This window comes from Miniopterus natalensis, chromosome 10, assembly GCF_054644295.1.
Source record: "Miniopterus natalensis isolate mMinNat1 chromosome 10, mMinNat1.hap1, whole genome shotgun sequence".
NCBI classification, from domain to species: Eukaryota; Metazoa; Chordata; class Mammalia; order Chiroptera; family Miniopteridae; genus Miniopterus; species Miniopterus natalensis.
The window spans coordinates 42876116-43020294 of NC_142090.1; the positions used below are offsets into that span (position 1 = coordinate 42876116).

Below are 144179 nucleotides of genomic sequence, written 5' to 3' on the forward strand. Positions count from 1 at the left end.
TGATAGCTTTGCTGGGTACAGTAATCTTAATTGTAGGTTCTTGCTTTTTATCACTTTGAATATTTCTTGCCACTCCCTTCTGGCCTTCAAAGTTTCTGTTGAGAAATCAGCTGACAGTCATATGAGTGTTCCCTAGTAGGCAACTAGCTGATTTTCTCTTGCTCTTTTAAAGATTCTCTCTTTGTGTTTAACCTTAGGCATTTTAATTATGATGTGTCTTGCTGTGGGCCTCTTTGGGTTCTTTTTTTTGGGACTCTCTGTGGTTCCTGGACTTGTAAGTCTATTTCTTTCCCCAGGTGGGGGAAGTTTTCTGTAATTATTTTTTCCAAATGATTTTCAATTACTTGCTCTCTTTCTTCTCCTTCTGGCATCCCCATAATGCAAATGTTGGGCCCCTTGAAGTTGTTCCAGAGACTCCTTACACTATCTTCATATTTTCGGATTCTTTTTTCTTTTTGCTCTTCTGGTTGCGTGTTTTTTGCTTCCTTATATTCCAAATTGCTGATTTGATTCTCAGCATCCTCTACTCTATGGTTGATTCCCTGTAAATTATTCATTTCAGTTCATGTAGCCTTCATTTCTGATTGATACTTTATTATGTCATAGATGATCTCTCTAGTTTCCTTAATAGTCTTACTAAGATCCTTGAGCAGGCTTATTATCATTATTTTGAACTCTGTATCTAGTAGTTTGCTTAGCTCCATTTCATTTAGTTCTTTTTCTGTAGATTTGTTTTGTTTTTTTCATTTGTGACATGCTTCTTTGCCTCCACATTTTGGCTGCTTCCTAGTGTTTGTTTCTATGTATTAGGAAGAGCTGCCATGTCTCCTGAAATTGGTAAAGTGTCTTTGTGTGGAAGGTGACCTGTAGGGTCGAGTGGCTCAGCCTCCCTGGTCACCTGAACTGGGCCTTCTAGGTGCTCCCCTGTGTGGGCTGTGTGCACTGTCTTATTGTGGTTGAGCTTTGGTTGCTATTGGCATCACTAGGAGGAATTGACCTCCAGGCCCATTGGCTGTGAGATCCAGCTGCAACTACAGGTGAAGAGCTGCTGTGCTCGAGCCACCCCCATGGAGTAAGATTTACTTCAGTGGAGCTTTGGTTTTCACAGTGTGTGCCCCTTGAGTTTGTCACTCATGGATGTGGTAGGTTTGTAATCCAGCATGGTTGAGTCTGACCACCAGGTGCACTGTCTCTGGGGCCTACTGGTAGGTACAAAGTCAATATCTGCATGTGCCTTGCCCAGGGCCACCCAGCATGAGCTACATAGCAAACAGTAGTTGACTTCTACTTGTGTTGGGCTTGGAGATGCCCAGGAGAGTCCAAACTATGAATCAATTCAGGCTTCCACTAGTGCCAGGCCTGGGTGCCACTTATTGATAGGTATGGGGCATTCTGACACCAGCTGCTGCTTGTTTGAGAGATTTTAGAAAAGCCCTAAGCATGAGGCTAGAGAGGCCACTTGCACAGAAAAGCCACTGGAAATGGCTTGGATGAAATTGCAAGTATGGAGGGGCAAGGCCTCCAGGAATCACCAGGGCAGGGCCAAAGGTGTGGGTCAGGTGCTGGCGATTCAAATATGGCACTTGCCTGCCAACTCTGTGGGGGGAGGGCTCATCAAAGGAGCAATGGCCTCTGCCAGCTCTTCTGTCTGGGAGAAAGCTGCTCCTTCAGCTCTGGCCCTGATCCCAGGCAGGTCAGTTACCCTCCAAATGTCCCAGTTTCCTTTCAAGCTGCTATCCAGAGCTGGAGCTCAGAGGGAATGAGTCTGAATAAGTTCATTTGCTGCCCTTTAAGAGGACCTGCCTGGGACTCCTGCAGCCTTTGTATCCCTTAGCCACAATCCACTGTTTTTCACAACCTGAAGTTGTGGGACTTCTCTTCCTGCATTGTAACCTTGGGCTAGGAAGCCTGATGTGAGGTTGGGACCCCTCAATCTTCCAGGGAACCTCCACTGCTGAGATATTCCTCCTCGTTTTAATCCATGGCACCAGGTGTGGGACCATGACTGTTTCTCCACAATTCAGCCCCAATCCACCCTGCATCTCTGCCCCTCCTACCATTCTCCATGTGCTTCTACATTTCCCTTGTTGTAGGAATGCTGTTCAGCTCAATTTCAGGAGATTCTGAGTAATGTTTGTTCTGTATTTTAATTGTAATTTTGATGTTGTTGTGGGAGGCAGCAGGTACCATGGTCACTTACACTGCCATCTTGTTATCTCTCTCTGCAGGCACCCTCTTAAAGAGCCAATGCACAAAGTTTCCTGTGCTGCCACTCACCTTGGGCTCCAGCAGAGGAAGGGCAGAGTGGACTGGAGCTGTTTGAGGAGAACCTAAGGTTGTGGGCTCTGGAGATTGAAATCAGAATTCACCCATCTGGATTCCTGTGCCAAGTCATTCCCTCATACTTCAGAGGACATCTTTCTCAAGCAGACAATTTGCTGCTTTTGCCTGGGGATGGAAGGGGGAAGGAATTGCCCTGCCATGCTTGAAAACCTCTCCCCCTACCCCATGGAGTTTCTACAGCCTGAGGCTCATTAAGAGAATCAGATTAATCAGCCTGTAGGCAGAAGCAGACATCAGAGTGCTTTAAGTCTTTGCCTGATCTGCTTCAGGACCCAGGCTTTGGAAAAGCCAACTGAGGTGTGCATCTTGGTCATGTCCAACCACAGGAGACCTCAAGCTGAGTGTTGTTGATAGCTCCAATTAGGGTACTCAGGGCCAGTCACAAACTGCATTTGACATCAGCCCACACCAGAGACCTTACAAAAAGACTGAGAGTCTTAGCAGATCTACCTAATACACAGAAACAAATACAAATAGGCAGCCAAGATGGGGAGACAAAAAACAAGCCCCAAATGAAATAACAAGAGAAGTCTTCAGAAAAAGAGCTAAACAAAATGGAAATAAGCAACCTATAAGATACAAAGTTCACAATACTGATTATTAAGGTGCTCAACAGCATGAAAAAACATGGAAACTATAAAGAAAATAAAGAATGACATAGCAGAAATAAAGAATACATTGGAAGGAATAAATAGCATATTAGAGGAAGCTGAGGATTGGATCAGTGAATTAGAAGACAGGGTAGAATAAAATCACTCAATCAGAGACCCAAAAAGAAAAAAACAATTAAAAAAACAGCATGGTTCAAGGAGCTCTGGAACAACATGAAATGTAATAGTATTAGCATTATAGGAGTACCAGAAGAGGTTGAAAGTAAGGAAGATTTAGAAAACCTGTTTGAAGAAATAGTGACAGAAAACTTCCCTCACCCGGTGAAGACAAAAGTCACACAAGTTCAAGAAGCACAGAGGGTCCCAAGCAAGAAGAATCCAAAAAGGCCCACACCCAGACACATCATAATTACAATGCCAAGAATTCAAGACAAAGAGAGAATCTTAAAGGCAGCTAGAGAAAAGCAATCTGTTACTTACAGAGGAGCTCCCATAAGGCTGTCAGCTGACTTCTCATCAGAAATTCTACAGGCCAGAAGGGAATGGCATGAAGTATTCAAGGTAATGCAAAACAAGGATCTGAAACCACTACACTATCCAGCAAGACTATCATTTAAGATAGATGTGAATTCAATAGCTTCCCAGACAAAAAAGGCTAAAGTAGTTTATGACCACCAAACCAGCATTGCAGGAAATGTTAAAGGAACTGCTGTAATTAGAAGTAGAAATAGAGAGAAAGAGAAGTAGAGGCATAAAGAATTAAAATGGCAACAGATAAGTACCTATCAATAATGACCTTAAATGTAAATGAATTAAATACTCCAGTAAAAGACATAGGGTGTCTCAATGGATAAGAAACATGACCCCAGGTATATGCTGCCTACAAGAGACCCACCTCAAAACAAAAACTCACACAAGATGAGAGTGAAGGGATGGAAAAAAGTTTTCCATGCAAATGGAAATGAAAAAAAAAAAAAAGCTGGGGTAGCAATACTCATATCTGACAAAATAGACTTCAAAATGAAGACCATAATGAGAGATAAGAAAGGTCACTACATAATACTAAAGGGATTGATCCAACAAGAGGATATAACCCTGATAAACATATATGCACCCAATATAAAAGCACCTAAATTTATAAAATAAAACTTCTAGAGGACTTTAAGGAAAGATCGACAGCAAGACAGTCATACTAGGGGACTTTAGCACCCCACTGATTTCTCTGGATATGTCTTCCAGATAAAAAATCATCAAGGAAACAGTGACCCTAAATGACACACTAGATGAGATGGAATTATATGTACATTTACAGAATATTCCACCCCAAAGGTGCAGAATATACATTCTTCTCAAGTGCACATCAGTAGATGAGTGGATAAAAAAGCTGTGGTACATTTACACCATGGAATACTATGCAGCTGTAAAAAGGGATAACTTATCCTTTGGGATAGCCTGAAGGGAACTGGAGAGTATTATGCTTAGCAAAATAAGCCAGTCAAATAAATACTACATGATCTTGCTCATATGTGGAATGTAATAAACAAAATAAACTGATGAACAAAATAGATCCAGAGACACAGAAGCACGGAACAGACTGAAGGATCTCAGCGGGAAAGTGGGGGTGGGGGATTGGGTGGGGAAAAATTAATCAAAGAATTTATATGTCTATAAGCATAATCCATGGACACAGACATTGTTATGGGGAAGGCCTGGGAGTGGAGTGGATGCAGGGAAGAGGGGATCAATGGGGGAAAAAGGGGGACATCTGAATACTTTCAATAAAGACAAATAAAAATAAATAAACTGAAGTCTACTCGTCTGCTATAACTATTTCCATTTGCATGAAATATCTCTTTTCAATCTTTACTTTTAGTCTGTTTCATTCTGAGGTGGGTCTGTAGCGGGCAGCACATATACGGACCTGGTTTTCTTATCCATTTGGCTACCCTATGCCTTTTGATTGGAACATTTAAGCCATTTACCTTTCAAGTGATTATTGATAGGTATGTATTTATTGCCATTTTATTCTTTTAATTATGTTCCTCTTTTTCCTCCTCTTCCTCCTCCTCCTTCTTTTAGAAGGCCATTTAACGTAATACTGGTCTGGTGGTATCACACCCCTTTAGCTTATTCTTGTCTGGGAAACTCTTCATTTCTCCTTCAATTTTAAATGATAGCCTTGCTGGGTAAAGTAGTCCTGGTCGTAGGTCCTTGCTTTTTATTACTTTGAATATTTTATGCCAATCCCTTTTCACCTAAATGTTTCTGCTGAGAAATCAACTGACAGTCTTATGGGAGCTCCCTTGTAGGAAACTAACTGTTTTTCTTTTGTGGCTTTTAAGAGTCTCTCTTATCTTTAACTTTTTCCATTTTAATTATGATGTGTCTTGGTGAGGGCCTTTTTGGGTCCATCTTGTTTGGGACTCTCTGCACTTCCAGGACTTGTGTGTCTTTTCCCTTCATCATGTTAGGGAAGTTTTTGGTCATTATTCCTTCAAATACATTCTTGATCCCTTGCTCTCTCTTTTCCTCTGGAACCTCTCTGATGTAGATGTTGTTACACTTCATGTTGTCCCAAAGGTCCCTTAAACTCTCCTCATTTCTTAAAATTCTTTTTTCTTTTTAATGTTCTGACTGGGTGTGTTTTTTCTACCTTGTGTTCCAAATTGCTAATTCGATTCTTTTCTTTATCCAACCTACTGTTTATTTCTTCCAGTGTAGTTTTCATTTCAGATATTGTATTCTTTATTTCTGACTGGTTCTTTTGTATGGCTTTTATGTCCTTTTTCATGCTGTTGGACATCCTTATAACCATTACTTTGAACTTTATATCTGATATATTTCTTGCCTTTATTTCACTTAACATTTCTTATGAATATTTCTCCTGTTCTTTCATCTTGGGCCTGTTTCTTTGTTTCCCCATTTTTGCTGCCTTTTTGTGTTTGTGTCTATATATTAGAAAGAGCTGCTATGACTCCCAATCTTCATAGGGTGTCCTTATTAATAAATATCCTGTGGGGTCCAGCGGTGTAGTCTCTTTGATCACCTCAGCTGGCTGCTCCAGGAATGTTCCTGTGTGGGTTATGTAGACCCTCTTGTTGTAATCGAGTCTTGATTGCTATTCACCTGTTTTTATATGGGATTGACCCTGAGGCTGGCTGACTGTGAGGCTCAACCCAAACCACAGTGGGCTTGCTGCTGTGCAGATGCTGACAACATGAATCAGATTTCAACTCAGCAGGGTTTGGTGCCTGCTGAGATCTTCCTTTGGATATGCTGTTTGTGAAATTTATTGGGACCTGCTCTGATGTTGTATGAAGCTGGTCACTGGGTGTGCTGGTTCTGGGTTTCTTAGGAGGGACTCTTGTGCAGGCCAGTGTTAGGCACTTCCTGTAACTCATCCTGGATAACTTGTTTGGAGCTATAAGCAATTCACAGCTTGTGGCTTCCTCTCCTGGCGCTAAGTGCATGTAGGAAGTAGCAAGCTGGTCTCCAAGGCCAGATTTTACCAGCACATGGCCCAGGGGCAGATCAGCAAAAATCCCTTGGAACCCCAAGATCTGCCCCAGCCTACCTCTGCCTGCTGGGTGCCATTTAGGCTCAGTTACTGAAGCCTCTGTTTGTACTTCTCAGCAGGGCAGAGAGGGAGCTCCACCAGGTGGGATGAAAAGGAGTCCAGAGTGTGGGGCTATTGCCTTCCCCAGGCTGATGCTACATGGAGGAGAGTGTTTCACTCAAGAAAGATGGCTTCTGTGGTATGGGCAATGACTCAACAGAGGTATCCTGGTGGCTGTCCCTTCAACTACCTCCCCAGAGCCACAGACCCCTGTCTCTCTTCTGCTCCTACTACTCTGTGCTTCTACTCTGCTCCACCCTCCCTTCCTTGGAGCCCAGGGCAAGTGGCTATGAATGAAATTTTGTGCATTGGTCCTTTAAGAAAGTGCCTATGTCTTCAACAGACTCCCATCTCTTTCTGGGGGACAAAAATCCCTCTGCTTTTCACAGTCAGATGTTATGTGGGCTCCTCTCTCTGGCTCTGGTGCTCTGGGCTATGGAGCTTGGCTTGGAGTTTAGACCTGATGCTTCTCAGGGAAATTCCCCCACACCTGAGATATCCCTCTAGAACCTCAGCCACTGCCTGTGGGAGCAAGGCCAGCCCCTTTTGCATCTTTGCTCTTCTTATCAATCTTGACGTGGCTTCTCCTGTAAGTCCTTGGTTGTAAGCCTTCTCTTCAGCTAGTCTTCAGTTGGTTATTCAGGATGATTGTTCTATAATTTAGTTGTAATTCCAGTTTAGTCCTGGGAGGAGGTGAGTTTAGCTTTCACCTACTCCATATCCATCTTGGATCTCTGCTTAATAATTTTTTTTTTTTATATGAAGTAATATGTTTATCTAAATGCGTTTCATTAACTCAATTTCTGGTTAAAATAGTACAGAGGGAAAAATAAGGGAAATGTACAGAATGTTTGCTGCTGTGAGGATGCAGATAAATGACTATAGGCATCACCCAGCTTCCTTTCCGGGTCACAACAGAGGTCCCTGGGCTTCACTGTGGTCAGGCAGTGCTATGACAGGCTAGGATGAAATATTGCATGGACATGTCCTCATGGAGTGGGTCAAAGTGAACCATCTTGTGACTCATGACATTACACATGGACTTTGTGGGGTTTGCTTGTTGTCAAGAAACTGCAGCAACTTCTGGAAGTGCACTTAGACATCATGATGCTCAATAATTATTAATGTACTTTTTGTAAGGCTGTCCTTCCTTGTGACTGAGTTCTTTCTCTTGTGAATTTACATAAAGTATTTAAACTATACTCTTTTTTTTTTTATGTTTCAGTGACACTTTTCTTTGCTTTAATATTTTTTGTCTTTTTCTGCTTTTGAAATGAGCTCTCAATTACAAAATATCAACCTATGCTCAAAATTGCCAGCCATTGGCCCAGTATGGAGAAACCCACAGGTAAGGACAAACAGCAGTAGCAGGTGGCAAGAGGTGGGAAGTGATTGAAGCAGTGGTTACAAACGTTCACAGGAAGTTAACACTATCCAACAGGTTGTGCCCTAATTTAGCACAGGTTAGACTAGTCACTACCTTGGCAGGTGGCCTCAGTGTATTTAGGTTCAGATTCTACACGAAAACACAATTTCTTTCAGTTAAGAGTTCTTGGCTTGCACTGATCACAGGATAGCCGGAGGGCACAGGAGCAGTCTATTAGTTTTTAAAAATGCTGTCATAGACCTGATAGATGTACTGAGAGACTTCAGGGGCTTTACACTTCAGTGACAGTATTCTCTCTTAGGCGACTAAGGGACCATCAATCTTCATGCACCCGTATTGGCCCAACCAGATTTTTTTCCTCCTTAATACCATGGATACATAGCTCAACCAAGATCCAAATGCCATTAGTGAGCTTCAGAGACTGGTACAGAATGTCCTGCCCTTCCACATTCCTCTTGGCAATAGTATAAACCTTGTTGTTTTGCAACTTGCTGGAAACAGTGTCAGCATTTAAATGGCATTCCTTAATCTGAAACTGAAGTTCATTTTCATTGAGAATATCCTTCCATGTTGCAAGGAAGAACTGACACTCCATTTTGCTATCTTCTACAAAAAGCACATTGAGTGGGATGAGGCAGCTGAAGTAGAAGACATCAATATTGTTTTTCACAGCCACCTGTAGGTTATTCAGAGGCTCCATCTTCATGACTGGGCCCAAGGTGTTGAGAGGGAGGGAGACATCGATGCTCTGATTTGGCATCAGTGGTGTATGGATGGCCAGAGGAGTGCTGGGGATGACACCAAAGCTATTCTTGTTAAACTGGATTGCAGAGTCTGTCATGTGCTGCAGAGCTTTGTTGGTGAAGTTCATTTCCATATATATGTGCCCCTGATGATGAGTAAATGTTCCAGAAATCTCCAAGACTTTAGCCTTTACTGCAGGCAGCCAGGCAGCCTTAGGAGCCACATAACCACCATGTGCCATGCCTATCCCTGTAGAGAGTTCAAACAGATCATTCAGACCACTGCTGACCACAGCAGGAGTAGGTGAAGGAGCAAAGGTTGCAGGCACTGATGACAGAATGAAGGATTGTCCCACTGCCGGGCTTCCTCCAATGCCCCCAGCAAGGTCACTGCCAAGCAGACTATCTAGCCCTCCTCTCAAGAGATCCACTGCTCCCACCTGCATGGAGGATACCTGTGGCACTTTGACTGGGGGACTGAGGTCAAGGTTTAAAATGTTCCCTAGAAGATCACCTTGAGAGGGAATAACCTGAGTCTGTTCCAGTTTGGTGGCAGTGGTGGTGCCAACAGGACTGTCACCTGCATCAGTGCTCTCATGATGTACTAGCAAGTATTTGTGATGGATTCTGTGTCTTCCTTCCACAAAAGCATTGGGAGGCTTGTGGTACACAGAGGCCAAAGAACCAATGTGGCAGATTAGATTATCCAAGAGTTGGCTCAATAAAATCTGTCTTCTCAGAGATCAGTGGCTTCTCAGACAAGACTACTTCTTTGGCTGTAACAGGGTCCATTGAGAGAAGCCACCAATAAATATAACCCCTATCTTGAAGATCAGGATTATCAGAATCCTGTGTTGCCAGACTCAAGACCTGCTGTACCAGCTCCTGAGTTTCTAATGGCTTCTTGAGAAACAGCTTCACTATGGCAGTAAGCAGAGTGAGCTGCACCTGGGTGCTCTCATCATGAAAACCCTCCAGGAAGCTCTCTAGTAACTCATCTGCATTGTCAGTTTGTTTAGCATATACTCCCACAATCCAAATCATAGCTACTTGTGTGTCTGGCTCATTCAGGGAGTCTAAGTTCTCACACAGAGTGGCAATGATACTTTCATACTTGTTTTGGTACTTGCTGAAGATGTCCCTGATGACAACAGTCACCTCTTGGACCACATAGTTTTGTCTGGACAAGATCAAGCAATGTGCTTACACAACGTTCTGCAGATTTCTCCACCTTGATGGCACACCATCCAATGGCCCGCACAGCTTTGTGAATAAAGTCAACATCCACCTCTGTGGCATATTCCTTCAGCTCTGCCAGAACCTGAGCAATATTGACTTAGGATGCCAAATGAATCATGATGTCCAACTTCTCCAGTTTAACGTAGATGGGATCATTATACTTCACAAAGAAGACTTTGATTTCCTGCTTTAAGGTTTCAAGTCTTTTCTGGACAATTAGGTTGATGTTCGTCAGGGCGACGTACTGCACCTCTGGCTCCCCAGACAGCAAAGTGACAAGTGGAGGTGCCAGCTTCTTCAGCAGCATATTCTAGCAGTCAGAGTCCTTGGGTAACAACTCTAGAAATTTCATTAAGACTTTTACTGCCGAAAGCACCACTGCTGAGTTGGCATGTTATAGCCGGGAAGTTACCTGCTCATAGATGCTCTGAGCCTCCTGGTCATCTTTAGGGTTGTAATTGGACAGGCAGTTGAGGATGAAAATCTGGCCCCATTCAATGCACTCATTCAGGGCTGTCAGCAGCTTATTAATGTTCTGTGGGTTCAGATCAAGTAAGTTGCTGTTTGGGTGAGATTCACTGATTTCAGATAATACTGCTACAGCATTAGCCACCACCACTGGATTTGAATCTGCTATGAGATCCCACAGAGAATCCAGAAATCCTTGAACTTACACCATTTGGGCATTGATATTATGGAGTTTTGCCATGCAGACTGCTGCTGTTTTCTGAATGTAGGGATCTTCATCCTTCAAGCACTTTGCAGAGGGGCTCGGAGAGATAGTCTGTAATCTTGTCCACCCAGATGCACCCATGGTTCTGACTGCCAAGGCCCAAATCAGAGGATTGGGATCTTCACAGTCCTTCACAAAGCTGTTGACAGCCATGATAGCCATGTCTGGCTGACTCTTGGCATAGTTCATCAAGTAGAGATACACACTTCTTTAGCTCTAGGTTGTCAGTCTGCATACAGTTCACTACATCTGGAAAGAGAGAGCTAACATCCTTCCCCAGCAATCACTTTCTTCACGGCCTCCTTTCTCTTTTCCTTCTTTTCATTGTCGAGTTCAGCCTTTAATCCAAAGATTTCTCCTTTTTTATTGGTTGTGAAGTACTTGGAGTTGGAGTCAGTGGTGGTGCTGGTTCTTTTTTTTTTTTCTTTTTAAATATATCTTTATTGATTTCAGAGAGAGGAAGGGAGAGGGATAGAGAGATAGAAACATCAATGATGAGAGAGTCATTTATCAGCTGCCTCCTGCATGCCCTTGACTGGAGATCGAGCCCGCAACCCCGGGCATGTGCCCTGACCGGGAATAGAACCCCAGTTGCCTGGATCCTAGGTCGATGCTCAACCACTGAGCTACGCCCAGTCAGGCGGTGCTGGTTCTTTAACGTGCACCTAGCCACAGCCATGGAGTCCCTTCCTTCAACCCTCTTCCTCACAACGGTCACACCCGATGCCTCACTCCATCCTCAATGGGCATGCTCCTAGGATTTTCTCTCCTCTGCCTGTCTCCAGCCCAAACTTGGATCACTGCCCATCCAGAGCATCAATGAGGGACACACCCCAAAGTTAGTCTCCTTGAACTCACCCTAAATTATACTCTTAAAAGTAGAACATCTACTTAGGTTCAAAAGCAAATAAAATTTTCCCATACACAAATCTATTATAAAATGATCTAAGAAAATCAACTTTATTTAATTAGTATTAATTTCTCCTTTTCAAATATTGATATATTGACTCCAATTTTATGAAATATATAATTATATAAACATAATTGGCTTCAACCATGAGAAGGAATCACTAAATAAAAATGAATATCTTCCAGTGTCTTTGTCTGTCTTTCTCTCATATCTTTACTATGCATTTTGAGATGTCTCTAAAAAATGAAATGTGACATTAATGTATAAGTCTTTGTTCGCAAAAAGAAAGCATTAAAATGAACAATTTATAATTTTGTTTTTAACTCCAGTTTTATCTATTTTAGCTCCATAAGCAAAATGCCTCTGAGTAAAAATGAACAGTGTAATTGATACTCATGTGATAAGTCTTGATTAAACCTTTTTGGGTCATTCTTCCTAGAAACTGAGAAAGTAAAGAACTCTAGTTACTGGGTAACAATTTTTTTTTTTTTTTTTGTAAATTAAATGATTTTCAATTCTTTGCTTTCAATAAAATTAAAGTTGTCAACAGATAAGGTCTATTTTTTGATAATAGATCACTATGCACTTTTAACTTATAATCAAATAATAGAGTGATATTTGCATGAGAAAATATCTAGAAGTCTCATTACTTATTTAACTGAACAAATTTTCTCAGGGTTTATGTCTATAAAAATGAAAAATAAGAGTAGAATTGATGCAAAATCCTGTCTCATTCAAACAGTAATTAACAGCCAAAGATACATGAACTTATTTAAAAAGTTCCACCTATTCACTTAGATTAATTTTTATATAAAACTTTAGTTGGTATGTTTGATAATTATTTCTCAAAATATATTATACATTTATGTTCCTTTTGTCAATTGTGTACTAAAAATCATTGTAAAGATAACTCAATCCAGAAATTTTAAAAAATATTTAGAACCTTATAGTCATGCAAAATTACAATGTTTAAATTTCAATTTATAGATAATTATTTTTGTTATTGTAGAGAAATTAGTAGGGTGACCAAATAAAATCTTTTAAATAAAAAATATATTAAATTAATAACATAGCTTTTAGGAAATATGAGATTGAGGAGAAAAGGAAATGATAAATATTTTCTAGTTGTCAGAAAGACCTTGTCTTGCCCGGCTGGGAGTGGCTCAGTGGTTGAGTTTCGACCCAGGATCTAGGCAATCAGGGTTTGTTTCCTGGTCAGGGCACATACCCGGGTTGCGGGCTTAATCCTTAGTCGGGGTGCGTAGGAGGTAGCCAATCAATGACTCTCTCATCATTGATGTTTCTATCTCTCTATCCCTCTCCTTCTCTATGAAATCAATAAAGATATATATATTATATATATATAAAGATATATATATATAAAGACCTTGTCTATAGGTTTTTAATTGAGAATGGGTATCAAATTGCTTAGGCATTGTATACAGAATATGATATATGTTTCATTTAAAAATCAATATTTACAATATGCTAGAAAATTATATTTTGAAGCTATTCCAATTTGTGATGAAAATTTTAGGTGTCTACTTGAAAATGTGTAGGGGGATACATAGGTTTTCAAAATTCTTTTAGAAAGTAGGAGTGAAAAAGTTTGAAGATCACTGATTTAATGTGTCAAATTTTTACCATTTTAACAGTTGATAATGCTGTACATCATGGGAAAAGGTGGACAGAAAAATTTTGAGCACAAAATGACAAACATAAGTGTGCTGTTGATATAAGCTGTTAAAAAGTAGAGGTGGAAAAATAACACCCCCCTAATTGCAGACAGTTCTCAAAGTTCTGAATTTTTAGCTAGCATGTTTGAGACATGGCCTCATCTATTATTTATAAACTTTTGCAAAACAGATTTATGTCAAAGTTAGTTCTCTCTTCTGATGGGTTTAATTATGTTGGAGACCAAGATGCCATTATCAAACCCATGATTGCTATGTGACTGGCATAGTGCTGGTTGCCAGAGATAGAAAGCTGAACATGAAAAGATCCTTCAAGGAGTTTACACCATAGAGAAAACTGAAAATTAATGTAATAGTAAGTTGGAAGTCAACAATTATGTACTTTGATTATTTTTCAGCTTACATCCCATTTTTCTCTGGATTAAGTTGATATAATTTGAGTTAAAGAAGGTGGTGATGGATTTGTGATAAACATAACAGTGTCTTATGTATATAGTGTTTTATAGTCAATAATGTGATTTCACAAAAAGTAGCTCATTTGGTCTTAATAGCAACCCTTGTGGTGGGCAAGACCTGTATTATTACTTTCATTTTAGAGATGAGAACAGGTTTTGACCATATCACATGGCCACCACATGGCAGAATAAGATGGAGCCCAGCTCCTTTAGGCTTTTGGTTTGGCACTTTGCCCATAATACCATGTTTTAGCCTGAATCACTAAGTTTCCTCTCCTGCACATTGGGAAGACAGTTCTCTTTGGGCCTCTTCTATTCCTACACATCATGCTGGATGTATTAACCCTGCAAAGTCCTTACCACTCTTACCTGGGTCACTTCTCAGGGTTGTTTATGCAGTTGATAACCTAGCAAGACTGGGTAACATGCTCCCCCAAACAATAAGTCTTGCTTAAGGTTTGCTATAAAAATATGGATTCTTCAAACTCAGTTGTTACACAAACCCACTGTGAGTTTATTATCCATCTGGGCCAATGATGATGGCCCTGTGGGTCCTGAGGTCAAATATACTGATACTCATGCTTCTTATTATGCTGTAAGGAATAAAGTCCTTTGTCTTTGACCCAGGAGCCTTGAAATACTAACAGGGTAACTTATTACCTTGTATGCAGGATAAAATCAAATCTCAGACTTGGCATAGCAATGACACATACTTGCAAGATATTTGAGGACAATGTGTAAAGATGTGTTAAGTTATGACAGGCCTCAAGCACGGCTTCAAATTTAAATTCAGCAATCTCAAACAGGAAATAGTTCTCTCAAGAAGAAGGTGGTAAAAATTAACACATACTTGTTTTGAAAAGCCATATACAGAACAGACTTGGTTCAAGGGATTTGTTGCTTAGTTTCAGGTTTGATATTTTACATATATGACAGTGTCAGGCTATGTACCCAGGTATGAAAAAATGTAATATTATTTCTCTGAAATAAAATTTAACTTTACTTTTTAGTTCTAATCTCTGCCAATGGTAGATAATAAGGTGCTTCAGTTGCCTCAAGTTTGAAATTCAGATTCCCTCCATCATGTTCCTCATGTCCTCTCAGCTATAACATGGTGTAGGGTGGGATGAGGTAAAGCTAAGCTAAGGTATTTTCTGTCTGTGCTGGCCTCTGCTGAGGTGTGACTGTCCCACTGGTCTTGGACATCTCAGCTCTTCCTGCTGCATGGACAGTGATGACTCTGGCTTTATCATGGCTTTCAGTTGTCATATTCATATACTTTGCTGTCTTCTATCGATCAGACTCTTCTGGTCTGACTGCACTTTACAGGCATGTAGTACCTCTTCGTTCCAGTTTTGGTACCCTACTGGGGTATGCGGGGTTCTCTGAGGCCCATCTACTAATTGCCTCGGCGGTTGTTCTTCTATTACTCGGGTGCCATGTTGGACATAGTCTTCTCTAAAGCTTGCAGTCTCTCAGGAAGTTAGCATCTCACCAGGAAGCCAGGCTCTGGCCCTTATCTTTTAGAGACCCCCATCAGCTTTTTCTGGGGTTTCTATCTGGATATCTAACTTGGTGCTCCCCATGTTCCCTTCAGAAGCTGGTATTGGGGTTGGAGATCTGGGCATCATATCAGGGACTTATCCGTGTCTGAATCCCAGTTGTATTCTCTATGACTTTTATTTTTTCTTATTTATTAAAATTTTATATGCTTTTAGTCTACATTTAAATTCTTCTCTCATCAATGGTTTATAAGATTTCTGAATTCCAGGGGTTTGGATCTTGATATTCAAAGTAAAGCCTCTGATACTTAAAAGAAAAAAAAAAAAATGGAGAAACCCTCTTTTATTCTCTCAAACACCTGCCACTTACAACAGGAAGCCATGGCCTGCAGACCATGGTCTCTGTGTAGATCTACCGGTGTTCTTGGTAGCTCCTAACCCGTAGCTTTTGTTCTGCCTGGATGATCCTGCCCTGAGGGTAATGTATAAAGAGAGTATCCACCGATTGCTAAGTGGTGGGTGAGAGGAAAGGATAATAGAAATTAAAAAGCACATAGTAATAATAATAATAATAATAATAATAATAATAATAATAGCAGTTGATTGGCCCACTACAATTGGGAAAGCATGCTTGTTTCTAGGATCTTCATTAAGAGATCATGGTGTTCCCAGGAAGTTGGCTAACAGCAGCTGTATAAAGAAGCTGCAACTTACTCAATTACACTGAAACTTGCCAGGAATTAAGTAATGGTGTTCTTGGAATTGGAGAATATGATGTGAACAGTATTTATCTAACACTGTGCTGAAGAGTCTAGCCTTAGCTTCTGGGAATCTAACAGGTTTATCCAGATGATAATATCTTTAAAATGGAGAACATTTCATCAGTTAGTTCAGGGGCCCAGCTTTTGAGGATAGAGTTGATGGATTCCATGTGAAAGGCAGAGCCTTTTGCTCCAACCCCTAGCTGTTTGATAGCAGATCTCAATGTTTAGTGTGGATAAGAGTCATTTAGGAAGATTGTTTAAAAATGTAGATTCCTGGAAATTCCCCCCATATAATCTGATTCATAGGTCTGGGTTAAGGCTCAGGAATTTACATTTTAATAAGCTTTTCCTGGACCGCATTTTAAGATGATTAGACCCATAATTGAAGTGGCTAGGGTAAAAATTAAATAATTTTTACAGTGACAGTATCACCCTTAGGTCCAGGCCAGTGGGGCTCCTGCTTTGGAGTGTGTGGTTGAGAGGGCCTTGCTCTGGCTGTGACACTCCCCATGAGATGGAGAAATCTGTGGGCTCAAAGATTAAGCCAGCCTGGAGCCTGGAACCCACCTTCTGGACCATGATCTTAGTCCTTGGAATGTTCACCAAAATGGCGCTGAGCTGATTCCCAGGTGTTGCATGGGCTTCTTCCCTTGTCTGACCTCCAGAGGGTGGACCCTGCTGCAGACAGCCTTCAGCTTCAGCCAGTGGTGAAGGGGTGTGGAAAAATGTGGACGGAGTTTGGCTGTGTGAGCTGTAGTATCTACTAGTGGCAAGAAGAAACCTCAGATAGAGGGCTGGCTCTGGGAAAAGCAGGAGTGTGGGCCAGGAGCTGGCTCTCTCTGTACCACTACATCCTTACACCTGGTGTTTCAGCTCCTTTTGGAGGTATATTTATCAGTTAAAAGAACAGAACATGTATTATTCAGTAGCTTGTTAGCTTTGATTTATAATTTCTAAATATGCAGACATATGGGTTGTGGGTCTTCATTGTATTCTTGCCTTAGGTCACACAAATGATAGGGGCAGACCTGATCAATGTTTTCAAATTATTATTGTCCTAGAATTGATTTATTCTGATTAAGAAATAGGCCCCAGGGATGGAAAAGTAAAGACTGGAAAGTAAATGTTACCTTCAGACTTGGCCATTCTGCGGCCCCAGTGAGGGAGCCAATCAAACCCGTGTAGCAGGTCCAAACTTGGTGCAATCTTTCCAAGCCTGCCTGCTGCCCTCTCACCTAAAGGGTGGGAGATAGATAGGGCATGATTCTGTTTTGCTGACCTGGCAGATTTCAGCTATTTTGGGAGGAGCCAAAGCCCAGGATGTCTAATCTCATTCTCAAGCAGGATTCCAACTTCTCCAGCATTACTCTAGTTTCCCTAACTTTTTCTTGGAGTCAGATAGAGTCTAGAAATGTGAACAGTTTTCAGAATGACTTTAAAATATTTTCAACTTCAGTTGCATGTAAGAAAAAAAAAGATTTGTTCAGAGTTGGATCAATTATTTTATAAGTGGATTAACATAGGATACTTTTATTTTTTACATATTTCACATACACTGCAAGATGTAAAAGGCATCATTACATGACACTCACTTTACTTGATTCCACATGCCACATACCTTAAAGGCAACATCCCTTAAAACACCCAATAACTTTTGTTTTAATTCTTTGCTTCCATTAGGTCTGTTATATACAGTTATCCAGGTTGTTCACTACATAAGAGCACCTACGCTGAGAAATGAGTTAGAACTGAAATCTCGTCTTCCTTCCCCTTGTGAAGCTGTTTGTCCTAACATTGGCCTGCATTCACCAGGAGGAAGGGTGATTTTTCTAATCACACAAAGTCACAGTCTGCTCCTCAAATCACATACCTCCAAGCCTAGGTCCATGCAAGAGTTACCATGGTAGCCAAACATTTAAATATGGCAAAATATTTATTTCTAAGGGTCTTCCTTTCCAGAAGGACATGCCTGAGCAAAGAGCAGAGTGTGGCTGTCTGGTCAGATATGGCTCCTATTATAAATCAAGAAATTAACATTCTGGTTTATAAAAGGATCTCCTTAGTATGATTAGCTGGAGTTGGTTCTAGAGTCTGATCATTCCTCTATGGGTGAACAGATGAAATCAGATTTGTAGATCAACAAAGCTGAAGATGCTACACTTGTGGTGAACTTTATAGCCTCATATGTCCCCTGCATAACAACAAACCAGCTGCAGGAAATCCTTTGAAACTGTTTGAAATTCATTGCAATGCGCTAGGGGGGGTTTACTTCAGTAGATATGAAGAAAAGAAAACTGATTGGTACTAACATATCACCCCCTGCTTACATTTTCTGCATTTGCCTCTTACTTATTTTTTCCTCCCATATTATTTATCATTACTGGATCTAATGTTTCGTATCAATTTATTTACTATACAGGGTTGGGGAAAACTAGGTTTACAGTTGTTCATATGGAAAATAATACAATAATTAATAAATAATAATGCAAGAATAAACTCTGAATCTCACATACTCACAACTGTAAACCTACTTTTGCCCCACCAGTATGCTTGATGAGTTCCTGCCACTGTCTTGGAGTACTCAATGAATATTTACTGAATGAGTAAATGAGTGTTCTGTAAGGATGCAACCTCAGCTTTTGTAAGGTTGCTGTAAGGTATTGTAAGTGTACTGTTAGGAATAAAGACTGTTCTTTCATGGGCCACCCTAAGTGGGTATGAAATCGATCAACTCTGGGCTGTTGTGAGAAAGGCATGTCTACTGGAGTAACCAGAGTAGATGACACTAGGATGATGCTATATGATGAAGGATGGTGGGAGCCTCTTAGGAGATGCTTAGAGGTAACTTAGCATAATACTCTCCTGGTCCCTCCATGTTGTCTCAAAGGGAAAGGGATTCTTTTTATAGCTGCATAGTATTCCATGGTATAAATATCCAAGAATATGTTTGATATGATTTCAATCTTCTTGAACTTGTAGAGACTTGTTTTGTGTCCTAACATGTGGTCTATCTTTGAGAATGTACCATGTGCACTTGAGGAGAATGTATATTCTACAGCTTGAGGGTGAAATGTTCTGTAAATGCCAATTAAATCCATCTGATCTAGTGTGTCATTTAGAGTCACTGTTACCTTGTTGATTTTTTGTCTGGAAGATCTATCCAGTGAAGTCATTGTGGTGTTAGAGTCCCCTACTATGACTCTATTGCTTTTGATCTCTCCCTTAAAGTCCTCCAGAAGTTTTTCTTTCTTTCTTTCTTTCTTTTCTTTCTTTCTTTTCTTTCTTTCTTTCTTTCTTTCTTTCTTTCTTTCTTTCTTTCTTTCTTTCTTTCTTTCTTTCTTTCTTTCTTTCTTTCTTTCTTTCTTTCTTTCTTTCTTTCTTTCTTTCTTTTCTTTCTTTCTTTCTTTCTTTCTTTCTTTCTTTCTTTCTTTCTTTCTTTCTTTCTTTCTTTCTTTCTTTCTTTTCTTTCTTTCTTTCTTTTCTTTCTTTCTTTCTTTCTTTCTTTCTTTCTTTCTCTTTCTTTCTTTCTTTCTTTCTTTCTTTCTTTCTTTCTTTCTTTCTTTCTTTCTTTCTTTCTTTCTTTCTTTCTTTCTTTCTTTCTTTCTTTCTTTCTTTCTTTCTTTCTTTCTTTCTTTCTTTCTTTTTCTTTCTTTCTTTCTTTCTTTCTTTCTTTCTTTCTTTCTTTCTTTCTTTCTTTCTTTCTTTCTTTCTTTCTTTCTTTCTTTCTTTCTTTCTTTCTTTCTTTCTTTCTTTCTTTCTTTCTTTCTTTCTTTCTTTCTTTCTTTCTTTCTCTTTCTTTCTCTCTTTCTCTCTTTCTTTCTTTCTTTCTTTCTTTCTTTCTTTCTTTCTTTCTTTCTTTCTTTCTTTCTTTCTTTCTTTCTTTCTTTCTTTCTTTCTTTCTTTCTTTCTTTCTTTCTTTCTTTCTTTCTTTCTTTCTTTCTTTCTTTCTTCTTTCTTCTTTCTTTCTTCTTTCCTGTGTGTGTCTTTTATTCTGAGGTGGGTCTGCTGTAGACAGCATATATTTGGGTCTTGTTTTCTTATCCATTCAGCTACCCTGTGTCTTTTGGAGCATTTAATCCATTTATATTTTAGGTTATTATTGATAGGTACTTATCTTTTGCCATTTTATTTTTTATGCCTGTTTCTCTCCTCTATTTCAACTTCTTATTATAGCAGTTCCCATTCACATTTCTTGCAATTCTGGTTTGGTAGTGATAAACTCCTTTAGCCTTTTTTTCCTCTGGAAAGCTCTTTATTTCACCATCTATTTTGAATGATAGCCTTACTGGATAGAGCAGTCTTGGTTTCAGATCCTTGTTTTGCATTATCTTGAATACTTCATGCCATTCCCTTCTGGCCTGTAGAGTTTTTGATGAGAAATCAGCTGACAGCCTTATGGGACCTCCTCTGTAGATAACAGATTGCTTTTCTCTTGCTGCCTTTAAGGTTCTCTGTCTTGAATTTTTGGCATTTTAATTATGATGTGTCTGGATATGGGCCTTTTGGGTTCTTCTTGCTTGGGACTCTATATGCCTCCTAAACTTATGTGACTTTTCCCTTGACCCTGTTAGGGAAGTTTTCTGTCATTATTTCTTCAAACAGGTTCTCTAACTCTTGCTTACTTTCTAGATCTTCTGGCACTCCTATGATGTGAATATTGTTACATTTCAAATCCCACAGCTCCCTTAAACTGTCCTGCTTTTTAATTATTTTTCCTTTTTTGATCTCTTATTGAGTGATTTTTTTTTTCTACCCTGTTTTCTAGTTTGCTGATCCAATCCTCAGTTTCCCCTAATCTGCTGTTTATTTCTTTCAATGTGTTTTTTTTTTCTATGATGTCATTCTTAATTTCCCTCATAGTTTTCATATCTTTTATCATGCTGTTGAGCATCCTTATGATCAGCATTTTAAACTCTATATCTGAAAGATTGCTTATCTCCATTTAATTTAGCTCTTCTTCTAGAGAATCATTTTGTTCTTTCACTTGGGGCTTGTTTTTGACTGCCTATTTGGATTTGTTTCTATATATTAGATAGATCTAGGACTCCCAGTCTTTTGGATGGTCTCTGGTGCAGGCCAATGTTAGATGCTGTTTGTGGATGGCCTTGAGTGCCCTGTTTGGAGCTATTAACAATCCACAGCATGTGTTTCTCTCTGCTGGGGCTGGATAAGTTTCAAAAAGACCAAGATGCACTTGAAGGTATACTTTTCCAAGCCCCAGGTCCAGAAGCAGATAAGGCAAAGACTGAAAGCACCCAGAGGCTGATTGTTATTCTGTCTCTTAATGAGCCTCAGGCTGTACAAACTCCACAGGGTGGGGTGAGAGATTTTCCAACAGTGTGGGGCAACTGCCCCCCCCCCCCCACTTCAAGAAAAAGCTGCTTGGATGGTAAATGTCTGCCTGAGAAAGATGTCCTCTGTCATGTGGGGGAATGATTCAGCACAGGAATCCAGATGGCCACCCTCTGAGCTCCAATCCCCAAGCCAGCACCCTCAGACTCTCCTCACATAGCTCTGGTCTACCCCACCCTCCCTGTGCAGAGCCCAAGGTGAGTGGCTGTACACAAAACTTTTGTGTGTTCACCCTTTAAGAGGGTGCCTGCCTGCATTTCAGCCTTTTCTTCCTGGCAGACAGAAACTCTGCTGCTTTTCACAACTAGATGTTATGTAGGCACCATTCTCAGTTCTGGTACTATGGGCTGGGGAGCTCAGCTTGGGGTTTAGACCCCAGAGTTCTCAGTGGGAGCCCCCCACAGCTGATATATCCCTCAGAAACTTCAGCTGCTCCCTGTGGGAGCCCAGGTAGCCCTCTCACACTTTCTCACTTCCTACCAGTCTCAATGGGGTCTTCACTTTAGGTCCTTGGTTATGAAGGAGCTCACCAGCTTGTCATCAGTTGATTATTCAGGATGGTTTTCTATAATTTAGTTGTAATTCCAGTTTGGTCCTGAGGGAGTGTCAACATAGCTTCCACTCAATCAGCCGCCATTTGGAATTTTTGGTGTCTGTGGTTTTCTCTGTCACAGTTTTGTGTCATGAAGCTTGGAGGTGGGCTGCATTTTCTTTTTGTTTCTCACTTCCTCTGGATTATTCTCTTTCCCCCCTAAAAGTATCTTTGATTGAATCTCAGGCCATCAGGTTTTGTCAGCCATTCTCCTATTTTGCTGACATCTATTGTCTCAAAGTCATTCTTCAGTACTCGTCTCATGTCATAGTCCTATTCCAGTCTTGATTCTTGGCAATATCAACATACAAGTAGATTGTCCCTCCATTCCCCTGGCTTCTCAGTTCCCTGTTTACCTCTCTTCTCACAATGTTTTTATTACTGCCATGGTCGTGCCAGACCTCATCATTACCCATCGCTGTAGGCCCTCCATGATCACAATGTGTGCACTCTCCTCTCTGGCACACTCACTCTTTCTAGCTCCCTGTTTGCTAGGGATGCATAATAAAGTACCACAGATTGGGTGGCTTAAACAACAGGCATTTATTCTCACACAGTTCTAGAGGCTGGAAGTCCAAGATCAAGGTGTCAGAGGTTTGTTCCTTCTGAGGGTTTTCAGGGAGAATATGTTTCATGCCTCTCCTCTGGCTTTGGGTGCTTTTCTGGCAATCTTCTGGTTTTCATTGGTTTGTAGACACGTTACACAAATCTCTGCCTTCATATTCAGGTGGCATTATCTTTGTATGTGTGTGTGTCTATGTCCAACTTTTCCATTTCTATAATGACATCAGTCATATTGGATTTAGGGGCCCTCCATACTCCGATATGACCTTGTCTTAACACAACTAATTACATCTGCAATGACTCTACTTTAGATCTCTCGTCTTCTCCATCTATACTCACTTCCCAGGTGATTTCAACCAGTCTCATAAATTAAAGTAGGATCCAAACCTCAAGTTTATCACTCCAGTCTATAGGCTGATATCCACTTGCTTCCTCATTTCCTCTACTTGGATGTCTAATATGTCTCAACTCAATATATCCAAACCAGAGCTCTTTATCTTATCCCTACACCCATTCCTCTGTCCTTCCACTTGCTCCAGCCAATACCCTGGAGTTAGCTTCTTTCTCTCACAGCCCATAGGGACTTGTGTTGAATCTCTCTTCAGAGTGTATCTGGAGTTTGATCCCTTCTTACCACTCCCACTGTGTCCATCTGGTCCACACCACCATCACCTGATGATGGCCAAGTCTCTGACTAGTTTCCCATCCCTGTAGTCTGAGGCAGCAGCCAGTGATCTATGTGACACTTCAGTCAGATTAGGTCCCTCTGTTTCATTTGGAGTAAAAGTCAAAGGCCTTCCAGGCCTTTCATTTGTAGTGAAAGTCAAAAATCCCTACTGGATCTGAGAACCTTGACTTTCCTGGTGGTCCCTCTTATTTCCTGTCTTCCCAGGCTGGTCTCCCTCCTCTTCCTTGAGCACATCAAGAATACATCTTGCCTTATAGCCCCAGTCTTGGGTCCTCCCTCTGCCTTCATTCCTCTTTCCTTAAGTAACCTTATGTCTTCTTTCCATATTGCCTTCAAATCTTTGTTCAATTTCAGCTTTTCAATGAAGCCTCCTTGAGCACTCTGTTTAAAGTTCCAGACCCTGCTTAGCATCCCAGATTCCCTCGCTCTATTATTTATTATGTTTATTGGTTATTCTGTGTCTCACCTCACTAGAATGCCAGTTCCATGACTTTTATTCAAGCTCCTTTTCTTCCCTAGTCCTAGAACAATGTTGACATCTAGAACAGTGTTGACACCTCAATGAATACTTGGTAAATGAATGAATGGAGGGTTACCAAGAGCTAGGCAACAAGAAAAAATGGATTTGCAAAAGAAGGAAGACACTCTTGGTTAGGAGTGTTGTGAAGAAAGATAGCTAATTAACCTTAGAATCAATCTGCAATTTCATTTGAAAACTTGTGGTATAGCCCAGCCGGGTGTGGCTCAGTGGTTGAGCATTGACCTAGGATCCAGGAGATCAGGGTTTGATTCCCAGTCAGGGCACATGCCCAGGTTGTGGGCTGCAGCCGATCAATGACTCTCTCATCATTGATGTTTCTATCTCTCTCTCTCCCTCTCTTTTCCTCTCTCTGAAAACAATAAAGATATATATATATAAAGAAAACTTGTGGTATAAAGGTTGATGTATAATTTAATTGTTAATTGAACTAAGCATGATTTATTCCTAAACATAATTTAGTGAATAATCCTTTGTTGCTTTTATAAAGTACTGAATGATAGAAGCTACCTCCTCCCCCATGAAACCCTGTTACAGAGAGGAACTGGGGGACATTAAAGTGAGGAGGCTGCAGGCAGGCAGATATGATTATTTCCCCCTGTGAGTCAGTGTGTGATCTGGGTTTATCTGTGTTGAAATGTGCTTTTAAAAAATGCCTTTTAAAACATATGTGGCCTTGTCCCTTGATGGAAACAATGTGCTGCTGTAAGCTGAAGTTACTGTGGTGACAGGTTTACCTATGATATTCTAGTGTCCCAACTGGCTTGTTAATTGAACACTCTCCTACAGAATAATTAGCCACAATTTAGGGTGAGAGAGGAGTAAAACCTGCTTATTTCATTTACTTGTTATAGAAACACTTCTTGAGAAGTATGAGCTGTTAAGAAAAAAGTGTTGCTGAATTTTATATTTATAAATCATGATTTACATATATGCATATTAAAGTTTTATAAAAGTCCACACTAGGCCCTGGCTGGTGTGGCTTAGTTGTTGAAACATTGGCCTGCTCACCAAAGGGTTGCAAATTTGATTCCTAATCACAGGTATGTACCTGTGTTGCAGGTTTAATCCCTGGCCCCAGTCAGGGAGTGTGCAAGAGGCAACCAATTGATGTGTCTGTCTCACATCAATATTTCTCTATCCTCTCTCTTTCTCTCCCTCCCTCCCTGCCTCCTTCTTACTCTCTCTAAAATCAATGGAAAAAATATCCTTGGGTGAGGATTAACAAAAAAAAAAAAAAAGAAAGAAAAAGAAAGTCCACACTGGTATCAACTAATTTCTAAAACATGGACATATACATTAGCAATAAAGAGGAACAAGGCCCTTACACTGGGCAGTTGATTCACAGAGTCTGACTTTCTAATTGCTGAATCTAACTTCTGGAAGGTTGCTTTGGTTTTCTGTCTAATGAGTAGTGTACTCTTTAAGGTTGGTTTCCTAGTGTTAGTCAATTCTTCTTTATCTTGCTTATCCTCAGCAAATACGAAAATGAGCATTTGAACTACTCCAATTTATTGGATGTGGTAAATGATAAGGTTTGTCCAAAGCTCAGGGAGATAACAATGGAAAGATGTAATCATGAACAATGGAAAGACTGACAGGACAAATAAGGAATGAACAAATTGTTGAGAAGAAGGTAATTTTATTTTACAGAATTGACTGCTTCACAGAGACTTGATTTTAACATTTTACATTTACACCTATTAGCCAATTACCTTACCTATTTGGAACACATGGATGGATTTACTGTACTAGTCTGTCCTTCCAGGTTCCCCATGTAAGTCTTTCCTAATCCACCTAAACTTGAAATATGACCCTGGATTTCCAACACAGAGCTTCTTTGTTATACCATGCCATGCCAGCACCAAATTCTAGGACTGCCTTTGCAAAATTACATTTAAACATGGCTCTTATTTATTAGCTATTAATGAATTTCTACAGGATCATGTGGATGGAGAACCAAATCACATGATCACGTATTGGACAAAGTGATGTTAATATGACTGAAAACCTTAAATAAATATTGATGTACAGGCTTTTTGGAGTTGTAACTCCCTGTCAGTTTTTCTTGAATGTGTTTCTTATAAATATTATATACATACACTATATATTTTAAAGAGAAAATTAATTTGTGTTTTATTTGATTTTTTAAAAATCTTGGCAAATCTGTTAAGATAATTGGCACTGGGAAAACAGTAATGTCCTAGAAAGATTACCAGATGCCTGCAGGAACTGACTTTCCATCCTACCTGGCCACGCATTAGCTGTGGAATCGCTTCCATTTTCAGGTCAACAGAACAGGGATATTAATGGCTGTTTTACCTCTAAGAAACATGCTAAAAATAAGTGGAACAAAATAAGTAAAGTGCTCCATGTATTTCTTACCTTCCTAATAGAATTAGAGTAAGAGAATTTGGCTTTGGACTACAACTTCTTTAACTTAGAGTGCTGATGGTTTCAAGTTTTATTGTAGCTTTGAATCTGATCCTCAAGAATTCCTCTTCACACTGTTTAATCATTAAACCATTTTCTTTGTTGAATCTTAGATTCAGAAGATTCTGAGAAGTCACTTAGTGATTTCTCCTCCAAGTTCAAGCATCCCCGTCTTAGATAGTCCTGAGAAACGCTGATAAGGGGTATTTTTTTATGCTGGGACTGCTCAGCCAGGTGGTTTGTTCCATGGCCAAGCAGACCCAACATAGAAAAATATTAATCTTATTGAACAAAAGTCTGTCTCAGTGTAAATTTGCTTTTAATCATCACCCAAAGATATTTTTTCCATTGCTTTTCAGAGAGAGTGGAAGGGAGAGAAAGAGAGAGAGAGAAAGGGGGGGAGAAACAGAGAAGGAGAAACATCGATGTGAGAGAGACACATCAATTGGTTTCCCCCTGCAACCAGGACCTGGAATTGAGCCTGCAGCAGAGGTATATGCCCTTGGCCAGAATTGAACCTGGGACCCTTCAGTCCATGGGCCAACACTCTAACCACTGAGCTAAACTGGCCAGGGGTGTCTCAGTGTAATTTTTATCTACAGTCCTAGTTTTTCATTTTGAACTACATAGATTTCATCAATTCTTAAAAATATTTTAAATCGACCATCACATATCTCCTAAATTTTCAATATTATGCAAAAAAGAAAACATTATTGAGTGACCATTGCAATATTAGATGCTTTTTTCCAGGTATTTTCACTTAAAACTCAAAATGAGTCTATGACACATTTCCTACATTTATGCATTGAAGAAAATAGCAAAGTGGTTAAAACCACAAACTCTGGAGTTAGACCTAGATTTGAGTTCTTTCTCTACCATTTGATACCTGTGAGCCTTGGCTTCTGTGAATTATAATAGTTACAACTATTCTAGTTATAATATGGTTGTTGTGAAGTTAAATAAATATAATGCATGTGAAGATATAACACATAGTGATGTTGAATAAATGTTAGCTATTAGTGTTATTATTCTCTTTTTTGTGGGCTGGCCTAAGAATAGGGCCTCACATTTATACCAAAAAACATATTGTGGTGATCTTGGTTTCTAAATGAAGAAATATTTTTCAATTGTCTCCTGGTGTATTAGCTCTCTCTACCAAATTTTTGTCATCCAAGTATTTATAAACACAAATTCTGTGGTTTCTATATTTTTGACAAATATGTTGAACAGGAATGGGCAAATCATAAATTCCTGAAGTTGTCTTTTAAGGTTTAGGCTAAGCCTTCGACTAACACTCTTTGGGTAACATTGGTTGCCTAACAATGAAGCAAGCCACCCGGACATCTTCCTATCTCCCGACCTACGTTTCTTCACCTTAACAAAAAAGGAAGCACACCCTGAGATCTGATAAATATGGTGTAAAACCAAGACATGCTGTGCTCATGCCTTCCTCTGACAAGCTGGTAACCAAATCTTAGAAAAGAAATGAGATTAAGTTGGCATGACTTGCTTTTAGTAAGTTCATAGTCATTGCCAGTGGTCAGTATTTCCTTACTGCTTACAAATCATCCATTCTAGAATTTTGCTTGCAATTTGCATGTGGCTTACAAATTTATATATAAATCTCACCTTTTTTAGGAATAGAAACATTTTCCAATCACCAGGAGCCTTTTTTTAAAAAAAAACTTCACTGAAGGATATGTTTATTGGTTTTAGAGAGAGAGGAAGGGAGAAAAAGGGAAAGAGAGAGAGAAGTATAGAGAGAAACTGATAAGTTGCCTCCTATACACGCCCAACTGGGATAGAAGCCACAACCTATGTATGTGGCCTGACCAGAAATCGAACTTGCAACCTTTTTGGTGCATGGGGCAATACTCCAATCAATTGAGCCGCCCAACTGGGGTCAGACACCTCTTTTGTTCTCTTTCATTCTCAGCTGCAGTTGTCTGATCTTATCTACAAATTCTTTCTATATTTTGGGATAGAATATGTATTAACTGAAGTTTTGAATGGATGAGGACTCTCTTCCTTTCTCTTTTCCTAATGTAAGTTTTAATTTTCTCTTAATAGTGTTATTCATTCTCCATGAGAGTAATTATGGAATTGAAGCAGAAAATTGAATGGTTCTTTAATTATGCTATCATTTGTTAAGGTTATATTATCTGAGATCTAGCACAACTATGCATCTTCTGATCTTCTGACTACAAAGAAAAACAGCTTTCTTATTGTTTTTAGTATTTATCTCAGCCCTCAATTTATATTGAAGCTTTACTTTCTCATATTACTCTAAAGTTTTTATTTCCCTTTTTTTGATTATATCCATGACTCTGCCTACCCTCATTCATTTATTTGAACTCATAGAGAACCTTTTGAGCCATAAGAACTTGAAGTCTTCTGATTCCAGATTCAGTGTTCCTACAATTCCTCTCTGAGAGCTGTCTGCTCATAAGCTACCTCTCTACTTATACTCTTTACTTTTTTTGGTTTAAGCTCAGGACCTCACTTATGGCCAATTATTAGAGACTATTTATCTCTATTATTTTTTCTTTCCAGGAAACCCATTTTTCTTCTTCAAAAAATATGTTTTTTATAATGCTGAAGGAATACCACTTTTAGAGTTCACATCCTCTTGTAAATTATTTGGGCATTATTATTTCCTTTACCATTTTGATGTCCCTATACTGAAGGCCTCACTGTTACCTTTTTCACTATTGTAAAACGTCAAAGCCACTTTTTCCTGAGATTTTCTTGTTTTTACATTTGGTGCCTTATTATTTATTGTTGGTCAAACTGGGACCCAGGACAGAAGTTTTCTAAAATTCTTTCTTCACCTTCTGAGGGAAAACTATCAGCAACACAGCCAAGAATAAGTCACTTGTTCTGCTGTGTATTGGGTTGAATATGTCCCCTCAAATTTATGCCTACCTAGAACCTGTAAATGTGACCTTATTTGGAGATAGGGGTCTTTGCTGATATAATCATGTTAAAATGAGGTCACACTGGATGCGATGAGGGATAAATTCAGTATGATTGGTGTCCCAATATGAAGAGGGAATTTGGACATAGGGGACACACGCAAGAAGAACACCATATGAAGGTGGAGGCAGAAATTGGAGTGATGTGTGTACAAGCCATAGAATGCCAAGGATTGTAAGCAACCAGGAGAAGCTAGGAAGGGAAGGAAGGATTCTTCCCTAGAGCTTTCAAAGGGAGAATGGCCCTACTGACACCTTGGTTTCAGACTTCTAGCTGTCAAACTGTGAGACAATAAATTTCTGTTGTTTTAAGCCACCCAGTTTGTGGTAATGCATAATGACAGTCTTAGGAGACTAATGAATGCTGTTAATAGCATAAGATCACCAATAAATTCCAGAAGTCCAATTCTGTAGAAGTTTTGCTAAACATATTAAAAGACAGCATGGTGAGGTGGTAAGAACATAGAATTAGAAAACCCATGCTGAAGCCTTGGACTTACTGCTTATGAGCTGAGTGATTTGGACATGTCAATCAATCATACATAACTTCCATAAAATGATGATAACATATTATTTATCTGATAGGGTTATTGTGAGAGTGTAAGAAGCAAAACAAAATGTGGCAAGGAAGTTTTAAATTATAAAGCCCCAATAAATTCTATTCAGCACTTTCAAGCCTAACCTAATTTACTTTATATGGAGGGGTATCTATGTTGTATTCCCTTAAGATAGTAAAGTTGACCTTTGAAAAATATAGAGGTTAAAAGCACCAACCTTTGCACAGTCAAAAACCCATGTATAGCTTTTGACTCCACCAAAACTTCAGCTATCCCTTGTATCCATGGGGAATTTATTCCAGGACCCACCATGAACAACAAATCCACTGGTGCTCAAGTTCCCTATATAAACTGACATAGATCAATGCAAACCTTTGACTCTCTATGTCTACAGACTTCAAACAGTGGATTAAAAACAGTACAGTTATTTATTTTTAAAAATTGCGTATGAATGGACTTGCGCAGTTGGTAGACCCATGCTGTTCAAAGGTCAACTCTATTTCATTTTTTGGTTTATCCTCTCTTAAATGCTTTTATACCCAGATTTTGAATTTCCATAGGAATGTATACATTCTTTTTTCCCCATGAGATGCATACCTGGAATACAACAATAAAAGAGAATGTATTCTGATGTGTATATATATATGTATCTATGTCTACATTCTCAACACACAGTTTTCCTATCCTATACTTTCAATGAAACATTTTGTCTTTGAACAAAGCACACTCTTATTGTGTGCATCTCATCAATAAGACTTGATGCTTCTGGCACAGTATTTATTATCCTTACCTAAAAATCCTAAATGTACATATAAATGTGTGCATTGCCATATACATATACACATTTGAGTTCTAGATTTCTTCCTGACCTATTTCTATGACATCTTCTGAGAATGATAAGATTTCCCTTCCATGGAATCCTTGCAGCCACTCATGTGTCTGGTTTTAAGTAGTTTCTGTCCTATTTGTTTTTTTTCTGAGATTTGATTTCCTCTTAACTCCTGTACTGGGTTAGTTTCTTTTCCTTCTGTCCTCCAGTGGATTTTAACATAGCCTTCTTCAAATTCTCTTCTGGTTTATTTTTCATGTAATTTATCAGACAGACATTACTCTGATTTAAAGTATTATACTGTGATTTTTTTTTTTTTTAAAAAAAACCTTTTGGCAAAGGGCTGTGGAGCTTGTGGGGGAGGGCTAGTATTCAAAACAAAGCAAACCTGGAGATCCAAGATGGCAGTGGATTAGGTTGAAGCTGCACTCACCTCCTCCCAGGCCAAACTGGAATTATAACTAAATTATAGAACAAGCATCCAGAATTACCAACTGAAGACTAGCTGAAGAGAAGTCTTATAACAAAGTATTTATAGAAGATGCCACATGGAGACTGGTAGGAAGGGCAGAAATGTGAAAAAGGCTGGCCCAGCTCCCACAGGTGGTGACTGAGGTTCCTGGAAGGATATCTCAGCTGCAAGGCATGTGGTCTCAACCCCAAGCTAAGCACCCTAGCCTAGAGCACCAGAGCCAGGAAGAGATGCCCATATAACATCTTGTGGTGAAAAGCAGTCAAGTTTTTGTCCAACAGAGAGAGACAGGAGTCTGTCAGTCAGGAGACTGGGGGTTCTGGAGCTCTTGGCAGAGGAGCTGCAATGGCTGCAGTGCTGCACAGCTGGGTGCTTCTGTAATTGAGAGTGGAGAGCATGCCATTTTGGAGAACCCTCAGGGTCCTCCTCAGGAGGATGCTGCAGGGGGCACCCTGACCCAGTGCTGTGAAGCCACTGATGGGTGCTCAACCCCGTAGATGAAGACTCAGTACTACCCACATGGGCCTGAGGCCGTGACCCAGTGTCATGAATGAGATCATGTGGTACTTGCCTTTCTCTGACTGGCTTATTTCACTTAGGATAATATTCTCCAGGTCCATCCATGCTGTCCCAAAGGGTAAGAGATACTTATTTTTAAGAGCCACATAGTATTCCAGGGTGTAAATGTACCATTGCATTTTTATCCACTCATCTACTGATGGGCACTTGGGCTGTTTCTAGATCTTAGCTATTGTAAAAGACACTGCTGTGAATTTAGGGGTGTATGTATTCTTTCTGATTGATGTTTTGGGATTCTTAGGATATATTCCTAGAAGTATATAGGATAACTAGGTCAAATGGCAGTTCCATTTTCAAATTTTTGAGGAAACATCTTGTTTTCCATAGTGGATGCATCAGTCTGCATTCTCACCAGCAGTATACTAGGGTTTTCTTTTCTTCAGATCCTCACCAACAGTTGTTAGTTTCTGACTTATTGATGGTAGCCATTCTGGCAGGTGTGAGGTGATACCTCATTATAATTCTAATTTGCATCTCTCTGGTGATTAGTGACATTAAGCTTTATTTTTCATATGTCTCTCGGCCATCTGTATGTCCTCTTTGGAGAAGTGTCTATTCAGGTCTTTTGCCCATTTTTTAATTGGGTTGTTTGTCTTCTTTTTGTTAAGTTTTATGAGTTCCTTATATATTTTAGAAATTAACCCTTTATCAGATGTATCATTGCTAAATATGTTCTCCCAAAAAGTGGGCTCCCTTTTTGTTTTGTTGATGGTTTCTTTAGCTGTGCAGAAGCTTTTAATTTTGATGTAGTCCACTTGTTTATTTTCTCCTTTGTTTCTCTTGCCCTAGGAGATGTATCAGCAAATATACTGCCACAAGAGATGTCTGAGATATTGCTGCCTATGGTTTCTTTTAGGATTTTTATGGTTTCATGACTTACATTTAAGTCTTTTATCCATTCTGAGTTTATTCTTGTGTATGGTGTGAGTTTGTGGTATGACTTCATTTTATTTTTACATGTACCTGTCCAATTTTCCCAGCACCATTTGTTGAAGAGACTGTCTTTACTCTATTGTACGCTCTTGACTTCTTTGTCAAATGTTAATTGAGCATAAGTTTTGGTTCAAATTCTGGGGTCTCTGTTTTATTCCACTGATCTATATGTCTGTTCTTGGGCCAGTACCAGGCTGTTTTGATTACAGTGGCTTTGTAATATAACTTGATATCTGGCATTGTAATCCCTCCAACTTTGGTCTTCTTTTTCAAGATTGCCATGGCTATTCAGGCTCTTTTTTGGTTCCATATAAATTTTTGGAGTGTTTGTTCTAGATCTATGAAATACGCCATTGGTATTTTAATAAAGATTGCATTGAATCTATAGATTGCTCTGGGCAGTATGGACATTTTTATGATGTTAATTCTACCAATCCATGAACACGGTATATTATTCCAGTTGTTTATATCTTCTTCTATCTCTTTTTTCAACATTCTGTAGTTTTCCGCATACAGGTCTTTTACCTCCTTGGTTAGGTTTATTCCTAAGTATCTTAATTTTTTTGTTGCCATGGTAAATGGGATTGCTTTTTTAGTTTTTCTTTCTGTTAGCTCACTATTGGTGTACAAAAATACCAGGGATTTCTTGGTGTTAATTTTGTATCCTGCCACATTGCTGAATTCATTTATTAAATCTAGTATTTTTTTTGTGAGTCCTTAGGCTTTTCAGTTTACAATATCATGTCATTTGCAAGTAATGACAGTTTTACTTCCTCTTTTCCAGTGTGAATTCCCTTTATTGTTTCTTCTTGTCTATCACTGTGACAAGGACTTCCAGTATTATGTTGAATAAGAGTGGGGAAAGCAGACACTCCTGTCTTGTTCCTGTTCTTAGGGGAAATGGTTTTAGTTTTTTCCCATTGCCTATGATGTTGACTGTAAGTTTGTCATATATGGCCTTTATTATGTTGAGATATGATCCCTCTATTTTCACTTTGCTGAGAGTTTTTATCAAAAATGTGTGCTGGATTTTGTTGAATACTTTTTCTGCATCTATTGATATGATCATGTGATTTTTCTTCTTTCACTTTGTTTATGTGATGTATCACACTTATTGATTTGTGAATATTGTACCAGCCTTGCATCTTTGGAATAAATCCCACTTGGTCATGGTGTGTGATCTTTTTAATATATTGCTGGATCCAATTTGCTACTATTTTGTTGAGGATTTTAGCATCTATGCTCATCAGGGATACTGGCCTGTAATTTTCTTTTTTTGTAGTGTCTTTTTCTGGTTTTGGAATCAGGATAATGCTGGCCTTATAAAAAGAACTTGGAAGTTTTGCCTCCTCTTGAATTTTTTAGAACAGCTTGAGAAGGATAGGTGTTAGTTTTTCTTTAAATGTTTGGTAAAACTTAACTGTAAATCCATCTGGTCCAGGACTTTCGTTAGTTGGGATTTTTTATTTCTTCTTCAATTTCTTTAGTTGTCATTGATTCATTCAGGTTTTCTGGTTCCTTACTCCTGATTGATTTTTGCAAGATTGTATGTTTCTAGGAATTTGGCCATTTTGGCCAGGTTGTCCAGTTCGTTGGCATATAAATGCTCATAGTATTTTTTACAATTCTTTTGTATTTCTGTGGTGTCAGTTGCTACTTTGCCTCTTTCATTTCAGATTTTATTTATTTGGGTCTTCTCTCTTTGTTTCTTGATGAATCTGGCTAAAGGTTTTATCAATCTTGTTTATCTTTTCACAGAACCAGCTCTTGGTAAAACAAATTGTTAATTATTTTAAATGAAGGCTATATGATAAAGCCACCACTAGTAAAATATAAGTATATAAACTGAATATTTGAATTTGACTATATAAATTCAGCATTAATACTTTGAAAGAGTTACTATTAAATAAATATTGCAGATGAGGTTTTCTAACATAGTCTTCAGGTAATTCTTAAGGGGGATGTTTGATATTATTATATAGCATAAATGTGATTTAATAAATGTGGCTTTACTAATTTCTTAAGAACTGTGAATGTTTTATCTTAAACGATGTAATAATACAGATTTTACTTCCTTGTATTTCTGAATACACTTTTATGTGTTACATTAAAACACATTAGCTCATATAGGCTGTAATATAGTCATACTAAACATAGTGGGTTTCTTTCAACATTTGAAGATCAAACCACATTATATATTATGGAACTTCTTATTTAGACCTAGCATTTCAGCTGTATTTCCTTTGGTAAACATTGTAATGATTGCTAGGGTTTCCTCTTACAAAATTAATTACAAATGGTTCACAAATGACATGGATGTGTTTAAGATGAAATATTACTAAAACATTCATAGGTCATATTTTTTCAAGAAGAAATTAAACAAGCTCCAAGCAGGAATAAACTATATCAAAATCACATATAAAATGAAAATAAATCAGAAAAGAGGAAGTAGAACAGGAACAAAATTACAATTGTAAATGTGTTGAATCTGAAACATTCTATTATTATAAGATGATTACCAAGCTGAGAATATCTTCTTTCATAAGTATATCAGCTCTCTATTTTTTCCGTGAGAATCTGCATACATGTTGAGTAGTCATTTAGTACACTGGGGTATTCAAGTATTCATGACATGGCGTAGAGTGTCTGGAGATGGATTTCTAGGGACTCCAAGAAACTCCTGAAAAGCCCATGAAACCCTCCCTGTAATAAACATTCATTTTGTTTTCTCCTGCAGCAGATTGGCCTGTTCAGTTGCTTTAAGAACATTTTTCTTGGATGTTTCCTGAACTTCCCCTCCCAAAAGAAATTCATCCAAAATAAAATAAGCTTTCTCAAAATTAAAGATGATATCAAGTTCACACACACTGCCATAATACTTGGCAAGTAGTTCCATGTAATGATGAATTATTTTCAGCATAATTAGCTCATTGTCCTGATCCTCAATAGCCCAGCAAAAATACAGATTAGTATATATATATATATATATATATATATATATATATATATATATATATAAATATATCTTTATTGATTTCAGAGACAAGAAAGGAGAGAGAGAGAGAGAGAGAGAGAGAAACATCAGTGATGAGAGAGTCATTGATCGAGCTCACAACCTGGGCATGTGCCCTGACCGGGAATCGAACCCTGATCACCTGGATCCTAGGTCGATGCTCAACTGCTGAGCCACGCCCAGCTGGGCCAGATTAGTATATATTTTATAAACAATCTTCAGATCTCACCACTTGAGAAAACTACACATTTTAGGTTTCCAGGCTAAAATGATTTTAAAAAATTCTCTTGTGATCGATTTCTTCTTTGTCTGACAATGAGACATACCATTTATGCAGTCTAAGTTTTCCATGCTTACTAAAAGGCAAAGTAAGCTATATGGTAGGTGCCCACCTTGCTCCGAGTTGGGTGAGGTTGAGGGGAAACCCTTATCCTTGAGCTGAGAAGGAGAAGCCATGTTGCTTGTTGGCAGGTTCCTTTGCCCCCTTTTTAATTGAGTTATTTGGGATTTTTTTTGGTTTGTTTTGAGTTGTAGGAGTTCTTTATATGATCTAGATATTAACCCTTTATCAGATATATTATTTGCAGGTATTTTCACATATTTGTCTTTTGCCAATTAAAAAAAAAATGTTCTTGAAGAGTCCAAGATGGCAGCCGATTGAATGGAAGCTACACTGACACTCTCCCAGAATCAAACTGGAATTACAGCTAAAATATAGAAGAACCAACGTCTATCAACTGCAGCTGAATACTAGCTGGAGAGCACCCTCATAATCAGGACTAAAAGTGGTGACTGCATTGAGAGTGGTAGAATGTGTGGAGGCACGAGAGGGCTGGCTGGGCTCCCACAGGCAGCAGCTGAAGTTCCTGAGGGATATCTCAGCTGTGGAGGGCTCCCACTGATAACTTTGGGGCCAAAACCCCAAGCTGGACTTTCCAGCCCAGAGCACCAGAACTGAGAAAGGTGCCCATATAACATATGGCTGTGAACAGTAGCAGGGTTTCTGTTTTCCAGGGAGAGATGGCTGGAAATGCAGGAATCCTCTTAAAGGGCCAATGCACAAAGTTTCATGTGCATCCACTCACCCTGGGCTCCAGCAGCAGAGGGACGGCAGAGTGGACTAGATCTGGGTAAGGAGAATCTAGCGATCCTGGTGCTGGGGTAGAGCTCAGATGGCAGCCACCTGAATTCCTGTGCTGAGTCATTCCCCAGTATGGCAGAGGACATCATTCTCAGGCAGACATTTACTATCCAAGCAGCTTTTGCCCCACCCTGTTGGAAAACCTCTCACCCTAACCTGGGGAGTTTCTACAGCCTGAGGCTCATTAAGAGACTGAATAACAATCAGCCTGTGGTTGCTTTAAGTCTTTGCCTGATTGGCTTCTGGACACAGGGCTTGGAAAAACAGAACTTGGTGCTCACCTTGGTTCTGTCCAAACACACCCAACCCCAGCAGAGAGAAGACAAGTTGTGGAGTATGGAAAACAACAAATAGGGTATACTCAAGGCCAGTCACAAACAGTGTGACATTGGCCTCCACCAGAGACCATCCAAAAGACTGAGAGTCCTAGCAGATCTACATAGGAACAAATCCAAACAGGCAGTCAAAATGGGGAGGCCAAAAAACAAGCCCCAAGTGAAAGAACAAAAGAATTTTCCAGAAGAAGAGCAAAATGAAATGGAGATAAGTAATCTATCAAATATAGAGTTCAGAATATTGATCATAAGGATGCTCAAGAGCATGAGAAAGGAAATGGAAACTATGAAAGAAATTAAAAATTACATAGTAGAAATGAAAAAATACATTGGAAGGAATAAACAGATTAGTGGAAGCTGAGGATCAGATCAGGAAATTAGAAGACAGAGTAGGAAAAAAATCACTAAATTAGAGAATCAAAAAGAATAAACAATTAAAAAGAAGGAGGACAGTTTAAGAGCTGTGGGAACATAAAATGTAACAATATTCACATACAGGAGTGCCAGAAGAGCTAGAAAGTAAGCAAGGGTTAGAGAACCTGTTGGAGGAAATAATGGCTGAAAAATTTCCTAACTTGGTGAAAGAAAAAGTCACACAAATTCAGGAGGCACAGAGAGTCCCAAGCAAGAAGAATCCAAAGAGGCCCGTGCCCAGGTACATTTTAATTAAAATGCCAAAAATTCAAGTCAAACAGAGACTCCTAAAGGCAACAAGAGAAAAGCAATCTGTTACCTACAAAGGAGCTCCCATAAGGTTGCCAGCTCACTTATCAGAAATTCTACAGGCCAGAAGAGAATAATATGAAGTATTCAAGGTAATGCAAAACAAGGATCTGAAACCAAGACTACTCTATTCAGCAAGGCTATCATCTAAAATAGATGGTACAATAAAGAGCTTCCCAGACAAAAATAAGGCTAAAGAAATTTATCACCACTGAGTCAGCATTGTGGGAAATGTTAAAGGCCTGCTGTAACTAGAAGTAGAAATAGAAGCATTGCAAGAAACGTTAATGGGACTCCTGTAATAATATGAAGAAATAGAGGGAGAAACATAGGCATAAAGAATTTAAATGACAATAAATAAGGAGCTATCAGTAATAACCTTAAGGACTTTAAGGGAGAGATCAATAGCAATACAGTTAGGACACAAAAAAAGTCTCTACACATTCAAGAAGACTGAAATCATATCAAGCATCTCAGAATACAATGGCATGAAATTAGAAATCAACTACAGTAAAAACACTCAAAAACATTCACACATATGGAGGCTAAATAGCATGTTATTAAACAATGAATGGGTTACCAATAAGATCAAGAAAGAAATGAAAAACTTCCTGGAAACAAATGATAATGAACACACGACTCAAAATCTATGGGACACAGGAAAAACAGTACTTAGAGGGAATGTCATAGCATTACAGGTGTACTTACAAAAGCAAGAAACATTTTTAGTAAACTATCTAACTCTACAACTTAAAGAATTAGAAAGCTCCCCTGTGAGACCAGCTGGACCAGGACTTTTGCTTGCTGGTAGTTTTTTTATTGCTGGTTCGATTTCATCAGTTGTTATTAGCCTATTCACATTTTCTGATTCTTGGTGATTCAGTTTTACATGTTCTTACTCATATGTGGAATGTAATAAACAAAATAGACTGAAGAACAAAATAGATCCAGAGACATAGAAGCATGGAACAGACTGATGAATCTCAGTGGGAAGGCAGGGGTGTGGGGTGTGGGGAGAGATTAATCAAAAAACTTTTATACATATATACATAACCTATGGATGCAGACAATAGTGTGGTTTAGGCCTGGGGCTGGGAGGGCAGGCAGATATGGGGTGGAGAGGATAAATGGGGAAAAAATGTGGGGATATCTGTAATACTTTCAACAATAAAGATAAATTAAAAAAAGAAATAATAAAATGCAATAGATAAGTACCTGTCAATAATAACCTTAAATATAAATTGATTAAATGTTCCAATCAAAAGACATAAAGTAGCTGAATGGGTAAGAAAAAAGACCCAAATATATGCTGTCTACAACAGACCCACCTCGGAACAAAAGACTCAGAGAGGCTGAAAATAAAAACAACAGAATTTCTGGAGGCCTTTAAAGGAGTGATCGACAGCAATACAGTCATAGTAGGAGAATTTAATACTCCACTGACTTTAGTGTGTAGATCTTCCAGACAAAAAACATCAACAAGGAAACAGTGATTCTAAATGACACACTAGGTCGGATGGATTTTATTGACATTTACAAAACATTTCACTCCCATGCTGCAGAATATGAATGTCTCCAAACTTGTTAGGGCACAAAAAAAGTCTGTAAGTTCCAGAAGATTGAAATCATATCAAGTATCTCCTTGGACATTTATACCATAGAATACAATGCTGCTGTAAAAAAGAAGGTTCCCTTACCCTATGAGACAGCATGGTAGGATCTGGAGAGCATTATGCTTATCGAAATAAGCCAGTCAGAGAAGACAAGTATCACATGATCTTACTCATATGTGGAATCTAATGAACAAAATAAACCAATGAACAAAATAGATCCAGAGACATAGCTCATGGAACAGACTGAGGAATCTCAAAGGGAAGGCAGTGGTAGATGGGTGGCTGGGGAGAGATTAACCTAAGAACTTGTGTGCATATAGGCATAACCCATGAATGCAGACAATAGTGTGGTGAAGGCCTGGGGGGAGGGGTGCATGGTGGAGGGGATCAATTGGGGAAAAAGCAGATGCTTGTAATACTTTCAACAATAAAGATAAATTTAAAAAAAATATGTTCTTTTTGATTTCAGAGAGAGGAAGTGAGAAGGGGACAGAAATAAAAACATTGATGAGAAAAACATCAATTGGCTGCCTCCTGCACACCCTCTACTGGGGATGGAGTCTGTAACCTGGGCATGTACCCTGAACTGTAATTGAATCTGGGAACCTTCTGATGCTCAACCAACTTGAGCCACACTGGCCTGGCAAGTCCTTTTCAATTTTTTAATTGGGTTATTTGGGATTTTTTCCTTTGTTTTGAGTTTTATGAGTTCTTTATATACTCTAGATATTAACCCTTTATCAGATATATGTTTTGTAGATATTTTGCCTTATTCTGAAGATTGCCTTGTGTCCTTTGGTATACAGAAGTTTTAACTTTTGATGTAGTACAATTTATCTATTTTCACTTTGTTGCCTATCCAACCTTTTTGGGTGGATAGTGTAGTCTCACAGTGCTGGGAAGGCTTATTCCTAGAATGTCTCAGAATCAATGTCGTCTTGTTGAAATGGTGGAACACAGGGGATGGTGCAATACTGTAACCATGGGATGTGAACTGAAGCCAAATTTTTCCAAAGTGTAAGGGCTGGTAAATGAAAGGCAGTCAAGTAGTATGGTCTTCATTTTGGAAAACACTCTGCATCATTTCTATTTTATAAACTATAATTATCTGAGTTTTGCCTTCTGCCCCATTTTTCTGTATTTTGCATTTAGTATAACATTTACATAAGCCATAAAAAGAGTATTAACATCTTCAGTAATCATTAAAAGTGGACTATACAGAAAAACCCAAAGAACAAGCATAACTTTGTTATGACTAATATCATTAGCAGACAAGTAAAGATAATCAAACAAAATAGTTTCTGAGTTCAACATCAATCCATAGGTATTCAGGCCTTGTTGATGTCCTTTTTGTCCTCAAGGAGACTGTGATACCCTTAGTAGGCAGAGGCAAGTGTCAGAGACAGTGGTAAATGTTCATTGTGGTTAGGTGCCTAATAAGGTCCCTTCAAACAAGAATGGAAAGTGTTTTTTATTTGATGTCCTTTCCAATAAACAGAATCTTCAGTAACAATCTCTGATCTCTAAAGTCTTTGTCTCCTGGGAGATTGCTGTGAAAGGAAGCCATTATGGATTTGGCATTTTCTTGAAGTGTCTTTATCAAACCTTGGCAATATTGTAAGATGTCTCCTTTCAATAATGTCATAAATTCTTTCATCTTATTTAAGTTCAGTTTAAATGCACTGTGATGCAAAAACGAATTCAAAAACCAAAAAAATGGGTTTGCCAGGGAGCCTGGGTGAACCAAGTGGATGTCTTGGGTTTCCCATAATCCTATTTGTTTAATTTACAACCATTGCTTACCCACACAATATACCCTCAAAGTTTTTTTCATCACTTATTTTACAATGCTTTCCATTCAATTTAACATAAAAAAAAAATCTTTTGAGGTGTTCCAGAGCCCTTCTGGGACACTGCAAAGTTATTCCTTAAAAACCTCAATTTGTAGTGAAAATGAAGAAGTAAGCAATTAGCATTCTCTAGCTTGTCAGACTCATTATGAAGACAGTTTATAACCTTGAGAAGCATGTTTCATAAACATCAAAGTCAATTATTAACATGGACTTATTTTTGTAAAATCTGGGTAAAATATAATATGATTTTAATATCAATAACTCAAATGACATGCCTGTTCTACTGAAAAAAACAAACTTTAACTTTTATTTACTAAAAATTAATTTTAGATTATGTGAACTTGAAAAACATTTGGGTTAGTTCCTATATTTCTGAGAATTTTAGAATATTCAATCCTTATAACCACCTACCTTTAAATTATTTTAACAATACCATTAAGAAGTAGAAAATTACAATTACAACATACAAGGGTGTACAAAAGTAAGTTTACAGTTGTGAGTATACAAAACACAGCTTATTCTTGTATTATTATTTATTAATTATTCTATTACAACTGTAAACTTACTTTTGTCTACCCCCATATTTAGACATACATAAACACAGAGAACTTTTATTTTTAATTTTTATTTTTTATATTCAATTTTTATTTTATTTTATTAAAGCTGGGAACAGTGAAACAAGGAAGGGCTTGGAATAGAAGAAGCAACAGGAGAGAGACTAGGCAGGGCTGCTTTGGCTCACTGAAAAGTCAGAGAAAAGGGGCCTTGGAGACAGGTTCAAGGGGGTTAGCCCAGAATGAGCTGCCACTGCCCATTGTTCCCCTGGTTTTAAGTCTTGTGGGGGCCCTTAGTGTTTAGGAGATGCATGCTTGAGAGGGAAGAAAGATGTGGTTATGTTTCCTGGAGGGAGAGGTGCCCAGAGACCTTTTAGCCATGAGGAAAACTCACTAGTGTATAAAAGAACAGTTGGATCCAAATTTTGTTTTGACGGCATTTACAATTTATATGTCTTTGACAAGTCAAGTTCAAAATGCACCTTTTAAATAAGGACAGCCATTTTTAATACCTCAAAGAATTGGTTGACACCTAAATGAAATCATAGGTTGATCCATATATCTAAATTCTCTTGTTGAAGCCTGGAAAGACCAATTAAAATGTTTTTTATTAATTCTGCCTAATTTTATAGTGGTCTTTTTCTAATTGTACCAACAAAATACTAATTTAGAAGTATCAAAAACATCATTATTTCAGCCATCTTCCTGAATCATGGGAGGCTGACTGTCATGGGTTTGTCAGCCCTGGAAGCAAAATTTCCCACTTTAATTTTAGCTTTATTTTTTTTATATCTATAGAGTCAGAACAAACTTCTATGGAAAACCAGCTTTTACATGCAAGTCTTCAGAGGAGCAGTGAATATAAATGTAGTGAATATCCCTGTAGGACCACTTCATGCCCCAGAGAAAATTTTTTCTCAGGCAACCCCACAAAGAGCCTGGACGGCATGGCTTAGTGATTGAGCATCAACCTATGATCCAGGAGATTGTGGTTCGATTCTCAGTCAGGTCACATGCCCAGGTTGCGGGTTCAATCCCAAGTACCGAGGTGTGCAGGAGGCAACCAATTAATGACTCTCTCATCATTGATATTTCTCTCTCTCTCTCCCTCTCCCTTCTTCTCTCTGAAATCAATAAAAATATATTTAAGCCACTCCCAACAAAGAATCTTAGTAACCTAAGAATACCTGAACAAGGGCCAGTAAGAGCCTTCTGGATGCCACTGGAACTGCAACACTTTCCAAGGCAGAGGTCCCTCTCTCAGGGTGAACCTATTCCAGGGCACCCTGCCCTTCACAAAGAACTCTCCCTGGGGCTTCCACTGGCTTCTCTGGGATTGGTTGCATTACTACACTGGATACCTTGTGGTGCTCATCTCTGGATGCAGAGATTTGCAAGAATTATCATTGTCCAATTGGCTATTCAGAATGTGGGATGTTGATGTAAGAATTATCTAAATCTGTAGAGAGTTTATTCAAGTGAAATTGACAACATATGCCAGGAAGCAAGATTCTAAGTGTTCCAGAGAATTACAGTTTTACAGTTTCTTTTATACATTTAGAACTAAGAAAGGAAAACAAGAAAGATTACATTAAGATGAGAGAAAGCAAAATGAGGATTGGATTATAGGATAGTTTACAACATTTTGTGCTCTTATGAGGGTGATTAAGCTTCATAGGGACTGAAAAAGAGGAATTTCAAAAATATGTTAACCTAGATGCACAGAAACAATGGGCAGGGCTTGTTTAAGGCAAAGGCAAACCTTTTACTAAAGTCATTATATGCCTGAGATATGACTACCCACCATGACTTTCCAGTTAAGAATTTATAATCAGATCACCTTATGAGTTACTTTTGATTAGATTTGTTACAGAGTCCCTTTTTTATCCATAGGAAGCAAGTGTCCTTTCTCTTTTGGAGCTAAGAAGAGTTCAGTCTCTCATTTAACCAGCAAAGATTTTGCTCAGACTCTCAGCAAGCAATCCAATAAAGAGCCAAAATTAAAAATAGCCTCCCAGGCCCTGGTCAAATAGCTCAGTTGGCTAGAGCATCATCCTGATACACCAAGGTTGCCAAGGTTGCCAAGCTTGTGGGTTTTTCCCTGTTCAGGGCACATACAAGAATCAACCAATGAGTGCATGCAACAAATCGATGTTTCTCTCTCTAAAATCAATTAAAAAAATTATAAAAGCAGCCATCCATTTTTCTCCTTTCCCTGGGTTATCTCAAAGTTTATCCACTTCAAGAATTTTCTAAGAACAGCTCAGATGAAGTCAGGATTTGCTACCTAAAGCAGGGAGATCCAGGATGCTGACAGAAAACTCACCCAAATTCACTAAAAGCAAGGTGGGGAGCTGATGGGATGCAATGGGTCCTTGCTCATACCTAGCTTTGCAGGGTGGTCCTGCTTGGACTTCCTTGGAATCCTGCCAACTATGCCAAGTGAATGTCCTTCTTTCTCTGCCCTCTGGATGGAATACAGACACAGTGGTGAGCTATTTTAGACCATGTGGACACTTGTAAAAGCCTAGAGATATCAGAGCAAAAAGATAGAAAGGGCCTAGCTTTCCAGAGTGGAATCCCATAATGGCCCAGACATTTATATTATAGAGAAAAATAGTTCTAACTTTTTAAAGCCACTGCTATTTTGGGTCTGTCAAATGTAACCAACACTTTATTGTGAATAGTATAGAACCACACTGCTAATTTCATTATATTACTCAAGGTTTACTTACAAAGAACAGAATTCACTATGGCCAGTTTAGGAAGATTATGATAGGAAATTAAATGCCTTGTACAAATGTTGAGAATATGCTGAAGACCAGATGCTAGTTTGAGCTTTCAGAAATGACTCTGAAAACCACACTTCCAATGGTGTTACCAAAGCAGCTGCTGTGTCTTCCACATCAGAAAGCCACTGCTACAGAAAACTGCTGTCCTGATAAGGACGCTACCATAAACAGGAAACCGTCATTACTGCTGCAGGCTCCAGAACCACAGAGCCTCTGCTCTAATCTGCACCAGTAAAATGATGTCCTGTGCCTGCCTTATGACATCCATAAAACTAATGACTGACACTGGGACCTCCGCTTATTCAGCTGCAGATAAATTAATTACTTAGAACTGTACCTGCCTTCAGAAGTAGTGTGAGTTTGCTTCTGCCCTTCTTCTGCTTTCCAAAACTTGTACAGATACATCTGATTGACCAAATCTAAACCACCTTCAATCCTCTATCTGTTAGGGAATCTGGGAAATGTAGTGTTTAGCCTTTCAGATTCTGCAGTTTAAGAAGGCACATCAGAAGCACAGTAAAATAAACATTGAACATGATTCCACCATATGCACAATATCCTTTCACACAAAAATAATAGTCCCTATCAATGCTTATGGGATACACCAAAACTGTACTGAAAGAAAAATTCATAGCTTAAATGCTTTAATTTGTAACCAGGAAAAGAAAATAAATAAACTAACCATTCAATTCAAGAAGCTGTACAAAGAACAATAAAATTAACTTGAAAAATATAGAATGAATTCTTTTTAGATAAAATCTAAAGTTACTTTTTTAAAGTAGAATAATTAGTAAACAAATTTAAAAATTTGTTCTCTAAAATCATAACAACAAAAACATATCTTTGGAAGATTACTCTAGAAAAAATGAAGAAAACATAAATAACATGCAGAACAATAAAAGGGATAACCCATAAATACAGAGGAAAATCTTTTAGACATTTCAAATATTTTATTTTATTTTTTGAGCTGAAAAACCACAATTTATTAAACCAAGAATAGCTACAAAGTAAAGATAAAAACAAGAACAAAATAATACAGCACAAATGAAATTTAGAACCCTAGCCTAGGATGAAGCAGGTTATCTACAACAGATTTTGCCTATGAGGGGAACAATTTGAGAATGGGCTATCCTTTTTAGTAAAATCACTGTATCCTGCAGACCTTTGCTTAGGTTTTTATCTTCCATAACAGTTCTGACTACAATTACCCCCCTTCCCCACAATGAGCACTCCATTAGCCCCAGAACTGTACATTTTTGTAAAATGAAAGTGTGCTATTATAGAAGGGGAAATATATTTCTGTGGTTCTGCTAGGAGAAAAGTGAAAGCTAGAGAACAAATAAAACCCCACAGCAAATCAGCCTTGGAGACAGAGGACCTATGAGATGACTAAGAATCAAAAGGGTCAGAAAACTCTGCTGAGGCAACTCCTCAGCTTCAAATATTTTAAACAGTAGAATGACCCTTCTATTCCCCATGCATAAATCAGCTTCAAAAATTACCAACTTTTTGACATTCTTGTTATTTATTCCTCTCTTTGTCTCTCTTTTTCTCTCTACTCCTAACTTCTTTTTCCTTTGAAGTATTTTAGGGAAATGCATACAATATAGTGTTTTTTTCATAAAATTTTCAGTATATATCACTAACAAATTAGGACTTTGAAAATGTATAACTTAACAGTAATATTATTTTACTGAACAAATGAACAATGTCTTGATATCATCTAATGGTCTGTGTTCAACTTTCCCCGATGATCTCAAACTCTGAACAATTGTTTTATTAATGTCTGTATCCAAACAAGGTCCACACATTGCATTTTACAAAATTACTATAAAAATGAACCCAAAGTTTGAAAGAAACAGCATAAAGAAAAAGCTACACACCAATTTGTTATAATAGCTTGCCTGCATAGTCAGTTCTGCATTATTCTGGAAGTTATTTCTGGAAGCCCAGTCTAGAACCTGCTCCTCCAGCCATTCCAGTTAGCTTTAAAACACTCAATTCCCTTTATTAAATTCCATTGTGCTTAATATAACTTGACTGATTCTATTTCTTAAAAAAATTTTTTTATATAAAAATATATCTTTTATTAGTTTCAGAGAGAGGAAGGGAGAAGGAGAGAGAGATAGAAACATCAATGATGAGAGAGTCACTGATTGGCTGCCTCCAGCCGTCCCCCTACTGGGGATCAATACTGAAACCAGGGCATTTGCCCTGACTAGAAATTGAACCTTGATCTCCTGGATCATAGGTTGATGCTCACGCCAGCTGGGCTGGTTCTATTTTTTGATTTGGACTTTTTATTTTTATTGTTTGTTTGCGTTAGTAGAGGGAGACTGGTTTAGGGGCAAGGGAAGTGTGGATATCATGTCAACTCCAAACCTTATTTTGAGAGGGGTGAGTATAGTGACGCACTTCTAGAGAGTGGTGCCCTCATGGAAAGAAAACAGGCTGGTTCCAGGGATCTGAAGATCAGCTGGGACCTGAAAAGGTGCCCTGGATCAGGGGTCAGGCAAGGGAGAAGAGCCTTTGGGGTTCCCAGACATCTCTCTTCTGACTCTACTTATCTTAGGGCTACAAAGGAAGAGGGTCTTAGGTGAGTTTCTTCAATCAGTAGATATAGGTGTTTAGCATTTTATTTATTGTCCTGTCTATTTATTATTTTGCTTCTAAGTTTCTGGAAACTTATTCTCCTAAGTAGTTTTCATATTCTTAGCATAATCATTGTGCACTCAAAGAACTTCTCTTTCTTTTTCTTTTTTTCTCCTCCATAGATGAGAGGTAATTTGAATATGGTCTCCATTCAAACTCATACAACCATCCCTGAATTTAGTAGAATAAAAATGAGATTTGCCTAGGGTAAATGTAATGACAATTTCTAAGATTTTAAAGATTATATTGATTTTAAAGCCTTAATGCTGTCTTATACAGTGCTAGCAGGGGGAGTAATTCTTAATTCCATTCAACAAATACTTTAAAAAAAATTCTAACCCAAGCATATGCTTATCAATTTTGGAGGGAGAGAGAGAGACATGAATAGGTTGCCTCCCATATGCCCCCCAGGGATGGAACCCACAACCTAGGTATGTGCACTGACCTGGAATTGAGCCACCAACCTTTTGGTGTAAGGAACAATGCTCCAACTGACTTAGCCACCTGGCCAAGGCTCAGCAAATTCTTTTGAACTATAGTAGGCCTCAGGACTTCCTAAACCTGTGCCACGTCTCTTTCCACTTTATCTCAGCCACCCACTCTCACGGCACACCCTGAAACTTGATTTCAAGGAACTGCATCACCTCCACAGTCTTTACATTGGACATATTATTGTCTGCCTATAAACATTTTAACAGATGGCTTTGCCTTCTATTTCAAAGCTTAGGTTTTCAGTTTGGAATTTTTTCAATTTTTGACCCCAACTAATGAACTTAGTTGTACTCAAAACCTCAATCATTTCTCTTAGTTTGAGAAGAAGCTGGCCATTTAAAAAATCTTTATTGAGATATAATTCACATACCATATGATTTGCCCATTTAAAGTGTACAATTTATTAGATTTTAGTATATCCATAGAGTTGTGCAACCCTCAGCACAATCAATTTTTAAACATTTTTATCACCACAAAAAGAAACTTCTTAGCAATCACTGCCCACCCCTCAGCTTCCCCATTGTCCCTCCCTAGGAAATCACTAATCTACTTTCTTTCTCTATAGATTTGCCTCTCCTGGGCAATTCATATAAATTGGATCTTATAATCTGTGATCCTTTGTGACTGGCTTCTTTCACTTAGCATAATATTTTCAAGGTTCATCCACATTTTAAGATCTATCAATACTTCATGTTTTTTATGATTGAATAATCTAACATATGAATATTCCTGTTTAAGCTATTCATCACTCAGTGTCCATTGGTTGTATTTACTTTTTGGTTATTATGAATAGTGCTGCTGTGCTATGTCTTTTGTTTACATTAACTCTGATTAGAGAATGACAGGAAGCTTTCCCAGCCCCCTCCACTTTCGCTCAAATAGAATTTAATTGGAAGGTGCATAGACCTGATTCCATTCCATTCTGAATGCCAAAAAGAGAAATCATTGAGAACTGACACAGTTTCTTTTGTGGTATATTTTGATTCAAACCAGACGGGAAATATAGTCTGTTGTTCCAGAAGGGACAAGAGCAATGCCATAACAGAAAAAGGGTTGTTTTCTTAGTATGAGATCAGGCGACATTTAGGCAATGGATAAAACCAATGAATAAATCCTGAACTGAGTTTAAAGCAGTAATGTCCACTTTTGTACACAGCTTGACAAGCCCTTTCAGTTTCTTCAGAGGCCAACGGTGACTGTCAGAGGAGAGCCTTGATATCATTTGGCTGAAGTCTGAGGCTTTGCATCTGATAGCAAACATAGGATGGGACTAGGAGTAGCACAGCCTCCTAGGGAATGCGATGGATTTTTGTGAAATGAGTCTGTTCTCAATTTGGAATAGGTTGGAAGTGAAAACAGGGTAAATGACTTGAGCTCCTCCAAATGCCAACAGCCAGGAGGTAATTAGAGAGACCTTTTTTGCAAAAGTGAGGTTAATTTTTTTGCTCTGTGTTGCAGTGGTAAGGGCCTGGCCACATTAAGTTACACTTATAAGAAACCTGCAAGGTGTGTATAAATCCATTTAATCAGATGAGGAAACTCAGGCTCTTAGAGATTACTTCACATTTAAGTTGAGGCTAAACTCCTTGAAGTCACAGCCTATACTTCCCATTCACTTTTCAACCCATTTCAAACATTTTCCTTAAACACTTCACTTTAATTGCTCCTGCTAAGGTCACCAGAGGATATTGTTTTTGGGAACTCTACCAGATATTCTTTAGATTTTATCTGTTTAAACTTTTTATTTCTTAGCAGCTTCTGATGCTGTTTACTACTCATTTCTTCTAAAAATTCCCTTTTTTACTGGCTTTTATTGCAGTGTGCTCACCATTCTGACTATGCCTTCTTTGTCTCCTTACCGATTTATCACATTTTTAATTTTTATTTTCCCCAATATCCTCTTTTTGGTCTTCATAGTAGGTAATGTGCTTCACTCATCATGCATTTCAGCCCAGTTTCCTTCTAACATGTGGAAGCCAGAAAGCTAAACAAGTCCGCCTTACCCCCTAACCCTCTCACCTCACCTCCACTGCAACAATCAAAACAAAGCAGAGCAAAACATTTTTCAGATTCCTTAGAGTTCTGGATGTAATTTAAGTTCTGCCAAACAGATACATACATTTGCGTGAGATTTAGATTTGGAGCTAATTTGAGAGTAGAGTGTAAAGGCATGGGGATATTTTGGAGATGGGGACTGGTATAAAGTTTAATGAGTCTGATGTGGTTTTGGAGCAAGTAGTTATAATAGTAGTTTTTGATATGGCCAACAATTTCCTGATTTTACAGATCTCTGGCCATTTTAAAGGCAGCAGCTTCTTCATCTGCCCAGTTCTGCAGTGTGGCTTTGGGGATTGTCTGTAGTAACTTAGGATAGATTTTTTTTTCATTAGTATTCCTAAGGAAGCCACTTAATATTCTGTCATAAATCCCTTTTTTTCTTAAACTAGAACCAGTGGATTCTCTTCTTTGTATATACCTTGTAAATACTGACCAGTACTCTAATGGGTTTTTTATTTTTTTGGTTTTAAATTCAATAGACTGTCTATGGGCAGTATATTATCCAGTATCATTGACTTATTTCTGCTAACTTTATATCTGCAGACTAGGCAACTCTATATTAAGTTCCAGATTTGCATATTCACCTGCTTACTGGACATCTCTATGTAGATATCAAATGAAACCTCAAATTCAGTGTATCCAAAGTTTAACTAATTTTTCTCCTAATGCTTTCTCTGCTCCCTATCCAGATATAGCACCTAGAAACCCAAGAGTCATCCTCTACTCCTTTGTTCCCTTCATCCTCAGCTTTCCATCAGTACCAAGCTCTGTTGATTCTAGTTTCTAAATATGCCTTGTATCCATCTTCTTCTCTCCACCCCACTGCTTGTGCCTCAGTTTTTGTTTGGATTATTAGAATAGTCTGTCACTTCTCTTTTTCATCTTTCTCCTTTTCATGTAGGTTTTAAAATCTGTATTGCAGATAATTGTGGGGTTTTGGGGGTTTTTTGGTATAAATGTTTTAACATGTCTGAAGTTGGGATGCATCTTATAATTGATGGTGTCTCCCACTTGCTGTCATCCAGGAAGTGGTTCTAACATAGTGATCATTATCTGCTTGCACAAATTTTATTATTTAGAGTGATATGACTGAAAAACTGCAACTCCCTGATGTTTTATTCAATAATTATTGAAGAACCATTTGAGGAAGGAAGGAATATGAGTCCTTATTGTTATATAATAAACTTTTATTGATGTCTTCTGGTAAAATTAAGTAATAATAGTATCAAAAGCTGCAGAACGGGTGTCAGCAGCTTGGAAGAAAACCACCAGACAATATTAAGATGTTAAGTGGCTTAATTAAGAAGGCTAAGTAAGCACTCTTTTAATAGTTGCTATATATTGCTAATACTCTAGATGGCACAGAGATTCATACTGTCTGGGAAAATATGAAGATCAGCTTCTTTGAGTCCAAGACAACTCAGAAGAATTAGACTGTGAGGAAGTTTTAGAAATATTATGGCTAATTTATTTCATTTACGTTTTTAATGTGTGTACAAGAATGAGACATGATCAAAATATCTACATAAGTCCCCAATAGCTCTTTCAATCCGTATAAAAATTCTTAGCTTTAGGAGAACATTTTGTCTTAATTTTCAGCTTTTTCTTAGTGGTACAGAAAAAAACAGTGTGCCTTAGTACATTAAGATTCAGGGAAGTATGATAATTCTCTGAGTTTTTTGTTGTTTTTAAATAAAAATCAGGTTTCTTCTAAGCACGCACCCTCATTTTTGCTTCTTGGAGGCAACTACTTTCAAATCTTTTAAATGTTTCTTGTGGTGTTTACTTCTTTTTCTCTAACCAGAATCTTTGTGCTACTTCCTTCAGGTTTTTTCCAGATAGATCTATCGAATTCTCATTATAGAAAATAATTATTTCATGCTCTCTTACCACTTCTCACCCCTCAAGACATTATATACATCCTCTTCACTTTCTTTCTCCTCCCAAAGTTTACATTATAATTTTTAGTTAGATCAGTATTCACCATTTACAATGTGACGACTGTGTTACCAGTGTTCCCACCTGAGCCATGTAGTATACTTTTAATTAATTTCCTTTCTTGTACAATATTTTGTTTTCCCTATAATTAGTGATCTCCCTCACCTTATGGTTTAGTTTTCTGTTTCTCTCACTATTTTATTTTTAAACTATCTGGAAAATCTGTATCTTTTCTCAATATATCCAGATGCTCAGATATTATATTAATTTTATTTTGAGTGGAATGCTTCTTTGAGTATGATTTGTTTTCTTCCCATCTTCTCATCTAGACTGGGTGCTCTCTGGGCCTGTGTCAACTTCTATCCTGAGATTTTCATTTGCTATCATCCTGTGATTTCCCTTTCATCTCTCCTGTTTGATCTTACGATTCCTGCGTCACATGCCTTTCCTTTTCTTGGCTTACTCTTTTGTTTTGGTGGAGCACAAGTTACAGTAGCAATCTCAGAAAGGATGCTGGAGAAGTAAATGTTTTGAGACCTTATATAAAATGTCTCTAGTCTCCTCCACTCCTTAATATTTTGTCTGAGTATAGAATTCTGGGTTGAAGTAAATTTACCTCCAAATTTGTAAGCATTGTCCACCCATTGTTTTTTTGCTACCAATTTTACAATAGAAGCCTGATGCCATCTGGAATCTAGATCACTTGAATGTAACCAGCCCTCCATGCCTATCCCAGGGGCTTTAGGGCTTCTCTTTGTTGCTGAATTTTGAAGTTTTGTGATGTTGTGCTAGGCCCTCACTGGACTCTCATAATCTTGAAGCTTTTATTTAGCCCCTGGGAATTATTTCATTCATAGTTTCCTTCCTTTGTTATCTTTTTCTGGAAATCTGGTGATTTAAATGTTGGATCATCTAGAATCATCCTCTTTTGGTTTTGCTTTCTAGGATATTTACTCAGTTTTGTCATTGAAGTCTTCTCGAGTTTTATATTCCTAATATGATTTTAAACTTTCTTTTGTTCTCTGAAAGTCCCTCTTTACAACCTTCTATTCCTGTTTGTGAATGCATCATTTTTCCTAATTTTTATTAAAGATCAGTTATGATATTAATAATTTCTCCTTAAATTGTGTTTCTTCCCAATTTGTTTTTGGGTAGTTGATTTTGTTTTGTGTGTGTGTGTGTTTTGTTTTGTTTTGGATTCTGTCTTTCACATTGGAGGCCGTCCTCAAATATTTGGTGATCTTTGATTGTCTGCCTAGAGTTATGAGCAGGTACTAAAAGCTGATTTGAGGTTCTGTGTGTGGGGGCTGAGCTTTTAAAAGGAGAGCTTTGTTATATGGTCATTAGGCAGGACCTGGACAGTATCACTGTGGGACTCCCAACTATCTCACTGTCTAGGTGTCTCTTGTCTTGGTCTGATCACATTCTCCAGAGATAAATCTTTCAACCAAATTCAGCTTATGACATCTCCCTTATAAGGTTTCTGCACAGGTGGTACTTTGTATACCCTTTATCAATTTATTTTTATTTTTTATTCTCACACAAGGATATGTTTTTATTGATTTTTCTGAGAGAGGGGAAAGAGGAGAGAGAGAGAGGGAGGTGGAAAAGAAGAGAGAGCACAACCTCTATTGGTTGCCTCCTGTACATGTCCTGACCTTGGATTGCACCCACAAATTTTTTGGTGTACAGGAAGACACTCCACCCAATTAAGCAACCTGGCCAGGGCTTTACCATTTTTTCCCCTATGTTTTAATTTATCTCTATTGTTGAAAGTATTACAGATGCCCCTTTTTGCCACATTGATCCCCTCCACCGTGCACCCACCCCTCCAGGACTTTACCACACTATTGTCTGAGTCCATGGGTTATGCATGTATGCATATAAGTTCTTAGGTTAATCTCTTCTCACCCACCCCTGTCTTCCCTCTGAGGTTCATCGGTCTGTTCCCTGCTTCTAGGTCTCTGGATCTATTTTGTTCATTAGTTTATTTTGTTCATTAGATTCCACACATGAGTAAGATCATGTGATACTTATCTTTTCTGACTGGCTTATTTCACTTAGCACAATACTTTCCTGGTCCCTCCATGCTGTCTTAAAGTGTAAGGGATCCTTCCATTTTACAGCTGCATAGTACTCAAAAGTGTAAATGTCTGAGAAGATGCTTGATATGATTTTAATCTTCTTGAACTTGTAGAGACTTGTTTTGTGTCCTAACATGTGATCTATCTTTGAGAATGCCCCATGTGCACTTGAGGAGAATGTATATTCTGCAGCGTTAGGGTAGAATATTCTGTAAATGTCAATTAGATCCATCTGATTGACTGTGTCATTTAGAGTTGTTGTTTCCTTGTTGATTTTTAAAATATATATATCTTTATTGATTTCAGAGAGAGGAAAGGAGAGGGAGAGGGAGAGATAGAAACACAAGTGATGAGAGAGTCATTGATCAGCTGCAGGCCGCAACCCGGGCACATGCCCTAACCTGAAATCGAACCCTGATCACCTGGATCCTAGGTCGACGCTCAACCTCTGAGCCATGCCCGGCTGGGCTCCTTGTTCATTTTTTGTCTCAAAAATCTATCCAGTAAAGTCAGTGGGGTGTTAAAGGCCCCTACTATTTCTGTGTTGCTTTTGTTCTCTCCCTTAAAGTCCTGCAGAAGTTGTATGCGTGTTTTTTTTTTCAGCGTGTGTTTTTTGTTCTGAGGTGGATCTGTTGTAGAGAGCATATATTTGGGTCTTGTTTTCTTATCTATTCAGCTACCTAATGTCTTTTGATTAGAGCATTTAACCCATTTATATTTTAGGTTATTATTGATAGGTACTTATCTATTGCCACTTTATTTTTTTATGCCTATGTTTCTCATTCTCTCTGTTCCAACTTCTTATTTCAGTAGTCCCTTTAATATTTCTTTCAATGCTGGTTTAATGGTGATAAACTCCTTTAGTCTTTTTTTTTTTGGTGTGAGAAGCTCTCAATTTCATCATCTATTTTGAATGAAGGCCTTGCTGAATAGAGTAGTCTTGGTTTCAGAACCTTGCTTTCATTACCTTAAACAGTTCATGCCATTCCCTTTTGGCCTGTAGAGTTTCTGATGAGAAATTAGCTGAGAGCCTTATGGGAGCTCCTTTGTAAGTAACAGATTGCTTTTCTTTTGCTGCCCTTAAAAGTCTCTGTTTGTCTTGAATCTTTGGCATTTTAATTATGATGTGCCTGGGTGTGGGCCTCTTTGGGTTCTTCTTACTTGGGACTCTCTGTTCCTCCTGAACTTGTGTGACTTTTTCCCTGACCAGGTTAGGGAAATTTTCTGTCATTATTTCTTCAAACAGGTTGTCTAACCCTTGCTTACTTTCTAGAGCTTCTGGCACTCCTATGATTCAATTTTTGTTATGTTTCATGTTGTCCCACAGCTCTTAAACTGTACTCCTGTTTTTTATTGTTTTTTATTCTTTTTGGTTCTCTGATTGAGTGATTTTTTTCTACCCTGTCTTCAAATTTGCTGATCTGACCCTCAGCTTCCCCTAATCTGCTGTTTATTTCTTCCAATGTATTTTTCTTTATTTTTAGTATGTAATTCTTAATTTCTTTCATAGTTTCCATTTCTTTTCTCATGCTGTTGAGCATCCTTATGATCAGTATTCTGAACTCTATATCTGATAGATATATTACTTCTCTCCATTTCATTTATCTCTCCTTCTGGAGAATTCCTTTTTTCTTCCATTTGGGGCTTGGTTTTTTGTCTCCCCATTTTGTATTAGGTAAATCTGCTAGGACTCCCAGTCTTTTGGATGATCTCTGGTGCAGGCCAATGTCAGACGCTGTTTGTGACTAGTCTTGAGTACCCTGTTTGAAGCTTTCCACATTCCACAGCAGCTCCCTCTTCTGGGCTGGGTGTGTTTAGAAAGGACCAAGATGTGCATCAAGGTCTGCTTTCCCAAGCCCTCTGTCCAAGAGAAAATTAGGCAAAGACTCAAAGTACCCATAGGCTGATTGTCATTCAGTCTCTTAATGAGCCTCAGGTTGAGAAATTCTACAGTGTGAGGCAAGAGGTTTTCCAACAGCATGGGACAATTTTTCTCCATCTCCAAGGCAAAAGCTGCTTGGATGGTAAATGTCTGCCTGAGAAATATGTCCTCTGCCATATGGGGGAATTACTCAGCACAGGACTCTGGATGGCTGCCCTGTGAGCTCTATCCCCAGAGCCAGAACTCCTTGATTCTCCTCACACAGGTCTAGTTCCTCTGCTCTCTCTCTGCTGTTGGAGCCCGTAGTGAGTGGTTGCGCATGAAAAATTTGTGCGTTAGCCCTTTAAGAAGGTACCTGCATTTCTAGCCATCTTTCCCTGGCTGACAGAAAACCCAATGCTTTTCATAGCCAGATGTTATGTGGGCACCTTTCTCAGTTCTGGTGCTCTGGCCTGGGAAACTCAGCTTCGGGTTTTGGCCCTAAAGTTATAAGTGGGAGCTCCCCACAGCTGAGATATCCCTCCAAAATTTCAGCTGCTGCTTATATCCCAGCCAGCCCTCTCATACTTTTGCACTTCCTACCAGCCTCTATGAGGTCTCCACTTTATGTCCTTGGTTATTAGGGTGCTCTCCAGCTAGTCTTCTGTTGCTGTTGATTATTCAGGGTGGTTTTTCTATAATTTAGTTGTAATTCCAGTTTAGTCCTAGGAGAGTGTCATTGTAGCTTCCACTCAATCCACTGTCATCTTAGAATTTCCCAGAGCTTTACCAATTTTTGATGCAACACCTATAATACCTAAGTGTTAGTGCATAGAATACATCATTAAACTGTTAGCATTTTTTTGTATTAGTATTTATATTCCTCTAAAAGAAAGTAGGTGGCCATGTTCATGGATTGGAAGAATCAACATAGTTAAAATGGTCATATTACACAAAGCAATATACAGTTTCAATACAATCCCCATCAAAACTTCAATGACTTTTTTTAAAGAAATAGAACGAGAAATCTCCAGATTTGTATGGAACCACAAAAGACCCCAAATAGCCAAAGCAACCCTGAGAAAAAAGAACAAAGCAGGAGGTATCACACTACCTGACTTAAAATATACTTCAGAGCTACAGTAATCAAAACAGCATGGTATTGTCAGAGAAACAGACACACAGATCAGTGGAATAGAATAGAGAGCCCAGATATAAAACCTAATGTATATGGGCAGATAATTTTTGACAAAGGAGCCAGAAACACACAATGGAGTAAAGTCTCTTCAATAAATTGTGCTGAGAAAACTGGAAAGCCACATGCAAAAGAATGAAACTAGATTACAGTTTGTACCCATGTACAAAAATTAATTCAAAATGGATTAAAGATGTAAATATAAGACTCAAAACAATAAGTTACATAGACGGAAACAGGTATCCAACTTATGGACCTTGGCCATAGAGAACATTTATGATCTTGACCCCAAAGGCAAGGGAAGTAAAGACAAAAATAAATGAATGGGACTATATCAAGCTAAAAAGCTTCTGCACAGCAAAAGAAACAACAAAATAAAGAGGCGGCCAACCAGATGGAAGATGATATTTGCAAACAGTAACTCTAACAAAGGTTTAATTTCCAAAATATATAAAGAACTCATAAAACTCAACACCAAACAAACAACCCAATCAAATTAGTGAGCAGAGGACCTGAACAGACACCTCTCCCAAGAAGACATATAAACAGCCAATAGGTATATGAAAAGATGTTCATCCTCACTAGCAATTAAGAAAATGCAAATCAAAACTACAGTGAAATACCACCTTGCACCTGTTAGAGTGGCTATTATCAACAACACAAGCAATAACAAGTGTTGGAGAGGTTGTGGAGAAAAGGGAACCCTCATTTACTGCTGGTGGGAATGCAGACTAGTACAAACACTGTGGAAAGCAGTCTGGAGATTTCTCAAAAAATTAAGAATAGAGCTACCATACAATCCAGCAATCCCTCTCCTGGGTATATACCTGAAAAACTTGAAAACATGTATTTGCAAAGATATATGCACCCTTATGTTTATTGCAGCATTATTCATGGTGGCCAAGACATGGAAACAACCAAAATGTCCTGGGATAGAAGATTGAATAAAGAGGATGTGACATATATACACAATGGAATACTACTTAGCCATAAGAAAGGATGAAATTCTGCCATTCATAACAACATGGATGGACCTTGAGAATATTATGCTAAGTAAAATAAGTCAGTGAGAAAAACCTAAGAACCACATGATTTCACTTATATGTGGAATATAAAACTAAAACAGCAGTGTGGGGATTTCCAGAGGAAAGGGGGTGGGGGATTAAGGAGGTCCTCAGATATGGTGACTGGAGAAGATTTGACTTTGGGTGGTGGGCACACAGTGCAATATACAGATCTTGTAACATGGAAACCCATACCTGAGACCTATATGATCATATTAACCAATGTAACCCCAATAAATTTAATAAAAAAATTTAAAAAACAAAGAAAATAGATACTCTTCTCACTTATTCTTATGTCTCCACCCCTTAGCAAATGCCTGACACACAAAAGGTGCTCAATAAATATTTCTTTTCTTTATTGTTGAGAGCATTATCAATAAATATTTCTCCAATAAATTTATATCAGGTCTTGAATTATGTTGCGGAGTGGGTGAGATGGGGTGAATGTGGGATTTAAAAAGTAGGCCAAAAAGATACTTTCTCTCAGAATGATTATGTCTATCCGTACCCAAAGGAGTCTTGAAATTTAAATTTTTATCTCGTTTGCTTTGGCCTTTTTTGTATGTGGTAAAAATTTCAAAAACTGTTCTCCAGTATTCAGGAAGACAGGATATTTCCATATTTGTGAACATTACATTGTTTGAGATTTTTCAATAATGATGGTTTTGTTTTCTTTATTTCCAGCAGCTTAGACATGACAGCTTGACTACTTGAGCTTTAGCATTTAAAAAATTATAATAAAATGCTAGTATATGTTTGCACAACAAAGGCAGAAGGTGTAACATATTTTTAAATGATGTAAATGTATTTATCATAAATCTCTTACAGTCATGCCTGGTAATTTCCTCCTTGCTCTTGCACTGCTCAGATAACATTAAAAGAATGGAGCAAACTTCATAACCCATTATGAAGCTGAACACATTACAGCATAAGAAAAATAAATGCTACTTTCTTAATCAAAGTAAAAGGTATGTTTTTTTAAGTGTAATATTTAAAAACATTTGCTTATCTCTTTTTATTTTCTCTCCAGTCCCACATCCTCCCCACCCTACCCCCCCCCACACGACTACTAACTAAGTCAGAGTGAATATTCCTATTGCTTCTTGCTCAGCTGAATCAACAGCTGTGACTAATAAAAGCCACAGCTCATGGCTATACTTGACTTTTGAAAATCCTGGTTAGCTTTAAGGACATAATTGTAAGTACTCATGCTTACAGAACTAGTAATTGGTACAAAAACAAGTCAGACTTCAGCAATGATTATCAACTCATTTGGCTTTTTTTTTTTTTTGTATTGACCGATTATTTATTCTGAGATCATGATGGTGTAAACAGAAACTGTTTGGGCTATAGGTTTCTTAATGACCCTTTGCTTTCCTATTTATGGCTCAATAATAATGGGAAATATGAAAAAGAACAGATGTGATCTCTGAAAGGCAATCTAACAGATACTATGTCTGTAAACATTATTTTGACAGCTAATTACCATGGAGATCAATTAATCTTCAAGAAAAAAATAATGTTTCCTCATTCCCAAAACAAGAATTTCTTCCAATAGTGTCACTGTGCATCTGTCATTGTACCATGATTAGACTTTTAATTTCTCCCAGAAAGAGGTTTCATGAAGAGAAAGCCAATTTGTTTTACTTTAAGTGCTTCACCTTGATTGATATCTGTGCCCATAAAATTCACTTCCCTTGACTAATGCTCACTCCAGTCTAATAACAAAAGCAAGGTCACTGGTATATTGACCATTCATGGAGACCATAGGCTTAGCAGGAATAATAGACAGGTTTAGTGAACACACCTATTTTTTTTTTTTCAATTACACTTCAAATGCCTTGAAAATGTAACTTTAAACTTTCTACTTTCAGTTCCCTATATTCTGTTCAGATTTCAGTTCCTTGCACTCTTGCTTCAGCCTCCAATACTCAGTTGAACCACTCTCAAAAAAAGCCATTACTGATGTTCTAGTTGACAAATATAGCAGATTACTTTCTGCTCTTATGTTTCATGAAATTTAAAAAGCAATTGATGTAGTTTACAACCTCTCCCTCCCACTCACTTCTCTGTTGGTTTTTCTTCTGGTGCTTCAGTTACTCCCTAGCCTCTTCTCTCTTCCTTTTTTACAATTTATCTATGACTACTGTTTTTCTTTTTTTCATGGCCTTTTACCACCTGCTTCCTCAATCTTCTTGCATAGCACCCTGCACCCAGCAGCTAGAGGGTTTTTTGTTGCCCCTTAAATATAAGTACAGTGAAGAAAGGAAGCCAGTAAAGCAACCACAAGTTCTCTCCTGATACAAGAAGTACATACAGATTGACTGCAAGACAGGCACTGCGAGGTAAATGCATTAGACAACTTGTTTTCTACTTTGCTGTCATCTGCATTCTCCTTCAGGTTCTGAATTCCAAGTTATGTTTGGACAACAACATATCTATGTAATATATTTGTGACTCAATACCATGGAGGTGGAATGGAGAGGAGGGAAATATATCTTTCTACATAATCCTGCTTTCCTACTATTGAGAATCAAATAGAATATCCAGTTTAAATGAATTAAACTAATTATTTAACAAATTAAATGGAGGCACTATATGATAATTTAATATCAAAATGAATTTAAAAATTTGGCTTTGGGTGGTGGGCGCACAATGCAATATACAAATGATGTATCATAGAACCATACACTTGAAACTTATATAATCTTATTAACCACTGTCACCCCAATATATTTAATTAAAAAAATACATATAAAAAAAGACAAATTGACCATGCCTATATGAGGAAGCCTTCATAAAATCCCAATAGTATGAGGATCAGGGAGTTTCCATATTGGTAAACACATCCAAGTACCAGAAAGGTGACACACTCCAACTCCATGGGGACAGAAGCTTCTGCATTCAGGACACTCATAGATTTTGCCCTATGCATCTCTTCATCTGGCTGTTCATCTGCACCCTTTATAATATTCTTTAATAAGCCCCAAAACAAAAAAATAGCATCTATATAAAACATCATGCCAACTTAAGCTCCTCCCCGCCTTAAATGTATTGCATAGCATTAGAATTTATGTTTGAGAATTTATTTGTGAAAATCATATATAAAATATAGCATTACATTTAATCTAAAAAGCCAAGAAAACATGACATCTATTAACCACTACTAACTACCAAAATACCAAGAGAAGGGAATTTTTAAAGGTATAAACCTAAAAAGACAAGGAGAATGGAAGATCAGTAAACCTTGGGAGCACAAAAACATATGATGAGACTAGAGAAAGTTAAATACTAATTTAACAGTGAAGAATGACCAGAGGCAGGTAAAATTTTGCTGAAGAACCTCAGAAAAATCCAGAAATTGGATATGAAAGTGAATCAGATTGAAACACCAAATGAGAATTAGTTATGCCCCAGGCAACTACTCCTCTCCCAACCTGACAGAAGACGGAAGGTGATTCCTTAAAGCATGTGCAGCTGTGGGCAGAGCACTGCTCTGAAAACAGGATAATTCTATGATTAAATGTACAGACTCCTTTCTCCCTGTACCTATGTTCCCCTACACAGCTCCAAGAAAGTGGTGACAGAGAGACTTACACACCCAAGAGAGGAATTTAAAGGATTCCTCTTTATGGGACTGATCAACCCACCAGAAAAACTAACAAATACTGATGGTGTGGGATTCCTGATAAATGGCTGTGTCAATCAGTGAAGTGTAAAAGCCCTATTCAGTGCTTCATATTTAAATATGACCAAAAATCTAAGAGTCACCAGACAATTGAGGAAACCCTTTAACATGGAATAGAGTGTACAGAACTGAAGAAACAAATTTAAAAAGGAACTTGGAGAATACAAGAACAAGGCAGGAAGCAGAAAACACTAGAAAATTATCATTAACACTTGAGAAGCAGGAGAAGATAATGTATACATGAAAGGAAATATCCAGAGAACAATAACAACTAAATTCTTAGAAATTAAGTATATGAGAACAGAAGTGAAAATGAAATAGAAGAGTTAGAAGATAAAGATGAGGAAATCTTTCAGTACACAGAAAAATAATTAAGATAGAAAAGAGAAAAGAGAAAAGAAATAAGACAATTAACCAAAGGAAAAGAACTCCAGAAATAAAGAGATAGAAGAATAGAAGGGATAAAATTAACTTAGAAACAGTACAAATTCCCAGAATGGGAATTTGAATTACCATACGAAGTATCCAGGGCAATGCATTAAAAAAACTCAACCAACTCAACAAACAAACAGACAAAAACCAAAAAACACCAATAAGCAAAACAATAATTATTACTTTTCAGACCTCTGAGAACAAAGTAAAGATGCTGATGCTTCCAGCAGAAAAAGTTCACATGCAAATATTCAGGGATCAGAATCCATTAGGTTTCTCAACAGTAAAATTGAAAACTAGGAGAAAATGGAACAATCTCCTTAAGATGCTGAGGGAAAGTGATAACTAATTCAGAATTCTATTCCCAGTCAAACTTTCACTCAACTGTGAAATTTAGGTGTAAAGTTCTCAAAAATATGTAACTCAGGTGTACCTTTTTTTCAAGAAACTACTGAACGAGGCCTTCCACTAACTAAAGGGGTAAACCAAGAAAAATAATGACATAGGATCCAGATATCCAAAGAGAACCAATGCAAGAAAGAGATGAAGGGGATTCCCAGGCTATGGTAGAGAAACCAGGATGACATCAGAGAAGCAGGTCAAGAGAAATACTAATTTAGTCCTGCATAAGAGGGTTGAAGAAGCCAAATGGGAAGTCTTGAAATAGTGAAACTGATATTTTGCCAAATTTGTTTAACAGTTTTGAAATAGCATTTATAGATATGTTGAATGTCTGTATATGAATAAAAAATAGGTGTACACAGAAACTAAAAAACTGAAAAATAAGCTATTAATAAGTCCAGGGACAACAAAAAAATCAGCAACCAATGACATATAATCATATTACCCTACATTTCAGCTGGAAATAATAGTCATATAGACATATAATGTAAATAGTGACAATTGACTTAAACATAATTATGATACTAATGGGACTGGATACTGGAGTAGAAAGTGTGTGTGTGTGTGTGTGTGTGTGTGTGTGTGTGTGTGTGGTGTAAGAGAACTAAATACTCATCTTTCATTAAAAAAATTAATACGTTACATTTAATAAGAAAAAAATCAAGAAACTGTATAAGCATACTATTTAGAAATATGGAGCCAATTACTAGAATAACAACTATAAATGAAAAAGTGATCTCTCACCTCAAATTAATGTAAGCATTTATTCTCTACTTTCCTTAGGGAATGGAAATAGAGAAGGGAAGAGGTGACATTTGGAATTTCAATTGTTTTGTAAACATTTGTAGAATTATTTGAATTTTAAAACTATATACAAGTATACTGTACAAAGTAATTTAAAAATCAATCATGCAGAAACTAGAAAGTTTGAGTACTGTAGAATCTCAGTGTTAGAAAAGATGTTAATAGATCATTTGCTCAGCGGCTTTCAAACTTTTTGTGCTACTTCTCACCATTAGAATATATTTCACATAACAACCTAGGACTCACACAAGCACACACACACACACACACACACACTCATTCCCTCTTTCCTGCCACACAACTAATATAGATTTCATGAAACAATGCTTAGGTTTACTATTGGTAATGTGCTGATACTTTTCCAATCTCTCCTCAATTCTATTATACATATTTAATGTTTTTATTGATTTTAGAGAGAGAGGAAGGGAGAGGGATAGAGAGATAGAAACATCGATGAGAGAAACATTGATGAGAAACATTGATTGGCTGCCTCCTGCATGCCCCCTACTGGAGATCAACCCCACAATCCAGGCATGTGCCCTTACCAGGCATTGAACCTCTTGGTCCATGTGTTGCCCCCTACTGGAGATCAACCCCACAATCCAGGCATGTGCCCTTACCAGGCATTGAACCTCTTGGTCCATGTGTTGGTGCTCAACCACTGAGCCACACTGGCCAGGCCTATTTCTATATTTTATAAAAATGTTTTGGGTTGTGACCCAATAATTGATATTTTTTAAGTTACAACTTGAAAAACACTAATGCAGTCCAACCATTTGATGTTTTGGACCCCACCTTTTACAGAAAACTTCCTGATTTCCACTCAGCACTGATCCTTTGGCAAACTGATCCAACTGGACTCTTGAAGTGGTTTAGTGTTGTGCTGAGTCCAATATGACCATCTCACATTGGACCAATCTTCTTCAAGTCCTCTAGGGCCAAGCCTGGAGTTTCGGTTGTCTCAGTGAATGAAATAGCTTTCTGGGTTCTACAGCAATATAAACATTTTCAACAATACTCTTGCACATAGAAGGTGCTTATTAAATATTTGCTAATTTAGCTTGACTTGTTCTTAAAGACCCTTTAAAACCTCATCACGAGCATCCATTTATTCTTCTTTCTTCTTTGGCTGTTTAAATAGAGCTGGATGTTTTACATTTTGTTCCCATTTGAGTTGGCAGAGATTGCTCCATTGCATCTGGAAGGGTTCAGTGTTTAGAATAGTGCTGAAGCTCCATCCCTAGTGCTGTTCTCTTTAAGGGCATTCATATATCAATGCTCATTTCAGTGCATTCAGCCTCATTCACAAAAGATAGATTCTGGCAGACCAGCCATACAGGATATTTTGTTAAGCATACCCAAAGGATGCACATTTCAGACATCTTAATGGATCAGATCCTCATAAAAGAATGAAACACATTTGAAAACAGGAAACACAGAAGCCTGGAAGAATTTGGTTGAATGAAAATATTGGCTCCTGAAAATTCTACTCTGCTTTTAATTTTCACACTTCATATATTACAAATGAGGACTGAATTCCTAATGCTACAAAGATTAGACCCTGTCTCTGATTGGAAAGTGAGTGTAGCTGCAAAGCATTTGAAGATTTAAGAGGAGCCTGTCTGTTGTGCATTGAACCTAAGATATAATCTTGCCTGACTTACTCTTTTGTCACCTGCAAATATTCTTGAAGGTTATGCAGAAAAAAACACTGATCACAAGTTTTTAAGTATTTTTAAAAACTAAGCATTCATTCATAAACATATATTATAAAGTTGTCAAGCATTCTAGTGGCTTTCTGTTTTTCCTGTTCTTTTCAAGGTTGTGGAAATTGAACATATTTTGTATGTCTCCAAATAAAGCATACGACAAAATAAAACTTTTTTTTCTTATGAACAATTTAAAATCCCTTTTAAAAACTTCATACAATCATGAATTTTCTTAAAACATATCACAAAAGCTGCTGGTTTAAAGGAAAGCATATAGGAGACTTACTTAAAATCAAAAGGGTTATAGCTACCTATCTGTGCCTATATTGTATAGAAACTGAGTTACAACCAAGTAAAGATTCTTAAAAAACATATGGAGATCTGAAAAGTTCAAGGAAAAGATCACCAGTGGATTACTGCCGTTGAAAAGGTGCACAGTAAAGCATAATGTAGTCTCTAATGAAATGTTTCTCAAAGTGTTATCTGTGGACTATTCTCATTAGAATCACTTAAAGTGCTTGTTAAAATTGAAGGTTAACTGGCTCCATCCTGGACTTGCTGAATTATAATATCTGGGAGTAGGGTCTATGAATGTATATTCAACAAATTTCTAGGGTGATTCTGATAAACATTAAAAAAAAGAACCACTACTCTATAATGGGAGCATGTCCACAGATTGGTCATTGTTATAAATGTAGCCAGCATATTTCATGCCTGATCACTTGTATAGTAGGTGGACAATGTAGCAGGAAAATGCTGGTGGCACAGCAAGAAATAGTGTCAGGCACCTAAATAGATCCAGGTCACCTGGCTTCTGAAAAGCAGCTTTTTATTTCTGCAAGCCATTTAAATGTAATTGTGCTGAAATTTCAGAGTGACATTGTTGGAGGGTATAAGACTCTTGATTAGGTTCCACTGAGTGTTTCTGGCACCTGGTAGGACTTTACCTGGAACAAATAGATTTTTATAGCTATCAACTGAAGTCTCCCACTGTAAGACTCAAGAAATCCTGGTGTTCTTGGCTAAGAATATACCTTTCATACATATTGCAGTGAACTGTAACTTCTGGAAGCTTCATGGGCCAGGGTAGGCATTTTGTCAAGCCCAAGACACAGCTGCATAAACATTTTTTAGAGAATGCCAGGTAAAAGGAAGATGGTAGGAAAAATAAGCACACACACACACTCACACACACATACAGAATTAAGGAAGAGACCAACTATTTAGATTGTTTTAAGATAAATATTTCAAAAATTTGAACATTTGAGTAGCAATAGTAATTACCTGAAAAGTTGCCTCTTGTATAATTAATGAGTTGACATATGTATTAATTCAACAAACATTTACTGAACACCTAACTAACAAGTTCTCTGTTAAGAGCTGACAGTCAAAGGAAATTAGACTTGATTTGTGTCTTCAAGACTTTTAGGAAAGAGAAACATATAAACAACTACACAATAATGTGATAAGTGCTAAAACGCAGACATGAATAAAAGTTGCATAAGGAGTAGTTTTAAAACAAGGTAAGACATACATTTCTTAATGTATTTGTACCCAATCAAGGAGCATCAAAATATATAAAGCAACTACTACTAAAGGGAGAAGCTGACAAAAACACAGTCATAGCAGGGGACTAAATACCCCATTGACAGCTATCGATAGATCATCAAAACAGAAAATCAATAAAGAAATATCAGCCTTAACTGACACATTAGACCAAATGAACATAATTGACATTTATAGAGCCTTTCATCCCAAAACACCAGATTATACATTTTTCTCCAGTGCACTTGGAACATTCTCAAGGATATGTTGGGTCACAGAACTAGCATCAACAAATTCAAGAAGATTGAAATCATACCAATATATTATCTGACCACAATGCTTTGAAATTAGAAATCAACTGCAAAAAGGAAATAAAAAAAACCCTTGGGAAAGATTAAAAAACATGCTATTACAGAAACAACTGGGTCAAGGAAGTATAAAAGGTGAAATCAAAAGATATGTAGAGACAAATCAGAATGACAATACAACATATCAAAACTTCTGGGATGCAGCAAAAGTAGCAATAAGAGGGAAGTTTATGTCATTACAGGCCTATCTCAAGAAACAAGAAAAATCCCAAGTAAACAACCTCACATTACATTTTAAAGAACTAGAAAAACAAGGACAAAAGCAACCCAAAGTCAGGAGAAGAAAGGAAATAATAAAAATTAGAGCAGAGCTGAATGAAATAGAGGAAAAAACACTATACAAAAGACTTTACAAAAAATTAATGCCGCAAAGACCTGGTTCTTTGAAAAGGTTGATAAAGCTGGAAAAACCCTGGCAAGATTCACTAAGGATAAAAGAGAAAAGACTCAAATAAACAAAATCAGAAATGAAAGAGAAGTTACCACAGCTATCACAGAAATAAAAAGGATCATACAAGAATACTATGAAAAACTTTATGCCACCAAATTTAATAACGTACAAGAAATGGGTAAATTCCTAGAAATATATGACCATCCTAGATTGAATCACAAAGAACTGGAAAATTTAAATAGATTGATCAATAGTGGGGAAATTGAAACAATCAGCAAAAGCCTCCCAAAAAGTAAAAGTCCAGGACCAGATGGCTTCACTAGTGAATTCTACCAAACATTCAAAGATTTGATACCTAACCTTATCAAACTCTTCCAAAAAACTGAAGAAGGGGCAATACTTCCTAACACATTTTAATGAGGCCAACATAGCCCTGATACCAAAACCTGGCAAGGATAACACAAAAAAGAAAACTAAAGACCAATATCTTTGATGAATACAGATGCAAAAATCCTAAACAAAATACTAGCAAAGTCAAATACATACGTCAAAAAAATAATATATCACAATCAGGTGGGGTTTATTCCAGGGGCACAAGGATGAATCAACATCAGTAAGTCAATCAATGTAATACAGCACATTAACAAAAGAAAGGATAAAAATAATATGATCTTATCAATAGATGTAGAAAAAACATTTGATAAAATACATCCATTTATGATTAAAACACTCAATAAAATGGGTATTAAACAAAAGTATCTCAACATAATAAAGGCCATATATGATAAACTCTCAGGTAATATACTCAGTGGTGAAAAACTGAAAGCTTTTTCTCTAAGATCAGGAACAAGACAAGGGCGTCCACTCTCACCATTCTTATTCAACATAGTTCTGGAAGTCCTAGCCAGAGCAGTTAGATAAGAGAAAGAAATAAAAGGCATCCAAATTGGGAATGAAGAAGTAAAATTGTCAACTTTTGCAGATGACATGACTCTTTATATAAAAAACCCTAAAGATTCCCCTGGAAAACTATTAGAAACAATAGACAAACAGTAAAGTTGCAGGATGCAAAATCAATGTACAAAATTCCATTGAATTCCTATATACTATTAGTGAAATTAAAAAAAAAAGAAAACAAAATTCCTTTTGCAATTACAACAAAAAGAATAAAATACTTAGATATAAACATTAAAAAGGATGTGAAGGACCTATATATATACTGAAAACTAGAAAGCATTATTAAAAGAAACTTTAAAAGACACAAAGGAATGGAAAAATGTTCATGTTCATGGATTGCAAGAATCAACATAGTTAAAATGCCCATATTACCCAAAGCAAAATATAGACTTAATGCCTTTCCCATCAAAACTTCAATGACATTTTAAAAAGAAATAGAACAGAAAAATCATCAGATTTGTATGGAACCACAAAAGACACCAAATAGCAAAAGCAATCCTGTGAGAAAAGAACGAAGCAGGAGGTATCATACTCCCTGACTTCAAATTATACTACAAAGGAACAATCAAAATAGCATGGTATTGGCAGAAAAACAGACACACAGACTAATGGGACAGAATTGAGGCCCAGAAATAAAGCCACATGTATATGGCCAAATAATTTTAGACAAGGAGTCAAAAAAAAAAAAAAGCAATGGAGAAAAGAAAGCCTCTTCAACAAATGGTGCTGGGAAGATTGGAAAGCCATATGCAAAGGAATGAAACTGGATTACTGTTTGTTCCCATATATAAAAACTAACTCAAAATGGATCAAAGACCTAAGTATAAGACCTGAAACAGCCTAGCTCAGTTGCTTCAGTGTCATTTTGTACATCAAAAGGTTGCTGATTCAATTCCTGGTCAGGGTTGAGAGTTCCAACCTTGGTCGGAGCATGAACTTAAGGCAATTAATTGATATTTCACTCTCACATCAATTTTCTCTCTCACATCGATGTTTCTCTCTCCCCTTTCTTTTCTCGCTCTCCCTCTTCCTCTCTCTAAGCATGCCCTGGGGTGAGGGTTGAAAAAAAAAAAGAGCCTGGTCAGTGTGTCTCAACGGTTGAGCATTGGCCTATGAGCTTGGAGATCATGATTCGATTCCTAGTCAGGGCACATGCTTGGGTTGCAGGCTCAATCTCCAGTGGGGGCCATGCAGGAGGCAGCCGATCAATGACTCCCTCATCATTGGTTTCAGTCTCTCTCTCTCTCCCTCCCTCTCTCTGAAATCAATAAGGACATATTTTTTTTAAAATCTGAAACAATAGATTTCATAAAAGAAAACATAGGAACTAAATTTATGAACTTTGGTGTTAGAGAAGGTTTTATAAATTTGACTCCAAAAGCAGAGGAAGTAAAGGCAAAAACAAATGCATGTGACCATATCAAACTAAAAAGTTTCTGCACAGCAGAAGAAACTGCCAACAAAACAAAAAGGAAACCAAACAATGGGAGAAGATATTTGCAAACAGCATCTCAGGCAAGGGGTTAATATCCAAAATATATATTTTTTTAAAAACAACTCAACACCAAATAAACAATCCAGTTAAAAAATGGGCAGAGAACCTGAACAGACACTTCTCCCAAGGAGACATACAAATGGCCAATAGTTACATGAAAAGATTTTCAACTTTACTAGCTATTATGAAAATGCAAATCAAAAGTACAATGAGATACCATCTCACACATGTTAGAATGCCTATTATCAACAAAGTAATAACAAGTGTTGGAGAGGTTGTGGAGAAAAAGGAAACCGCATTCACTGCTGGTGGGAATGTAAACTGGTAGAGCTACTATGGAAAACAGTATGAAGGCTCCTCAAAAAATTAAGAATAACCCTGCCTGGGTGGCTCAGTTTGTTGGAGCTTTGTCCCATACACCAAAAGGTTACTGGTTTGATTCCTGGTCAGGGCACATACCTAGGTTGCAGGCTCGATTCCCGATTGGGGCATGTACAAGAGGCAACTGATTGATGCTTCTCTCTCTCCTCTCTTTTTCTCTCTCTTTTCCCCTCCCTGTCTTCCACTTTCTCTAAAAATCAATTGATAAAATATCCTTGAGTGAGGATTAACAAAAAATAAAAATTAAATTAAATTAAAAATAAACATAAAATCAGTAAAAGCATATCAAAAAAAAAATTAAGGATAGAGTTAAAGGGTGGGGCTGACTGGCTTTAGCTAATGAAGGGATTAGCTAAAGAACATACATGCCTATCTCATGGACATAGGCAATAGTGTGGTGAAGGCTAAGGGAGGGGAGGTGGGGGTGGGTGGAGGTAGGCAAAGGGGGGAAAAAGGGAGACACCTGCCATAATGTCAACATTGTCAACATTAAATGTTTTAAATTAAAATAAATAAATACATTTAAAAAAATAGAGTTACCATATGACCCAGCAACCCCTCTTCTGGGTTTCTATCTAAAATATTTGAAAATATTTATATATGGACCCCTATGTTCATTGCAGCATTATTCATGGTGGCCAAGACATGGAAACAATTAAAGTGTCTATTTGTAGGTGATTGGATAAAGAAGGTGTGGTACATATATACAATGAAATACTACTCAGCCATACGAAAAGATGAAATACTGTCTGTCTTTTGGGACAATATGAATGGATCTTGAGAATATCATGCTAAGCAAAATAAGTCAGATAGAAAAAGTTAAGAACCATATGATTGCACTTATATGTAGGATATAAAACTGAAAGTGACAAATGAACAAACAAGAAAAACAAACAAAAACTCATAAGCACGGACAACTATATGATGGTTACTAATGGGAAAGGGGGTCATGGGAAGTAGTAAAGGGGAAAGGGGGCCAAATATATAGATGAAAGATGATTTGACTTTGGATGGTGGTCACACAATGCAATGTACAGATAATGTATCATAGAAATGTGCACTTGAAACCTATATAATCTTATTAACCAATGTCACCCAATAAATTTAATAAAAAAAAATACATAAAACAAGATAAGAAAGTTTTTCTTTTACTATAATTCTACCTATTTCGAGTGGGTACTAATCCTTAATTTTCTCTTTATCATTTAAAATATATTAAAGAACAACCTCTACTCATTAGTGTTCAGACTGTTCACCATAGACATCCAGACCTCAGGCTGGGACTGGAAGCATCTGCACACTATAGAGTTTCTGGTTTTCAAAATCAGGCCTGGGTGTCTTTAAAAATTTTTAATTTTATTTTAAATATCTTTACTGAGGTATAATTGACATACAATAAATTGCACACATTTAAAGTATACAATTTGATAAATTTTGATATATGTATACATATATGCAACCATTACCACAGTTAAGATAATGAATGTATCCATCACCTTCAAAAGATTCCTAGTGTTCCTTTGTAATCATTCCCACTTCTTCCTCCCTCCCACCCCACCTGCCATCCCCAAACATACCCATTTGCTTCCTGTCACTAGAGGTCAATTTGCTTTGTCTACAGTTTTATAAAAATGAAAACATATAGTATGGAATTTTTTTACAACATACTTAACAGTACAGTATACTTACTAAGTGATCATCCTGATAAACCTAGTACCCATCTTACACTATCTATAGTTATTACAATTTTATTGACTATATTCCTTATGCTGTACTTTCCATGCTTCTGACTATTTTGTAACTACAATTTGTGCTTCTTAATTCCTTCACCTTTTTCATGCATTCCCAACACCCCTCCCATCTGGCAATTGTCAAAATGTTCTCTGTATCTACGAGTTTGTTTCTGTTTGTTTGTTTGTTTTGTTTTTCTTTAGAGTCCACATTTAAATAAAATCACATCACATTTGTTTTTCTCTGACTTATTTCACTCAGCACAATACCCCTCAGTTCCATCCATGTTGTAGCAGTTGGCAAGATTTCATTCGTTTTTATGGCTGAGTCGTATTTCATTGTATATATGCTCCACTTCTTTACCCAATCATCTATTGACAGGTTGCTTCCATATCTTGGCTATTGTAAATAATGCTGCAATGAACATTTGGATGCATATGTCTTTTTGAATTAATGTTTTGGTTTCTTTGGATAAATATGCAGAAGTGGGGTTGCTGGGTCCTTCTTTGTCTTTCGTTATAGCTTTTGTTTTAAAGTCTATTTTGTCTGATGTAAATATTGCTACCCCAGCTATTTTTTTGTTTGTTTCCATTTTCATAAAAAGTCTTTTTTCCATCTCTTTACTTTCAGTCCATGTGTGTCTTTCTATCTGAAGTGGGTCTCTTGTATGCAGCACATATAAGGCCTTGCTTTGTTTGTTATTTGTTCAGCCACCATATGTTTTTTTATTGGAGCATTTAATTAATTTGCATTCAAAGTAATTGTTGATAGATATGTAGTTATTGTCATTTTATTATTCATATTCTTGAACTCTTCTCCTTCTGCTCTTCCTCCTCCTCCTCTTCCTTCTTCTTCCTCTTCAAGAAGTACCTTTAATATTTCTTATAATTTTGGTTTGGTGGCGATGAACTCCTTTAGCTTTTCCTTGTCTGGGAAGCTCTGTATCTCTCCTTTTATTCAAAATGATACCTTTGCTTGGTAGATTAATCTTGGTTGTAGGTCCTTGTTTTTCATCATCTTGAATATTTTGTATTGTCAATCCCTTCTGGCTTGCAAAGTTTCTGTTGAGAAATTAGCTGACAGTCTTATGAGAGCTCCCTTGTAAGTAATTGCTTTTCTCTTGCTGCTTTTCCTATTCTCTCTGTCTTTAAATTTTGGCATTTTAATTATGAGGTATTTTGGAGCAGGCCTCTTTGGATTTATCTTATTTGGAACTCCCTCTGCTCTCTGGGCTTGTATGTCTATTTCCTTCACCAGGTTAGGGAAGTTTTCAGTCATTATTTTTTCAAACAGATTTTTAACCCTTGCTCTCTCTCTTCTCATTCCATTACACCTATGATGTGAATGTTGGTAAGACTGATGCTGTCCCAGAGGCCCCTTAAACTGTCCTCAATGTTTTGAATTTTTTTTCTTTTTGCTGTTCTGACCCTATCTTCCAAATTATAGATTCAGCCCTCTGCTTTACCTAATCTACTGTTGACTCCCTCTATTGAAATCTTCATTTCAGTTATTGTAGTTTTAATTTCTGACTGCTTTTTTATGGTTTCTATATCCTTTTTTATACTGTTGAAGTTCTCACTATATTTCTTGAGCATGCTTATAACTATTGTTTTGAACTCTGTATCAGGTAAATTGTTTGCCTTTGTTTCATTTAGTTCTTTTTCTGGAGATTTCTTCTGTTCTTTCACTTGGGACATATTTCTTTGTCTCCCCATTTTATCTGCTTCCCTGTGTTTGTTTCTATGTATTAGGTAGAGCTGTTATATCTCCTGGTCTTGGTAGCCTTATGTGGTAGGTATTCTGTAGGGCTCTGTGGCGCAGTCTCCTTGGTTTCTGAGCTGGGTGCTCCAGGTGTGTCCCTTATGTGGGTTGTGTGTGCCCTCCTGTTGTTGAGCCTTGATTGCTGTTTGGGGGGATTGACCCTCAGGCTGATTGGTTGTAAAGACTGAACATGACTACAGTGGAGGAGCTGTTTTGTGAGGGTTGATCTTATGTAACAGGATTTGCTTCAGCAGGGCTCTGGTGCCTACTGAATCTGTCCTTTGGGTATGTAATTTGTCAAGGTGGTTGGGTGTTACTCTGGTGTTATCTGAAGCTGACAACCAGGTATGTTGGTTCTGGGGCCTCTTGGGAGGTGCAGGTCAAAGTCAGCTGCTGCCAGTGACTTGCCTATGGCAATCTGTTATGAGCTACAAAGTGATCTATCTGCACATGGTTGCCACTTATCCTGGGCTTGGAGGTGTCTGGGAGAGGCTAAGCTGTGAACTGAGGCCAGCTGCCACTAGTGCTGGAGATGGGGCTGATTAGGAATAGGTACAGGGCATGCCAAGGCCAGATGCTTCTTGTACGGGCTTGTGAACCTCTGTGAAATTTTAGGGAGGTCTTCAGCTTGAATTGAGACTGGCCATTTGTATGGAAACACCACTGAAAGTGGCTTGGGTAGGCCTGCAGTTGGGTAGAGCAGAGTCTCAAGGAATCACTAGGGCAGAGTGAACAGTGTTAGCCCATTTGATGAAGACTCAGATATGATGCCCTACAATGGGAGGCTGGGCAAAGGAACAATGGCCTCTGCTACCACTTTTGTCTGGGAGAAAGTTGCTCCTCCAGGCTTCACCTTAAATCCAGACAATTATGTTCCTCCTTCATATGTCTCTGATTTCATTCAAGCTGCTGCCCCAGCCTTGGAGCTCAGAGGGAGTGAATCCATGTGCAGACCTTTTGAAGAGAAGTCTGGAAGTCCAGCAGCTCTCTGTCTCACTCTGCCACAACTTGTACTTGTTTCACAGCCAGAAGTTATGAGGACTTCTCTTTCTAGCACTGGAACCCTTGACTGGGGGGCCTAGTGTAGGTCTGGGACCCCTCCTTCTTCAGGGGAGACCTCTGCAGCTGAGTTATCCTTCCCAATTTAAAAAATATATATATCTTTATTGATTTCAGAGAGAGGAAGGGAGAGAGGGAGATAGAAACATCAATGATGAGAGAGTCATCATTGATTGGCTGTCTCTTGCACACCCCCAACTGGAGATTGAGCCTGCAACCCGGGCATGTGCCCTGATTGGAACTCGAACCACAATCTCCTGGATCCTCGTTGCTCAACTGCTGAGCAATGTCTGGCTGAGATCCTTCCAATTTTTTTTAAAAATGTGCTTTTATTGATTTTAGAGAGAGAAAGAGGAAGGGAGAGGGAGGGCGAAAGAGAAAAACATCAATGTGAGAGAGAAACTTTGATTAGCTGCCTCCTGCATGCACCCCGACCAGGGACCAAGCCCATAATCTGGGCATATGCCCTGACTGCGAATCGAACTGGGACCTTTTGGTGCATGGGAAAATGCTCAGCCAACTGAGCTACACCAGCTAGGGCTATCCTTCCCAATTTGCAATTTCCACATGTGAGTATGGGACTGTCCTGTACCAGTCTCCACCCCTCCTACCAGTATAGAGGTGGCTTCTTCTGTAAATCCTTAGTTATAGGACTTCCGTTCAGCTAGATCTCAGGTGGTTCTCCATGATGGTTGTTCTGTAGTTTAGTTGTTTTTTTGAAATGGTCATGGGAGGAGGCAAGTATTGTATTTACCTATTCCACCATCTTGACTAGAAGAGGCCTGGGTATCTTGAGGGATTTAGAAAGATCCTTAGGAATTTAGAAAAATGGTGCCTTGTGGTTTTAATCCTGTAATATGGTAATAGTTTTTAAAACATTAATCATTCACTTAATATATCCCTCATTGATAGCCTATCAAAACAATATTTTCTTCATTCAGTCTGTCTTATCTTTTTAATGGAATTGATAGCCCATAGGAACTTTTGCCTTATAAATATAGTCCAAAAATTTTGTGAACAACTAAATAAAAACAGAAGACTAGTTTCAACAAAATAGAATGAAAAAAAGTGAATTGCTAGACAGTATCACGACAGCTGTATCCAGTGCAGAATGTAAAAGTATTCTCTATTAGTGTCTTTGACTATATATCTTGTTCCTCAGAGCACCAAAATGTAACTTAAATTCCCTGCAGCCACTCAAAACTTGATAAACAGTAATTTGGGCCAGATAACACCACCAGTATTAAAGCCACTATCTTTGATTTGATAACCTTGAGGTTTCAAATTCAAATGTGTTACTGAGCACACACAAATTATAAAACCTGCTCAGCTTCAGCCCTGTGGCCATGTTGTATGAGGACTCAGTGATGACAGAAGTAACAGTTTTTCAGAACACCCAGAGGTCTGTAATTCTTTAAAAATTTTATGGTTATTAAAATTCAGTGTAAGTTCAAATGAAGCATTTCCATGGATTTGCAACCCTTGACCAGGGCTATAGTCCTTTTTCAAAGTAGGAATTGGTCTTGTAAAAAATCCTATGCCCTTTCGTTGAAGACCAATCTGATAACTCAAAGTTAAGAGAGTTTCCTGATTTTTATTTTTGGTTTTCATGGTATATTACTTAAATTAATGTGGTAAAGTATCCTACTCAGAGGCTGGCACTGTGCTGAATAAAAGATAGCACCCTCTCCTCCTTCCCTGTTTTATACTGAAAGAAATGAACAGATTAAAATAAATATAGTTTCAGGAGAATGAAAGTCATCACTACAAAGTGAAATAAATTATAACATAAAATCCCAGTAATAATTATCATAAAGGTGGTAATTTTGGAGGTGAAGGTAATATCCTTGAAAGTTAAATAAAGGCTCTGGCTTGACTCTGGAATGCCTGCTATTTACATAAAATTTTATCTGGTTCTACAAAGAATCCCACTTCTTGTTCTGCTCCAAGTTTTGTCTGAACATTAGCAGCCTCTGTTAAAACAAAAAATTTGTGCATTTGTATAGATATCTATGACATCTCAATAGATAGAAGTAAAAATACCTTGAATCTAAATTAGTTTTCATCTCAATCCTTGTGAAACGAGTGTGCTAAATCCACATTTTCAGGAGCTCAGGATGCATTTGGGAAGCCTGAAGCCCTGGAAAAATTGTGGTGCTCTTCCTCTCATCTGCTACTTTCTGTAATCTAAAATAGCAACAATATTAAATTACTAAATAAGTCAGGAAATCTAACAAAATTTGGATTTTTTCCTCTGTGATCACTACTTTGATGCTTTCTTGGGAAATAATAAATTTCAGATTCTTTCACAATATACATTCCCATTTAAAAATTACCTGACATATACTAGCATTGTAGAAAGTACTGGAGATATAAAGGTAAAAAACATATGCCTTTCAGATATTTGAAGTTTCTAAGCATTCGCTAACCTTACAAGATATTTTTGGAAGTCTTTAACTGTTAGAAAGTTTGCTTTATTTACATGGCTTTAGCAATGTAATTGGCAAAAACAGATTTAGCAAAAATATGTTATATAAATATATTAGGAGGTAGAGCAAAGGAGAATCTTCATCTTCCATAGTAAGAAATACATAAGTAATATTTAAAACTGAAGAATCAAGAAATAACAGTATGAGTGTGTTATTTAAAAACACGGACAGAAGAAATGCCAGAAGAGTTGGTTGCTTCTGGGACATGAAAATTGAGGAGTGAAGAACGGTAGGGCAGGGACTGCTATTTTTTTGTTTCATTTATAACAATGAGTTTTAAATCTAAATATATTTACCTTTTGATTAAGTATTCATTAAAAGTGAAATAAAAGAAACTGAGTGAACAGAGAGAGCAAAGATGGGAAATGGAGATCAAGGACTTTTGGGTTCTTTACAAGGCTCAGCCCTGCTTCTGCTTTTTTCCTGAGGCTCAGCAGCAACTCCTCCACTGTAGTCTCAGGATACAGAGTCACTCTTCCAGTATCCTCTTCCTGCTTAATCTAAACCAAATAAGCTTTGGTCATTCACAAATGGAAGTGTTCTAACACATACATACTCTAACAGTGATGTATGGTTGAAGGGCAACAAAACAGTATAATAATGGAAGTTTTAAAAAGTTTATTTTTTCTAAAATCTGTTTCTTAAAAATGAGCACTCACCCTTTAAATCCTTAATTGCCACACCAAATTCTGGTATTTGTGAACAGAAGAATATTAAAAAGCATTATAGAGCAGGACCTGATAAACTTTTACTGTAAAGAGCCAGCCAGTAAATATGTTAGGCAATGAAGGCCACACATCCTTGTTTCCTCTACTCAGTTCTACCACTGCAGTGGAAAAGCAGACACAGACAACACGGAGGAGTGTGGCTATCTTAAGTTTGCCCAGAGAAGAGGGCATTTAACTTATCTGTCCAGTGGGGGCGTGTTTTATTTTTCTAAGTATAAAATGGCTCCATGGCTAGTTGCTTCTTTGTTTACAACTTCAGAGAACATGCAAATATTAAAATGTTTGCAAGTCATTAATAGCATCTTTCATGAGATTTCTATTCTCCAGGCAAAATATTCCAAGCCATCTAACTATTCATTGTTTCTATGAGTTAGTATTGAGTCATTTCATCTTCCTGATCATTCCCCTGGGCAATAGGCTTCAGTGTACTAATACCATGGTTCAACCATAGTTCAGTATTCCCAGAACTATGCACAATACTCCAGGAATGGTCTAAGGAATGCAGAACAGAGTGGTTACTAATACAGTTATAGGGTCACGTAAGTTCTTGGTCAGTAGATGCCTACCATGAACTGATACTAAGTTTGCTGCCAACTAAACTCCCTTGGTCCTTTAAATTTGGGCTGCTATTAAAATATAGTTTTTGCCCTGGTGGATAACTGAGTTGGTTAGAGCATCATTCTGATATGCCAAGGTTGTGGGTTAGATCCCTGGTCAGGGCACATACAAGAATCAACCAGTGAATGTATAAATAAGTGGAATGACAAATTGATATTTCTTTCTCTCTCTCTCTCTCTCTCTCTCTCTCTCTCTCTCTCTCTCTCATTCTCTCTCTCTCTCTGCTCTCTCTAAAATCAATCAATCAATCAATCAATCAATCAATCAATCAATCAGTCAAGTACAAAAAGATATAGTTTTTTTGGAGGGGTTGAGGGGGATGTGGGGATTGAGCAAAAAAGAAGAGAAAAACGTATGGATATGGACAACAGTGTGGTAATTGCAGGGGGAAAGGAGGGTGGGGGGAGGTGGAGGAGGTATAGAGGGGATAAATGATGATGGAAGGACTTGATTTGGGGAGGTGAACACACCATACAGTGTACAGTTGATGTGTTGTGGAATTGTGCATCTGAGACCTATATAATTTTGTTAGTAACTGTCACCCCAATTAAAAAATGCTAAAACAAAAAAGAAGAATACTGTTATAGTGTTTGTAGAGAGATAAGGCTGGAAATAATTTAATTCCCCATTAATAGGAAACTGGTTAAATAAAGTATGGTATGTCTATATAATATGGAATACTATGCAACTGTTTACAATGAAATAAATCTATGTGTGTAATATGCATTTATTTCTGAGTTAAAAAAAACACTGTACAGAATATTACTAGTTATGTAACTAGTTATATACACACATGCCATAGAAGTATAAACTGTTTCCAGAAGATTATGACAAGTAGCTGTTTTTATCTGTCAGGGTCCATTTAGGAGACAGAAATTACAGAATAATATGCATAGTGAAGTTTTAATCTAAAGAATAATTACTAAGTGGGATTACCCTAAGGGTAAGAAAGAGTACCCAAGGAAGGCATGAACTCAGAAGACAGAGCTCCTGGAGGCTGGACCCACACCTCCTTGGTGAGGGGGCACTCCCCTGAATGATGTAATATTTTGCTGGGTTACTTCAACTGGTCCACAACTAACAGGTTGGAAATCACAGATAAGAGCTGACAAGCTGGAAATTTCTCCACAGGGAACTGGGAGTCTGTGGCTAGTGGAAAAAAATCACTTGCTGGGGGTGCTAATGACATTCACTGGGAAACTGCCCATGGAGAGTGCTGTTGAACTTAATGGGAAGCTGGCTGGTCTGCAGATTGGAGTCATTGGAAAGCTGCCAGGAAGCTGCTTACAGGAGTGTTGCTGAGCTGGCCCTGGGAAAGCCATCTGGGGCATCCATGGAACTTGCTGGAGTGAGCTCCATCATTGGCTCTCCCATGCACCCAACCAGCACCGCAGGAGCAAGAACAGAAAGCCAACCAGAACCAGGAAGAGAAGCCCATTTTTTCTCCAGAGTCCCTCCAGCATACTCTACTGGCAAGGTTTAACATCATGTCAGTTGACAAAGGAAATTTGTTTCATTATCACAAGCAGAGAAATGAAGCGGGGATTTGGGGCTGAAAAGGCAATAAATTCATAAATGCCACAGCTGTTAACAATTGTGTCTGGGGTGAAAAACTGGTTGATGAGGCTCAGATGTGAGAGACAAACTTACTTTTCACTGTATATCTTTGTACCATTTGATTTGGGGAGGGGCACTGAGAAATTTCTTTAATGCATTATATTGAGTTTCATACTAGAAAATAAGGCTGTTGATAGTAACATACTGGCCATTGTTTTATATGCTTTAACTATATTAAATCACCAAATATTTCCTCAGTTACTATTATTAGATTGAATTTTTACCCCAGATGAAACTGAGGCACAGAGAAATTAAGAAACTTGCCCAAGATTAGTTGGTAAGTAATTGATCTGTAACTGGTAATCTGACTGCAGAATCTGTGCTCTTAACCACTACACTATGTTAACTTCACACATCTGTCAATTTTACCATGGCATAAAACATATGAACAAGTGATAATTGTTAATACTGCTTATCAAATATTTCCCGATCTCTGACTCTCTCTAGGGGTCAGTTAGATCATATGATTAATGAGTTGCATGTGTCATTTCCAGGTAAGCATCTCATTATTTGTGAGAAATTCTCCATAGCTCTCTTTCTCTTCTTGCACGGACTCTCTGTGTTGACTGTGATGGGTAGATAGCTTGAGCAAGAAATAAACGTTTGATTTCCTAAGCCCTTGATATTTTGATGCTGCTTCTTACTGAAGCAAAATCCAGCTTATTTTTACTGATACAAATAATGTATTCTGATTAGAGTTAAATAGCAAAAATTATGTTTTCTAAAATGCCAAATAAGATATATTACTATTGTAAAATTTTTATCTTGAAAAATTTTGAACTTAGAATAATTGAAAAAAAATCAGAATATAATAATGATCGCTGTTCATCGTTCAGCTAGATTCATCAATTGTTCATATTTTGCTCCCTTTGCTTTATGTTTTTCACATGCTTTTTTTCTCCTGAATCATTTAAAAGAAAGTTGCATACATCATGAAATTTCATTGGAAAACTTTCAATAGGCATTTTCTAGGACCAAGAACAAGAACATTCTACATGACCACACTGAAAATCTTGCTTCCTAATAGCATTAGCATATTTACTTTTTTGCTTTACTCTACAAAGTATGAAAAAGAACTTTAGAATTATAATTCTAATATTATTATCATAAATTTATGAACTAGAGTTTAGATTTTTTGCAATCCTCCTTTTCTTTGGAACATAAGGAGACCAAGGATGAGCAATCTGGGTACTCTGTTTAGTACAGAACAGAGTAATTCAAGTAACTTAGAACATAATTCTTTTTAAAATGTATTTTTATTTTTAATGTTTTAATTTATCTTCATTGTTGAAAGTATTACAGATATCCCTCTTTTCCCCCCCACTGATCCCCTATCTCCCGAATCTGCCCCCTCCCAGGCCTTCACCACACTATTATCTGTGTCCATGGGTTATGCATATATGCATGTAAGTTCTTTGATTAATTTCTCCCCACTCACTCCCCCACCTCCACTTTCCCACTGAGATTCATCTGAACACAGTTCTTAGTGAGACATATTCTAAGGTCAAAAGGAACTGCAAAGAGATTTTGATAATAATTTGATACAGAGATTCATTTGCTTCTTTTTACATTCAGTTTAAGGGACTGCCTTTAAAAGTCTTTTTATTACATTTTTAAATGAATTATTTTTACTTGGTTCAAAAGCCAGAACAATATAAAGGGGTATATTCAAGGACGTGCCCCTCTCATTCCTTTTTTCCACTCTGTTCCCACCATCTCCATAAGCTGGTGTTTTCATTAGTGTCTGTTTTATTTTTCCTGTCTTCTTTTTCTTTTTAAAAAATAAGCAAACATATATACACATTCTTAAGTTCCATTATTTTTTATATGGTAATGTACCATAAGCACATTATTTTTTTACTTCATAATATATCCTGGAAGTCACTCCATGTCAGTTTATAAAATTTTTCATATTTTTTTTTATTGTACTTCATGGTACTCCATCATGTAGCTGTACTACAATTTGATTTATTGGTGGCTATTTGGATTGTTCCATTATGTTACTATTACAAATAATATTATAATGAAGCCTTGGCTGGTATGGCTCAATTGATTGAGCATCGTCCAGTGCACAAAAGAGTCACTGGTTTGATTGTGGGCTTGATCCCCAGTAGGGGGCATGCAGGAGGCTGCCCATCGATGTTTCTCACATCAATGTTTCTTTCCCCCCTCTCCTTTCCTCTCTCTCTAAAATCAATAAAAACATATTTAAAATATTGTAATGAAGATCATTGTACATGAATTCTTTTATATTTGTGGCAGTTTACTTTCAAGGTAATTTCCTAGAAGTGGTTTTCCTGGGTAAATACATAATTATTATTGTTATATATTGCCTAGTTTCCTTCACCAGGGGCTGTATCATTTTGCATTCCCATGGGCATTGTATGATCATGCGTGTTTCCTCAGAATCTTGCACCAGAGTGTGCAACCAAGGCTTTGAATTATTGTCAATCTGATAGGTGAGAAATGATATCTCTGTATAGTTTTAATTTGCATTTATTTTATTTTGAGTAAATTTCAATATCTTTTTACATATAAAAAGGTATAGTTCTTTAATAATTCTACAGTTCAGTTGTTGGACCCCAGGTTTAGACTTTATACTTATTTCTATGGAATTACATTTTTTAGAATTGGTTCATTGTTTTAGGTAGTTCAAAAGGTGGTGTTAGTTATCTCTTATAGTCCATAGGATTCATAAGTTTGATAAGCCCAACAATGGTTACCTTATCTAAATCACAGATCAAAATGCTGAAAATGGTAAAAGCCACAGCATAGGAAATTAGTTGTTCACAACCTACACAAAAACCTATCATTTAAAGCAAGGTATATGCCTATATAAGTGCAATAATAAGAAACCTTAAAGAAAATAACACCTCTATAGATTGAAATTCTGAATTTCAGTGGAAATTTTATTAACTTTTATAATATATATACAATGATATGTAGTAAAAAGTTAATATTTCAATTGTATACTAAACCAATATTTTCTTTTAAATGTTTATTACCAAGAGACCACAATAAACAATTCATTGTGAGAGATCATGAAGGGACAATTAACAATATAAGTTAAGAAATATAAAATAAAATGTTCATTCTCCCTGGGAATAGAAGAAAAATTAAAATAATAATAATTAAATGCAGGTAAAATGCTCAAAATATATAAAACACCTAATGCTAGAAAGTTTGGGGTGAAGCACATATCCATATATTGCTGGAAGTATTGTAACTTAGTATGATCTTTTTCAAAATCAATATGGCAATATATATCTTAAGAAGTCTAAAATATTTTCTATAATCCTGAAAAACTGAAAACAATGCCCTTATCTCCTAATTATTCCACAAATACTATATTTGAATATCTCAATGAAAGAAATACTATATTATGATGAAGAACTGGAAGTATTATGTATTAAGATTGTGTAAAAATATGGAAAAACGTTTATATATTAAGTGAAAAAAACCTGCATGACAATACAAAATTGAACAAAACTAAGGAAACATGAAAATAGATATTTGAATATTGATATTACAAAGTGAATATTTTATTTAAAAATTTTAAATCAATGTTACTGTAATATTGTTTTCACAATAAATGCATTTTATATAAAAATTTACTACCATATAAGATACATCTTACTGTCTGATTTGTTAGAAGAATCATTGGTGGGGGCAATGCAATAAAAGCTGGAAAATGGCTTGGGAGACGGGATCCCTGATCTTTTTCTGTACAGAAAGGAGGAGTCATTGAGCTACAGTCTAGTTACTATACAAAAAGTGGGAAAGGGTTGAGATAGTGGAAATGTTTTTCTGGCCACAATTTGGGGAAAACATTTCCAGTTAGTCTCGTTACAAATCTGTAGAATGGGGCATATAGAATAGTATTTGCCTCATGGGACTGTTGTGAAGATTAGATGAAGTGATCCATGTGAATTGGTTAGCATGGGGCCTGCCACAGAATGTGAATGTTCAGTATATGTTAAATCTGTGTTATTACTGGTTAAACCTATAATTCTGTAGGCAGAATAATGATCCTACAAAGATGTTCATGTTCCAATCTCTGGAACATGCAAGAATGTTAGGTAACAGGGAAAAGAGAAATTAAGTTTGCAGATGGACTTAAGGTTGCCAATCAGTTGACTTTAAAAGAGGGTAAAGGGGGGCATAGATGGTGATGGATGGAGACTTGAGTTAGGATGGTAAACACACAATACAAAATACAGATGATGTACTGTAGAATTTTGTACCTGAAGCCTATAGAATTTTATTAACCAATGGCAGTCCAATATATTCAATTAAAAATAATATGGAGATTATCCTGGTGGGCCAAATATAATCACAAGGGTCCTTTAAGATTCAAGAAAGAAGTAGAAGGGTCAGAAGAATATGTGACTATTGAAAAATGGTCAGAGGAATCTAACATTCAGCCTTTGAAGATGATGACTTCATAAGATAAGGAAAGTCAGTGGCTTCTAGAAGCTGTAAAAGGCAAGGAAATAGATTCACCCCCAGAACCTTCAGAAAAGAACATAGCCCTGCTAACAACTTGATTTTAGCCTCGTAAGTCCAATGTCAAGCTACAGACCTCTAGAATTATAAAACTACATTTGTGTTGCTTTAAGCCACCAAGTCTGTGGTAATGTGTTACAGCAGAAATCAAACACTAATAATATAAGTCTATAAGTGTCATGTGGCAGGTTCCTGATATAGTTCTGCTCACTGCTTATTTCCCTCACTCAGCTTGGTATATAGTATTCTGTTAATAAATTACTTAAATGATTGAATGGACATTCTAGGAATATATTGTGGTGAAGTTTGGCAGAAAATTTTGTTTCAGACTAGGCATATATATTAATATTCTTCTAATCTGATACTGATAGTCTCAAACTGGTTAATTACTTTTACATGTAATTGCAGCTGAGCTCCAAAATTATTAAGGAGAAGGATAGGACAAGTGGGGCCTACAATTGAGATCAAACAGTGTAAACTTATAAAAAATTAAATTATGTGATGGCTTCATTTCATTTTTGATAAGGAAACCAGATTCAGTAGACAGTATATATTTTTAATCCTCACTGAAGGGTATGTCTAGAGAGAAGGAGGGGAGGAAGGGGGAGAGAGAGAGAAAGAGAGAGGAGAGAGGAGAGGGGGGGGAGAGAGCGAGAGAGAGGGGAGGGGAGAGAGAAAGAGAGAAACATTGATCAGTTACATCCCATACTTGCCCCAACTGGGGATCAAACCTGCAACCTAGATATGTGCCCTCATAAGGAATTGAACCAGCAGAATTTTGGTGTATGGGACAACACTCCAACCAACTGAGTCGCCCAGTCAGGTCAACAGTATATTTTGATTTCAACAAAAATGTGACAAAGGTTTTAATAATATCTCCCTGGATAAGAAAGTGTGAGCTGGATGATAATAATATAAAAATATAAGATAGGCTTGAGGCTAATGGACCAACCATATCCAAAAAGTGCATGTGCATCAGCATGTACAAATTTCCAGTAGAGTGACATAGGTCTTTGTCATTGAGTCTGTGCTAATTGGTTGTGCCATTGATGACGGTTTAAGGCAGAAGGATGCTTGCTTAATTTACTGAAAGGATTAATAAAAATCAGACATGACAGAATCCAGATTTAAAAGTATCACTATAGGTAAGGATGTTGGACTGAAACTAAAAAAATGAAATTTAATAAGGATAAATGTAAAGTCTTCCAAGTATAGTATAGTGCAAGGCATATATAATTTTGGAGAACTTCATATGGGAAAAAATTTATGGTTTGTATTTGGCTTTAAATTTGAGTCAACAGTATGAAGTTGCTTACTTTGAAGATTTGACAATCTAAAACTTGGTTTTTAAGACGGATTTTATAAAGTTCTAGAAGACAGACAATGGGTAAAATATAAAATGGAAATAGATTTTGATTAAACTTAAGGAAAATCTCTTAAATAAACCTGAGGAACAAAAATTCTGGTTAATTCAGGCCTGGCTAATTTCAAGTCTGGTCAATTACTTGTACCATTTCCCATTTGGGAATTTTTTTTTTTTTTTAATATATCTTTATCGATTTCAGAGAGAGGAAGAAAGAGGGAGAGAGAGAGGTAGAAACATTAGTGATGAGAAAGTCATTGATTGGCTGCCTCCTGCATGTCCCCAACTAGGGATTGAGCCTGCAACCTGGGCATGTGCCCTGACTGGGAATCAAACCTCGATCTCCTGGATCTTAGGCCGATGCTCAACCACTGAGCCACGCCCGACCAGGTCCATTTGGGAAATTTCTGATCTGATCAATCATTCATCAATAAGCATTAGTATACAATGTTATGTTGGTAGATTTATTCTGTTTCTGTCTGTTCTATGTTTTTCTTTATTTTTTTCCTGTCTTCTGGTGTGTTAAACATTTTTATTTTCTCCTCATCAATCAATCACTTTTTAAAATCTCACACTGTACTACAGGGTTTGAAATATGTTGGCTAAACTAAGTAAAATCCTCATAATTAGATAAGACAAATAAGAATAATTATTTTTTATTGGATGCTTACTGTGATAAATGTTTTACCTATGCTCCCTCATACAATTCTTAAAACAATCTTTTGCAGAAGTTATGCCCATTCCACAGATAAGAAAACTGAGGCAGAGGTAAAAAAACATGCTCAAGGATATTTGTTGTAAAGATCTATTTAATTCCAAGACTATTTAATTCCAGAGCTGATGCTCATAATCACTCACATATACTTTTTATTTTTGGCCACTTTCCAAGAATCAAATTATTTTATAGAAGTGGGATCTTCAAGGTTCTGGGTAGCTAAGAGATATATTTTATTTTTACTTTTTCCAACCACTTCATTCTGTTTGGATTCATTTTTACATAAATTCAGAAATATAAAGAGCTAGATTTTTTCCATTTATTCTTATTATTCATCACTTATCAGATATAGAAAGCATCATTTCCCTTGAGAAGTAAAGGAATAAATTGAGGATTTAAACTATTATTCCTCAAGAAGAAAAAATTAGTCAACTTCCATAAACTTTATAGTGTCTCAGGAAAGTCCCCAAAATGAGAAGAAATATATCATCTTTCTGTGTAAATTTTACTTTGGAGAATATATAAATAGCCATTTTTAAGACTATGTGAGGCAAGCAAAGGTAGAGGTTAAGAAAAAATGTAAAGATAAGAAATATAAAGAACAGAGAAATAGATCAAACAATAGCAAATTTAAAAGTATATAATAATTTAAGCACTTTACATGATATTAATTCCTAAAAATATTTCATAAAAATATTTTTTGGTTTCAAGTAAATTAAATGAGTATTATAAAAATGAGCTATTAAATACTCAGCCATTTGTTGAGATCTTACGTTTTTTGAAAATTGTGTTGAAAAAGATTTATCTTCTTAATTGAAATCAATTCTGTAGGTTTGTGTAGATTCCTGGTATATGTTTATGTGGCAAAAGACCCTTAAGTACTTATAATACAATTAACATGGAAGGGAGAGGATAACAGTATGAGAAACCAGGAGTACATAGATCCTTATTTTTACCCCTTTCTTCCATTATGAAGTCCCCCTAATGATCCACTGGCTTAATATGTGAGACTTTCTATGTCAACCTGCAGGGGGGTTCCAATGAAAATTATTCAAATTTTATATTACTGTGTGTTCCCAGAATCACCAAGAGCTAATTGTGATGTAAAGAATTGCTATGATCTCATTTTTATGTAAGAATTTAGGAAGCTGGTAATTGCTCCCTAACCTTGTTCTGAGATCAGGGTGTGCTTTTCTAGGAAATTGATTTTCTCTACCTACGATTTTGGTAGGTAGAGAACTGATTTCCTTGTAGAAATTTTTGCTTTTGTTATTGAAACTAAACCAACAAAATATAATCTGGTTCAAATAAAATGTTATCTGTAAATCCAATATAAAACACATAAGAATAATTCTGGGTCACGTGGAAGCAGAAATACAGGTACAGCTCTGACCCTTGGTTACTCCATATATGCATAATTTTCTGTTGAATGTTTTTATTTTCTGTTGAACCATTTTTATTTATTTATTATTTATTTATTATTTATTTATTTATTATTTATATTTATTATTTATATTTTTATGAGGGTTAGGTTGAGAGCGATGCTGGGACTCTTCTCTGGGTCCTAATCTGTTGAACCTTTTAGAGTCCTGACAGCACAGCTGGAAAAATCCTCAGTGAAATATAAATAGGTCATCAGATTATGAATCCAAAAACCTAAACTACAGTCCCAATCCTGCTATCAGCAAGGTGTGTTACTGAACCTCCCTGGGTCCAAATTTCCTCATCTGTGAAATAAAGAGATTGAAGTAGGCATCTTTTAGCTAAAATATTTGAAGGAACCATTAGCAACCATATGCAAATCATAAAACTTCTGTGCTTTATCAGCTCTTTACTGCAAAATGAGATGCTCACTGAAGGGTGAAATTTGCATGCCTACCTCAAAATTCTATTAGATTTTTTTAAGCTTAAAAATTTCAGAGAGTTAAAGAGAAAATTACAATATAAATGTAAATTATAAAATTGTCCTGTTCTAAGCAATTTCAATATATCTTTCTCACTTCAAATAATATTTCATCCATTCACTCAACAAACATAGAGTGCCCACTATCTGACAGGCACTGAGCTAAGTACTGAGGATGAAAAAAGACGACTAAAGAATGTCCGCTACTCTAAGCATTCTTAATTCCTTCCTTTCAAATACAATAGGTAATGTGTTATTTTCAAAGGAACTTCTTTGATTGTCTGTGATGCTGCATCCTTTCTAAATGATAGACATGATGATGCAAAGGGACATATTAAAACTAGGTGAAAAATGAAGTGCACTCAGAAAGAACTATGTATTTTTTAAAAAAAGGTATTTTCTTTAAGCAGAATGGCTTTGCTGATCTTTGATCAACTTGAGCAAATAGTTTTATAGGAATATCTTAAGTATGAAGATGGTTCCACTGTCCAGAAGACAATCGCACTGATGCCACCGCTATTACCTGCGTGACTGGATTACCAGTGGGTGCTTGAAACGGACTGGGGCCAAGGAGGGGAGAGCTGAATGGAGTTGCCAAAAGAGGCCTTTGAGGATTTGGAGGGGAATTGTGAAAGGCCTACTCCCTCTTGATTTAAACCTAAATTTTCTTGTTGTGATACAAGCAAGAGCAGACTGGTAGATCTCCCGGCTCACCCTACAACTGGATACCCACTCATTCCGAGAGACTCCGCCGAGGTGGAGCTGATGTCCACCCCTTCCTCTAGGCGTGGCACCCTGCCCGATACCCACCCAACAGTTGACTCCGGCTCAAGGGCCACTACCATCACCCACCCCAGCACCATTTTCCAGGAACTGGCCTCTACCCCATCAGTCCCCGCCCCTCTTCTGAGAGCACCCAATGGGTGGAGTCGAGGCTGCGATGGGAGGGGCCTGAGGCGGGCACATTTAAAGAAAGGCAGAGGGTGAAAGGAAGCGGGAGAGGAGAAGAAAGAGAAACCAGGAGGCGAGGCGCCGTCCAATGACAAAGCCCAGGGGTAGGCGCCGGCCGCCATCTTGTACCGGGCGGCAGGATCTTCACCCGCGTCCTCCGCCCTCAGAGGGGGAGGGGCGGCGGCGGTGGAGGCGAGAAAAGTAGCGACAGACGCGCCGGGCGGTAGGCGCCTTCAGCGGCCGCCGCCGCGGAGCCGGACGCGGGAGGAAGCGGCGGCGGCGGCGGCGGCGGCGGCGGGACCCGGCGAGCGCGGGCAGCCCCGAGCGGCCTCAGATGCGGCGCAACGTGAAGAGGCGGCGGCCCCCGGCGGCCCCGGCCTCGGCCTTCCGGGGCGGCGGCTTTAGGGCAGAAGATGGGGCCGGGCTGGAGGCGCAGGAGGAGAAGGTGGTGTACTCGCGGTCGCAGCTGTCGCTGGCCGACACCACCAAGGCGCTGGGCGAAGCCTTCAAGCTGTTCATGCCGCGCAGCACGGAGTTCATGAGCTCGGACGCGGAGCTCTGGAGCTTCCTCTGCAGCCTCAAGCACCAGTTCTCCCCGCACATTCTGCGCAGCAAGGACGTCTACGGCTACTCCTCTTGCCGGGCCCTGGTCCCAGACCCCCCGGGGCCCCCCGCCGCCCGCAGCCAGACGCGCAGGCCGGCCCGGCGCTCAGCGGCCAGGAGGAGGCGCCGCGGAGCCCGGGCGGCTGCCGCCCGCAGGAAGCAGCCGCCGCCGCCGCCCCCGCCGCCCCCGCCCCCGGCCCCCGGGGAGAGCTGCGCAGCGGCGCCCGTGGCCCTCGGCCCCTGCTTCGGGGGCCGCACCCTAGAGGAGATCTGGAGGGCTGCCACCCCGACGCTAACCACCTTTCCCACCATCCGCGTCGGCGGCGACGTGTGGGGCGAGCGCAGCCTGGCGGCGGTGCGGCGCCGGGCGCGCCAAGTCCTGCGAGTGAACCTGGAACCCGTGGTGAGGCTCCGCCGCTTCCCGGTGCCTCGGGCGTGAGGCGCAGCCCCGGACCCTCGGACGGAGCTTCCGCCTGGAATGATGAACTAGTGTCAGTCAAGTGTTTACAGATCCGGCCAGGACTCCGTCCCCTAGTGCACTTTACGGGCGAAGAAGTCACCGGATAGTGTTCCCGGCCCTGCGCCCCTGGATGCGGCACCGCGGTCTTGGGACCCCGGGGCAGGTGTGCCCTCTGCTGCCTCTCGGCACCGGGTCTGCAGAGGGAGGAGACCGCTAGACCCGCAGGAGAGGTCCTTTCCTAACCCCAGATTGAGACGTCTCCAGGACTGTAGGAGCAGATCCGTTTTCTCCCTTTTGGACTCTACCTCACTGGTCTGGAAGCCCTCCGAAGAAGTCATTTTTCCAAAGGAATTTGGTTTCGTGCTTGTGTAATAAGCCAGAATCCACTTGCTTTTTATACCCCCACCCCCACTACCTTTTTATTTTTTTTTCCTTTTTGACTGCCACCACTCTTTCTGGACGATAGAGCGAATATGTTTTGTGGTGTTGCACCAGTTTGTGCTCAGGGTATTCTGAATCCCACTCGTTTCCTGATGTGAACTGGATTCCAATGCTTTGACCAAGGATTTTTCTAAGTGACACAAGCTTATTATGACTTTTAATAGTGCAAGGATTTGTGTGGCTTTGAACTTCATGGGCTCAGTGATTACAAACAAAAGAGATGCAAAATACAACTTTTAATTATTTTAAGGTGTTTCTAAAGATTTTCTATTGAAATTTAAAGTTTATATTTACTGAGCTTTTAAAGAAAATGGTAGAAACTCAAAGTTTTGTTTAGGAAAAGTTGACTTGTTAAACTTTTAAAAATTGAATAAAAATTAAAGTGCATTGAAACCACATGACTTGTGATTTAAAAAACATGAATGCATTATAAAAAAACTGGTGTTGGTTAAAGAGATGGATGGGATCCGGTTTGAAATGATTTGGCCTCCTTTTACTGGTTTAACATACAAATCCGGGAATATTTCAAGGATAATTTACTTTAAAATGGGAGTCCAATAGGAGAAGTGAATGTGTGTAAATTTTGTGATTAAAATTATAAACAGAATACTCAGAATCCTCAGAACCATAAATGGTCTAGAGGGGTGGGGGCATTTCTTGGTATAAGTAGTTGAAATTACTTTGGGCAAAACAGGTATCTTCTTTCTTCCTTTTTATTTTTGGTCGTTGGATAACAAGAAATGTCCAGACTAATATCACCACTTTTATAAGTGTGTTAGATGACTTTTTTGCTCCACCAGTTTCCTTTTTTATCTTATTTCCATTTAAATTTATGTTTGCAGTTATGGGTCTTTGATAACTGAAGACCCCGGAATCAAACAGGCAAGCCACACAGAGTTCTGACCCTTTTACACTTTCATAATAGTGTTTATACCATATGGCCCAGTGTGTTATTCTTGATTATTCAAGTGCCTTTGGTCATTGACGGCAGCAAGACTTAATGGTTTTTAGCCAGCGGTGCCACAGCCAGATTTTACTACAATATCTAAAGGGTCAAGTAGTGTTTTGGTTTTTTTTACCACTATTATTTCAAATTTAGGTATTCTGCCATGGAGCGACCTGTACTGGGCTGGAACTTGACATATATAGTACTCAATATTAAGGTTTATTTCTGCTTGATAGCTTCTTAGGAGAGTAATGAGAGCTGCAATTTTGACTTATGTTCTTAGAATTTAAATGGCATAGTTTTCTGAAATGATTTTTTTCCAAGGTTAATAGTCCACTGTAGGAGCTTTGTGACTTTAATTTCAGTGTTTTTGTTTTGTTAAAAAATTATTTTATATATGACTTTATACCAGTTTCCCAGTAAAGCACCATATTCTTTTATTCACTACTCAACAATAATACATTGTTACAAACACTGCCACACGAATAAATAAAAGTGAGTAACTGGGAGGTGGAGAGTGTTATATTTGTGCGATAGGAAGCTAATCTATATTCTTTTGGTTATTAGCTTCCACTGCCAATTACATTTCAGTTATATAGGGTTTCCTCCTCACCTCTTTCTCCTGCCCCCCATTATTAACTTTTTAGGCTAACTAGCACCTGAGGAAAAAAATTTGTATTTATACCACTTCACTTTGTATATAATTTTATAATAATTAGAAAATCCAATGGCAATATTAAAATGTAATTTCAACATCATAGTTTATCTAGATAGTTTCCCAGAGGATTTTGAAATTAGACTTAGCTAGGGAACATAACTTTGCTCAACACAAAACTGAAACATACTCACTGACACCATGCATTTATTGTAACTGAGATTCTTAACTTTTTTCCTCTTATGCCTTGTTACTTTAGTACACTTGAACTCATATAAATGCTTCTTTGGATTACCTGGGCTGTTTCTGATTTCAGTTTGGATCCAATTGCCAATCCTGAATTCAAATGTTATTTATCTGGTTTATTAAAAATTCATGCCATTTTTAGTTTGTACAAAAGATGTAAAAAAAATTTTTTTTTTTGCCAAGTTTTCTTAAGCAAAACCTATGTTACAACTTCTAAAATGTGAAGAAACAACTAATATAGTTGATTAGCATATTAATAGGAAAGTGAAAGTATTTTATGGGTGCTTTTGGGCAAAAAGTGAAAAGGAATTTGGTATGGTGGCCTTTGCTGTGAGGCATCCATTTACTGTCCTCTAAAGTGAGTCTGTAGCTTAGCTTGTATATAGTTTTTGTAAGAAATTGTATGATCTTTATTAATTCTTTTACCTTCTCTTATATTTCGTATGGCACAAATAGAAGGGGGAAGCTAGGAGGAAGTATCATGTTGCTATGCTTTTATTTAATTTTTAACTCTTGAGTGCCTAAATGTGGTGACTGGCACCTCAAATAACATTTTGACATTCCTGATGTCATTTTTTATTCTTCCTGTCAACCAGCAAGTTATTTTTCCTTACTGAAACCAGTAATGTCATGATTGTTGAGGGCAAGCTTCATTGTTGATAGTGCAAAGTGTCATTGTTGGGGTGTGTATTTTGTCCAAGTTTGAGTACCTTATTGGGCAAGTGTAACTTAAGTTGGTGGCTGACACCTATTGATTTGCTATGTGCAAGTCTGAAAACTCTTCAATAAAAAAACATTAAAAATAATTGAATACAAAAAACAGCAATTTTGAACTCAAAAGTTTTTTGTTGTTTTAAGGGTTGCCACAGCACCCTTTAAAATGGTGTTTTTTAATGGACATATATTCGTAATATTTTATCAGTGTTTGTAAAATATTTCTTGATGGACTGTTATGTCTAAGTGCATTAGAAGGCAATTATTTGTAATGGAACTGAATTTTTTTGGGCAGTTTGATGTGCATATGGTTAAGATTTACAATCTGGTTGTACTTTGCTTTTTAATTTATTAACTGTAAATAAATTTTGGAAAATACACAGCGTCTGGTTTTTCTAATGATGTTGAAAGTTTTTGAAATGGGATTTTATGTTTACCTGTGAATTGGAAAGCATTTTAATTTACTGTGTGATAAATTTTGACTTTTTTGTGAATCTCACACTCCTGGAAGTTTTGAGATGTGTTTGTGCTATTTTGGGAGTCTATGTTACAGCAACCTTTGAATGATTTAGTGAGTCCCCAGGACACTGCTTCATGCCCAAGCCCAAGCCATTACCCAGTTTGTCAGCAATAAAGACTTTAATAATGCATCAAAACTTAGTTTTGAGTCCTAACCCCAAGTCCCCCTGTGGTCGTGATAGAAAGTCTAGAGCTCACATTCTTTAATATTCTGAAAGAAAGTAAGAATGTTCCATATGAGGAGCATAAATAAGGGCTGTTTCACAGAGTAAGAGTAGAGGTGGAATTTTCATTACAGTCTAGAAGGTAGAAGTGGAATATCAGCAAGGGCAGGATTCACAGCTGTATGTGGCCTGAATTTGTCTTTGTACCTGAGTTCCTATAAAAAACGGAGTCAGCATAGTGTAACAGCTGTGAATCACAGTGCCTGGGATAGAATAAAGGCTTTACCATTTCCATTAGAACTCTAGGTAAGTTACAAACATTCTCTGTGCCTTAGCTTCCTCAAGTATCAAATGTGATTAGTAAAAGAAATTGTTGAATTATTGAAAGGATTAAAATGCATCTTAACGGTGGACATGTAGGAAATACTTAATAAATGATATTAGTTGGAAGTATGTGTGCTGAAATAAGTATATATGCTGAGAGTGGTCCTTTGGGATTTTAGCACAAGAACAGGGTGTCGTCTGGGATAGCTAAAAGACAAGAGAAGATAAACTGTGGGTGAATTAAAGACATTACATATATTTGTAGCTTGCTGACAAACTATACAGCAGGAGATTGGGTTGAGTTTACTTATTAGACAATTTTTACTGTTGGAGGTTTTTTAGGCATTCTTAAAAATTTTGGGTCTTCTTTTATCATCCTGATATCTTCAAAAGATATTTAAAATGTGCTGCTATGCGTTTTAAACTACCAGAGAATTTATAAAGTTACTGACCCAAGAACTTGCCAAATTTCCACACAAAGTTTTCACTTGGAGTAACTTCAGTAAGAACTTAAGAACCATGTTAATCTACATGTACAGAACCAAATTGGAATTAATTTGTGTGAGGTTTGTATTTCCTGTGTTAAAGGAAACAAATGAGTACAACAGTTATGTTTGAAACAACAAAAAGTATTACTACAAGTAAAAAAGATCCTATTTGAAGCATTGACACTCATTTTTAGATTTCGGGTCTAAAGCCTTTAATTTACCTCCAATTCCTCTTAGCACAAAACAGAACATATTCTACCTTGATGAGCAAGCCAAAGTTGTAGTCTCTGAAGCTGACACAAAATAATTTTCTTAGATGGAAGTTAAAAACTGCCTGATTTCAGATATCACAAGAACAATGACTTCTCACTGTCAGCACTCACTTGTTTTGGTAGATGTCACCCCAAACCATAATCTATAACACTATAAACGTATCCAAAGCCCAACTGGAAGATAATGATCACAACTTCAAACACTATAGCTAGCCCAGCAAGTTTGAATAAATATTCTACTGAACTCAAAATTGGGCTCATTTTGCTTCTGAAAGTATTCATAGAAATGTTAAATTGAGATTCTTCTAAATACTGAAAACTGTGTAAAGTGTATGTGTATATATATATATATATATATATATATATATATATATATATAATTCTAGGATTTTTTCAAATACATGTTCTTTAAATGTTTAGTAGAGCATAGAAAAAGGGGTATGACTTAGGGTTCTAAAGTCTAGATTAAAAAATTATTGGATCATATTAAAAACATTAAAAGTATTATAAGCACAGCTTCATAAAATTTCATAAGTTCAATATTCTCATGGAATCAACACTCAAGTTAAAAAACAACAGAACATTACCAGTACCCTAGAGGACCCCTTAGACCTTTTCAAGTCACTGTATCTCCCCTCCAAGATAACAATGATCCTGACTTCTTACAGCATAGGTAACTTTTGCCTGTTTTTGGACTTCATTTACATGGAATTATGTATCATATGCCTAATTTATTTCACTCAAAATTATGTTTGTGAGATTCATTCATACAATTGCATGTAGATGTAAATTGTTTATTCTCATTGGTGTATATGATTCCATTGTATAAATATTCTACAGTGTTTCTGCAACTCTTAATGTGCATTTAGATAGATTCCAGTTTAGGGCAATTATGATTAAAAACATTTAAAACCAAGTAATGTATATACATGGTTTTAAAAAGCCCCACCTTAAATAGCACATAAGAGCTTACAGTAATAATAACAATAATAATAATAATGATAATATCTCTACCTCACCAACAAACATCCTTTCCTAGAGGCAACACTTTTTTTTAAGTGAGGTTGTTTTTTAGAAATAGGCTTTTTCAGGGCAGTTTTAGGTTTAGAGAAACATAGCACAGAAAGTAGAGTCCCCCTTCAGCCCTAGTCTACAGTTATTAATATCTTGCATTAATGTGGGTACATTTATTATAACTGATAGGTGAGACATTATTGACACATTATTAACTAAAATTAGGGTTATTCATTGTGTTGTACAGTTTCCTAAGTTTTTGCTGTTGTTGTTAATGCGCACCCAAGGATGTTTTTTCCCATTGGTTTTTAGAGAAAGTGGAAAGGAGGGAGGGAGTAGAAGTGTGTGTGGTGGGGAGAGACATTGATGTGAGAGAGACACATCGATTGGCTGCCTCTTGCACATACCCTGACAGGGCTGGAGATCAAACCTGCAACCCAAGTATGTGCCCTTGATGGGATTTCAAACCCATGACCCTTTGGAGCGCAGGCAACAGTCTAACCACTGGGCCACACTGGCCAGTATCATAAGTTTTGACAAAATGAATTATGTCATGTATACACCATTACAGTATCACAGAGAATAGTTTCACTACCCTAACAATGCCCTGTGAGCCACCTATTCATCACTTCCTCTCTTCCCCTGTACTCCTGGCAACCAGTGGTCCTTTTATTGTTTCGTTAGTTTTGCTTTCTTCAGAATGTCATATAGTTGGAATTATAAAAGTATATAGCTTTTTCAGGTTGGCTTCTTACACTTAACAATGTGTATTTAAGTTTCCTCCCTCCATCTACCTTCATTTCCTTCTCTTGTTAATGAAGTTTATTTTTATTTATTTTTATTTTATTTTTTAATATATCTTTACTGATTTCAGAGAGAGGAAAGGAGAGGGTGAGAGAGAGCTAGAAATATCAATGATGAGAGTCAATGATGAGAGTCACACCCCCGAATGGGGATCGATCCCGCAACCCGGGCATGTGCCCTGACCGGGAATTGAACCCCAATTGCCTGGATCCTAGGTCGACGCTCAACCGCTGAGCCACACCCAGCCGGGCTGAAGTTTATTTTTTAAAACTTTTAGGTTTACAGAAAAACTAACCAGAAAGTACCAAGAGTTCTTTATTTTTACTCTTCTTATTTTGCTGGAGTACATCCTCAGATAACTTGCTAGTAAAGAGTGAACAGAGCCAAATGTTCTGAAGCTTTTTTTATTCTGTTCTTACATTTAATTGGCAGTTTTAATAAGTTCGGAATTCTAGGTTGTGATGACTCATTGCCCCTTCCCTAAGTGGACCCTGACTATAACACTGTTGGAATTATCATTTCTACCTTTTATAGTGTTTCTGACTTATACTGTCATTCTTATCCTATTCTATTCTTTTGAAATGATTCACAAAGTCCAGCCCACAGTCAAGACAAGGGGAATGAGGCTCTACCTTTTGAAGGGCCTAAAACAGAATTTATGAGCATATTTTAAAACACCACACTCTGCCCTCTAGGCTTAATTATTTATATTCATCTCACATGCAAAATATCCTTGTCATCTAAATTAGGTCCAGGCTTGGATGGGGCTCCTCAGGTGCAGTTTCTTAAACACAGGTCCTTAAGTACACTTTTTCTCAGTCTGAATACCTGTGAATTAAAGATATATCTAACAGTCCATGGTGGGACAGGCATAGTCTAACCAGAATAGACACTGCTGTTCAAAAAGAGGGAAAAAGTGAGGTTCACAAAAGTCAGTGATCCATAGTAATTCTAAAAGTCATTCCTCCTTTTTCCTAAAAGGTAGCCTGTCTTTGCAGCTGCATATTTGTCTTAGTGATTCCAGAAATTTGTGGGTCCAAAGCAGCCTTTCACTCTACTGTCTCTATTGATTTGTTTTTTAAATATGTTTTTATTGATTTCCAAGAGAGGAATACAGAGGGAGAGAGAAACATCAATGATGAGACAGAATCATTGATTGGCTCCTCCTACATGTCCCCTACTGGGGATCGAACCTGCAACCTGGGCATGTGTCCTGACCAGGAATCCAACAGTGACCTCCAGGTTCATGGGTTGATGTTCAACCACTGAGAAACACTGGCCAGGCCTGCCTCCCTTCTTTTAAGTAAACCTTTTTCTACTTTGGGCTTCTGCTGAGACTAATGAGGAACAACATTCTTAAACTTCCAGTTATGTAGTAAAAAAGAGAACTGTAGGTCCTATAGTTTACTTTGCTTTCTGAAGGTATGTTTACAGCAGAGACTACTGGGCTTCTCCAAGACTCTACTTCATTAGAAAACTCTTCTAGTATCATTTCTCAAATGCCATCTGTTAAGCTTTAAGTTAATAATTTTACCTTTGATAAGGGCTGCATCATTAATGTTATTTGTGTCAATAAAATGTGAAATTATACTCCAATGGTATGACTAAATGCAAGTAGTATCAGTTAGAAATGCATTCAGCTGCAGGTAACAGAAAACCTGCCACCGGCAGCTTCAACAAAGAGATTTACTCACAAAACAAGTGCAGGCTGCACTACCTTAAGGCAGTAGAGTCACCTGAAGCACCTACTTCAAAATATTGGAAGAAATGTTAGCAATAATTAATACTAATAATACCAATATTCACTCATTACTTACCACTTGCCCTCTTCAAAAGTTAAGTACATGTACAGTATCAGTGTTTCAGGCTCACAACAAACCTGTGAGGTGGAATGGTAATGTCTTTTGAAAGTCATTCCTTTTCTTCTTCTCCAAGTCACAAACTAGCTATAATATTTCTAGGGCACATGACTTCACCAAAATCCCTCCAAGGTTTCTTTTGCTAATCAATGCATCAAGCAATCATAAGAATTATAGACTCTAATGCTTTCGTGTTATGCAGAAACCAGTCTAACCTATTCAAATCACTTTAAAGATCCATGATGTTTAATATTCTTTCAGGATGAAAGCTCAGAAGGTGCTCCTGTGGGTGTATTGGCTTTGTGCTTCTGTTAACAAGAACCTTGTCTCTCAGAAGGCATGCAGCTTTTATATTCATTATAATTATCAATTAAATTGAAAACAAAGAATTTTACTTTGTCTTTTTGTTGACATTTTCTAACATATGCTAAGTTAACAAGTTTCATTTTATTTAATTATTGTCATCATATAACTACTTTAATATCATCACAACAGTGGTGTCCCCAGGTGCAGTATCAGCCCTGGAAACTTCAGATGTGGCAGTGATGGGAGCTAGAGTGGAATCCATCCAGTTCTTGACCATTTGGGTTTGTCTGTTTTTCTCCATATATCTTACCTCCCAGCTCCATAAGCAGTGAGAGTCTGATTAGTTAGTGAGTCTCTAGTAGATAGTAGACCATCCTACTGGATAACTTTGTGGTTAGCTGTGCCAGGGTAGCAGGCTTAGTTCTGACAGAAGCACCCGGTGTGGGGGACCACAGTGCAGTGACTGTGTTGCTCCTCAGAAAGGGCTGGGATACATTTTAAGAACTTTGAGGCTTCACTGTTCCCTGCAGGCTGATGTGTTTTTGTCATCTTCATCTATTTACCAAATGAACCTAAACTTTATCATGAAGAATGTGTGGTTTGTGTGTCCTTTGCAGATTTGAACCTTGGTTCTAGTTTTGTGTATTTTATCAATAAATGGTGAATTTCTTAAAAATATAGAGGTAAGCCCTTGGGATCTGGTTCTGACATGGAGTGGGGTGAGGGAGGTTCAGGTCATACTTTGAGAAACTTCCTTAGAAACTTACTGCCCTTTGTATTTTCAAAGCATTGTTTTTAACCTGGGAGCAAATCTCTGTAAGGTCTTTGTCAGTATAAATTTACAACTTTCTTAAGGTCTGGATCCTAGTCTCCAGTTTTTCATTAACTTTCAATGCTGTTTTCTCTAGAGCTTTCTTTACTTTCTTTGCATTATGTTATCGCGCATTTAACTTTAAAAGTTTGCTTTGCGTAATGCTATTATTTCTTTGTTCTTCAGAGCTGAAGAAGTTCCTTTCCTTCTGCTTTTAATATGAAGTAAAAAGACACTTTTTCTCGACATTTTCTTCTTGCCATTTTAAAGCTGAGCTTTTAAAAAAACTCTTTTGTGTATTAATTCTTTTTCTCTCTATCCTTTGTACAAAACTGGCTCTGAGATTGGAAATAATGTTGACTATTGTTAACCCAAGCCCAGTGAACTTAAACTGTCATAAAAGCATTTGAGGAGATGTTTAGTTCATCTCTTGGAGTTCTTTAGCTCTTGGCAGGATTTTATTGAAATAATCAGTAACATAGTGGAGACCCTCCCTCTGGAAGGCACTGTCTTATTTGACCTAGGCATTGAGAGGGTTGGAGTAGGATAGTGGGAGAGGGAGAGTATACAGAAGTGTAGAATATCCAGGTTTACTTTGAAACTAGGCGAGCAGAGGAACTTTGGAAGGGCTTGGCTCAGCAGGGCTCAGCTCTCAATTGTTATGGAATTAGTGAGAAGTATACTCATGGAAGATTACTTGAAAGATGCATCTAGAACTTGAAAAGGGGCTTGTCTGTTTTTTTAATTAAATTAAGTGTGTGTGGGTATTTACTTCACCCTTCCATGTCCACAACACTTATTCACACCAATTATGTTGTCATTAACTCCTTGTGCAGCTCTCTCTCCTCCTAGACCATGAATTCCTCATTGGCAGGACTCATCTGTGTGTCATCAAAACAATGCTGGCCATGTGTGAAGTGCTCAGTAGATATTGAATGAATGCATTGTGTTTATGGAGTTCAGACAAATCCATTACACAGGTTCACAAATTTTACAAAATAACTAGCTCTGTCATTTCAGTTTTATGTGTAATAGAAGCAATCTGTAATGGAGGAAATATATATTACAGAAACCTATGTAATAAACTTTTGATGAATTTCTAGCACTGGAATCAAATGAACTGGCTGAAAACTTTGATATCTCTTATGATCTTACTTGCAACCCAATCCAATCTAAGGATTGCTACCTTAGGGAGCCTTAGCAAGAGGCAGCGTAATGAGGTAGTAAAGACGGTGGCCCCTGGAGCTAGGCTGCCTTCCTCTCTTACTAGTAGCAGACCTTTGGGCAAGCGATTTAATCTCTCTGTTCCTCAGTTTCCTCAGCTGTAAAAACAGGTGCAATATAGCACCTACCTCATAGAGCTCTTATAAAAATTAAGTGAGGTAAAACACTTAGAATAGTGCCCACAACTTGATTAACTTCAATTCAATAAATGTTAGCTTTTATTAGTAGTAATGTAAAAAACTTTATAAAGTCTCAGTTTGCTTACTTAAAATTTTCTTTTCTTTTTTTTTTTTTAAATATATCTTTATTGATTTCAAAGAGAGGAAAGGAGAGGGAGAGAGAGAGATAGAAACATCAATGATGAGAGAGTCATTGATCGAGCCCACAACCCGGGCACGTGCCCTGACTGGGAATCGAACCCCGATTGCCTGGATCCTAGGTCGATGCTCAACCGCTGAGCCACGCCCGGCCGGGCACTTACTTAAAATTTTCTTGTTGGCATGTGTTGGAAACAAAGAACAGCTGCAGTAGACAAACTGTCATATTAGAGTACAACTTACCTGGGAGAATGAGGTTAAATTCACTACCAGAGGTGTGTGCAAAAGGGTGCTCAGGTATTGGGAGGAGTTCAGAGATGCACAAGACTTGCTCTAAGTACAAACCTATAGCAAAATGGTCAGAAATACATTGGATAATAGAGCAAACAAACTAACTTTGATTTATTTATTATTTCTTGTTTTTGTTTAAAATTTTTTGTTACAGTTACAGTTGCCATTCAATGTTGTATTAGGCCAGGTGTACAGCACAGTGGTTAACCATTTATATAACTTACCAAGTGATCCCTCCCTGATACGTATAGTACTCCCTGATACCATACATAGTTATTATAATATTATTGACTACATTTCCTGTGCTATACTTTACATCCCCATGATTATTTCGTAACTACCAATTTGTACTTCTTAATCCCTTCACCTTTTCACCCAGTCCCCAACTCCTTCCCCCCCCACCTGATAACCCTCAGTTTGTTCTCTGTATCTATGAGTCTATTTCTGTTTTCTAGATTCCTCATATAAGTGACCATATAGTATTTGTCTTTTTCTGTCTTACTTATTTCACTTAGCATAATACCCTCTAAGTCCATCAGTGTTGTGGCAAAACTAACTTTGATTTAATTTTTACCATATATCAGGTACTATTCTATGCACTTAATGCTTGTTTTTCCTTCAAGCAAAACTAACAATTCTATGACATGGGCATTATCATTCCCACTTAATAGCTGAATAAACTAAAACTTAGAGAGTTTAAGAAATTTGCCAAATACCACAAATCTATGCAGTAGAACTAGGATTTGAACCCACACCTGTCGTATCCCCCTCCCTCCACTAATCTTTATAAACATTTTTGTAAGAAGTGAAATAAATTCCTCAGCCCTGCAGGAACTTACTATATGACTGTAAAATCTCGAAGTGGAAAAGTAAACCTGTTTTGAGAACCCTGTTTTGTTCACTTGTATGCTTCTCCTGCTGTGCAGCATCTGTGTTTAATGTTTGTGAAATGAGTAAGTTTGTAAATAAATAAACAAATGCATGAATTCCTTTGCTCCTATGATTGGATTCTTTAGTTTGGCTGAGGACCTCAGGGCAATCTGGCTTACCCCTAAAGCCATCTAAAGCCATTGTATATGTCTCCTCTTCTAAATGCCACAAGCAGGTGAAAAAGAAGGTTATTTCATATAACACTTGTCTCAAATTACTTGTAAGCCAATAAAAATGCAGGTTTCACAAATCTCACCATGGGGAGTCATGTGTAGTTTTAAACCCTTCCTCCTCTCCCCCAGCCCTGCAGCTCTGTAGACTGCTACAAGGTGAGAACATGGACGAAGTTCTGAGTATATTCTAATTCCCTTTTACCTCCTAAACACCTTCGTAAAGTTTTAATTTCTAGCTTTTATTACAGAGTGACAAAACAAAGTGGAATAAGGGACCCAGAATCAGATATATACTGACATAAGTAGAGGCCATGTGGGAATAAATGGGGAGGTTAGAAAGGCAGAGGAGGCACCTGGAGAGTCTTTAAATAGAAGTTCACATTCTAGCAAAGGTGGAGAGTTGGCCCTTGCCTTTCTTTGAGGCAGAACTGCTGCCCTCAGCTCATGGTATCCACTTGCTCTATACCTCACAGCTGTGGGGTGGATCAGTTGTCCTTGCACCAGGGGAGAAAACACCACCTATAGAACTCGTTCACTTTCTTGCCCAAACTGATTATCCCGCCATATATTTTCCTCATAACACAGTGGAACAGCTAGATTTACCTCTGCCAGACTTGCTTCCTTTCTTCTTCTCAGCTTACTTATCTTCCCATGGCATTATTCAACCATTTAACAAAAGTTTAGTGAGGGCCTCTGTGTGCCAGGATCTGTTCTAGATGTAAACCTCTGGCCTATTTATTTATTTTTTTAAAATATATCTTTATTGATTTCAGAGAGAGGAAAAGAGACAGAGAGAGAGATATAGAAACATCAATGATGAGAGAGTCATTGATCGAGCCCGCAACCCAGGCATGTGCCCTGACCGGGAATCGAACCCCGATCGCCTGGATTCTAGGTCGACGCTCAACCGCTGAACCACCCCCGGCTGGGCATAGATGTAAACCTCTGGCCTATTGACGCTTACAGGCCGGTGGGTGAGTCTTACATTCTATGCTTGCAGTTACAATGCCAGGCTGCCACTTCATAACCTTCTGTTGCTTTTTCATTGCCATCTGGCTGGTGGTTGCCTGCTTCTTTTCTCTAGTGCACAGGGTAGAATTCAACGCTTTGGGAATAATGGATGATTTCAGTGAAAAACTCCTGAATGCGTCTATTACCTTGGTGAATCCTACATATCTTTTTCAAAGACTGGTTTATTCTTGAGCTATATAGTTTAAACACAGCAAAACAAAGCAGAAGGGGCTCATCAAAATTGTATGTCCTAAGGGTGTGACAAACATTCAATGGCTTTTTGCAGAAGCATTTGATCAAGGGACAAAGTTGTTGGGTAAGTCCCCATACCTGGGGCAAATGCAGATTGGGCTGTAGGGTGGCTGAATTTGGAGCTTGACCCTTGAGAGCCTGTGGGGAGCCGTTGTGGCCCCAAGCACGGAGGAGCTGCCTGGGTGAGCTGCAGATGTGCTCCCCTGCTCCCTGGGAGATGTGGGTGAGCTGCTGTGGCTCTAGGCACAGTGCTTGGGTGAGCTGCAGATGTGCTCCCCTGCTCCCTGGGAGATGTGGGTGAGCTGCTGTGGCCCCAGGCACAGAGGAGCTGCCTGGGTGAGCTGCAGATGTGCTCTCCTGCTCCCTGACCCAGACCTTGAGGCACCAAGGCGATACTAATTTAGTTTGCGGCCTTAAATTCTAGAAAGGCTTATTAGGAAGTTGGCCCTGGCCTGAAGAGTTAAGGGACAGTCAAGCCACATACCAAGCCAAGGACTCAATCCTTCCCAACAAGTTCCCATTAGAAGCCAAGACAAAGATAGTTACCAAGGTCTGAGCTCCTGCAGGAGGCAGGATGTTTACGCTGAAAGTGTGTTTGTGCAGCCTGGAGAGAACTACTTTGTATCGGGCAAGGGGAAGGAATGCAGGGCAGGGTGCTATTCAGCAAAAACAACAGCGCTGGTATAAATTGAGCTTGGAAAATAAACTTGGGGCTGCAGTCCTCCTGATCCCATCTTTTTTGTGCCTGTCTTTTCTCCATCCTCAGCCCTACTCTCAGGACCATTCGACTCTGCCGGTGGGCTCCAGCAAGAGCCCTACTGTGTGTCATCAGGCCAGGCCTCAGGAGCAACAGGAGAAGGTGCCACCAGGGTGTACCTGCTGCTGAAGTGACTCCATCACTCATGGACTCTTTTATGCTGAGGGCTCTTTATTCTGATTAAAATGCAACCATCCTGGACCTTGAAAGTTAGGCTTAGAGCCACTTCTGGAAACAACCCAGCCCAGGCCCCTCAATTTACTCTTTTAGCCCAGAGAGCCATAGGGCCCTGCCTGGAGTTGTCAGCTAGTGAGTGATACAGCTGGGATGAGAATCCTTATCATCCAATTCTCTATTCAATGTTTTGCCCATCCATTTACCCAGTATGGCTTAGCCCTTCTTGAACTTTCATTGTATTTTACTGTAAGAATCAAACAAAATGGAGGTTTCTCAGGTAGTTGAGAAATGGGCTGTGACAGCAGGGTGGGTGAGAGGCAGGAAGATCTGAAAGGAAACAAGACACTTAAATGCCAGGAGGGGGGGCCTGAGGGACACTTTGCCTCCTTCCATTTTGATCAGCTCTGGCCTTAGTAAGGATGTCTGAGCAATGTAGTTCTGAGTACTGGGGGAGTTTCATGCATTGGCAGTGGCCTGGGGTAGAGGGCACATGAGGTAGGTTACGGGCAGTCTGTGGGAAATAGGTATATGGATAGGTGTGTATGTGTGTGTGTTTGAGAGAGAGAGAGAGGGAGAGAAAGAGAAAGGGAGAGAGGAGGAGACAATGGAGGGATGTGGTATTTATTTTTATTGCTTATTCACATTCTTTGCAAATGATTCATATCATGGGGTATTTTCCTTAAAAAAGCAAGTTCTAAAAAAATATATCAATAATAACAAATAAACTTAGATCTAGAAATTGATGTGCATTGTTAAAAACATTTTTTTCTGAATGATTTTTTGATTTTAGAAGTTGGCTTTGGTTTCTTCTGAATCCTGAAAGATATAATGGAATATTAAAGGTGGTTTGGAATAGAACCTTCGTTAGTGTGATTTTTAATTCACATCACAGTTTGAGTATTCTGTCAGGAGCAACCTAAAATGTACAAAGACATTACTTATCCCAGCCAGTGTGGAGTAAAGGGTGAGGTGACATGGGATGAGTACCGAGAGCACAGTTTGGAAGCTGAGCTCATAGTTAGCACAACTACCAACCTGCTGTGAGGATTTGGGCAAATCAGGGTTCTTTCTATTCCAAAGTTTCATGACATGCAGGTTAAAGTTCTACATGAATTCTGTACAACCAAAATTAATGCCTGCATTAATAGTTCAGAAAAGAGGGCTTTAGATGGAGGTATTCTGACAGATGTTCATCTTTCAAGTTAGTGATGGAAAATGATGATCAGAACTACGGGGTTGTATGGCTGAGGTTCAGAAATTGTATTCAATCACCAATTAAGACATTTTAAAATTGAATTTAACATTATCCAGGTTTTGTTTTTCTATTATGGTCACTTTTTAGTTAAAATGTTAGAGCAGCAATGTGTTTATCTTAGTTTTAACAGCTCTAATGTCTGAATATGGACATCATTAGAAAATGAATGAATAAGGAGTTTCTGTTTCTATTGTAAAGGAGAGTCAACAGTTAGCATAAAGTATGTCTTGAATATAGTGACCAACACATGAAAAAATATTACAGGATTTGTTATGTTGAAAGACTATTATGAAATTTCCAACAGGCTTACTCATTGGTACTGATGTTTAAAAAGAGAGGGATATCAGCCCTGGCTGTATAGCTCAGCTGGTTAGTGTCATCTGATACTGCAAGGTTGTGAGTTCTATGCTGGTTAAGGCACAGACAAAAATCAATCAAGGTAATGGAAGGAGACTCCACCTGGGGTGGTGAACACACAATACAATATACAGATGATGTATTATAGAATTGTATACCTGAAACCTATATAATTTTATTACCCAATGTCACCCCAATAAATTCAATTAAAAAAAGAATCAACCAATGAGTGCATAAATAAGTGGAACAATAAATCAATGTTTCTCTCTCACTTCCTCTCTTTCTCTAAAATCAATCAATCAATCAATCAATCAATCAATCAATCAATTATTAAAAGGAGAGAGATATCTTAGTTGAAGTGATTGCTCTTGAAAATAGAAGTGTGAATAGGATTCTGATGGATTATTTTCCCAATTTTTCTTCATTATTCAAAATAATGTATTATGAATTGAAAAACTAATCTCTCCTATTGAGGAAGATATTATTCAAGAAAACTGATTATTAATGTCACAGAAAATCCTCTTTCCTGTAAATTTTTTGTTCATTTCCTCTGTCCTTTTCATTTTCTCACCATTTCATAGACCTTTTTCTGATGTTTAGTTTGGTGTTCTAGGTCTGAGAGTTTGAGTGCTGCCTCCCTCAGATACGTTGAGTAAGTCTTTTCTTTTGTGATTATTTCATGTTAAAAAGAAAAATATATTTAAGATTTCCATTACAGACCTACCCTTATAATGATAGGTATGTAAGCTGTTTCCACCTTTTCTGGAGAGCTGATTGGCAGTAAATATCCAGAACCTTGAACTATTGTTCATACCCTTTGGCTTTGTAATTTCACATCTAGGATTTTGTTCTAAGGTGATAATTGAGGATGAAAAACTAAGTTGGTGTACAGAGATATTCGTGTAAGAATACATGTAAAAAATTGTAAATAAACAATGTCCAGTAAGGAACAGTAATTATGTGACAATATACTCACACAATGAAATTTTATGTAGTTTTTAAAGTCATGTTTTCATAGTACATTTGGTGCTCTGAAGAGATATTAAAAGAGAAGCAGTATATAAAGAATATAGTAGATATATTCCCAATTAATTTTTTTTCAATTAAATACCTCAAAATATTTTAAGTATAATTTACATACAGTAAGATTTGCCCTTTTAAGGTATATACTTCAATTAGTTTTGAAAAATGTGTACCATCATATGATCACCACTACAATCAAGATATTAGATTTTATCATCCCAAAATGTTTCCTTTTGCCCCTTCATAGTCAATATTCTCACTTTATTCCCAGGCAAACTATAGTTTTGCATATTCCAGAATGTTAGATAAATGAAATCATACAGTATTTTGCCTTTTGCATCTGGCTTCTTTCACTTCTGAGATTCATTTATGTTGTGTGTACCGGCCCTTCATTCCTTTTATTGCCAAGCAACATTACACTGTATGAACATATCATACTTTGTTCGTTCACCAGGCCATATACATTTCTATTGTTTCCAGTTTCTGCTGATCATAAACAATTTGTGTACAGGACATAATGTTTTTAGTTCTCTTGGTAAACACCTTAGGAGAAGGATTACTGGGCCATATGGTAAATGTATGTGTAAGAAATCACCAAACTCTTTTTTGAAGCATCTGTGCCATTTTGCATCCTTACCAACAAGGAAAGTTCCAATTACTTTCCATCCTCTAAATTCATGGTATAGTCTATTTTTAAATTTTAGCCATTCTAATAGGGGTGTAGTTATATCTCATTTTCTTAGTGACAACTGTCAAGCATGTTTTCATGTGCTTATAAGCCATCCAGATATCTTCTTTAGTAAAATGTCTACATCTTTATAAACTGGAGTTGTTTTCTTGTGACTTTTTTAAGAATGATCTATATATATTGTATATAATTCCTTTGTCAGATATATGATTTGCAAATATCTTTCCCAGTTTATGCCTTGTCTTTTTATTTTCATAATGGTGTCTTTTAAAGAACAAAAGTTTTAATTTTGTCAACTTAGCCATGTTTAATTTTATTATTCATTCTTTTTTCATAATAAAGTTTTTAGTTTAGAATAGTTTCAGATTTATAAAAATATTGCAAAAATAGCACAGAGAATTCCCATACCCCCACACTCGGCTTTTTTTCTTATGAATGTTAGTATGGTTCATTTGTCACAACTAATGAACATAGTGTATGTTCTTTGTACCCTAAGAAATCTTTGCCTGCCCCAAAGTAACAATGATTTTCTCTTTTCTTTTTATAAATTTTATATTTTTAGCTTTATTTAGGTCTATGATACATTTTTAGTTAATTTTTGTGTATGATCTGAGGTAATGTGAAGGTTTTTTTCCTTTATGGGCATTCAGTTGTTCCAGCACTATTTGCTGAATAGATCCTTTAATTTAAATATACGTAATTATTACACACACACACACACACACACACATATATACTTAAGAATATGCTTAAATGGCAGGTGCTTTTTTTTTTTTTTTTTAACCTTCTGTAGTTTCTATATCTCTACAGTTAGAACAAGTAAGCAAAAGTACAGAGTGAGCAGACACAATATGAAGAGTGATAGTGAAAAGAAGTGCAGTAGAAGTGAAGACTGGAGCTGGTCTCTGAAGGAGGGATCAGCAGATTATATTTCTGGGAGGGTGATGTATACCTCATTTACCCATTTGTCAATTTCTGAACTACATTGTAGAGCCTGGGAGGCCTGGTTCTGTTGTAGTTTCTCTCTTTCTATGTGGTCTTTTCTAATATAGAATATAGAAGAAAGAGATATATTTTAAGTAGTTAAGAATCCTTTATTTTTTACTTCTACATCAACCTTTACAATAACCCCCAGTTATTTAAGATAAGTTGAGTGGCTGTTTCTTGCAACCTAAAGGAAAGTTACTAGCAAAAACTACATATGGACAAAGCAGGAACCTCTTTATGGGGTGGGGATGAATGATTGAAGAAAAACATATGCTGGGCCCAATACTTCTCCAGAGTTTGTCCTTCATGTGTGAAATTAGAGCTACATATTTTATTATAATATTATATTTCTGATAGCTGTAGATATATTTAAGATCAAGGGATAATATATTAATATATTAACCATTTATTTATTTTTAAATTTAGTTTTAATTTTATTCCAGCTTAGAGACCAGAGTTCTGAAATCAAGTAAATTCTGATTTGAGGTGGAGAGCAAATGTTACAAGTAGAAAATTTCTGAGCATAGTCCAAGACTTGTACTGATGACATTGGTATCAAAGATGGCTAAAGTGTCACAAAGCTCAGTTTTGCATACTTGAGACATAGTATGTCATGGTTAAGGTCATGGGCTGGGGTTACAGGCCATTTCCATGACTTTCTTAGCTGCATGACCTTGACCAGGTTGCAAAGTCTCAATTCCTTCTGCAAACAGGGGTGATTGGGAGGTTTATATTGAGTAATGTGACTGGCATAGAGGAAGTGCTCAATAACTGTCAGCTCTTCACACTGCTCCCTAATACTCACCAGCACTCATGCCAGGGGGCCTGGAGGCCTTGTGTGTATGTCTGAATTTTCAGGCTAATTGTTCATTTTGAGATGAAGGCCTCCGATTTCACTGAGCCCTTGAGCCACCCCATCTGTTCAGCTGTCTCTGTCTCCCTATGTGGGTTTCATCCTTATTTTTAAGACTCTTAATTAGTTTGGGGTGATAAAATGATCAGCACCACCTGAGCATCAGTTATTAGCAATAAATCTGGCTCCTCTGAGCAGCGATGGAATACTAATTATTTCTGCATAAATGTAGTTTTCTGTAGCTCTGATTACCTGCTAAATTATACCAGTGCATATTTTGCACTTTTTCCCCTTTTGTTTTGGAATCACTCACCTCAGGTTCATCTCATCAACCCAGAAACACCTGCAATAACACTGGGATAAAATTCTTTCTTGTTTTTTTTTTTCCCAATTTTTTTATTCTAGTGCAAATTTTTTTTTTTCTTTTTTTAAGCATCCCATTGGGAAGTTCTCTTTCTTCTATTTTCTGGCTCATGTTTCCTAAATAGCCAATTACTTGTTTAATTACTTTCTGGGAGGGTGTTGCTCTTTGCCAGGCATTAGTATTATCATGCTGGTCCTAGTATGTTAATTCTTCCACTTACTTTTAGGTTCACAAGATAAAGGCAACAGACCAAAGAAGCTACTGAATTGAAACAGCTAGAAATTCAACTCAACTTGGATCAGGTTAGTACCTGCTAGAGCCAGTGGACATGGTGGTTAGGGCAGGAGATATGGAAATAAACCACAAATGAGCAGAATGGGCTGGGTATAAGAAAAAAGTGTTTCTAGCACTGTAATCAAGCTTTATTTTTGTTAAACTATGATGTAAGTGTGTAAAATAATACAAACACGTATTCTTTTAAATATTTAATTTTTACATTGGTCTTTCTCTTTATTTTTTCTTTGCTTAATCCCTTGGCTCTTCTCACCCAGCCCCTAGTATGGTGATTGCCAGAGGAAAGGGGGGTTGGGAAGGTAGAAGAAGGTAAAGGGGGAATAAATCATGATGGAAGGAGGTTTGACTTGGGGTGATACATACACAGTACGATATACAGATAATGTATTGTAGAATCATATACTTGAAACCTGCATAATTTTATTTAATCAGCGTCACCTCAAAAAATTCAATAAAAAAAGAAAACATAAGAGAAAAAAATTCACATTGAGTCTCAGTGTTGGGGATACTGTTGAGAGTGATGTATGTGCTCAGTCTAATGGTGTAGAGCTCTTTAGATCTAATTGTTTTCTTTACAACACTTTGTACAGTAGAAACATTTCATAATTAATTCATAACAAACAGATTTAAGGATTGTAATTGGGAGGAAATCCAGTCAGGAGTCATTGCAGTAGTCCAGCAGAAGTGAAAGTGCAGGGAGGGATAGCAAAAGGAGAGATGAGGACAGATTTGGGATTTTAAAAAATGCTTTTTGTTTTTAATTAATATACTGTAAAAATAATTTTTTTTGGTGTATATGCTGAATTTTAACATATGTATAGAGTCATGAAAACGCCCCCCCATCATAACATAGAACAAGTCCACCTCCCGAGAATTTCTCACCTTGTAGTCAACCCTTCCCCAGCCACAATCCCTGACAACCACCCATAAAGCCTTTGAGAAACACCCATGTTAGTCAAATATCAATATTCATTTTTTTCTGAGTATCATTCTATTCATCTTCTGAAGGATATTTGTGTTATTCTCAGTTTTGTCAATTACGAATAGAACTGCTGTAAGTGTTTGTATACAGGTATTGTATGAACATAAGTTTTCACTTCTCTAAATACCCAAGAGTGGGATTAATGGGTCATATGATAAGTGAATGTTTAACTTTATGAGAAACTGCCAAACTATTTTCCAAGGTGGAGATGCCATTTTGCATTCCCATCAGCAATGTTTGAGAGTTGCAGTTGCTCTGCATCCTTGGAAGTATTTGGTATTATCTTTAAAAAAAAAAATCATTTTAATAGATGTGTAACAGTATCTCATTGTGGTTTTAATTTGCATTTCTTTAAAGCCTATTGTTATTGAGCATCTTTTCCTATATTTAAATATATTATGTTCTGGATACGAGGCCTTTGCTGGATATATGATTTGCAAATATTTTCTTCTAGTCTGTAGCTTGCCCTTATATTCTCCTAACAATGTCTTTGACACAACAAAAGTATTAATTTTGATAAAGTCCAATTTATTGATTTTTTCTTTTAAATAAATTAATTTATAGAGCTTATAACTTCAGAGGTAAAATTTGTGCTCTTTGTTGGCATGCATTTGCTACTATATGCTAACATCAGAATGTTTTGAGATTTGTTGTTTATGGTTGTGTTTGTGCACTGCACAGCTCTAGGTATCATGATGATATGGACTACAATGTGAATGGCAACCCCAAGAGCTATAAAGTGTACAGCTGGTCAACTATACATTATCTCATCTCTATGTTATCTTTTTTACTGCACAGATTGCCATCATTGTTGTGGTTCTGTTTTATTTCCCCGGCCATTTATTTCTTACCATGTGAAGTCTGCATTAAAGCTATTTTAGAAGCTTGTGTATATGAACCATCTAAAGCTAACTTGCTCCCACTGACTCTTCAGCTAGCTGAGTGCCTATTCTTGGGATTCTAGCAACATCATGCTTTACTCTTTCCATCAATTCGCATTTATGGGAATTGGAAACTCAGCCAGTTTTAGCTGTCTAGACAGTCATGGTTTTGAAACTCGCATCTAAACAAATAAAGAAAAACTTAAGATTTTTAGCATCCTGCATTATGAAACTCTGGATATGCATAAAAAAGCAATGGAATATAAAAATCAGTGGGGGTAAGCAACAGAATATAAAGATAGAAATGCCATCTGCAGGTAATATTTTGGCTACTAGTAATACATTATTAGCTCTTAGTAGCTCCAAGTAAACTTTCCTCTGACAATATGAGAAACCATTCAGTGTTTGAGATTTTTATATTCTCTATACTTGAATGTTCTACTTTCTTGCTCCCTGTTAAAGATGAGATCACAAGCTGTTAGTAGGTTAACAGTTAGTGTCAGAGCAGAACCAGAAAAGCTTCAAGAGAACAGAATTGTTCTTGGTGTGCTGCTATGTCATTGTCTTTATCAATTAACATGGGCTCTCGAAAGGGACTCTGTGAGACAGAGATAGGGAAAGAAGAACAAGTGTCCTATTTATGAGTTGTTTTTATTTTTAAAAAAGGCTCGCCCGGCCGGGCGTGGCTCAGCGGTTGAGCGTCAACCTAGGATCCAGGCGATCGGGGTTCGATTCCCGGTCAGGGCACATGTCTGAGTTGTGGGCTTGATCAATGACTCTCTCATCATTGATGTTTCTGTCTGTCTCTCTCTGAAGTCAATAAGATATATTTAAAAAAAAAAAAAGGCTGATTAGTTTTTATGTAGGGAAGGCAAGGAATCTGATTTTACCTTGGGAATGACTATAACTTAAGGTGGGGAAATTGTTAAGGAGGGCATTTTGGGAGTTGCAGACTTTGAAGGCTGAAGATTTGGGAGGAGTGAGTGTATAATAGCACAGGAACTAATATCCTTTAAGAAGGGATCATTGCTTGGAGGGTTCAAATAAATGGTTTGAGGGATGAGGGAAGGGAATGATTTATTTGAAGGGCTATTGATTCCACTCTAAGAAGTGATGACAACAGATCCTGGCTGGGTTGCTCAGTTGTTTAGAGCATCATCCTGATACTCCAAAGTTGGAGATTTGAACCCTGGTCGGGGCACATACAAGAAGCAATCAATGAATGCATAAGTAGGTGGAACAAAGTTTCCTCTCTCTCTCTCTAAAATCAATCAATAAAAAGTTTTTAAAAAGTGATGACAACAAAGGGGTAGAACAAACAGATGCTATTTTGTTTTGTAAGTAAGCTTATGAAGGTATTACAGGGAAGATGATCTTCCCCAGATGTCCTTCACCTACCCAGTTTTTCACAATTAAATATGACACTAGCTGTTGGTTGTTTTATTTTATAGATACTCTTTATCAAGTTGAGTCTCCCTCTATTCCTAGTTTGCTGAGAGGTTTTTATAATTTTTTTAATGAATGGAGGTTGGATTTTGCCAAAGTTTTTTGCATCTGTTGTTAAGATCTTATGATTTTTTCCTTTAACCTATTGATGTGATGGATTACATTAATTTATTTTTAAATGTTGAAACAGTCTTGCATACCTGCAATAAATACCACTTGGCCATGGTGTATAATTCTTTTTTACATTGTTGGATTTGATTTGCTAACATTTTATTGAGGACTTTTGCAATTATGTAAATAAAAGATACTAGTCTGTAGTTTCCCTTTCTTAAAATGTATTTATTTCATTTTGTATTAGCTGTTTTTGTCAGTTCTGATATCATAGGATGAGTTAGGAAGTGTTACCTCTGCTTTAATTTTCAGGGAAAGAGTATAGAGAATTAGCATAATTTTCCCTTTAAATGTTTAGTAGAATTCACCAGTGGAATTATTTGGGCCTGATGGTTTCTTTTGGGGGGTTATTAATTCTTGATTACATTTATATAATAAATATAGACTTATCCAGAAAATCCATTTTTCCTTTTATGAATGTTAGTAGTTTGTGTCTTTTGAAGAATTAGTTTATTTTATCTAAGTTATCAAATTTGGGGGCATAGAGTTGTTCATGTCTTTTATTGTCCTTTAGATGTTCATGGAATCAATAGTGGTTACCCCTTTTTTATTCTTGATATTAATAATTTATGTCTTCTTTTTTTTTTTTTTTTTTTTTCTTGGATAGCCTAGCTAGAGGTTTATCAATTTTATTGCTCTTTTAAAGAACCAACTTATGGTATCTCTATTGATTTTATCTATTGATTTTCTATTTTTATTTTCTTTCTTCTGCTTGCTTTAGTTTTCATTTGTACTTCTTCCTCTAGTTTCCTGAAGTAGAAGTTTACTAATTCAGGTCTTTCTTCTGTGCATTCAGTGCTATAAATTTCATTCTAAGCAATGCTTTCATTGTACCCCATGCATTTTGATAAGTTGTAACCATTCAAAATACTTTTAAATTTCTTTTGAGACTTCTTCATTGACCCATGTGTTACTTATAAGTATGCTGTTTAATCTCCAAATATTTTGGTATTTACCCCAGCTGTCTTTCTGTTATTCATTTCTAGTTTAATTCTAGTGTGGGTTGAGAGCATACTTTGCATGATTTCTATTCTTTTAAATTTCTTAAGATGTGTTTTATAGCCCAGAATGTGGTTTGTCTTGGTGAATGTCCTTTGAATGAACTTGAGAAATATGTTTATTCGACTATTGTTGGAGGAAATATTCTATAAATATTAATTAGATCCAGTTGATTGATCCCGCTGTTCCAACTACAGTTGACCCTTGCACAACATGGGGGTTAGGGTCATTCACCCCCTGTGCAGTTGAAAATTTGTGTATAATTTTTGACTCCCTCCAAACTTAACACTAATAGCCTACCTCTTTACTAGAAGCCTTACTGATAACATAAACAGTTGATTACCATATATTTTGCATGCTATATGTATTATATATTGTATTTTTACAATAAAGGAAAAAATGTTAAGAAAATCATAAATAATAAAAAATACATTTACAGTACTAATTGAAAAAAAATCCATGTGTAAGTGGACCTGTGCAGTTCAAACTAGTGTTGTTCAAGGATCAACTGTATGTCTTCACTAGTTTTTCCACCTTCTGGATTTGTCCATTACTGACAGACAGGTGCTAAAGTCTCCAATTATAATAGTGAATTTTTTTTCTTCCTTTTTGTAGTTCCATATGTTTTTTCCTAAAATATTTTGTTGCTCTGTTGTTTGATGCTCTGGTGTCTTTTTAGAAAGTTGGCCACTCTATTATTATATAATGACCCTCTTTATCCCTCAGAATTTTCCTTATTCTGAAGTCTGCTTTGTTTGAAATTAATACTACTCTAGCTTTTTTTTAGTTAGTGTTAGCATGGTATATCTTTCTCCATCCCTTTAGTTTTAATCCATCTATGTCTTTGTATTTATAATTAGTTTCTTGTAAACAACATATAGTTGGATTTTGTTTCTTTTTAAACCCAATCTGACAGTCTCTGATGTTTAATTAGTATATTTACACCATTCACATTTGATGTGATCATTGATATAGTTGGATTAATATCAACCATATTTGTAACTGTTTTTTATTCATTGTACTTGTACTTTAGTTTTGAATCTTCCCCTCTCTTCTGCCTTCTCTGATTTTAATTGAGCAGTCAATATTATTCATTTCTTTCCTCATGTTTTCTCATTTTTACATAAAACTTTTATTTATTTATTTTAAAAATGTATCTTTATTGTTGAAAGTATTACAGATATCCCTCTTTTATTTCCCACTGATCCCCTTCACCCTGCACCTGCTCCTCCCCACACTATTGTCTGTGTCCGTGGGTTATGCATATATGCATATAAGTTGTTTGATTAATCTCTCCCCACCCACTACCCCACCCCCACCTTCCCACTGAGATTCATCAGTCTTCTGCTTCTCTGTCTCTGGAACTATTTTGTTCCTCAATCTATTTTGTTTATTACATTCCACATATGAGTGAGATTATGTAAAACTGAATCAGGAAGAATCAGAAAACCTGAATAGGCTAATAGCAACTGATGAAATAGAAGCAGTAATGAAAAAAACTACCAGCAAACAAAAGCCCAGGTCTGGACAGCCTCACAAGGGAGCATTCTAATTCCTTAAGTTTAGGGTTAGATAGTTTACTAAAAATTTTTCTTGCTATTTGAGGTAGGCCTATAGTGCTATGAACTTCCTTCTTAGGACTACTTTCACTGTGTCCCATGGATTTTGGATTGTTGTGTGTTCATTTCCTTTTGTTTCCAGGGATTTTTTTATTTCTTTCTTGATCTTATGGGTAGGTAACTCATTCATTGTTTAATAACATGCTATTTAGCCTCCATGTGTTTGAATATTTTTGAATGTTTTTACTGTAATTGATTTCTAATTTCATGCCACTGTGATCTGAGATGCTTGATATGATTTCAATCTTCTTGAACTTGTAGAGACCAGTTTTGTGTCCTAACATGTGGTCTATCTTTGAGCATGACCAATGTGCACTTGAAAGAAATGTATATTCTGCAACTTTGAGGTGAAGTATTCTGTAAATATCAATTAAATCCATCTGATCTAGTGTGCCACTTGGAGCCACTGTTTCTATGTTGACTTTTTGTCTGGAAGATCTATCGAGTGAAGTGTTAAAGTCCATGACTATAACTGTATTGCTGTTGTCTCTCCTTTAAGGTCCTTAAGGTTATTATTGATAGTTCCTTATTTATTGTCATTAAATTCTTTATACCTATGTCTCTCTCTCTATTTCTTCTTATTACAGCACACCCTTTAACTTTTCCTGCAATGCTGGTTCGGTGGTGATAAATTCCTTTAGCTTTTTTTTTGTCTGGGAAGCTCTTTATTTCACCATCTATTTTGAATGATAGCTTTGCTGGATAGAGTAGTCTTGGTTTCAGATTCTTGTTTTGCATTACCTTGAACACTTCATGCCATCCCCTTCTGGCCTGTAAAGTTTCTGATGAAAGGTCAGCTGACAGCCTCATGGGAGCTTCTTTGTAGGTCACAGATTGCTTTTCTCTTGCTGCCTTTAAGAGTCTGTCTTTGTCTTGAATTCTTGGCATTTTAATTATGATGTGTCTGGGCATGGGCTTCTATGGATTCTTCTTTCTTGAGACTCTCTGTGCCTCCTGAACTTGTGTCACTTTTTCCTTGATCAGATTAGGGAAGTTTTCTGTCATTATTTCTTCAAACATGTTCTCTAACCCTTGCTTACTTTCTAGATCCTCTGGCACTTGTATGATGCTAATATTGTTACATTCCATGTTGTCTCACAGCTCCCTTAGACTGTTCTCCTGCTTTTAAATTGTTTTTTCTTTTTGGATCTCTGATTGAGTGATTTTTTCTACCTGTCTTCTAATTTGCTGATCCAGTTCTCAGCTCCCTCTAATCTGCTGCTTATTCCTTCCAATGTATTCTTTATTGTTGCTATGTCATTCTTCATTTCTGACTGGTCATTTTTTCAATTTCCATATATTTTTTTATGCTGTTGAGCATCCTTATAATCAGTATTCTGAACTCTATATCTGTTAGAGTACTTATCTCTATTTCATTTAGCTCTTTTTCTGGAGACTTCTCTTGTTCTTTCATTTGGGACTTGTTTTTTTGTCTCCCCATTTTGGCTGCCTATTGAGTTTGTTTCTACATATTAGGTAGGCCTGCTAGGACTCTCATTCTTTTTGAAGGTTGCTGGTGCAGGCCAATGTCAGATGCTGTTTGTGACTGGCCCTGAGTACCCTGTATGGAGTACTCAACAACCCATGGCTTGAGGTCCCCTCTGTTGGGCCTGGGTGCATTGGGAAAGGACCAAGATGCAAATCAAAGTCTGCTTTTCCAAGGCCAGGGTCCAGAATCCGTTCAGGCAAAGACTCAAAGCTCTCTGAGGTCTGCCTCTGCCTGCAGGCTGAATAATCTGATTCTCTTAATGAGCTTCAGGATGTAGAAACTCCACAGGATAGGACAGCTGGTTGTTATTAGTTCCTTAAGGAGCCTCAGGCTTTAGAAACTCCAAGGGGTAAGGTGAGGTTTTCCAGCAGGGTGGGCAATTGCTTCCCCCTCAGGCAAAAGCTGCTTGGAAGGTAAGTGTCTGTCTGAGAAAGATGTCCTCTGTAGTATGGGGGGATGACTCAGCGCAGGAATCCAGAGGGGTGCCCTCTAAGCTCTATCTCCAAAGCCCACAATCCTAGATTCTCTTCACACAGCTACAGTCCACTCTACCCTCCCTCTGCTGGAGCCCAAGGTGAGTGACTGCACAAGAGATTGGTGTGTTTTCCCTTTAAGAGGGTGCCTGCATTTCCAGCCATCTCTCCCTGGCAGACAGATACCCTGCTGCTTTTCATAGCTAGATGTTATGTGGGCACCTTTCTCGGTTCTGGTGCTCTTGGCTGGGAAGCCCAGCCTGGGGTTGAGGCCCCAGAGTCTTCAGTGGGAACCCTCTGGACCTTCAGCTGCTGCCTGTAGGAGCCCAGCCAGCCCTCTCGTGCCTCCACGCTTCCTACCAGTCTCTATGCTGTCTCCACTTTTCCTCCTTGGTTATTAGGGTGCTCTTCAGTTGCAGTTGATTATTCAGGATGGTTTTCTATATTTTAGTTGTAATTCTGGTTTGGTCCTGGGAGAGTGTCAGTGTAACTTCCACTCAGTCTGCAGCTATCTTTAATCTCTGCTTTCCTCTCTTAGTATATCAGTTATACTTCTTTAGATTTTTGGTGCCATTTATTTATTTATTCAAATTAAATTTATTGTGGTAACAATGGTTAATAAAATTATATAAGTTTCTAGTTCTATAATACATCATCTGCAAGTGTTTGCAATATACATTTACAACTAATCTAATTCCACTTTCAAATAACACTATACCATTTCATGGGTAGTGCAGGCACTTTATAACAGTATTCTCAGTTCCTTCTCCCATCCCTTATAACATTGCTATCATCTATTTCACTTATCCAATACTATCATCACCCAATGTGTTGCTGCTGTTATTATTTTGAACAAATGGTTATCTATTAGATCAAATAATAAGAAGAAAAATAAAAGACTTTGTTTTATCATCATTTATTCCTTCTCTAAATGCTCTTGCTTTCTTTATGTAGATTTGAATTTTTGATATATTAATTTTTCTTCTCTCTAAAGAACTTTGAGCATTTCTTGGAAGGCAGGTCTACTAGTGATAAATTCCCCTTTTTGCTTGTCTGTGAAAGTCTTTATTTTTTCTTCTTTTTTTTAAAAAAAATATATCTTTATTGATTTCAGAGAGAGGAAAGGAGAGGGAGAGAGAGATAGAAGCATCAATAGTGAGAGAGTCATTGATCAGCTGCCTCCTGCATGCCCCCAACTGGGGATGGAGCCTGCAACCTGGGCATATGCCCTGACCAGGAATGGAACCCCGATTGCCTGGATCCTAGGTCGATGCTCAACCACTGAGCCACTCTTGGCCGGGCTTTCCTTCATTTTTGAAAGATGATTTTGCTGGACAGAATTACAGATTGGTGGTTTTTATCCTTTCAACACTTTAAATATTTTACACCACTCTCTTCTTGCTTGCATGGTTACAGAAGATATGTCCTATGTAATTCTTATCTTTTTTTCTCTATAGGTAAGGTATTTTCTTCTTAGAATTTTTATCTCTCTGTTTACATCACATATCTATTCTTGAATTTTGTCTATTTTCTTTCTATTAGGGCCCTTAATGTATTAATCATAGTTAAACACCCTATCTTTAAATTCAGTCATCTCTAAATCTGTCTCTGATACTTGCTTTGTATTTTCAAACTGTTGGTTTTTTTCCCCTGTTGTTTTTTTTTTTTAAGGTGCTTTGTAATTTTTTGTTGAAAGCCAAACATTAATCTGTCTAGGAGATAGTCTATCTTTAATGTTTGCTCTAGCTCTAAGTTCTGGGAACTTCAGTTTTTTTCTCCCTTCCCTTTGGGTTTCAATAAGAATTTCTTCTTAGATATAGTCTGTGTCTCTCAATTGAAAACTACTATTATTATACTGGAGCCTTGTAATGGTGGTAAGGTATTGGAGAAGGAAAGTACTTCATAATCTTATAATTAAATCTCAGTTTTTTAAGTGGTTTGAGTCTCTGAGCTATGATCTTCAGAAGCATTTCTTAGCATGCTTTTACTCCCTTATCTGAGACAGGAAGGTTAGAGAGGGCTGAAGTTGTCTAATTGTCCTCCCACTAGCTTGGTTAAGTCTCTGATAAAGTAGTCTCCAGGCCTTTGTATGGAAAAGTCTGAGTGTAGTTCAAACTGATTACTTTCTCCATTTCTCTGCCAGAACCATAAGGGGACTTTGTTCTCTAATCTTCACTTTGAGAACCTGCTTCTGGAGGTAAACCAATGAAAGTGTGGTTGGTGGCTTCCCTAAGACTAGGCCTCCAGGGGTTTTAACTTTCAAGTTAGCCCACATTCAGCCTCCAGGAATTCATCAGTTATGATTTAATTATTCCTATCAGTTACCGACTGGCTCCAGTGGGTTCTGCCCCCACTATGCTAATCTCAACCTTGATTCTGTGTGTTTTCCAATCTCCATGAATTTTGGGGTGGCAGTTTGCCATGTGACCTCAATTTTCTGATGGATCTAAGAAAAGTCATTACTTGTCAATTTGTTCAGTTTTATCTTGTTGTATGAATTGGAGTGATGACTTCCAAGTTCTTTGCATGTTGGAGCTGAAACCAAAAGTTTTCATTGTGTTTTATGATCCACTTTTAAAATTTATATGCAGTATAATTAACTCTTTTGGTACAAAGCTCTGTGTTTTCACAAGTACAAAGGTTCATGTACTTAGCTAAGTTCAAAGATTTATCTATCACTAAAATCAAGATAGAGAACAGTCCCTTACCAATAAGGTTCCCTTATGCTATCCCTTGTGATCAGCCTCTCTCCCACTCCCAAACCCTGACAGCTGCTGATCTGTTTTATAATTTTGTTTTTAAGTCTTCTGAGATTGAGAACCCTCTGGGACTGTCATGGGATGTACATTTTTGGCCATTAATAGGTCTAAAAAGAAACCTTGTTTGTGTGGAACCCAGGTGATATAATGCACTATGACTCCCAATTCTGTGTTTTCTGTCACTTAAAAAAAAGTAAACAGTTAGCAAACAGAAATAAAATAAAGTAAGAATACATTCAGCAAAAGTTAAAAAATAGACAAAATGGTTTTAACAAGCTGTTTTGAAACAAATTTCACAGCCCTTTCTTTGAAATAAAGTGGGCAGTAGTATACAAGTGCTCTGTGCAAAGGAAGTAACTAAGATGACTACTCAGTACCTAAAGGGTATCTTACGATATTGAGCTGGATGAACTTTGGAGAGGACTAATCAACTAAAGAAGAGTCAACAGGCTACAACTCACCAGCCAAATCTGGCATACTGCTAGTTTTTGTATGGCCTACAGGTTGAGAATTACTTTTATGTTTATAAATAATTGAAAAAAAGAGTTCATGACACATGGAAGTTATATGAAATTCAAATTTCACTATCTATAATACTGTTTTATTGGAACCCAGACATACTCATTTGTTTACATACTATGTGCTTTCAAAACGTAATGGAAGAATTGAACACAGAATGGCTTTGGAAATAAGTTTTTGTTGATGTTTCTTAGTGAATTCAACTTAAAATTAAAGAAGGCTTGAAAAAGCAGACCTTGGTGCACATCTTGGTCGTGTCCAAACACATCCAACCACAGCAGAGGAAACCACAGTCTGTGGAATGTGAAAAGCTTCAAACAGGACATAGAAGGCTAGTCACAAATAGTGTCTGACATTGGCCTGCACCAGAGACCATACAAAAGACTGGGTGTCCTAGCAGAATACCTAATACATAGAAACAAATCCAAACAGGCAGCCAAATGAGGAGACAAAAAAACAGCTCCAAATGAAAGAGCAAAAGAATTCTCCAGAAGAAGAAATAAATGAAATGGAGATAAGCAATCTATCAGATATGAAGTTCAGATTACTGATCTCTACTGATCTCTATAGAATACTGATCTCTGATCCCTACTTTGATCTCTACAGAATACTGATCTCTGATGCTGTTGAGAAAAAAAATGAAAACTATGAAGGAAAGTAAGAATGACATAGTAGAAATAAAATAATAAACACTGGAAGGAATAAACAGCAGATCAGGGGAAGCTGAAGACAGGGTAGAAAAATATCACTCAATTAGAGAACCAAAAAGAAAAAACAATAAAAAAACAGGAGGACAGTTAACAGGAGCTGTGGGACAACATGTAACAATATTCACATCATAGGAGTGCTAGAAGAGGTTGAAAGTAAGCAAGGGTTAGAGAACCTGTTTGAAGAAATAATGACAGAAAACTTCCCTAACCTGGTCAAGGAAAAAGTCACACAAGTTTAGGAGGCACAGAGAGTCCCAAACAAGAAGAATCCAAAGAGTCCCATGCCCAGATGCATTATAATTAAAATGCCAAAAATTTAAGACAAATAGAGAAAAACAGCAAGAGAAAAGCAAGCTGTTACCCACAAAGGAGCCCCCGTAAAGCTGTCAGTTGATTTATCATCAGAAACTCTATAGGCCAGAAGGGGATGGCATGAAGTATTCAAGGTAATGCAAAACAAGAATCTGAAACCCAGAATACTCTATCCAGCAAGGCTATCATTCAAAATAGATGGTGAAATAAAGAGCTTTCCAGATAAAAAAAAGGCTAAAGGAATTTATCACCACCAAACCAGGACTGCAGGAAAAGTTAAAGGGACTGCTGTAATAAGAAGTTGAAACAGAGAGAAAGAGAAACATAGGCATAAAGAAATAAAATGGCAATAGATAAGTACCTACCAATAATAACCTAAAACATAAATGGATTAAATGCTCCAATCAAAGGACATAAGGTAGCCGAATGGATAAGAAAGCAAGACCCAAATATATGCTGTCTACAACAGACCCACCTCAGAACAAAAGGCTCACACAGGCTGAAAAAAAAAAACACTTTCTGGAGGACTTTAAGGGAGAGATTCACAGCAATAGTCATAGGGGACTTTAACACTCTACTTACTTCATTGGATAGATCTTTGAGACAAAAAATCAACAAGGAAACAGTGACTCTAAATGACACACTCAATCAGATGGACCTAATTGATATTTACAGGACATTTCACCCCAAAGCCGCAGAATATACATTCCTGTCAAGTGCACATGGGACATTTTCAAAGATAGACCACATGTTATGTGTATTATGCTAAGTGAAATCAGTCAGAGAAAGACAAGTGTCACATGATCTTACTCATATGTGGAACCTAATGAACAAAATAAACCAATGAACAAAATAGATCTAGGGACATAGAAGCATGGAACAGACTGACGAATCTCACAGGGAAGGCAAAGATGGGTGGGTGGGGAGAGATTAACCTAAGAATTTATATGCATATATGCATAACCTATGGACACAGACAACAGTGTGGTGAAGGCCTGGAGGCAGGGGTGCAGGGTGGAAGGGATCAAAGGGGGAAAAGGAGGACATTTATAATGCTTTTGACAATAAAGAGAAATGAATAAAATTAAATAAAATTAAAGACCAAATAGTGCTCATATGAGAATCTTACACTGCTGTAAAGTCATTTGACAGCTAACATCATTTAAATATCAAGCTGCCTTATACACTTCCAGTGGTATTAAAAGATAAAACAAGAAGTAAGATCTCCATTTCCCTGCAGATTTGCAGTGGATATATTTTCTGAATTCAAACTTCAGTTCCAGCAGCAGTTTTTTGACTCCAAAGCAAATGCAAAGAAAATTTCCATATTTCAAATTCTTTTAATTGAGCAATTGAAGAGTTTCCACTTAGCCTTCAATGGAAAGTGATTAATTTGCAATGTGATGATATGCTAAAAGACAAATATCAATAGAAAAAATTAATAGAACTATAAATGCCTTGCAAGCAATCAATATGCTCAATTAAAATCATCTGCTCATGAATTGGTATCAGTGTTTGTCAGTACTTTTTCAAAGATGCAATATTCATCTTTGAATTGAAATACTCAATGAGGTAAAATCTCATTACAGATCAGCATTTACAGATGAGCATAAGCAATTAGTGTGGATGATAGGTGGATTACATTTGAACCCCAATTAAGTAAAATGTTATCACACCCAAAAGTATTTTATTTTATTAAAGACCTATATTATAAAAAATGATACTAAGTTATTATTATACTTTGAATTTTATCAGTAAAAAATGTGTGGAAATTTGTTTTCTTTCTCATTATACAAGTGCCTATATAAAACCCCTGCCCTAGACTGCTCTTGTCTTCCTGTGTGCCAAAAGACAGTTTGAGGTCCTTAAATGGGGAAGTCCCAGGCACACAGCCAACGATCTACAGAGATCGTTGTATATTACAAATGGAACAAAGAAAGCTTTTAGGGTTTGGTCAGCTGACCTGCCAGTCAAACTGTCTCTTAGCAACACCTGGCACAGGAACAAAATAAGGTGCCTCTTTTCCATTACATCTGTATTAAGTTTTTTAGGGCTGCCACGAGGTATCATAAACTAGGGAGGTTAAAACAACAGAAATTTATTCTCCCACAGTTCTGGAGGCCAGAAGTCTGAAATCAAAGTGTTGGCAGGCCTTCTGAAGCCTCTAGAAAAGAATCCTATTTTGTTTGCCTCTTTCTAACTTCTGGTGGTTGCCGGAAATTCTCAGCATTCTTTTGCTTGTAGCTTCATCACTCCAATTTCTACCTCCATCATGGTTGGCCGCCTTTCCTGTGTGTCTCTGTGTTCAACTCTTCCCTTCTTACAAGGATACCAGTCATGTTGGATTAGGGCCCACTCTAATCCAGTATGGCCTCATCTGCATTAAATTAATTTCATCTGTAAAAGACCCGATTTCCAAAAAAGGCCACATTCTGAGGTTCTAGGTAGACATGAATTTGGCAGGAGTAGGGGCACAATTCAGCTCAGTATGTTTTAGCAATGAAAGGAGAAAGTGATCAAAATGGTTGCTGGCTAGAAAGCTGTAGGACATGAAGTAGACAAATGCCCCTGCCTCAAAGCATTCACTTCCTAATCCCTGAAATAAATGAATATTTTGCTTTATATGTCTAAAAAGAACTTTGTTGATATAATTAAACCAGGGATTTTGAGATGGGAAGATTATCCTGGATTATCTAGATGTGTTCAATGTAATCACAAGGGTCCTTACAAGAGGGAGGCAGGAGAGTCAAAGGCAAAAGAAGGCAATGGAATTATAGAAACAGCAGTTGGAATGATGGGCTTTGAAGATGGGAGAACGGGCAATAAGCCAAGGAATGCCAACAGCCTCCAAAATCTGGAAGAAAAAAGGAAATAGATTCCTCCAGGGTTTCCAGAAGGAAACTGTCCTACTGACACTTGGATTTTAGCCTCAAAGGAATTATTTCAGACTTCTGAACCCCCAAAATGTAAGAGAGTAAATTTGTATTGTTTTTAAGCTACTAAATTTGTGGTAATTTGTTACAGTAGCCAAAAAAGGGAAGAAATTTAGTTAAGCTGGTTGCTGTAGCTAGACAGAGTGAGTTCTGACTGTATATGAAGGAAATAGTAGCGGAATGGAGGGTAACATTTGAGGGAAATGGAGAAATGGGAGAAATGGAGAAAAGGGTTGGTGCAAGAAAGATCATGCAGGCACGGCTGTGTGTGATCTGGGGCAAATGAGAAATCAGAGGTACTGTTGTGCTTCTGCTCTGTTGTAGGCATGTGCTCTATTCTGGTTTTGGCCTGAAATTTTAAATAAAAATGATTTAAGTTTGTAGAAAAGAGACGGTGGTGGTTGTTTTTTAATTAATGACAAAACATAGGATGCACATGCAGATTTTGGGATTCAAAACACTCTCAAATTATCTTCATAATCATTGTTTCTTCCAGATAGCCTCCGCAGGTGCCCTGGTTCACTTTACAAAACACACAAGTGTTGACAGAACCTCTCAAATTTTGTATCTAGGGGTCTTAAAGGCTTCACTTTGGCTTGAGAAGCTAAGAAATATTTGTAGCCAAATGCACATTTCATATCTGGGATGTTCCCTGAAAAGGACGATTTGCCCACAGGCATAGAAGAGTGTAAGAGCAGGATAAAGAAGCTGGGTGTTAACCACTGACTATGGAGCTTGGATTAGAATCTCTTAGCTAGAAATAAATTCTCTGCTAGCCAGCTCATTCTGCCATGACCCCAGAGTTCTTGGGAAATAGTAATGCTGGAATTAATTTTCAAAGACATAGTAAATTAAGAGAACATCATGCCAAACAGACAATAAAAGACCAAATACCCAGAAAAGGACTTCAAGATAGTTTAAATATCATAAAAACAGTATTTTACTTAAAAAACAAATTATGGTAGATACAGGTTTCTTTTAACACTTGATTTTATTTATTTATTTTAAAGAGGAACACTATAAGACAAGAGACACTCTAGAATTGTGTCCCCAGAGATTCTAAAAATAATAATAAAAAATTTAAAAAATAATAAGATGTATACCTTCCTGGGATAAATATAGGAAGTTGTTTACTACTCGTAGATGAATAAATGAGATCAGAGCTTTATAAACTTGGCTGACATTGGTTTTGAAGTCCTTTCATCCAATTAGAGAGCTTTAAAAAATACTGATATACTGATATAGTTGGCTGAAAAATGCAGTTCCTTGGAAATGTAAAAATTCTTTGACAAAAATTTTATAATTGTGATTATATTTACATATAATCATGTAATAAACTGATTATATTTATGATCACTTTAATTTTAATAAAAATATGATCTAATTTTATAATTGTGGTTGAAAACTTATAATTGTGACCACTTTAGTGGACTGAATTCTTTAACAGATTGTATTTAGCAAACGTTTATCACATGTTAAGCATGCAGCCTTACTCTTAAGAAACTCCAGTTCAGGGGGGAAGTGACACATATACAAAAAATAAGAATTCTCATTCCGTGTGACATGTACCAGTATAGAATTATGTTTAAATTAAAGAGGTAGTAGAAAGGGAAGAGAGGTTAGAGTTATTTAGGGTGGGGCGGGGCATGATGTAGAGATAAAAGAAGGCTCTGGTCTTAACTGAATAGGGAAAGCTAACTAGAGTTTGTCGGGTTGGCACTCAGAGAGGGCATTTCTAGATCCAGGAAAAACATGTGAAAAATTACAGACATGAGACAGCATGCTCAGAAGATGATCATGAATATTGCTGGCGGGTAACATTTGGGAGATATAGGAGGAGTTGGGAATTGGCAGAAAGTGGGAGGTGAGGCTAGAGAGTCAGGCTGCCCCCAAGAATAATGGGGACCTTTTAACCTTTCAAGTCTCAGAAGGCACATCCTGGAGTGGATGGACAACAGTCAGAGAGTTATCAGAGCTGGGACATGATCTGACTTGCTTTTTTTCAGGGTCCTTCTGGCAGCCATGGGAAAGATGAGTCTAGGAGAAGTGAGACTGGAGACAGGGAGATGAGGAAGGAGGATGATGCCAAACCAGAGTGGGAGACTTGAACTAATAATAGAGAGGCAGGAAAAAATGTAAACTATATCAGGGAAGCAGAATAAACAAGACCTGGCCAATGGGTGATAGATATGAAAAGAGACCAGGAGTCAAACTGACTTCCAGGTTTTTTATTTTACCAACCAGATGGTGTATGACACACATCAGGCACTAAACACTGGAGCACAATTTATTTGCTAGAATCAATCATATGGGAACAGATATCTTCAGGCTTAGCTTGGCCTGAAAATGTGAACTGTGGCCCTGGTCAATGTGGCCAAGTGGTTAGAGCATTGGCCTGAGCACCAAAGGATTGCAAGTTCGATCCCTGACCCTGGTCCCGGCTTGTGCGGGAGAGAACCAATCGATGTGTTTCTCTCACATCTCTCTCTCTCTCTCTCTCTCTCTCTCTCTCTCTCTCCTGTTCCCCACCTCTCATCTGTCCACTCTCTCTAAAAATCTGTGGAAAAAAATATCCTTGGGTGAGGATTACAAATACACACACACACACACACACACACACACACACGCACACAAAAAAGTGAACTGTTTTACCCTAGCCTCAAATGTATGGATGTGGGGATAGGAGTATGTAGTGTGTGTGTAGGTAGTCAGGGTAGAAAATGAGAACAAAGTAATGGCTTTTGCTTTGTTTTATTTTAATCATGGTAAAATACAACATAAAATTTACCATCTTAACCATTTTTAAATGTACAATTCACTGGTATTAATTTTACTTACATTGTTGTGCAACTATCATCACCATCCAGCTCCAGAACACTATTCATCTTGCAAAACTAAACTTCTGTACTCATTAAATAAAATTTCCTCATTCCCCTTGTCCCCAAATCCTGGCAAGCACCATAATTCTACTTTCTGCCTCTGTAAGTCTGACTGCTCTAGGGACCTCATATAAGTGGAATCATACAGTATTCATATTTCACTTAGCATGATGTTCTCACCAGTCATCATGTTATAGTATATGTCAGAATTTCCTTCCTTTTTATGACTGGATTATATTCTGTTGTACTATATAATACATCTTGTTTATCCATTTATTCCCTGATGAACACTTGGGTTGCTTCCAACTTTTGGCCATTGTGAGTAATGCTGCCATGAACATGGGTGTACAAATATGTCTTTAACACCTTGCTTTCAGTTATTTTGGATATATGCCCAAAAGAACTATTGCTGGATTGTATAGTAGTTCTACTTTTAATTTTTGAAGAACTACCATACTGTTTTTTACAGTGCCTGCACCATTTTAAATCTCAGCAACAGTGCACAAGGGGTTCCAGTTTCTCCACATCCTCACCAATACTTTATATTCTGCATTTTGTTTTGTTTTTAATAGTAGGCATCCTAATGGGTATGACGTGGAATCTCACTGTGGTTTAGCAATGGCCTTTTGCTCCAGCTTCTATTAGCTATTTAAGCAGCTACAACCTCAACTCTCAAGTCATCTTTTATAGTTCAGGGTCCGTGGGGTTTTCTGACTTATACTATTGCTCTTGCCCTTGCTGTTTCCTGGTCATTGTGTGATATCTCTCCTAGACATGGATGTCACACTATTGCTGAGCCAATATCCAAAATGACCACTCTTGCCAACCCTCATGATGTCCCCACATTGGCAGGTGGCTTTTTCTTTTTCTGCTCCAACAGCCATCAAGCGGGCTGGGCAACCACCCTCTTCCCACTGCCCATCAGTTAGTTCCCAACAGAGCCTGTGTTCACAGCCTCTTTTCCACTGCTACTCTTGCATATTTGACTTGCATATAGGTCCATTGTTGCCCTCTCTCTAACTATCTGACATAAGAGGAAGGGCCAGAGATTAAGGTGGAAGATACAAAACTGGGCTGAACTCTACACTGTCTTGCTTTGCAGGCTAAATCTGTTTCCTGTCACTCCCTCCTCCTCCCCTTGTGCAAATCCCTTCCCCAGCCTGGATATTGTCCTAGAGATGAAAAGCAGCCCCAGTTTCTACCCACTTGGAGCCTTAGCTATGCAGGATGGCTGCCAGCCCCACAGAACCCAGTCATTGTCTACATGAGACTTATGGGGCTTTTCTGCAAATAAAACCTGATGGAGCTACTTGGGAATCCTGAATTCAACAAGGTTATGAGCATAGGTCTTCCTGCTGCCCTCTTGCTTTAATGTCATAGAGATTTTAGGCAAGAGTTCTAAAATTTAAACATATTCTTATGACTAATGTAGAAATTATTCATGTTTAAGTATTGTAAAGGCTATTGCACTAGGTCAAATTGATATTTCCTGGCCCTTCCTCTTGTGTCAGGGTAATCTCATCTCAAGATCCTTAATTATGTTTGCAAGACCCGTTTTCCAGTGAGGGTCACATTCATAGGTATAGGGTATGTGATATATCATTTTGGATATATCATTTTGAGGTGTCTATTTAACCAACTACAGGGCCCAATGTTATTTCTGCACCAGTTGTTCTACCAAGATAGTGACCTAGAAAAAATGTTATCTGATAATTTGCTGTTTGGAATAAACTTAGAAAACCCTTCTACTTTCAAGGTTAAGAAGATTATTTTTGGTGCTCTGAAGAGTATTTATTACTTTAGAGTCACACGTACACACACACACACTGAAAAACATTTATTGTAATTTTCTACTTTAAGTAATTCTCCCATTTTCTGAGGTGAATTGTCCTCTCAGTTTTCCACAGGACATTCCATACTCTACCTCCACCCAAAATTGGACACATTTTCAGAATGTTTCCTATTTCTATTCCTTAAGGTCTAGGCAGATCAGGCATAAGGAATGCCTCTTTTCAACATGTTCCTTCCTTGAATTTGGTGATGAAAGGAGCCCTGGCTACTTACACTGAGTCCAGCTATAGCCACTGCCCCTTCTGCCCAGAGCCATCAGGAAACAGCAGCTAGCAGGCTGGAGCTAATTAGAGTGGTGTGGTTTCTTCTCATGTTGCTTGCCCTACAGGCTTTGCAATTTGATAAACTTATAACATTGGTTGCAAATATCAATTTCCACTTAATAACTAAGAAGAATTATTACTTACACACACACCATCCCAGATTGATGATTTGGAACCTTTTAACAAAAAAGGACTCAGAGATGAGATTTATTGCCATGCTCAAGCTCATCCTGAGCAGAATCAAATACTCACTCCTGGGAAATACTGAGGTATGGGTGTCCTGGCCTCGAGAGAATAATCTAAAGCCTACAGAGACCAGACACAATACCCAGCAAGGTAACAAAGTTTCCTTGCTGAAAGGATGACACGGAGATGTGGAAGATGAGAGAGAGAGAGAAAGAGAGAGAGGGAGGAGTGATACCAGCCTGTTCCTAGTAACACCTGCCCTGCTTACCATAAGAGAGTTGAGGCTAATACAGAGATGAAACTTTTCTAATGATTGCCTTAGTTTCTGTACCTCTTACCCATCACTTGTACCCATTCTGTGTTAGACAATGCCAAAGACTAAGATTAAGAAAAAAATAGCGATTGAATATCATTGAAGGTCCCTTGGCCTCAGTTGTGAGGATGTGAAACACAAAGTTCATTCTTGTATTATTTATTTATTATGTGTTATCGTCCATATGTACAGCTGTAAACCTACTTTTGCCCCACCCTGTGTATAAAACCCCTTCATATAATAGTTCTGTTTTTCTTAATTCTTACAAGAAGATATTTTCCTTGAACAGAAATGTGGCATTTCTCTCTAAAATAGTCTGTATTGCTTGAAACTTTGCTTTAAGGTCCATAAAGAAAGGAATTTAACTGTATACCCCAAGTTAGGATTACCTGGCAGGTCTCCTAGCTTTTTCCACATCATCTTCCTTCCAGGATTCTTACAATGTCCAAGTTTGAAGACGTTTTAAAGCTTTCAAGCAGCCTCCTGCTTCATGCCAAGGAAACTTGGATTGCTTTCCCTAACAGTGCTGCATCTCCTTGAATAGTTATCGTTTCAGTGTGTGCTAGTACACTGATGACTTCCAAAGGAGCCATTGTTGCCCTTGTGCGTGCTAAAATATTTGCTCACCAGCCTACAGACTCCCTGACACATACCAGAGAGTCACATACATTTCTCAAGTATGTGGGTCAAAGGCTATTTTTTGTCATTTGGCTCAGACACATAGTATTTATAAACATCTTAATTTGATTTTAGTTTTCTTTTTAATTCTAAAGGTCTCTTCAACCAAACTTTGGGATCAGAAAACATTTATTTCTGAATGACGTTATTAAAAATAAAGAAAAAGTTCTTAAGGACTTATGACTCTTAAGAAAAATAAAATAAGCATTGGTAAATATCATTTCAACCAATATGGGAAATAATAAAAGAGGTGAAAATTCCAGAGCTGTTTGCTAAATTAACCAAGATTACATCGTGCAATTGTGGATTTTTTAAAAAAATCCTCATCCAAGGATATGTTTATTGATTTTAGAGAGAAAGAAAGGGAGAGAGAGAAAGAAAAACATCAATGTGAGAGAGAAACATCAATAGGTTGCCTCCTGTATGCACCTTGACTGGGAATCAAAACCGCAACCTATTGGTGTACAGGAGGACACTTCAACCAACTGAACCACTGGGCCAGGATTTTTAAAAGAATTTATTTTAAAAGAATTTATTCCATCAATGCCTCCTGCCAACTAGCTCTGTGTTTGTGAGCACAGCATCTCTCATTTGTAAATGGGGCTATAATACCCATGCTTAGGATAGTTGTAAGATTACAGATAATTCCTGTAATAGGTGTGGCACGAAGCCTGGCACATCACACTCAATAAACACTGTGTTGTTATTATGATTTCCTCATATTTCTCACCACTTCCGTATACATTGTATCCCAAGGGTGGGGCTTTTTTAGGTCAAATGGCATCCATATAAGGGTATCTAAAATACAAAATTTTTCTTCTATGCTTCAGGGACATAACTCTTCCCTTGTTTCTATATGAATAAGGGCTACTTACAGTAATCAACCAAATGAGTTACAAAATGTGGTGGTAGAAAATATCAAGGATTTGAATCAATATTATAGTGTGGCACACAGAGAAGTAGTTGAAATTCCCTTCATTTTATGCTTTATAGATATATTTATTATAAACCTTATGTGTCAGGGTGCAAGGCTCAGGTACACAGTGATAAATCAAACACATATGGTCCATATTTTCATGATGCTTCAAGCTTTAAACAAATACAAATTTACATGTATGGGGTGGACAACTGTAGGTTAATAATAATAAATAATACAATAATTAATAAATAATAATACAAAAATAAACTGTTTCTCATACTAACAAATGTAAACCTACTTTTGCCTACCATAGTATAATTACAAAATTGTAATAAGTGCCATGAAATAAAAGACTAAAGGCTATGAAAGAGAATGACACAAGAGACACAATTTAGATTGGGGGATTGGTCAAAGCAGGCCTCTGTGGGGAAATGACCTTTAAGCTTTGACCCATGATAGAAGTTAGTCAGGAAAAGAAGAAATGCAAAGTGCATTCTAAGTGGAGGCTGGAAAAAGCAGATCTAGTTTGAGGAACCAGGAGAAGAAAGTGGGTCCCAATCAGCTAGCAAAAGGGAGCATGAGGAAAGATGGCATTGGCGAAGGCACAGGGTGGGACCCTTCAGGGTCTTGTGGCCATGTGATCCTGGGTACAATGGGGACCATAGAAGTGTTTTAAGCAGGGGAATGACCTGATGAGATTCAAAATTTTTAGATGACATTCTAGCTGCTGTGTAAAGAATGAATTGAGCCCGGCTGGGCGTGGCTCAGCTGTTGAGTGTCGACCTAGGATCCAGGCGATCGGGGTTCGATTCCCGGTCAGGGCACATGCCCAGGATGTGAGCTCGATTAATGACTCTCATCATTGATGTTTCTATCTCTCTCTCTCCCTCTCCTTTCCTCTCTCTGAAATCAATAAAGCTATATTAAAAAAAAAAAAAAAAAGAATGAATTGAGATCAGGGTGGGAAGAATGAAGGGGGCACAGAGGTTAAGGAGGGGGATCAGTTGGAAGGTGGTGAGAAACCAGCTGGCTTGGTGTAGGGTGGAGACAGAGCTGAGAGCACCTGATGCTTGATGGGCCACAGGAATGTTGATGAGGGAAGGATGGAAGATGAGTTCCATCTAGGTTTCCTTCCTGAGCAGCTGGGAAGAATATTAACAAAGCATCATAATTGTGGTCTTAAGTTGGTCATAGATTTCAATTGCTGCTATTTTCGGTGTTAAAGCATACATTTTGTATATTTTGCTTAGGATTGTGTTGCTTCTATCAAGTTGCTCAGCTGTTACTGTTGGTGGTGAAAACTGCACCAAGTGTTAAACCAGGTGAAGCCAGACCAGAGACCTTGGTTCAGCAACCTTGGTACTTGAGTTCTGGCTAAGAAAGAATTCAGAGCCAAGAATAAACTACAAGAGAAAGTTTATTTAGAAAGTCACAGAGGTAGGAGTGAGCCATAGAAGAAATGGAATCAGGAAACAAGTCACAGAAGCAGAAGAAGGGCCCTTGGAGCTTAGGAGAAAGAGAGGCAAGGAAAATGCACCTGGGGGAAGGGGGTGGGGAAAGGAGCAGGTGTGCTACATAGAGAGAGCCACACTGGGTCCTTGGTCTTGAGCATATTGAGGTCTTAGGGGAGGATCCCAATAGAATATTCATCAATTTTCCAGGTGTGTCCTTTCAGGGTTGTGGTCTCTACTGATTGGTTGTTGCCAGGCAGGGGGTCATTAATCCATGTCTGCCATGGTGTCATTTGTTTGGTTTTGCTGATTTCCTGGGCCTGGAGCTGAAACAAAACTGAAGCCTAGATGTATTTGATGTGGGTCAGAACCTCACTGCCCTGGGGTCTTAATGCTTCAGGGCTATTCTCTGGTCCCCTTGTTCATTTCCCTTCTAAGGAGGTCTAATCTGCTTGGCTAGCAACATGCCAGGAGAGGAAAGGTGGGTGGGGGAGGGCAAACTTCATGACCGGTGATACGCTAGGGGAGAAAAGGTTACCCTGGGGGTGAGGTCCTTGTTTTCCCAGTTTTTCCCATTGCTAGGTACCCAGGGCTTTCTGCCCTGGTGACCATCTATACCTGGCTCATAGTCCTTGTTCTGCTCGTGTCTGTCTAACTGCCTACCATATTACCATCTTGATTGTCTAGTTGATTGTTCCCAATTTTTTGCTTTCAGCAAAATGATACACAGCAATATGGAACTGGTGGGTTATATATGTACATTATCTTCTGCTCTGCCTTAGTCACAAACACAAACTTTTAATAACCACTGCTTTAGAAGATCTCAAACTCCAACAGGATTGTTCTCACTGTTCTCCAAATATCTGCCTCTTTCTTTCCCTGCAACTTTGCTCTTGTCTGAAATGCCTCCTACTTCCTGCCCCCCAGTGAGCAGTCTGATCATCCTTTAAGATTCAGTTCATGCGTATTGCCTCACCCCAGGATGTAAGTTTCTTAAAGGAAAGAATGGGGTCTTTATATGCCTACAGAAGCTTTCATGAATCTTGACACATGGTCAAATTCAAATAATGATTTTTGGTTAAGTGGATGAGTTCATATAAAGTCAGGCTGGTGAAGGAGTTATTCAGGGTGGGGTGGGACCTTGAAACAACTCACACTACAAAGTGAAGGCATTCAACTACCTGACTAAACATAAGCAATATTAAGTTTTAACATTCCATGCATATTAAAAAATAATTGTATGTATGGCCTCTGTTCTTTCCCATCTGCCAAAGCATATTAGAGATTGAGTCTTGTGATTTTTCATGCTATCTGTTGCTGTGTTTTCTAGAGCCACATGTTTATTTTATTTTTTTCATTCTCTGAAATACATTCATCAAGACAGCTCCCAGGCATGGGTCCAAAAACAGTTTAAAAAAACCAGGGAATTAAAAGCACCAACCAAATTTTCAATTGCAACAATGATTATTAAGCAGATCTCACTTAATTCCAGGCTGTGATCTGGACCACTGAAACTTAACTCTTGCTTTTTTGCATATTTATGGAGCTGGGACACCAGGCTAGTGTCTAAATTTTTGATAGCCCAATCCCCCACCCAAAGTGTGCCAAATCATGACACACATATATATATATATTTTCTTTCTTAGATTTTTAAAAATCTTCACCAGAGGATATGTTTATTGATTTTAGAGAGAGAGGGAGGGAGAGAGAGATTGATGTGAGAAGAAACTTTGATTGGTTGCCTCCTATATGCATCTCAACCAGGGATTGAACCTGTAGCCTAGGTATGTGCCCTGACTGGGTATCAAAACTGTGACCTGTTTGACGTATGGAGCAATGCTCCAACCAGCTGAGCCACCCAGCCAGATGACACATGTATCTTTAAAACATATCTAATGTAACTTTGCTTTGAGAATTTGGAGAATTTTCAAAATAATATGAAGGCCACTTACAGTGTTATAAAGCTAGATATGTAGACTTTTGGTTTAGGACCTTGAAGTAAAAAAAAGTCAAAGTCAATAAGGATACAGCCTAATTTTTACATTGCATTTTATTGTCCTCTTTCTGGAAAAAATTCATTCAAAATTCTCCGAACTTGTAGATTCCTGTCTTCCTTTTGTCTGGGGGTTTCAACATCTAGCTCAGTGGTTCTTAAGCCCAGCTCAGATTAGAATTACTTGTGGAACTGGCACCCAGGTACTGGGGTGATTCAAATGTACAACCAGTATTTAAGTCCAAGGTGACTAACTAAACATTAACACAATGTAATAGCTTTGCTTCTATCTAAACACAACAGAACTGGAATGTTCATAGCAGCCTTCACTACAACAGCTTCAGTCTGGAAACAACCCAAATGTCTATCAAAAGTAGAATGGAGCCCTGGCTGATGTGGCTCAGTTGGTTGGGCATTGTCCTGTGCACTGAAAGGTTCCACTTCGATTCCCAGTCAGGGCACATGCCTGGATTGCAGGCTCGATCTCTGGTGGGAGGCTTATGGGAGACAGTCCGGGGATGTTTTACTCTCACGTCAATGTTTCTTTCTTTATCTCCCTCTCCCTTCTTCTCTCTAAAAATCAATAAAAATTTTTTTAAAGGGGAAGGGAAGATGATGGCAATGTGAGAAGCAGCATAATGCCTCTGCTCCCAGCTTGGAGGCTGCAAAGCTGCCTCCCCTCGGGAATGTGTACCGGCCTCCAAAAGTGGGGATCTCACACCCGGGTCAGATGAGAGGGGAAGAAGCGCCCTGCGCACAGAGTAAAGGGACCCAGGGGAGCGGTGAGTCTGCGAGGAGGGGTCTGCCCCTTCCTAGGAAACAAAGCCTCTAATGGTGGACGGCACCTTCCTTAGCGAAACAAAGCTTCTAGTGGTGGCTGCGACTGGTGTCTAATGCTCAGGGTGCCAACCATAGGAAGGGCTGTCTCAAAGTGTGTGGCACCTGAGTGGTAAGGGACAAGAGGACTGCGCAGAGTGACGGCACACAGGGACCCTCTGCTTCCCTGTGGGGCATTGTGTTGAGCCCCAGAAAGCACTGAATCTGCATGGCATGGGGGAGGGGAGGAGCCCTCCTGCCCTGAGCTCTTGGTATGGAAAGGCTGGGATCTGTGATCAGCCCTGAGGGGCGTTGTGGTGGTGCATGAAGCTGCCCCAGCTTTGCTGAGACCAGTGGTGTAGGAAGCTGCGTGGAGCTGACTTTGGGTCCCCTCCCGCTGGGTGCCTTGGTAAGTGGGTGGCGGGACCTTGCAGGATGGACTTTCTGCCTGTGTGTTTCTTTGTGCATTTTTGAGTCTGATCAGGGAACTGGCTCCCACCTTCCCAGCATGCACTGTGAGGACAGATCAGCAGAGGCTGGGATTGGGGTCTGCACAGTAGACTATCTGAGGGGCGGGCCTGGCGCAACCAGCTAATCAGAGCTGAGCAGGGAGGGGCAGGGCCCGCCTGCCTCTCCTGCAGCCAGGAGCACTGCCCCCAACAGGAAAGGGCCGGGTCCATCTCACTGAGGCCCCAGACACACCCGCTGGGCACAGTCCTGGGGGGGAAGGGAGAGCAGCTCATGGGATAACTGTATAAGAATAAAACTCTCAGGGACTGTTGTTTGGGAACTGGAGGAAAAGCTGAAAACCCCTGCTGGAAGCTGAGCAGGCAAAGGGCTCACCAGAATGTTTTTTTAATCGAACTCACTGAGCCCAGGCTGGTGAAATGGCCCATAAGAAAAGGCAACAGGCTGAAATCAGTCTGAAGCTGCAGCAAGCCAGTGCATGGGGAACTAGAATCAGAGAACAGGGTAGGGACTGAGGAACTGGCTGTGGAGCAGAGACTAACTCCTGCACAGTGAGTGCCTGACAGCAAAACCTCTAAGTAAGGCGGGTGACACCCTGAGCTACACTAGCCACCCTGCACCCTAAAGACTCTACAGAAGACTCTGGAGTAAGACCAGACAACTACAAGGTTGCAAAATAGCTGTAAAGAGGAGGTGGTCCACAGAGAGCCTCAGATCAACCATCTACCTAAGGACACCAGAGCCAAACCTAGATGGCTCCTCACATTGGGTGATACACAAGTACCTCCCAGAAGAACTGAAAGTGACCCGCAGACAACACAAACTGGTCAAAAGAAGCTCACCTGATGGTCTTTTTTTCTTCTATTTTTTTGTTTTGTTTTGATTTGGTTTGGTTTTGTTTTTTTGTTTGCTTATTTGTTTGTTTATTTTTTTCTCTTCTTTCCTTAGGAAGAAGAGAAAGGGGAGAAAATTTATTTGTTTTTTCTTCTTTTTTAAATTTTATAATAATTTTTTAAAAAAACATTTTAAACTAATTTTTTTCCCTCTTTTTTATAAAAGAATTCTGTCTTGCTTAGCTTTTTAGTTTTGTTTTAGTTATTTTCTTTGTTTTGTTTCATCCTTGCTTCTACTATCAAGACTTTCTTGATATTCCTGTTTAATGACTGGGACTTTATCATTATAACCAAGTTTACTGCTTCCCTCTATAGTTTCCCCAAATCTCTTATCAGTCTCCCTCCCTGCCTGGGCTATATATCTCTCTCTCTTCTTGATCCATTGGCATAACTTTTTCTTTTTTTTCTTTTCTTTCATTCTTTTGTTTTCCTCCCTTCTGTCTTCCTATCTTTTTGTTCAATTGCTAGTTTCTCTTATTCTCTTTATTGTATTTTTATTTTCTCATTTTCAACTATTATCCTATTCCCATTCGCTCCCTTAATATTTTTGCTGGCCCTTCTTTCAGATTCTTTTCTCTGCTTTTGTTATCTCCCAGTAGCTTCTATATTTTTTACATTTTAGTTTATTATTATTTTCTAAATTTTCACCATTAACAACAATATACATCTCTTTCTCTAAGAGTTACTTTTCTTTCTTTCTCTTTTTTATGCTTTTTCTTTGGTGTGTGTTCTCCCTTCACTCTCCCAGTTCTATTTTCATGTGGGTTGTTTTCATTGGCTGTCAAGATATTTTGTAAGATACCTCTTGTTTCCTGGAAGTTTAGTTTTGTGTTGTCCTGCCTTGCCAGCACCCGTACAACAGCTTATATGACAAGGTTGGGGCTGAGACATAGCTAGCCAACCTGAGAGAAGAGTCCGCCCAAGGACTGGTCAAAGACAATCTAGACCCAACCACAACAGGAGAACATAAAGAAACCACAAAAGAGACACCCACAAGAGGGAATGCCTAGAGCAAAGAGCTCAGAAGTATAAGGAAAACACACCTATGAGTTTCATTGGATCCACAGGACAAAATCCCATCCCACAAGACTGGGAGACAGCAAATATATCTAATATATAGCTACAAACAGTAAGACCTAACAAAATGGGGAGACAAAGAAACAACCCCCAAATTAAACAAAAGGAAACATCGCCAGATGAAGTCTTTGATGAGATACAGTTAAGCAAGTTGTCAGAAACTGAGTTCAGAGTATTGATGATGAAGATGTTTAAGGAACTTAAAGAGAAAAACAATGCAATAGAGGATAAGATCGAGGACTTTAGGGAAAACATGAAAAAATGTATACCTAACATACACAAAAATCAGAGAGAAATAAAGAACGCTGTATCTGATATCAATAATACACTGGAAGGAATTAAAAGCAGGCTTAATAAAGCAGAGGATAGAATAAGTGACTTAGAAGAAAAGGTAGAAAAAAATCACTCAATCAGAGCAAGCAAAAAGAAAAAAATACTTAAAAAGCATGAGGACAGTCTAAGGGAGCTTAGGGTCAACATAAAGCACAACAACATTCACATTATAGGAGTGCCAGAGGGGGAGGAAAGAGAGCAAGGGATAGAGAAGTTGGTGGAGGAAATAATGATAGAAAACTTCCCTGGTTGGTGAGGGAGAAAGCCACACAAGTTCAGGAAGCACAGAGGGTTCCAAACAAGAGGGACCCAAAGGCCCACTCCAAGACACATCATAATTAATATGGCAAATGTCAACGACAAAGAGAAAATATAAAGGGCTGCAAGAGAGAGAAAAGCAGTGACCTACAAGGGAGTCCCCAGGAGGCTGACAGCTGATTTCTCAACAGAAACTCTTCAGGCCAGAAGGGAGTGGCATGAAGTTCTCAAAGAAATGAAAAAGCAAGAACATCAACCAAGATTGCTTTATCCAGCAGGGCTATCATTTAAAATTGGGGGTGAAATAAAGAGCTTCCCAGACAAAAAAAGGCTAAAGGAGTTCAGTACCACCAAACCAGCATTGCAAGAAATGCTAAAAGGACTGCTTTAAGAAAAAGAAGGAATAGTGAGAGAAAGGTACATAAGCATAAAGGGGAAAAATGGCATTAAATAAGTTGATATCAATAGTAACTTTAAATGTAAATGGAATAAATGGTCCAATCAAAAGACAAAGGGTAGCTGAATGGATAAGAAAACAGAACCCAAATATATGCTGTCTACAAGAGACCCACCTGAGAGCAAAAGACTCACACAGGCTAAAAGTGAAGGGATGGAGTAAAATATTCCATGCAAAAGGAAAGGAAAAAAAAGCTGGAGTAGCAATTCTTATTTCTGACAAAACACCCTTCAAAATAAAGACCATAAAAAGAGACAACGATGGTCACTACATAATACTAAAGGGATCAATCCAACAGGAGGAAATAACCCTTATAAACATTTATGCACCCAATATAGGAGCACCTAAATATATAAAAAATTTCTGGGGGGACTTTAAGGGGGATATTGACAGCAAAACAATCATAGTGGAGGACTTTAACACCCCACTGTCAGCATTGGACAGATCATCAAGGCAAAAAATCAACAGGGAAACACAGACCTTAAATGAATCACTAGACCTAATGGATTTAATTGAAATTTACAGAACATTTCACCCCAAAGCAGCAGAATACACATTCTTCTCAAGTGCACATGGAACATTCTCAAAAATAGACCACATGTTAGGGCACAAGGCAAGTCTCTACAAATATAAGAAGATTGAAATTATATCAAGCATCTTCTCGGGTCACAATGCCATGAAACTAGAAATCAACCACTGTAAAAAAACTCAAAAATATTCAAACACATGGAGGCTAAATTACATGTTATTAAACAATGAATGGGTTACCAAGGAGATCAAGGAAGAAATCAAACACTTCATGGAAAGTAACGAAAATGAACAGACAACAACTCAAAACCTATGGGACACGGTGAAAGCAGTCCTGAGAGGAAAATTCATAGCATTACAGGCCTATCTCAAGAAACAAGAAAAAGATCTAATGAACCATCTAACACAACAATTAAAACAACTAGAATGAGAACAGCAGGAAGTCCTCGAGGAAGTAGAAGGAAGGAAATAATAAAAATTAGAGCAGAAATTAATTGACACAGAGACTAAAAAACAATACAAAAAATCAATGAAACCAAGAACTGGTTCTTTAAGAAGATAAATAAGATTGATGCACCTTTAGCCAGATTCACTAAGAAACAAAGAAAGAGGACCCAAATAAATAAAATCAGAAATGAAAGAGGCGATGTAACAACCGATCCACCAGAAATACAAAGGATTGTAAGAAAATATTATGAGCAACTATATGCCAACAAATTGGACAATCGCAGGAAATGGACAAATTCCTAGAAGCATACAACCTTCCAAAGCTTAATCAAGAACAGGGAGAAAACTTGAAGAGGCCAATAATAACTAATGAAATTGAAGCAGTAATCAAAAAGCTTCTGAAACAGATGGATTTACAGGCAAGTTTTACCAAACATTCAAAGAAGAATTAAGACCTATACTCCTCAAACTATTCCAGAAAATTCAAGAAGGAAAACTCCGAAACTCTCTTTATGAGACTAGCATCATCCTAATCCCAAAACCAGATAAAGACACTACAAAGAAAGAAAATTAAAGTCCAATATCCCTGATGAACATAGATGCTAAAATCCTCACTAAAATACTAGCAAATCGGATCCAGCAATACATTAAAAAGATCATACATCATGACCAAGTGGGATTTATTCCGTGGATGCTAGGCTGGTACAACATCTGCAAATCATTAAATGTGATACATCACATAAACAAAATGAAGAACAAAAATCATATGATCATATCAATAGATGCAGAAAAAGCATTTGACATAATCCAGCACCCATTTCTGATAAAAACTTTCAGCAAAGTGGGAATAGAAGGATCATACCTCTACATAATAAAGGCCATATACAACAGACCTACAGCCAACATCATACTCAATGGGCAAAAACTAAAACAATTTCTATTAAAAACAAGAACAAGACAGAGATGTCCACTTTCACCACTTTTATTCAACATAGTACTGGAAGTCCTAGCCACAGCCATCAGACAGGAAGAAAACATAAAAGGTATCCAAATTGTAAAAGAGGAAGTAAAACTGTTATTATTTGCAGATGACATGATATTGTACATAGAAAACCCTAAAGACTCCATCAAAGTACTACTAGATTTGATAAATGAATCTGGCAAGGTAGCTGGATACAAAATCAACATCCGGAAATCAATGGCATTCTTATACACCAATAATGAACTTTCAGAGAGACAAACAAAAAACAAATAATACCATTTACCATTGCAACTAAAAAAATAAGATACCTAGGAATTAACTAAACCAAGGATGTAAAAGACCTGTACTCGGAAAACTAGGTGACACTGAAAAAAGAAATAGAGGACAATTTATACAAGTGGGAGAATATACCATGCTCATGAATTGGAAGAATTAATGTCATTAAAATATCCATACTACCCAAAACAATTTATAGATTCAATGTAATTCCTATTAAAATACCAACAGCATATTTCACAGACCTTGAATAAACATTTTGAAAATTTATATGGAACCAAAAATCACCCCAAATAGCCGCAGCCATCTTGAGAAAAAAGAATAGAGTGGGAGGGATCACATTACTGGATTTCAAACTGTATTACAAAGCCACTGTAATCAAAACTGCCTGGTATTGGTACAACAACAAGCATATAGATCAATGGAACAGAACAGAGACCCCAGAAATAGACCCATGCCATTATGGTAGGTTAATATTTGACAAAGGAGGCAAGAATATCCAATGGAGTAAAGACAGTGTCTTCAATAAGTGGTGTGGGGAAAATTGGACAGATACATGCAAAAAAATGAAACTAGACCATCAACTTTCACCATACCCAAAAATAAACTCAAAATGGATAAAAGACTTAAATGTAAGTCACGAAACACTAAAAATCCTGGAAGAAAACATAGGAAGTAAAGTTACAGACATACCACGTGGTGGAATTTTCACAGATACATCTCCTAGGGCAAGAGAAACAAAAGAAAAA

At 37.8% G+C, this 144179-nt stretch overlaps 1 protein-coding gene and 2 pseudogenes across 1 annotated transcript; 1 reads left to right on the forward strand and 2 right to left on the reverse strand.

Moving 5' to 3' along the window:
• Positions 1-8170: 8170 nt before the first annotated feature.
• Positions 8171-10922, reverse strand: LOC107530830 (AP-1 complex subunit beta-1-like; annotated as a pseudogene).
• Positions 10923-35105: 24183 nt separating this feature from the next.
• Positions 35106-89612, reverse strand: LOC107530829 (uncharacterized; annotated as a pseudogene).
• A 212-nt stretch (positions 89613-89824) lies between these two features.
• CCDC71L (coiled-coil domain containing 71 like) lies at positions 89825-93933 on the forward strand. Its single transcript, XM_087821092.1, has one exon. It carries the CDS (start codon positions 89825-89827, stop codon positions 90530-90532), a length of 708 nt encoding a protein of 235 aa, XP_087677218.1. The 3' UTR covers positions 90533-93933.
• The last annotated feature ends 50246 nt before the right edge of the window (positions 93934-144179 follow it).

Coding starts and splice junctions, on each gene's coding strand:
- CCDC71L (XM_087821092.1), top strand. CDS start 89,825: ATGCGGCGCAACGTGAAGAGGCGGCGGCCCCCGGCGGCCCCGGCCTCG.